Source organism: Lethenteron reissneri, chromosome 54 (genome assembly GCF_015708825.2).
Source record: "Lethenteron reissneri isolate LAM-NWPU_2019-01 chromosome 54, ASM1570882v1, whole genome shotgun sequence".
Lineage (NCBI taxonomy): Eukaryota > Metazoa > Chordata > Hyperoartia > Petromyzontiformes > Petromyzontidae > Lethenteron > Lethenteron reissneri.
Window position 1 is genome coordinate 1,207,008 of NC_083832.1, and position 111,785 is coordinate 1,318,792.

The following is a 111,785-nucleotide window of genomic DNA, read 5'->3' on the forward strand; positions in this document are numbered from 1 at the left end:
GAGGAATGCAGGCAAAGCCGATGAGTCAGATGCCTTCTATGACCTCCTGTCACAGGTGCAAGCTCAAGTGCCCCCTCGGGATAGAATCATCCTTTTGGGTGACTTTAATGCCCGAGTTGGCCATGATGCTGGCACCTGGTCTGCAGTGATTTGAAGGCATGGGCCAGATCAGCTGAATAACAATGGTAGGAGGCTGCTAGATTTTTGTGCATCTGATGGGCGTGTAATTATCAACATGCTGTTCCGGCATCGGCGCATTTACAAACATCATGGATGCATGCCGGGTCCAAGCAAGAATATTTGCTGGAATACATAGTGATTAAACAGTGGATGCGGGCCTATGTCCTTGACACCAGGACCTACCGTGGAGCTGATCTGCCCACTGACCATCGACTTGTCATCTGTAAGATGCCTGCCATTCTTCCACTCCGGTGGTGGGTGTACACTCAGGACCCCATTCAAACCCATAGTGGCCTGGTCTCAGCTAGCTGATGAAAGTTGCAAGTGACACTTTCATCATCGCTAAACCTTGCCCATTTCCCATGAGGGGAAATGGGCAAGGTTTAGGATTGCTTTGGGTACACGGTCCAGAGCTCCCCAGAGACCCTGGCTGGCAGAGGAGGTGTTCAGGCTGGCTAAGAAAAAGCGACAGGCCCACTCTCATCGGCTACAGCATCCCACGTCAGAGAATGAGGAGGCTTACTGTGACATTCGCTCGGAGGTTCGGAGAGCCGTGCAGAGCTACAAGGATGGGTGGTGGTCGTGGGTTGCTGAGGAGATGAAATCTGCCTCAGTGGTCCGCGATCACAAATCGCTCTTTAATTCCAAAAAAAAGTAACTTGCAGCACCACTCCTATTACCATCATTAGGGGAAACGATGGTGATCTAATCTCCGACCCTCAGGAACAGGTTTGCAGATTTGCTGATCATTTTTGTGAGGTCCTGGGGGAGGGGAAATCCCTCACCCTGGAAAATATGGGGAAAAGTGGGGATGACCCTGCTGAGGCGGCGGTGCCTCAAATATTGTAAGAAGTCACCCCCTGTGAGTGGCTGGTTGAAGTGGCATCTGTTGAGGAAGAACTGAAGGCGATCTAGAGTCTGAGACCAGGAAAGTTACCAGGCAGAGATGATCTCCCAAGCGAAATGTTGAGGGAGGGTGGCGTTTGTGTGCAGACTGCCTTACATAACATAATAATAGTCTGGACCACTGGACGGGTTGCGCAGGATTGGAAGGATGTCCTGGTGGTCCCCCTATTTAAGAAGGGGGACCGCACAGACTGTAACAACTACAGGTGCATATCACTCCTCAGTGTGCCGGGAAAGGTCCTGGAAAGGAATTATTCAATATCGCCTTGCCAGGCACGCTGAGGAGAGGCTTTCGGGGCCCCAATGTGGTTTCAGGAAAGGACGGTCCTGCACAGATGCCATATTTTCTGTCCATCTGCTACAGCAGAGGTGTAGGGAATTCCAACAAGACATCCATCTCTGCTCTATTGACCTGGTCAAGGCCTATGATACCATCAGTAAGCCTGGGCTCTGGGTTGTTCTTCGTGCTTTCAGAGTCCCTGACTCTCTGCTCACGATCATTATGGACCTTCATGATGGTGAGCGGGCCCAGGAAAAACTACATGGCTGGGAGTCGGAGCCATGCCCTGTTCACCTTGGGGTGCGACAGGGATGTCTTCTGGCTCCCACATAATTTAACATCTATAGTTCGTGAAGCATTCGATGGCTCTACCGGAGGAATTTCCATCTGATACAGATACAATGGGAGGCTGATCGATGCCCTGGTGTGGTCAAGGTATGGCTCCCTATTGATCAACCATTTTATGTATGGCGATGATCTGGTAATTACTGCTCACTCAGAGGAGTTGTAGGCGCTGCTGTTGAACCTGGAGCTTTCCACTAAGAGGTGGGGCCTTACCATCAGCTCCACCAAAACTAAACACCTGCCTGGGTATTTTGTACCATCGGACACTCCACCCCCACAACTCCCAATTGGTGATAGGGCAGTTGTGGAGAGAGTGGAGAGTTTCCCATACCTGGGCAGTGTGCTCACGACCGGCTCCAGTTTTACAGCAGAGGTCTCACTCCGAATCAGTCGAGTGGTATTATCTTTTCATGGGTTGCGTAACGCTGTGTGGAAGCTACCTGGTCTGTCGCTCCGCACGAAGCTTCAGGTCTTCTCGGCCACGGTCATTCCCTCCCTTCTCTACGCTTGCGAAACGTGAACTCCCCCAAATGTAACATCTTCGCCGGTTAGAAACATGTAGGCTGGCCTACCTACGATCCATCCTGGGTTTAACCAGGCTTGATTGTGTGAGGAACTCATAAATCCTTGAAAGATCTGGACAAAGCCCTGTCAGTGACCTCCTCATGCAGGCAAGGTTGCGTTGGCTGGGTCATGTAGCCCGCATGCCCAGCCACCGCATGCCTAAACATATTTTGTTCGGCCGGATAAAGGGGGTGAAACCGGCGCGGCATGGGCTGAAGAATAAATGGAGTGATGTGGTACAGGAGGATGTGGAACTGAGTGGACTTGCTGATGACTGGTACCAGCGGTGTCAAGATCAGCCTCTGTGGAGCAGGCTCGTGAAGGATGCTACTGGGCAGTCAGAGGCAGTCCCCCTCCACCAACAACGGAGGGCGGAAGAGCGACGCTCACAACAACGAGCGGAGCGCTGGGTGGCTAAAGCACAGCAAGTTGGCACAGTAGAAGGCACAGGTGGTACATCGGCCAATCATCTCAGTCAGTCGACCCGTGGCATCTGGGTCTGCCAGATGCCACCGAATGCTCTGGATTTCTCGTGCGTGTAAATCGCTCATTCATTGGCCGATAATGCCTTCATATACAGAGGACCGCAGAGCCCGGGGGAAATCTGGCTCCTCGTCACCATGGCTGCGGCCACTGCCTTCCAGCTCGTCTGAGGTTCGTCCTCTTCCTCCTGTCGCCTCTGAGTCGCCCCACCCTTCCCCTCTTTCATTACGAGACCGAGCGAGCGAGCGGCGCTGTGTTACAAGTTATTATAATAATAGTAATTATTTTAGTGGAGTTTTATGATTAAACATTATTCGGAAACGAGTCCCACACCGATAGCCAACTGGAAGATCGAGGTGCTGGCTTCAGTCGCCGTTCTCAACTGAGTCGGAGTTGTGTTCACGGAGTCGAAGTTGTGTTGAAGGAGTCGTTCTGTTGACTGCGGAGTTGTGTTGACTGAGTGGAGTTGTGTTGACTGAGCGGTGTTGTGTTGACTGAGTGGAGTTGTGTTGACGGAGCGGAGTTGATGCAATGCTGTATCGGGTTGGCAGAGTCTCGACACTTGGGCCCTGGGCTAACGATGTCCAGGTGACAAGCCCGCGCGCGATGCTTGTGAACTGATCTCGTCCTGTCGTTATCAGGTAGCAAAGCTGACAAGAAGACTAGCGACAAGGTAACGTCTCTGATTTACAGCTCACCCACGTGGCCTTGCCTCTCTCGCTCCCTCTCTCTCTCTTATTCTCGCTCTCCATCGCTCGCTCTCCATCGCTCTCTCTCTTGTTCTCGCTCTCCATCGCTCGCTCTCTCCTGTCAACGAGGAGAGCTGCTCAGCTTTCTCTTCTGCTGTGCCCCAGAAATGTCTCGCATGTCCGTGTGCATCCATCTGTGGCGCGGTGGGGGGGGGGGGGGTGCAGCGGAAGCTAAGTGGACTTTCGTGAGCTGCGCACCGACCAACCCGACGCCTCCCGAGTTCGATTCCCGCTCATGACCATCAACCGGTCCCAACCCGACCCAAACCCTCTCTCTCCGCGGTAGCTGTCCTGCATGGGGGAGCGGTAGTGCAGCGGTTAGCGACCCCGAGTTCCATTCCCGCCTACGGTGGCGGTCATCTGAGCTCGGGGCTGTCGTGTGCAGTTCCCTGTTGCGCAGCTGCTGGAGTCTTCGTCTCCGTCTTCACCATCTCGGCGTCGCCAGCCAGGCAGTCTAACAGCTGTCCTGACTGGGAGCCGTAGTCACTAAAAGTGTTACTGTCAGGCCGTGCTAATAAACAGAGTGCATCCTACTCTTAGTGTATCTTAGTCAGTCACTACATATTTACGTTAAAGTTCTTTCGCACCGTACGTAGCCAACCGTGCTCAACGGAGGTGTGCGGGTGAAAGACAACGACCTGACACACAACAACAAGAAGCAGTTATATAAAAATGAGTTGTTCAATCTAGATGATGATATTTTTGGTTCTTTCGGTAAAGGCACGTCGGGGAAATAAATAAATAAATAGGTAAATAAATATTATTCATTGAAAATAAAAAAACAAAAAAAACATAATTTAAAAATAGTCTAATAAAATAAAAAAATTAAAATAATAAAAGCAAAAAACCCACGACGTTTCGATCGCAACACAAGCGGTCTTCATCAGGCGGAGAGAAAAGAGGGGGCAAACCTCCAAGTGTCGCTGCTTCTGAGGCGCTATGAGGGCTCCTCCAGAGTGAGTGGGCGGGGGACGAGAGCTGCGCATGGCAGCACGCGAATGCTGGAGCAGAACAATGGGGGGGGGGGAGGCGGTGAGCTCGTGCAGCACAAGCAGCATGGGCGGGGCAGCCAGTCAGCCAGTCAGCCAGCGCTCATGCAGGTGCAGACAATGGGGGGGGAGGTGATGATGATTGAAATGTGCGGATAGCTTCGAGTGGCTTCCTCATTTTCGAACCGAAGAGCGTTCCAGACAGCCGCAGAAGCAGCATCGCATCTGAACGCGTTGCGATGCAGCAATCGTCTTTGATCGTCTCGGGTTGACAGGCCGCGTGTGGTGGGGTAAAGTGTGGGCACCCTCCCGCCTCTTCGGATGCGTCTGTGCCGGCGTGGAAGAGTAGGCCAAAATGTGCCCTGGGTACTCTCGAGAGCTGCCCGCAGCGTAGGCCCCATTGCGCCGGCAGTTACGTGAGCGAGCAATTACAGTGCTGCACCTTTGCCTTCACCTGCGCCTCCCCCTCGCCTGCCCCCCCCGCATTTGGCCAGCGGTGTTGCCTGGTGGGCGATGGCCGTGATGAATGATTAACCTGATGGTGATAACGATCGATTATGATGATGGGTGATGGAAACGGTGACTCGCAATGATTGATTCTTATTCGGGATGATTAGCGATGGATGAGGCACGGTGGGTGACAATGTTGAAAGATGATGCAAATAGTGGTGGCAGTAACGCTGTTACCGCTGCTTCTGCTGATGATGATCATGGTGATGGTAAAACTGCTGACATTACATCTGCTGCTGCTGATGATGATCATGGTGATGGTAAAACTGCTGACGTTACCGCTGCTTCTGCTGATGATTACGGTGATGGTAAAACTGCTGAAGTTACCGCTGCTTCTGCTGATGATCATGGTGATGGTAAAACTGCTGACATTACCGCTGCTTCTGCTGATGATCATGGTGATGGTAAAACTGCTGACGCCACTTCTGCTTCTGCTGCCATTGATGATGACGCTGCTAATGATGACGCCGCTGATGTTAATTCCGATGTTGTTGACGCTGATGTTGTTGACGCTGATGTTGTCGATGCCGATGTTGTTGACGCTGACGTTGTCGATGCTGATGTTGATGATGGCGGGGCTCTGGCTTGGCTCCCGCTGATCCATCCAGCAGCACTGACGCCCACCCTGTCGCCCGTGTCCCGCAGACTACAGCAAGTGATCCCAAGAAAGAAACTGCCAAGGGCAAGGATGACAAGAAGCATGGAGGTACACGAATCACGAAGCCTGCTCTTATAATTGCCACTCATCTCGAGCCGGGAGGTGGCGGTGGTTGTTGCTACGCTGCTGCTGCTGCTGCACGTGGCTACTGCCTGTTGTGACCCAGCGCTGTGGAGGTAGCGGCCAGGGTTGGTGGATCACCGCACAAACAGATGTCGAGGTGGTGCCCATACCCTGGCACGCCACCAGGAGAAGGCGCTACAGCGGGTGGACGAATCACCGCTCTGTTCGTTGCGTCTGTCCGGGGATACAGTGTTGCCCCCTCGCGCAAGGCGTGGGCTTTTCTCGGGGCGCTCCAGTTTCCTTCCCACTTGCCACAATAAACGCAACTCGTCATACAATTGGCTGAAAACATCGAAACAAATAAAAACCTCATCGTAGAAGTGGCAGCACCAGGACCCTCCTGAAAACGATACCTAAGACTCAGCGTGACCCTCCTGGATAAATAAGTACAATATCACTATTGGGTATTACGAGGCCACCACTGCAAAATGCCACTGATGCCACCGATTGTTCTGCTGCGAGGTGGCACGGTGGCGGTAGCACTCGTGCCTCACTCACCACGAGAAGAGATTGGGTTCGATTCCTGACTCAGGAGCCACTTTCTGCGTGGAGTTGTGCATCATCTCCCCCTGTCCTACAAAGTGAGAGTGAGTGGAGTTTGTATGTTCTCCCCATGTTCTACAGTGAGTGAGTGTAGTTTGTATGATCTCCTCCTGTCCTACAGAGTGAGAGTGAGTGGAGTTTGTATGATCTCCCCCTGTCCTACAGAGTGAGAGTGAGTGGAGTTTGTATGTTCTCCCCCTGTTCTACAGAGAGTGAGTGAAGTTTGTATGATCTCCCATTGTTCTACAGTGAGTGAGTGAAGTTTGTATGATCTCCCCCTGTCCTACAGAGTGAGTGGAGTTTGTATGTTCTCCCCCTGTCCTACAGAGTGAGAGTGAGTGGAGTTTGTGTGTTCTCCCCCTGTTCTACAAAGTGAGAGTGAGTGGAGTTTTAATGTTCTCCCTATGTTCTGCAGAGTGAGAGTGAGTGGAGTTTGTATGATCTCCCCCTGTTCTACAGAGTGAGAGTGAGTGGAGTTTGTATGATCTCCCCCTGTTCTGCAGAGTGAGAGTGAGTGGAGTTTGTGTGTTCTCCCCCTGTTCTACAAAGTGAGAGTGAGTGGAGTTTTTATGTTCTCCCTATGTTCTGCAGAGTGAGAGTGAGTGGAGTTTGTATGATCTCCCCCTGTTCTGCAGAGTGAGAGTGAGTGGAGTTTGTATGATCTCCCCCTGTTCTGCAGAGTGAGAGTGAGTGGAGTTTGTATGATCTCCCCCTGTTTTGCAGAGAGTGAGTGTGTGGAGTATGTGTGTTCTCCCCCTGTTCTGCAGAGAGTGAGTGAGTGGAGTTTGTATGATCTCCCTTTGTTCTGCAGAGTGAGAGTGAGTGGAGTTTGTATGATCTCCCCATGTTCTACAGAGAGTGAGTGGAGTTTGTATGATCTTCCCCTGTTCTACAGAGTGAGAGTGAGTGGAGTTTGTATGTTCTCCCTATGTTCTGCAGAGAGTGAGTGTGTGGAGTTTGTGTGTTCTCCCCCTGTTCTGCAGAGAGTGAGTGAGTGTAGTATGTATGATCTCCCGTTGTTCTACAGAGAGAGAGTGAGTGGAGTTTGTATGGTCTCCCTATGTTCTGCAGAGAGTGAGTGAGTGGAGTTTGTATGTTCTCCCCCTGTTCTACAGAGTGAGAGTGAGTGAAGTTTGTATGTTCTCCCCCTGTTCTGCAGAGTGAGAGTGAGTGGAGTTTGTATGATCTCCACCTGTTATACAGAGTGAGTGGAGTTTGTTTGATCTCTCCCTGTTATACAGAGTGAGAATGAGTGGAGTTTGTATGATCTCCCCCTGTTATACAGAGTGAGAGTGAGTGGAGTTTGTGTGATCTCCCCCTGTTCTACAAAGTGAGAGTGAGTGGAGTTTGTGTGATCTCCCACTGTTATACAGAGTGAGAATGAGTGGAGTCTGTATGATCTCCCCCTGTTATACAGAGTGAGGGTGAGTGGAGTTTGTGTGATCTCCCCCTGTTATACAGAGTGAGAATGAGTGGAGTTTGTGTGATCTCCCTCTGTTATACAGAGTGAGAGTGAGTGGAGTTTGTATGATCTCCCCCTATTCTGCAGAGTTAGAGTGAGTGGAGTTTGTATGTTCCCCCCCTGTTCTGCAGAGTTAGAGTGAGTGGAGTTTGTATGATCTCCCCTTGTTCTGCAGATAGTGAGTGAGTGGAGTTTGTATGATCTCCCCTTGTTCTGCAGAGTGAGAGTGAGTGGAGTTTGTATGATCTCCCATGTTCTGCAGAGTGAGAGTGAGTGGAGTTTGTATATTCTCCCCATGTTCTACAGAGAGAGTGAGTGGAGTTTGTATGTTCTCCCCCTGTTCTGCAGAGAGTGAGTGAGTAGAGTTTGTGTGTTCTCCCCCTGTTCTACAGTGAGAGTGAATGAGTAGAGCTTTTATGTTGTACTCCTGTTCTGCAGAGTGTGAGTTAAGTTTGTATGTAACCCCCTGTTATGTTCTCTGTTCTGTAGAGTGTGAGTGAGTGTAGTTTGTATGATCTCCCCATGTTCTTCATGCATTTGGGGTGCCTAACCCTGCTCACAATCATCAACGACCTTCATGGTGGTGGGCAGGCCCGGGTAAAGCTGGCAGGAATTTGGAGCCTTTTTCTGTTCACATTGGGGTGCGACACGGATGTCCTCTGGTTCCTACATCTGGTACAGATACAATGGGATGCTGATTGATGCCCGGTTGCGGTCGAGGCATGCCTCCCTATTGGTCAACTATGTTATGTGTGCTGATGATCTGGTGATTGCTCTGAGAAGGAATTGGAGGGTCTGCTGCTAAATCTTCAACCCCACCAAAACTAAGCACCTGCCTGGGTATTTTGTGTTACCAAACACTCCTCCCCCACAACTCCCCATTGGTGGCGGGGCAGTTGTAGAGAGAGTGGAGAGGTTTCCATTCCTGGGCGGTGTGCTTATGAACAGATCCGGTATTGTCTTACCTGGTCTGTCGCTTCACACGAAGCTTCAGTGATGCCCTCCCATTTCTATGCTTGTGAAACGTGGACCCTTCTCATTGAACATCTGCACCTGTGAGAAACATTCAGGCTGGCGTGCCTACGATCAATCCTGAGTTTAACCAGGCTGAATTGGTGAGTTCCTCTTGCAGGCAAGGCATTAGCGGCCTGTGGGCACGGCGGGCCCACGGCCGTGGCCAGGCGGCAGAGCTCGCGGCTCGCAATCTGAAGCCGCCGCCGGTTCAAATCCCGGTTGCGGGTTGTTTGTCGTGGTGGTGGGGGGGGGGGGGTAGACTCTGCCCCCCGCCATGGGAACGTGGAGTTTCCCTGGCTGTGCGGGGCTGTGACCGAGCGCCTCCCGTGCCAGATGGCGCCAGGAAGGCAGCGGGACAGGGCCAGTAACGTGCAGCGGCTGGTGCGGCTGGCCGTGAGGGTGCTGGTGTGGAGATGCGGAGGCGGGGAGAGCCGACACTGCTGACTGATGCCCACCACCGCCGCCGCCACCGCCACCAACAACAACAACCGCCACCAACAACAACAACCGCCGCCACCACCACCCCCGCCAAATCCGCACGAGACTTGAGGGCTTCTGACCGACCGCCGGAAATCTGTGGCAGGGCGAGGAGAGCACCGCGAATGTCTCCTGGGCTGGTCGTGATCGCCTCCCCCTACCCAGCCACCCACTCCTCCCCCCCCTACCCAGCCACCCACTCCTCCCCCCCCTACCCAGCCACCCACTCCTCCCCCCCTACCCAGCCACCCACTCCTCCCCCCCCTACCCAGCCACCCACTCCTCCCCCCCCTACCCAGCCACCCACTCCTCCCCCCACTACCCAGCCACCCACTCCTCCCCCCCCTACCCAGCCACCCACTCCTCCCCCCCCTACCCAGCCACCCACTCCTCCCCCCCTACCCAGCCACCCACTCCTCCCCCCCTACCCGGCCACCCACTCCTCCCCCCCTACCCAGCCACTCACTCCTCCCCCCCCTACCCAGCCACCCACTCCTCCCCCCCCTACCCAGCCACCCACTCCTCCCCCCCCTACCCAGCCACCCACTCCTCCCCCCCTACCCAGCCACCCACTCCTCCCCCCCCTACCCAGCCACCCACTCCTCCCCCCCCCTACCCGGCCACCCACTCCTCCCCCCCTACCCAGCCACCCACTACTCCCCCCCTACCCAGCCACCCACTACTCCCCCCCCTACCCAGCCACCCACTCCTCCCCCCCCTACCCAGCCACCCACTCCTCCCCCCCTACCCAGCCACCCACTCCTCCCCCCCTACCCAGCCACCCACTCCTCCCCCCCCTACCCAGCCACCCACTCCTCCCCCCCCTACCCAGCCACCCACTCCTCCCCCCCCTACCCAGCCACCCACTCCTCCCCCCCCTACCCAGCCACCCACTCCTCCCCCCCTACCCAGCCACCCACTCCTCCCCCTCTCCCCACTGCTATCTACCGTGGGATGGGGTGAGGGCGTCTGTATAATTCGTGCCACACACACAGAGTGATGGAACGCGGTTCGCCGGGTCTGTTGCGCATTTCGGCGCTAACCACTACGCCACCACTCCCCCAAACACACACACAGACAACAACAACCGCCATTCGCCATTAAGTGGCGGTGACGTCACCACGATGCTTGCGCCAGGCCATGTGCACCTTGAGGCACGTGAAGTGTCGAACGCCCGCTGGCAGGAGGTCACGGGCGGACCCAGGTGCCACGGGTCGACTGACTGAGATGACCGAGATGAGTGGCTGATGCACCACCTGTGCCCCCTACTGTGCCAACTTGCTGTGCTTTAGCCACCCGGCGCTCCGCTCGTTGTTGTGAGCGTCGTTCCTCCGCCCTCCGTTGTTGTTGGAGGGCGACTGCCTCCAATTGCCCAGTAGCGACTTTCAAAAGCCTCCTCCACAGAGGCCGATCTTGACACCGCTGGTACCAGCCATCGGCAGGTCCACTCAGCTCCACGTCCTCCTGTACCACATCACTCCATCTCCTCTCCAGCCCGTGCCGCGCCCGTTTAGCCCCCTCGATCCGGCCGAACAAAAGCTGTTTAGGCATGCGGTGGCTGGGCATGCGGGCTACATGACCCAGCTAACGCAGCCTTACCTGCCGGAGGAGCTCACCGATGGGACTTTGCCCAGATCTTTTAAGGATTTGTGAGTTCGTCACACAATCCAGCCTGGTTAAACCCAGGATGGATCGTAGGCAGGCATGCCTGAATGTTTCTAACCAGCGAAGATGCTCCATTAGGGGAGTCCACGTTTCGCAAGCGTAGAGAAGGGAGGGAATGACCGTGGCCAAGAAGACCTGAAGCTTCATGTGAAGCGACAGACCAGGTAGCTTCACACAACGTTACGCAACCGATGAAAATATATTGCCGCTCGACTGATTCGGAGTGAGACCTCTGCTGTTAAACCGGAGCCGGTCATGAGCACACTGCCCAGGTATGGGAAACTCTCCACTCTCTCCACAACTGCCCCATCACCGATTGGGAGTTGTGCAGGTGGAGTGTCCAATGGTACAAAATACCCAGGCAGGTGCTTAGTTTTGGTGGGGCTGATGGTAAGGCCCCACCTCTTAGTGGCACGCTCCAGCTTCAGCAGCAGCATCTACGACTCCTCCTCTGAATGAGCAACAACTACCAAATAATCGGCATACATAACGCGGTTGACCAATAGGGAGCCATCTCTTGACCGCACCCGGGCATCGATCAGCCTCCCATTATATCTGTACCAAATGGAAATTCCCTCGGTACAGCTATTGAAGGCTTCACGAACTACGTGGTCAAAATAGATGTTAAATAATCTGGGAGCCAGAGGACATCCCTGTCGCACCCCAAGGTGTACAGGGAATGGCTCTGACTCCCGGCCACGTATTTTTACCCGGGCCCGCTTACCATCATGAAGGTCCTTAATGATCGTGAGCAGAGGGTCAGGGACTCCGAAAGCACGAAGAACAACCCAGAGCTCAGTCCTACTGATGGTATCATAGGCCTTGGCCAGGTCAATAAAGCAGAGATGTAGGACTTGTTGGAATTCCCTACACCTCTGCTGTAGCAGACGGACAGAAAATATGGCATCTGTGCAGGACTGCCCTTTCCTGAAACCAAGCCTCTCCTCAGCGTGCCTGGCAAGGCGATGTTGAATAATCCTTGCCAGGACCTGCCCCGGCACACTGAGGAGTGAGATGCCCCTGTAGTTGTTACACACAGACACACAGACACACACACACAGACACACACAGATACACACACACAGACACACACACAGACACACAGTGATATGCATACGCGGTGCACGAGCTGACACCCCTCGTCTGCTCTTCACGTGGACACCCACGGGGGAGGTGGGGGAGAGGAGGAGGGGGGGGATCCGTGGAGATTTCCTACGAGGCGAAAGAAGTCTCCACTGCAACAGCGCTCGTGCGTCTCCGCCTCTCTCTCGCTGCTGCTGTTGTTGCTGTTGTTGTTGCTGTTGTTGTTAATGATGAACGACGCAGACGGCCCCGAGACGTCCTCGGGCATCGCTGGGAGCGCCCAGAGAGGGGGCGAAACCCCTCCACCACCACCACAACGACCACAACCAGCACCAACAATAACACCACCACCTCCACCAATACTACCACCGCCACTAACACCACCACCAACAACACGATCACCACCAACATCACCACGACCACCACGACCACCAGCACCACCACCGCGATCACGCACGTGGGACAACAAGCGCGTTGTCGTGTGGCTCGGCGAGTTGAACTCAATAAAGTGGCGACACCGCGGAGGGATTCCACCCAGCACTGCCGCACCGCCTCGTCTCTCTCGCAGCCACAAAGCCAGCACCTCAGCAGTGCTGGCTAAACCCCAAACACACAGCAGGCGTCCGGGTTGGGATCCAACCCACGACCTCCCGTATACCAGGCGAGGTTAGTTAAAATATCTCTGCCGCAGCCCTCTGAGAGAGAGACTGGATACCCAGTGTTTGAGTTGAGAATCGCATTGGAGCTGATCTCTGTCTCTGACGCGGCCATTATGACTGAACCCTCTGAGAGAGAGACATACAAAGACACCCAGTCCCCAGTGTTTGAGTTGGGAATCTCATGGGAACTGGCCATTATGAACCTTCTGAGAGAGAGAGGGTCTCATCAGTAATCACGTATTCACCCTGACATGGCCATTATGAGTCAATTAGCCCCGCTAGGAATCGGGGCCCAGCAGACAGCTCTGCTGAGTGATGGTGGTCGCCCTACTTTGATTATTTTTCCCTCAGAATATTTTTGTTCCACTTTTACACCTTTTGCGATGCGCTACAGAGCCCTCAGAGTGAGCGGTGCACCACCTTGTGTCAGAGAATGTCCCTGTATGATGATGTCATTGAACTACTTCTAAATTCCCATCTCAACGCGGAGGAACTGGGGCAAGGGTCATGGAGGACTCCGTCTGGAGGCCCCTGATTCCAAAGAACACAGGATGAGATGTTACTATCCTTTGTGCAAGCACTTCAAAGAGTTCATGAACAGTGAGCCTGGTGAAATTTGGGGAGCGCATCGTCAGTAGTGACCCTTTGGTTCCTAGGGTGTTTCGGCCTTTCATACTATACACCCTCTCCAAAGGCGGCCAGCGACAGGGTGATCAATCCTACGCTTGCGTCCCATTCCCAATTAGTCATAGGAGTTGCCTTGTTGTTGATAGCCAACATCCCATGGGACTATGCATGGCAGGGGCGTCCTCCTCCCTGAGTCAAGCATTATTGACTGCATACCTCCTGGCCCTCTCACTTTGGGGCCCAGCTGGGGTCTTTCCTCTTCATCCAGAGCCACTGACTGCTGCCTTCTGCCGCCTCCGATACAGCTCTGATTGCCGAACGCTGGCTCTGGCCCTTAATTCCCAGGTCTCTAAGCAGTCTGGTTGTAGATGTTGCCACAAAACCCCTGCAGCCCACCTCCACTGGTCGGACTTCTGTGTTCCAGCCATGATGCCGTGCTTCGGCAGCTAGATCGGCATAGCGCAGATGTTTTCGCTCATAAGCCTCATCTACTGAGTCCTCCCAGGGTACTGTGAGCTCAATGATGAAGACCTTCTTGAGAGAACTGGACCAGAGCACCATGTCAGGTCTTAGGGTGGTGGTTGCGATCTCCGGAGGAAACACAAGTTGCCGGCCAATGTCAGCTAGCATTTTCCAGTCGCGGGCCAAGCGCAGCTGGTCTCGCTCTATTGGTGTAGAGCCGCTCTTCGGTGATTTAGCCCCTTCGCGGACAAAGGTCGTCCGTAAGGGGTGTGATGCTGCTGGGGGTGGTAGGGAGTTGGTGGCAGCTCGCTTGTCCTCCAGGGCGGACGCAAGGTTTTTAAGGACTTGGTTGTGACGCCAAGTGTAGCGTCCTTGGGTGAGGCTTGTTTTACACCCTGTGAGAATGTGCCTGAGGTTGGCTGGCATGGAACAGAGGGCACAGTCCGGATCTTCACCATACCATTGGTGAAGATTAACTGGTGTTGGAAGGATGTCATATGTTGCTCTGATGGAAAAGCTCAACCGCCTCGCTTCCATGGCCCACAGATCCTTCCAGCTGATCTTCCTCTTCTCCACACTGTCCCATCGAGTCCACTGTCCTTGTTTGGCAAGAGAGACTGCCTTGGCCCACCTTGCAGCCTCCTCCTGATGGCGTACTTCCTGCACTACCATCTTCCGCCGCTCTGGTGCAGTGGCCTTACTCCAAGCAGCACGGCTAGTTAGCCCAAGGCCTCCTCTCCCTTGCTGAACATGACCCACAATGTCAGCATGTCTGAGGGCTGCTGTTGCCTCCTGGACTGCTTTTCCTGGCCTCCATTTGCGCCCAGTTGCCAAGGTCGGCGCGTTGTTGCTCACCACTGGGTCTCGAGATTCATTCAGTGTCATCTGGAGCCTGGTTTTTGCACACTTGAATTCCTCGGTTAGACTGGTGAGGGGCAGCTTGAGGACACCATCTCCATAGAGGCCTATGGTGGTAAGGCATCGTGGAACTCCGAGCCACTTCTTTAAGTAGCTCGTGGCTCCTCTTTCCATCTTCTCCACTGTTGAGATTGGAACCTCATACACTGCTAGGGGCCACAACACCCGGGGTAGGAGACCAAACTGCAGACACCGGGCCTTTAACTTTCCAGGTAGCTGGGTGTTGTCGATGGACTGTAGGCTACTACTGATGTCTTTGCACAGCTGTTGCACCTGGTCTTTGTCCTTCAGGCTTGCATCATACCACCTTCCAAGGCTTTTTACCGGCTGCTCAGACACTGTTGGGATTTGGTCATCTCCGATGAAGAATTTCAGGTCACAGAGTACTCCCTTCACAATCGAGATGCTGCGTGACTTGGATGGTTTAATCTGGAACCTGCTAGCGGGTTCGAGAAGGGAGGCGCGGTCTGGGCGGAGCCAGGCTGCGCTGGGAGCATAAAAGGAGCAGAGAGCGGGAGGCTCGGGGCTGCCGGTTCTGGGAGTGGACTCGTCTCGTCGTCTCGTCGCCATCGTCGCTAAACGTCTCCGCTAGACACTGCGCTACGAAGGAGAGCAGTTGGCTCTCTCAGTCAGCGCCGTCAGTGTTAGACGGCTGGTGTTGTGTACAGGCCCTAGGCTGAGCTGCTGTGGAGAGTGTGTGGACGAGACCGTGGAAGCTGTTAATAAAGAAAGTGGCCCTGAGAAACTCTGTCTCTAAGTCGTTGACACCACTCATGTGCAAAGAAGCTCCTTGGAGTATAACTAGAAACTTTATTTTTTATTTAGATTTGAAGATTTCGTGACTGCAGGGATCACACTCTTTGGTTCTTTCGGTAAAGTTACGTAAGTAGAAAATAAAATAAAATAAATCACGACGTTTCGGGCACAACACAAGCGTCCGTCATCATGTGGAACAACCGCAGCAAGAAACAATTGCTGAAGTGGGCAAAAGGGCTGCTTGTAAGAGAGGTGAGAGGAGCCAGGGAGGAGAGATAGAGAGGGTGGGGGTGTGGGGTAGGGAGAGTGGAGAGCTGCAAGCTCTGACACGAGTACGACAAAATGCCGGGGCTGGGAAGTGGGCGGAGCTGGGAGTGGGAGGCTCAAGAAACTGGAGATGTAGATATGAAGGCAAACTATAAAGCAGTTAAAGTTTTACCTGGTTAATAACATTCTTCCAATGATTACTCAATTTGTATCCATCTTCTCGGTTGAAGTTACGTCTATGTTTATATATCCGGATGGCTTCATGAACATCCTTTGATATTCTAGATTTGAAGCTTTCATCACTGCTAGGATTCATACTCTTTGGTTTTTTCGGTAAAGTCACGTAGGTAAAAAAGTAAAATAAAATAATGAAAAAACTTGTTGTTTTCATTTACTTTTTTAATTTTTCATAGTAGCCTGAAGGTTTGCAGAGCACCTTGGTCTCGGAGCATGGCCCTGCGGGGTGGGCTGGTTGGAACGAATAACCAAAGAATATAAACATAATGTATTATTACACTTGTTAAGCCAGGAAAGCCCCACTGAGTCAAAAGGTTTTTGTAGGGTCCTGCCAAGTGTTTGCAGTAGGGGGCGATGTTGCTACACCTAATTGGACGATACGAAGGGAGAGATTGAGGCCTAGTTCTAGGCTTTAGGCCTAGCTGTAGGCTTTAGGGCGCTGTGAGTTAATTTTTTATTTAAATGTTTTAATGATTTATGTAAAAGCTTTAAATTTAAATGTTTCTATTTAAACACACGAGGGAATGTAACATTGTTAAACATAACTCCCTTTCACACATGCGGGGGTACGATACGAAGGGAGAGTTTCAGGTCTAGTTCTAGGCTTTAGGCCTAGCTGTAGGCTTTAGGGCGCTGTGAGTTTTTTTATTTAATTCCAAAGTTTTAACTAAAAGCTATCTCAGGGAATTATTAGAGCGCTGTGAGTTTTTTATTTAATTTCAAAGTTTTAATTAAAAGCTATCTCAGGGAATTATAAGGGAATGTTACACGTGTTTAGCCAGGAAAGCTTCCTTAATTTAAATGTTTTAATTAAAAGCTATCTGAGGGAATTTAAGGGAATGTTACACTTGTTTAGCCAGGATAGCGTCACTGAGTCTAAAGGTTTTTGTAGGGTCATGCCAAGTGTTTGCAGTAGGGGGCGATGTTGCTACCAGGATAGCATCACCGAGTCTAAAGGTTTTTGTAGGGTCATGCCAAGTGTTTGCAGTAGGGGGCGATGTTGCTACACGGACGGACGGACGGATGGACAAACGGACAAACGGACGGACGATATAATCTATTGGTGTCTGGTCCACTTCGTTCCTACCAGTAAAAAACAAAATCATGAGAGCCCACAGCGTTATAGCAATGGTCAGCCACGGCGGAGGTATTAGTTCTGCCGTGTTTCAGATCTGACTTGTGCTCGCGAACACGGTCCGAGACATGTCGTTTCGTTTCCCCAATGTAACAATAACCACAGGTGCAAGTTAGTTTGTAGACTCTAGGATATTGCATGTCAGGAATGACATCCTTCACAGATGGGATTGGCACGGATTTTGTGTATTGTACTGAATCGGACCTGGATCTTGTGTTTGTTTAAGATTTTGGAAATCTTTTTGGTAACGCCTGCTATCAATGGTAACGTGATAGTTTTGATCGGCGTCTTAGGGGGTTGTTTCTCCATGGTTGGAGAAACAGCTTTGCGGATAATGCGGTCCGAATATCCATTCATCTTAAGGGCCTGGTGTACGTGTTCCAGTTCACTGGCTTGGTGGTGTAGGTCAGAAATGCAGTGGGCCCTATGGTGTAGTGTTTTGATGAGGGAATTCTTCTGTGCCGGATGGTGGTGGGAATCAGGTTTCAGATAGGAATCTGTGTGGGTGGCTTTCCTGTAAACAGAGTGTCCCAAAGGGCCATCAGGTCTCTTCTCAAACAAAACAACATCCAGGAATGGTAGCTTACCATCATTCTCCACTTCCATGGTGAATTTGATGGATGGGTGTATGGAGTTGATGTGGTCTAGAAATTGGTTCAATGCTGGGAGGCCATGTGGCCAAATGACGAAAGTGTCATCCACATATCTCTTCCACAAGGAAGGACGTAGGGTGGATGTCTGGATGGCATCTGTTTCAAATTTCTCCATGAAAACATTCGCTATCACTGGTGATAAGGGGGAACCCATGGGGCAGGGGTCGGGAACCTTTTTGACTGGGAGAGCCATAAAAGCCAAATATTTCTAAATATATTTCATTGGAGCCATATAGTATTTTTAACGTATAATAAATTAAATATGTCTTACTTTTAATGCGACTTCTGGTGCTGCATGGTTTTGCTGATGGCATTGTAGTCTGGTTCATACGTGGTGAGGTTGAGCTTCATGCAGGTGTTGATGCTTCCATCAGTTAAACGTGAGCGTAGGTTGGTCCTAATGTTCCTCATATGCGAGAATGACTGCTCACATGCATATGTAGAGCAAAACATGGTCAATAGGGCAATACTCACACGCTGCATTGTGTGGTATGTCACAGGAAGCTCGTTCCAAGTTTTAAGAATCAGCTGGTCTTCAGGTTGAAGATTTTTCATTTCTGTCCACTTGTGTTCCCTCGCCAGCTCTGCTCGCTGTCGCGCAAGACTTTCCAACTCTCGATTAAGTGACTTGAACTTACTCATCCACATGTCTGATGCCATCAGGTCAGCAACTTCCAGCTCAAAGTCTCCGATAGAGACCCCGGGGATGCATGTCAGGTCGACTTTGTCCACTGCACACTCATGTGGATGAGTGATTAACTTGAAAAGACCAGTGCGCGCACGAAATTCTCCAAAACGTGCTTTGAATGACTGCAGGAGATTGGACGTAAAGCCAGCTAGCTGCTGGAGATCCAGATGTTGAGTGGAGTCACTTGCTAAGCATGCATCTCTAAATTGTCGCAGTCTTTCAAAGTGCAGAAGACGACCTGTTTCAATGTCCCTGAGAAAGACTTCCAGCTTGCTTTCAAATGCAAACACTGCTTGTTGAAGGGATGAGATTGTATTTCCAGTACCTTGCATTTTCACATTGAGCTGGTTCAGATGGCCAGTTATGTCCACGAGATAGTGAAACTGCAGGAGCCAGTCAGTGTTGTCTAGTTCAGGATGCTTGATGCCTTTCATTTCAAGAAAAGTCCGGATTTCATTCAGGCAAGCTGCAAAACGGCTGAGCACCTTCCCCCTTGACAACCAACGCACGTTGCTGTGTAAAAGCAGACCGGGATAATGATTCCCAACTTATTCTAACAGAGCTTTAAACTGGCGATCATTTAAAGCTCGGGCAACAATAAAGTTGACCACTCGAATGACCAGCGACATCACCTCACCAAGCTCCTGGCCACACGTCTGAGCACAAAGCGTCTCCTGGTGCAGGATGCAATGAAAACTTAGGATGGCTCTCTTTTCATGTTCATGAAGAAGCGCTACAAATCCTTTGTTCTTCCCCAACATACAGGGTGCACCATCAGTACAGACAGAAATAAGTTTATCCATCGGTAGTTTTTTTCTTTAGCAAACTCTTTGAAAGACGTGAATAAATCCTCTCCTCTTGTTGTCCCTTTCATTGGCAAAACAGCCAAGCTTTCCTCACGCAGTCTGTCACCTGCAGCATACCTGGCAATTATACTGAACTGAGATAGATGGCTAACGTCTGTTGACTCATCTAACGCGAGAGAAAAGTATGTCCCGGCGTTTATGTCCTTAATTTGTGTTTCCTCGACTTGATTTGCCATCATGATGCTACGATCGTGAACAGTTCTTGCTGACAGAGGCATGTCTTTTATTCGTTTGATTATCTTGTCTTAATTTGGAAAGTCATCAAACAGTTCATTGGCCACATCAAGCATGAATGTTTTGGCATACTCGCCATCTGTGAATGGCTTTCCATTCCTTACTATTGCCAAAGCACCCGCAAACCTAGCGGAATTCCCGTCACCTTGCTTGGTCCACACACGTAGTTGCTGCTGACTCGTCTGCACTCTCCGCTGTAGCTCTTCGCATGTCTTTTTCCTGCTGTCCCCCGCTGGATATTTCGATGCAAATGATGCATGGTGCGTATCGAAGTGCCGCTTTATATTTCACCGTTTCATCGATGCAATTTTATCATTGCATATTAGACATACCGCAGATCCTGCTCTCTCCACAAATGCAAATTCCTCTGTCCACGCAGCCTGGAATGCACGGTAATCATCGTCTTTTTTCTTTTCGCCATCTTTTCCGTTACTAGGGTTGAAGCGGATAAACTAGTTGGCTATCTGATCAAATGGATTTCTTCACCTTTACAATGACCCGTGACATGCTCACGAGCCATTGGTTCCCGACCCGACCCATGGGTCACGGGTCCTGTGACCCGTGAAATTTATCTTCAAAACTAATTTCTGTTTACTTTAAAATGACACAGTATTATTATGCAATATCACAAGTATTTTAAAATCAGTTCCAAACTGATTTATTATTATTTTTAAACAAAATTTTTCAACTCAAAATTGTCTGGGAGCCATATGCCGTCACCGGAAGAGCCATATATGGCTCGCGAGCCATAGGTTCCCGACCGCTGCCATGGGGGTACCTTCATTTTGTTGATAGAAAGTACCATTCCAGATGAAGCAAGTGTTGGTAAGGCAGAGTCTAACCAGAGTAGGAACATCAGGGTTCAGTCCATGCAATAATTAAAAACTTAGTCCAACAGGTAACGTCACAACCACCACACTTGTAATTACTATGGCTATCTTCAGACCCGATGGTTTCCACCAAGTTGTTTCTCCATCACTCAACCCCGATGGTTTCCACCTTGGTCGTCGATTAGTCCCCCAGCAAGCGCCCCGACCTCTGGTCTCACTCCCGCTTATAGACCCGCTACACCCTGCCCCTCTAGACAGTGCCCCCCCCCCCCACTCTACTGTAACACGCGTGTTCTTTATTGAATAATGAGTACAGTGCCTTACGGCCACATGCTCCTAATGATCTCAACGCTGGGCCTTCTAGCACTTTCTGTCTGCAGTCCTCTACACGGGAATTGACTTTGGCTTGACAGCAAACTGTTCTTCAGGAGCTAAATATCAATGTGGACGTCTGCTGGCCAAGATGAGAGGGTGCCCTGGTGGCTAGGAGATGTTAACTACCTCGCCTGCTATACACAAGGTCGTGGGTTCCATCTCGATCTCTTTCACCCCATGGTCGCATAGAGGAGGAGGACTACACCAACTCTCTGCCGAAAAAAAACTATTTTTTTTATTTTACCAGGTAAGGCCCACTGAGCTTTGTAGCTCATTCTCAGACGCGACCTGTCCACAAATGACAGCTCAACGAAGTGGCTCATCATCATCATCATGTGGAAATGTATTGCAGCCAAATATTCTGAACGCATCTTGATTCTGAATGTCGAGGGAAAAACCGGAGGACCTGGAGACAAATCCACGCGACCACAGGGAGAGAGAGACACGCAAACTCCAAATATACAGCAGCAGGCGTCAGGGTCGGGATCGAACCCACGACCTCCTGCACACCAGGCGAGGTAGTGGACATCTCTGAGGAGGCGCCACTGTTTTACTAGAGAGCGAACCCACGTCCTCCTGCACACCAGGCGAGGTAGTGAACATCTCTGAGGAGGCGCCACTGTTTTACTAGAGAGCGAACCCTCGTCCTCCTGCACACCAGGCGAGGTAGTTAACATCTCTGAGGAGGCGCCACTGTTTTACTAGAGAGCGAACCCACGACCTCCTGCACACCATGCGAGGTAGTGGACATCTCTGAGGAGGCGCCACTGTTTTACTAGAGAGCGAACCCTCGTCCTCCTGCACACCAGGCGAGGTAGTGAACATCTCTGAGGAGGCGCCACTGTTTTACTAGAGAGCGAACCCACGTCCTCCTGCACACCAGGCGAGGTAGTGAACATCTCTGAGGAGGCGCCACTGTTTTACTAGAGAGCGAACCCTCGTCCTCCTGCACACCAGGCGAGGTAGTTAACATCTCTGAGGAGGCGCCACTGTTTTACTAGAGAGCGAACCCTCGTCCTCCTGCACACCAGGCGAGGTAGTTAACATCTCTGAGGAGGCGCCACGGTTTTACTAGAGAGCGAACCCACGACCTCCTGCACTCCAGGCGAGGTGGTGGACATCTCTGGGAGGCGCCACTGTTTTACTAGAGAGCGAACCCGCTGCATGCTCCACTGTGCAGCGACGTCGAGTCCCTTCCTCACGATCAGCGCCTCTGCTGAGCGCCCTCCGCTCCCCGTTTCTCCGCCTCCTCCATCCTCCTGTTCTCATTTCCCATTCTGTCTCTTCCGCCTTCCGCTCTCCCGTTCCTGTCTCCCCTTTCATGCACCAGTTGTCGTCCTCGCTTCCTGACTGTTTGTCGTTGTTGCTGCTGCAACTTTCTCACCCCCGTGCCTTTTACCGGACATCGGTGAACGGAAAAGAGCTTCACAGCTCATCGGATTTCTGCAGGATAAATGTAAGATTCTGATCGTCTCCTTGACTCCACTCCCCTCGCCGCGGGCAGCAACGGCGTTGCTCGCGACTCTCAACACGAGGCAACACTCAGACGCACAGAAATATTAAAGTAGATGCGACTCAACGCACGTTTCCGAAGGATAGTGAGCAACTCTTTTCAGAGGTTCCTCTGATACAGATTGCAGGTCTGTGGAACTTCTCTCGCACCGTACGTTAGCCAATCGCGCTCATCGGGAGGTGCGGTACATCGATATACTCGTCCCTGTCATAGGAATGCGCAATTTCATCCACTGGGTCAAGTTCGCCGACGTTTAAACGCCACCCCCCACTTCAGCTGTAGGATTTGCTTATTTTACTTATTTTGCTAATTGCTTGTGGGTGGTGCGATTTAAATGCCCTGGGGTCAGGGGTCAGCAACCCGACGGCTCTGGAGCCGCCGTGAGGCTCCTGAAGGACTCCCTGGTGACGCGAGTTATTTATTTGTTTGTTTAGGGAGACCACCGCCGTCCCACACGCAGCACACGCAGTTGCACTGCGGCGACTCGAGGAACACCTCGTTGAGATGTTTAGTTCTACACGCTTTTATAATTATTTAACTCACTCTGTTGTTGTCGTATCCTCAGATCTTGTAACTCAATTTTAACCCAGTTCCCAATGTGGTATCGACTGCAAACTTGGTATACTTACGTCTTACTGATGACAATACTATATTATATCATAAAAAATAAAGAAAAGTATTTTAAAACATTAATTTTTAAAGGTTATATTTCGGCTTGGGTCTAATTGTCCACGCTCAACTGACGTTGGCTGTAAATCACCACGGTCCCTTACGTTACGGCAAGCTTCGGGGCCACTTCCTGGAGTCGTGGAGTTCTTCCATTACGAGTACGGTACATTTCATTAAAGCGTGTTTTTTAAAAAGTATTTTTGAATATTGCTTATTTTTACTGAATTCTAAACAAACGCCTGCATCTTGTTGTTTTTGCTGTTGCCCGCCGATCCACCACTTGCCCCTTGGGGTGGTGAGTTGGGCACGCGATCGCGTGAATAACTACAACAGCAACTATAACAATAATATCCACAATAACTACAACAGCAACTATAACAATAATATCCACAATAACTACAACAGCAACTATAACAATAATATCCACAATAACTACAACAGCAACTATAACAATAATATCCACAATAACTACAACAGCAACTATAACAATAATATCCACAATAACTACAACAGCAACAATAATAATATCCACAATAACTACAACAGCAACAATAATAATATCCACAATAACTACAACAGCAACAATAATAATATCCACAATAACTACAACAGCAACTATAACAATAATATCCACAATAACTACAACAGCAACTATAACAATAATATCCACAATAACTACAACAGCAACAATAATAATATCCACAATAACTACAACAGCAACAATAATAATATCCACAATAACTACAACAGCAACAATAATAATAATATCCACAATAACTACAACAGCAACTATAATAATATCCACAACAACTACAACAGCAACAATAATAATATCCACAACAACTACAACAGCAACAATAATAATATCCACAATAACTACAACAGCAACAATAATAATATCCACAATAACTACAACAGCAACAATAATAATATCCACAATAACTACAACAGCAACTATAATAATAATATCCACAATAACTACAACAGCAACTATAATAATATCCACAATAACTACAACAGCAACTATAATAATATCCACAACAACTACAACAGCAACAATAATAATAATATCCACAATAACTACAACAGCAACAATAATAATAATATCCACAATAACTACAACAGCAACTATAATAATATCCACAATAACTACAACATCAACTATAATAATATCCACAACAACTACAACAGCAACAATAATAATAATATCCACAATAACTACAACAGCAACAATAATAATATCCACAATAACTACGACAGCAACAATAATAATAATATCCACAACAACTACAACAGCAAGAATAATAATATCCACAACAACTACAACAGCAACAATAATAATAATATCCACAATAACTACAACAGCAACTATAACAATAATATCCACAACAACTACAACAGCAACAATAACAATAATATCCACAACAACTACAACAGCAACAATAATAATATCCACAATAACTACAACAGCAACAATAATAATAATATCCACAATAACTACAACAGCAACAATAATAATAATATCCACAACAACTACAACAGCAACAATAATAATAATATCCACAACAACTACAACAGCAACAATAATAATATCCACAACAACTACAACAGCAACAATAATAATAATATCCACAATAACTACAACAGCAACAATAACAATAATATCCACAACAACTACAACAGCAACAATAATAATATCCACAATAACTACAACAGCAACAATAATAATAATATCCACAATAGAGGTTATTTTTTGGGTTAGATCGCGTGAATATAAATGTGTCGTTAAACCCGCCACCACCCGACACAGCCAATTAGAGAGGTTTGTCACGTAAACAAAACACGCCAGTTCGTTACTAGTGTAGGGCTGTTACAGAGGGGCTGTATGTGTAGGGCTGTATGCATAGGATCACACGGGTAACAAACACAGTGGGCGGGGCTCCGTGAGTACACGGGGAGGTGCCCGCAACGACGTCCGCACCGGACGGCCTGGGGGGCTGCCCGGGGGGTTGTGATCCTCCGGGGGGTATAAATGGGGATGAGCCGGAGAGCTCGGGGTTGAGTTTAGAGTAAAAGGAGGGAAGACAGAAGATCGACTAGCTAGAGCCCTGGACTCCCCTGGGACGCCGCCCTTGTCAGGGCCGCGCAGGACCGAGCCAGTGGCGTGGTCCCGTGAACCAGAGTTAGTACTCTGGGACTACGGGTACCGTAGCCCGACTGACCAGTGTCGGGCCAGATAGCCTCCCCTAGCCCATTAGTGGAGGACCAGGAGGTAGGTCAGGGGTAGCTAGTAGAGTATTCCCAGCTATCCGGGTGAGGGGGCCGATACACCCCTCTAGTATTGTATGTCCGCAGTGTGATTACTTGTACGAATAAACACGTGTGCCTTACAACGGTGTCCAAGCGTCATCAACGGTACTTCACTAGTACAGCACACACCGTTTGTGTGTTGGAGAGTAAACCCACTACAACATTTACAATCAGTGTAGTGTATAGCGTAGTGTATAGCGTAGTTTTATAGTGTAGTGTATAGTGTAGTATACGAGTACAGCACTACACCGTTTGTGTGTTGGAGAGTAAACCCACTACAACATTTACAATCAGTGTAGTGTATAGTGTAGTGTATAGCGTAGTGTATAGTATAGTGTAGTGTATAGTGTAGTATACTAGTACAACACTACACACGTTATGTGTTGGAGAGTAAATTCACGACGTTTACAATCTGAGCACGACGTTTCACCAGTAGTTACAACCAGCATCATCAGGCGACAGACAGATTTGTTGTGAAATCCTCCCCCTGTTTCGTTCCCTAAATAGAGGGACACAGGAACGAAACAGGAGGATTTCTCCACAAATATGTCAAATGTATGTGGTGTTCTTGACTGTGGGAAGTCGCGTGAAATAGCATTCGCTAATTAACAACGAGGGCGGAGCGGGGGGGGTCGTCTGACAGCGCCGCTCATCACACCCCGGCAGAACCGGCAGCATCCAGGGCTGCGGGGCCGGGCCTCTGTAGCCGCACCACCACCACCACCACCAAGCAGCGGCAACAGCAGCCGTCTCATCCTCCCTCCCTCTCCATCTCTCTCCCTCCCTCCTCCTCTCACGCAGCACCAGCAGCAACTCCAGTCTCTCACCTGGTTCAGTCTCTCACCTGGTTCAGTCTCTCACCTGGTTCAGTCTCTCACCAGTCTACTCACATGGTGAGTGGTGGTTGGGTGAATGGGTGAGTGCGTGGGTGACCTGCAGTGTGGTGAGTGAGTGTGATTTCGATTTAAAGCTTTCGTGACTGCAGGGATTCATCTTCTTGGTTCTTTCGGTAAAGTCACGTAGAAGGGAAGTAATAAAATAATAAAAATAAAACATAATAAAATAATTCCCTTCTACGTGACTTTACCGAAAGAGCCAAGAAAAGTGAGTGTGAGTTTGTGTGAGTGGGCGGTTGAGTAGGTGAGTGAGTTAGTGAATGGATGAGTGAGTGTTGTTACGACCTGCAGTGTGGTGATTGAGTGTGAGTGGGTGGGTGAGTGAGTAGATGAGTGAGTGAGTGGGTGTGTATGCTGTAGTGACCTGCAGTGTGGTGGTTGAGACGAAGCAGGTAGAGACTGAGTCCTCGACACAGCTCAAGGAACGAATCAACGAGTGACGTTCACGTGAACCGTGGTGGTGGTAGTAGGGATAGCGCCTCGGTGGCGAGCTGTTAACTATCTCGCCTGGTCTACAGGAGGTCGTGGGTTCCATCCCGGGCCTAACGCCTGCTGTATATTTGCAGTTTGCGTGTCTCTCCCCGTCGGCCAGGTGCATATTTCTCCAGGTCCTCCCTTCCCCCCCCTCCACATTTAGAATCGACTTGTGCGTCCAGTGTTTGGCTGCTATAAATGTCCACGTGACAATGAGCCACTTCGCTGGGCTCTCGTTCGTGATAGCCAGGTCGCTTCTGAAAACCATCTATGCCGCTCAGTGGGCTCTGACCTGGTACATTTTCTTGCTCCATATACAGATAGGAATGACAAGCAGGCGACTGACCGCCGGCAAATGAACGACCAGTGGAGGCGTGGTCATTACGTCTGGCCTGACGACGCTCGCTCCACGTGGCACGAACACGCGGGCAGTGCCTGGCCTCGATAGGTGCTCGCAAACCGCCACGCGTTCCTTGTGGAAACTCCACGTGGGCGACTGAGACGAACTAAACACACCACCCCGGGGGTTACGGATTGTGCTGTGTACAGTGCTGCGCTAAAGTAGGCTTGAGCCGGCCATAAACAATTCATCACATCCCATGCTGTTTTTTTTTTTAAAGGAGCAGCGAATAAGCCACTCGCGGGGCTCGGCGCTTCAAGGTGAGTGGGGTGGTCATGGGGTGATGCGTGTGGCCGGCGGTCTTCACTTGGCTCCGAGTGGATCCATCACCACGGCCGTCGACTCGTGACGCTGCACCGTCACCGCACGGTACCCGCCCGCTCGCTCTCGTCCAGAGAGAGTGGCGGGGAGGGGGGGGCGACTCAGAGGCGCCAGGGGGAGGAGGAGGAACCACAGACGAGGAGGGGGAAGGCAGCAGCAGCCACGCGGTGACGAGAAGCCGACGCTACCCAACGATTGCCCCCCAAGCTCTGCGGTGCTCTATATGTGAAGGTTTATTGGCCATTTAACGAGTGCATGTACGAGGACATCGCAGCCACCTTGAGGAAATCCACGCGTGCGAGGGAGAGACACTCGATCCCGTCCAGATTGAACATGCGGGATCCATCTTGTTGCTGTGCCGCCGGCACTCCGGGCGAGCCGGAGTGCCGGCTCCCCTTCGACCCCCGCCACAGGAAGGGAGTTCACATCACATCCGTGCGTGATCCACCAACCCTCGCTGCCCCCACAGTGCTGGATCACAGGGCATGTTGTGATATCTTTGTTATCAAGAGATCGCGGATAGATGCCTCTGACTCAATGTGGCCTCTTCCTTTTGGTGAATTAAAGCACATTGAATAATTGGCATCACGGATGCAAATGACTCTGCCGCAGCGGTTGTGACCCACGAAGCTGAGTTTGGTTCCCGGCCAGGGCGAATTGTCTCTCAGTCGGTCCCTTCAACAACTTCCCCTACACCAATCAACACGCAGTGACCGGGGTGGTGAAGTATGGTCAAGCAGCAACAGCAAACCACCGTTCGCCACCGAAAGGCGATGATATCACCACGGCGTTTGTGCCAGGCTGGGTGCACTTTGTGGCAGTCGCGAGTAGTGGCTGCTGGCAGGAGGAGTCCACGGGATAAACCCAGGTGCTATGGGTCGACTGATGTGCCATGCTAGGTGCAGGAGATGACGGGACAGACCCCGGTGCTATGGGTTGACTCACTGGTATGATTAGCAGATGCACCATGAGCCAACACCACGTGGGGAGGCCTTCATCCAACAGTCGACTGATGAAGGCTGTACGTTTATTGTGATAATTTTAAAGGAATGATCACGATCCTCATTGCCGGCTCTCGTCTGGATGAATGGCAATATCAGTAAAGGGAGCTTTGCAAAATTAATGAGGAATCCCATTGGGATTGCTCCCCTCTCTGGGAAAAACACGACGCTCCATACTTACTTTTCACACAGACAATGGCGCATTTGCCTGACGAGGAAGAACATCTCGTTACAACCTCGACTTGGGACGCCGTGTGACCGCCATGACCGCACGGCACCCACTCACTCGCTCTCGTGGAGAGAGAGAGAGAGGGTAGGGGGAGGGCGACTCAGAGAGAGAGGGCGACTCAGAGAGAGAGGACGACTCAGAGAGGACGACTCAGAGAGAGAGGGCGACTCACACAGACGAGGAGCGGGAAGGCAGCGGCAGCCACGCGGAGACGAGGAGGCGGCGCTACCCCGCGAGTGATCCTCATGGCGGCACCCCGGGGTACCGAACAATACAAACCGGCCGAGACAATTAAATGTTGTATTTCTGGCACAATATTTTCCCCAGGGGTGTACTTCACTCCGCGACTGGGGTACCAATAAATCCGACGTCAATGCTACTCCGCGATGTCGAAACGCAGCGAGGACGATTGCGCCGAAACCCTGAACGCTCGCGGTACGCACCGTTGTGGTGCATCGTGTACAGCTCGTCAAGATACGTCGATTGCCGCATCGCCTACCATCAACAGACTAAACATGACTGTATCACGGACATCGTGCGAGAGCCGGGGTACTATGGATACCCCGAGGTACCGCCATAAGGTTCAATTGCCCCCTAAGCTCTGCGGTCCTCTACATATGAAGGTGTTATCGACCAAATAATGGGGGTGTGGACACGTGGGAGAAACCCGAAGCAACTCGGAGAAGACGCACAGGTGCGAGGGAGAAACGCGCTCCTCACCCTGGCCAGCCAAGGTACGGCTCTCTCTCTCGAACGCCCGTGGTGAAGGGAGATGGAACAGATGGAGATTGGACCACACTCTTTTGCTATGCCGCCTTCTCCTGGCGAGCCAGGCTACGTCTCTCTCTCTCGAACGCCCGCAGGAATGGAGTTTCACGACAACATCTGTGCTCGATCCACCGTGAGAGGACGTGGCGGTGGCGGCTTGCAGAGGCCTTCATCCAGCAGTGGATTTATCTTGCACTTAATATTCCATAACAATTGGTGATTCTATTCACCCCCAAACTCCCACTGCCACCTCACATATTGCTACTGCGTGAGGCAGCAGGCACTGCGCACTGTAGTTCAGATTTGATTGCACGCGCGCCACGGTGGCTAGCAGATGTTAACTACCTCGCCTGGTATACAGGAGGTCGTGGGTTCGATCTCGACTCTGACCTCTGTATATTTGGAAGTTTGCGGTGTCTCTCTCTCCCCGTGGTCGCGTGGATTTTTCTCCGGGTCCTCCTTTAAATTATTTGGCTGCAATGACAAGCCCACTTCGTCGGGCTATCATTTGCGATGGCCTTGTCGCAGCTCAGTGGGGCCTTACCTGGTAAAATAAAATACAAAGTTTAGTTTTAGTTTGTTTTAGTTGAGTTTATTGAGAGTCAATCGCTTTACAACCCCCGCTCATTTCAAGTGACTAAAGCACAATTCACTGCCAATAGCCACGTAGAGACGTCGGGACCCCTACAGGAGTGAGACAACTGTGGAGTGGGCTCGTGGCCTCCAATGGTAACGCAACAAAGATCCCTCGCCGCGTGGCCTACACGGGAAAGTGCTGTTCGCGAGCACCTATCAAGACCGGCACGGCACACGAGGGGGTGGGTGGCCCGCACCACGCGGGGTATTTGTTTACACACTGCACCAGGTACTCACTTAAGGCTGAGTCGACCTAGCGGAGTCCCAGGACGGTTAGAATGTTCCACACTGTTATCGGCCGTGAGCGGGGAATTGAACTCGGGTCGACGGGTCCGTAAGCGCAGTGCGCTAACCGGTGCACCACCGCTCTCCGCAATCGCAACGCTCGCACCACCTGTGTAGCTCCTCACACCTTGATAGTCACTCATTTAAGGCTGAGTCGACCTCACGGGGTGTGGGGGAGGGGCCCAGCACTGGTTCAGATATCGCTCGCCACTGATGATAACCGCGGCTGTGGATTGAACTCGGGTCGCTGGGTTCGTAGCTTCGTGCGCGAATCCGCGATGAGACAGTTCGCCATAGCCTCCAGTGTCTGTAGGGACACAATTGGCACACACGCCTACGCACGCACGCGCAGTGCACCTCCACAATGCGCACAGATCTCCCGTGTAGCCTTGAACAGCCTCCAGCTGTTGGCGAGAACCTGTGAAGGTCGGCACACAGCACTCGAGCTGGTAGTGCGGTCAGCACCACGCCCGGCCGTCTTTGTCTCCCCAGTGCTGATATGTTACACACCGTAATGGGTACAGTACTCATTCAGGGCTGAGCCAACCTAGGTGAGCGCCGGGACCGGTTTAAATATTCGCCATTGCCTGTGAGCGGGATTGAACTCGGTTCGCCTGGTTGCGCTAGTGCAGAGCGCTAACCACTGCGCCACCGCTCCCCACAACACCTACACTCGCCCTCCCAACCTGCGTCCCCCCCCCCCCCCACCATTGCTCCGTGGTTGAGTCACCGAGATCCTCTTTCCGGCGCGCACGCATGCGCCGCGCGCATTCACCACTCTCTCTCTCATCCCTTCCCCCCATCTCTCATCCCTCCCTCCCACTCCCCTCCCTCTCTCTCCTCCCTCTCTCTCTCCCTCCCTGCCTCGACTCTCCCCGCGCCTCTCGCCCGCTCGCCCGGCAGAGAAGCCGGCCGGGAGGACGCGAGCCAGCCCGGCTCCTTCATCCCGGGCGCACGCACGCGCACGCACACGCGCGGGGCGCGCTCGCCATGCTGGGGTAGAGAGAGAGAGGCGGAGAGGGAGCGCGGGGCCAGCCACTCGGCCTCCGCGCGCCGGAATGGGGAACGAGCAGAGCGGCGGAGAGGGAGAGCCCGGCTCGGCGCCGGTGCCGGGAGGAGGCGGCGGCGGCCGGGAGAGAAGCGCCGCTGGTCGGGAGGCTGCGCCGGGCGGTTCTCAGCCTGCGTCGGCTGCTGCCAGGCACGTGCTGCCCCCTGCGAGCACGCTCCGTCTCCGCGCGCGGCGCGGGCACAGTGCGTGAAGGGCACGGCGGTGAAGATGCCGCTGTTAACCCTTGGGCGGGCGGTGACGGGAATGCGCGCTGCCCCGTGTCTCTGCGTGTCTCTGTGTGTGTGTCTCTCTGTGTGTGTCTCTCTGTGTGTGTCTCTCTGTCTCTGTGTGTGTGTCTCTCTGTCTCTGTGTGTGTCTCTCTCTGTGTGTGTCTCTGTGTGTGTCTCTCTCTGTGTGTGTCTCTCTCTGTGTGTGTGTGTCTCTCTGTCTCTGTGTGTGTCTCTCTCTGTGTGTGTCTCTGTGTGTGTCTCTCTGTCTCTGTGTGTGTGTCTCTGTGTGTCTCTCTGTCTCTGTGTGTGTCTCTGTGTGTGTCTCTCTCTGTCTCTGTGTTAGTGTGTCTCTGTGTGTGTCTCTGTCTCTGTGTGTGTGTCTCTGTGTGTGTCTCTGTGTGTGTGTCTCTGTGTGTGTCTCTCTGTCGCTGTGTGTGTGTCTGTGTGTGTGTGTCTCTTGTCTGTGTGTGTGTCTCTGTATGTGTGTCTCTCTGTCTCTGTGTGTGTCTGTGTGTGTGTCTCTTTGTCTCTGTGTGTGTCTCTGTATGTGTGTCTGTCTGTCTCTGTGTGTGTCTCTGTGTGTGTCTCTCTGTCTCTGTGTGTGTCTCTGTGTGTGTGTCTCTCTGTCTCTGCGTCTCGTGTCTGTGTGTGTCTCTCTCTGTGTGTGTCTCTCTCTGTCTCTGTGTGTGCCTCTCTCTCTGTTTCTGCGTCTCGTGTCTCTGTGTGTGTCTGTCTCTCTGTCTCTGTGTGTGTCTCTGTGTGTGTCTCTCTGTCTCGTGTGTGTGTTTGTCTCTCTCCGTCTCTGCGTCTCGTGTCTGTGTGTGTGCCTCTCTCTGTCTCTGTGTGTTTCTCTGTGTGTGTCTCTCTCTGTCTCTGTGTGTGTCTCTCTGTCTCGTGTCTCTGTGTGTGTCTCTCTATATTTCTCTCTGTGAATCTTTTTGTTGCTGATTTGAATTCGTATTTTCCTGCCTTCTTATATATATATAATTTGTTGGACGTGAGCGAAATGCGGCGTGGCCTGGGCACGGAGCTGCCCGAGTAGTCGAGTCGGAAATGGACCGGGGGCTTTGATGGAAATCCCATTAAACGCGATTACGGAACACGCGCTGGATAATGCATCCATTGCGCGTTTTCCCACACGGTCGCTGCGGGGTCTTGCATGGCACCTGCCTCTTACAGGTTTCTCTCGAGGTCGTGAGATGGCCAGCCGAGGGAAAATCCCAGGTTACTCCATTTAATACGATAGCTAAAGTGTGGTTGTTGTTTTTCCCATTAGTTTATCAGTTGTGGGGAGAACTCGTGAAGGAATTAGAGACATCTCGATGTGTTATGCAAGCGGCCACAGGTCGCCCTTAACTGCTGAAGGGGTTACGTTGTAGCAATGCATCGAGGTGTCGTCTGTTAGAGAGAGAGTGAGGCAGAGTGGGACCATTTGATCCAATCGCCGAATCGTCGCGGACCCGCTCGCCTGAATTGGCGACGGCGTTCTCTTGCGATGAACTGACTACAGCGACCGCCCTTCCGTAGGAGAGGAGGAGACGCATCCGCGGACAATGACCCCCATGGCGCCAGAGGTCAACGCTCCTCGGGCCGCCGACCGCAGAGGCAGTCGAGCGGCGAGGAGCGCACGCCGACAGGCCCGCAGAGGGACACGGGGCAGAGTTCAGCGCCGAGGACAGCGGCGGCTGCCTCGCCGCCCGGTTCAGCGGCAAGGACAGCGACGGGGACCTCGTCCTCAGCTGGTTCAGCACCAAGGACAGCGACGGGGACCTCGTCATCAGTTGGTTCAGCACCAAGGACAGGGACGGGGACCTCGTCATCAGCTGGTTCAGCACCAAGGACAGCGACGGGGACCTCGTCCTCAGCTGGTTCAGCACCAAGGACAGCGACGGGGACCTCGTCATCAGTTGGTTCAGCACCAAGGACAGGGACGGGGACCTCGTCATCAGCTGGTTCAGCACCAAGGACAGCGACGGGGACCTCGTCATCAGCTGGTTCAGCACCAAGGACAGGGACGGGAACCTCGTCCTCAGCTGGTTCAGCACCGCGGACAGCGACGGGGACATCGTCATCAGGCTCAGCGCCGAGGGCAGCGACAGAGCCGTCACCTGCCTCTGCACGAAGGACGCCCAAAGGTTCGCCATCGGATTCACCAGCGGGACCATCGGCGCATAACTCAGCGCTGAGGACAGCCACGAGTGGAGGAGCAGCAGCAGCAGCAGCGAGGGCCTCGTCGGGATCCGAACCGAGAACGGCATCCGGATCGACATCGAGGACGACGACCGCGGGCTCAGCAGCACCGAGGACATCGCTCTGCCCGATATGCAACAGCACTCCGCTGCAGCAGGCCAACTGCAGCAGGTGCACGCGCTGCCAGGCGACCGTGTGCAACCGGTGTGGCTTCAATCCCAACCCGCACCTGATGAAGGTAGGCCCCACGGCGCGTCAGCGTTGCATTGCGAAATGGAGCGCGTTGTCGAGCGCGTGGCCGAATGCCTCAGTGCGAGCATGAGAGAACGGGAGAGAGACACACGAAGCGAATGGCTCTCGATAACTGTGTGAGCGTGCAGAGGGACGCGTGAATGGGCGACCCCATACAACAGCGAGCGAATGGGCGAGCGAGTGGATTCTCGAGTGATTGGGTGAACGAATGGGATAAAAGCACGAGCGAGTGAGTGAGTGAGCGAGCGAATGAATTAATGCGCTGAATGGGTGAGTGCTGCGTGCATGTGTGAAGGAGCACCCCAGTATCGGTGAATGGTCGAGTCCAGGCGGGAGGGAGAGAGAGGGAGCGGGGGAATGGGCGAGCGTCAAAACGAACCGATGGAGTTGAAGGAACGATTTCGTTTTCAGGGGCGAATGATGAATGATCCAAGGAACGAGTGAGCAGGATGGATGTGCGGGTGGGCGAGCTTGTGCCAGCAATAGCGCGGGGGAGGTGGTGGGCGGTGGGGCGGGGGGGTAGGTGAATGAGCAAACGGATGAATGAATGAATCGAACGAGCAACGCCAAACCCGCACTGCCTCTTATTCCTCTTTCGCGGAGAGCGGACTCGCGAAGGGCGGGGGGAGGGGGGGGTCGAGGTGACCTATTTATTCAAGGCGCCCCGTGCCGGAGAAGACGATCTGTGCCGGAGTGAATTATTGATTCGCACGGCCAAAAGCGGCCTCTCCCGAGCGCATACAGTGGCCGGGCCACGCGCCGCCAGCGTGCCGCTGGAAATAAATACCGCGAGTGACGCGCTCCTGTCGCTGCACGCGTGTGCTACAATGACAAAGACCCCCACCCCCGTGTAGCCTTCACGGGCTGTTGGGACAAGTGCGGTGGTTCGGTTTAGCGCCACGCCCGGCCGCTCGCCTCTGTCTCCCCATCCCCAGAACCGAACCAGGTACTCGTTTGAAGCTGAGTCGACCTACGGGGGGGGGGGGGGGGGGGCGAGAGGCTGGTTCAGATATTCGTCACCGATGTGGCGGCGTGAGCGGGGGATCGAGCCCCGGGAGGCCGTGTTTGTAGCGGGGGCGGTGCGGCGCTAACCACTTGCACCACCGCTCCCCCACCACCACCGCCACCAACCACCACATTCGATGCACGAATGCCCCCCTGCCCCCCGGCACAATGCGAGCCAATCGCTGATAATCTATCATAGCCAGCGGATCAGAGTGGGGAGGGGAGATCTGGCGGCCTCAGCCAAATCCCTCCAGGGGCCCCCCTCTCCGCTTGCGTGATGATGACGGCGGAGGCGGCGTGGGTTGAGTTGGAAATATCGCGTCATGATTCGGGGGTGGGAGGGGCGGGAGCGAGTGGGGGTGGGGGCGAGGGGGACAGAGCCACGTGCAATGTCATCACAGCTATCAAGGAGGGAGTCGTTACAATAGCACGGCAGGCAAGCGGTTTAAAGCGGTAACCGTTATATTGATGAAGCACGGTCCGGAGATAATGGGGAAAGTTCCTGTACGCGAGTGGCGCGCGTGCTGGACGTCGAGCACACGGCACGGGCGACGTGTGGTACCGGTTTTAGTTTTTCTGCTTTTCATTATCTCAGTAAACATTTTTTATGCAAATGTACCGCGTTCATTTGCGAGACGGTGTCTATGTTGTTACGCGCAGCGAAGCTTTGTCCAATTAACCTCGGTCGGTTTGAACCGATTAAAAGGGGTGGGGGGTAAACCCAACCCTAAATATGACATCGCACACCAGACGGAGGCAGGGAGGCCCTGGTGTGTTTGAGCCATCTGGCGTGCGTGCACTTTTGGGAGCGGTGGCACAGTGGTTGGCGCGAGACGACCGCTATCCCTCACACACCACTACTCATTAACACCACCACTCGCAAACACCGCTAACACCGCCACTCGCTAACACCGCTAACACCGCCACTCGCTAACACCGCTAACACCGCCACTCGCTAACACCGCAACAGCCTGTTGGGGCTACACGAGGAGCGGGGGGGGATCTTTGTCTCTATGTCGAGGCACGTGGGCGGAGAGGATGCGGCTAATTGAATCATTGATCGTCGTGAATTGCGAGGCGGATTGATTCGCCACGCCAACCGAGACGACCTCCGCTGGGCAAACGCCTCTTTGGATGTCAATCTCGACTAAAACTTTTCTAAAAAAAAATACTAAAAGCTATTACGATTTTTTCTTTTACCAGACGTCAGAGCCCCCCTTGAGCGATGTGTTTGCAGAAGCGATGCGGCTGTCACACGTGAGCGCTCTACGAAGGGGGCTCATCGTGGTGTGCGACATTTATAAGCAGCCGAAAAATATTCCAAACGTGTTGATGGTTTATTTTGAATGTGGAGGGGGGAGAGAGACACCGCAAACTCTAAATATACAGCAGGCGTTAGGGCCGGGATAGAACACACGACCACCTGCATACGAGGCGAGGGAGTTCACATTTCATAGCCACCACGGCCCCCAAAAAACATCCCTCCCCTCCCTCCCAGCCACCACGGCGCCAAAAAGCGTCTCTCCCTTCCTCTTCCCACTCAAGGCCACGAGTCACTCACCCCCGTTGCCCCCCCCCCCATCCTTGCCCCCCGCCCTTCCTTGCTCCACCCCCCCCCACTTCCATCCGTCAGGAGCACCGTGCTCTGGAGAGAGTGGGGAGAGCGCTCCCAGCGAGGCTTTGCTGCGGAGAGCTCAACACGCAGGCAGCGTGGCCCAAATAACTAACTCGCATGGGGTTATTCATTTAATTTATGTTCAACAAATGTTCAAACTGACTTCCACTGTCATTAATGCACGATTCATGAATTCCATTTGGAAATTAATACAACTTTTTTTTTTCAGAATACAGCTACATTATTTTGCAAACCCCCCCCCCCCCCATTAATCTCGTCTTTAGTCAGATTTATTTCATATTTAAAAGGTAATCTAGGTGGATAGGTGGATGGGTAGTTAGGTGGGTAGGTGGATGGGTAGGTGGGTAGGTGGGCAGGTGGATGGGAAGGTAGGTGGGTAGGTGGATGGGTAGTTAGGTGGGTAGGTGGATGGGTAGGTGGCAGGTGGATGGTAGTTAGGTGGGTAGGTGGATGGGTAGGTAGGTGGGCAGGTGGATGGGTAGGTAGGTGGGTAGGTGGATGGGTAGGTAGGTGGGCAGGTGGATGGGTAGTTAGGTGGGTAGGTGGATGCGTAGGTAGGTGGCTAGGTGGATGGCGAGGTTCGTAGATAGCATTCACACCAAGTACTTAATGAAAACATGAATTATTGAGGCTCAAGTGAAGACACCCAACCTGGGTTCACGGCCTCAAGGCACTGGTGTCCTTTGCCATTGCCACTTCCCTCCAGGGTGGCTGGGTGGGTGTGTGTGAGTGGGTGTGTGTGTGAGTGTGTGTGTGAGTGGGTGTGTGTGTGTGTATGTGAGTAGGTGTGTGGATGTGTGTATGAGTGTGTTTGTGAGTGTGGGTGTGTGTGAGTGGGTGTGTGTGAGTGGGTGTGTGTGAGTGGGTGTGTGAGTGGGTGTGGGTGTGTGTGAGTGGGTGGGTGTGTGGGTGGGTGTGTGTGAGTGGGTGGGTGTGTGGGTGGGTGTGTGTGAGTGGGTGGGTGTGTGTGTGGGTGTGTGAGTGGGTGGGTGTGTGGGTGGGTGTGAGTGGGTGTGTGTGTGAGTCGGTGTGTGAGTGTGTGTGTGAGTGGGTGTGTGTGTGTGAGTGGGTGTGTCTGAGTGGGTGTGTGTGTGGGTTGGCACAGTAGGGGGCACAGGTGGTGCATCTGCCAGTCATCTCAGTCAGTTAACCCATGGCACCTGGGTCTGTCTCCTAACAGCAGCGAGCCTTCGACACTTCACGTGACCTCAAAGTGCACCTGGCCTGGCACTGGCGCCGTGGTGACGTCTTCGTCACTTAGTGACGAATTGCGGGTATTGATGTGTGGGTGGGTGTGTGCTGGTGGGTTTGTGGATGAGTGTGTGTGTGTGTTCGGCCGGATCGAGGGGGCTAAACGGGCGTGGCACGGGCTATAGAAGAGATGGAGTGATGTGGTACAGGAGAACGTGGAGCTAATTGGACTTGCCGATGACTGGTACCAGCGGTGTCAAGATCGGCCTCAGTGGAGGAGGCTCGTGAAGGACGCTACTGGGCAGTTGGAGGCAGTCGCCCTCCAACAACAACGGAGGGCGGAGGAGCGACGCTCACAACAACGAGCGGAGCGCCGGGTGGCTAAAGCACAGCAAGTTGGTACGGTAGGGGGCACAGGTGGTGCATCAGCCAGTCATCTCGGTCATCTCGGTCAGTCAACCCGTGGCACCTGGGTCTGCCCCGTGACCTCCTGCCAGCGGGCGTTCGACACTTCACGTGGCCTCAAGGTGCACTTGGCCTGGCACAAGCGTCGTGGTGAAGTCACCGACACTTAGTGGCGAATGGAGGTTGTTGTTGTTGTTGTGTTGTTGTGTGTGTGTGGGTGTGTGGGTGTGTGTGTGGGTGAGTGTGTGTGTGTGGGTGTGTGGGTGAGTGTGTGTGGGTGAGGGTGTGTGTGTGCGAGTGCGTGTGTGTGGGAGAAAGGACGACTTAGAGAGATAGGGCGACTCAGAGAGAGAGGGCGACTCAGAGAGAGAGGACGACTCAGAGAGAGAGACTCAGAGAGAGAGGGCGACATCAGAGAGAGAGACTCAGAGAGATAGGGCGACTCAGAGAGAGAGGGCGACTCAGAGAGAGGACGACTCAGAGAGAGAGACTCAGAGAGAGAGGGCGACTCAGAGAGAGAGACTCAGAGAGAGAGGACGACTCAGAGAGAGAGGACGACTCAGAAAGAGAGACTCAGAGAGAGAGGGCGACTCAGAGAGAGAGGATGACTCAGAGAGAGGGCGGCTCAGAGAGAGAGGGCGACTCAGAGAGAGAGAGAGGGCGACTCAGAGAGAGGGCGACTCAGAGAGAGAGGATGACTCAGAGAGAGAGGGCAACTCAGAGAGAGAGGGCGACTCAGAGAGAGAGGACGACTCAGAGAGAGAGGACGACTCAAAGAGAGAGGGCGACTCGGAGAGAGAGGGCGACTCAAAGAGAAAGAGGACGACTCAGAGAGAGAGACTCAGAGAGAGAGGGCGACTCAAAGAGAGAGACTCAGAGAGAGAGGGCGACTCAGAGAGAGAGGACGACTCAGAGAGAGCGACTCAGAGAGAGAGGGCGACTCAGAGAGAGAGGGCGACTCAGAGAGAGAGGGCGACTCAGAGAGAGAGAGGACGACTCAGAGAGAGTGGACGACTCAGAGAGAGAGGGCGAATCAGAGAGAGAGACTCAGAGAGAGAGAGGGCGACTCCGAGAGAGAGATAGAGAGAGAGAGGGCGACTCAGAGAGAGAGGACGACTCAGAAAAAGAGACTCAGAGAGAGAGGGCGACTCAGAGAGAGAGGACGACTCAGAGAGAGAAGGCGACTCAGAGAGAGAGGACGACTCAGAGAGAGGGCGACTCAGAGAGAGAGGGACGACTCAGAGAGAGAGGGACGACTCAGAGAGAGAGGACGACTCAGAGAGAGAGAGGGCGACTCAGAGAGAGAGGGAGACTCAGAGAGAGAGGACGACTCAGAGGGCGACTCAGGGAGAGAGGGCGACTTGCCGAGTCATCGATGAAGGAACCGCGCGTTATTTTACTCGTCGTCTCTGTCGTCGTCTCTGGCCTCGCTATGCCGCTGCGATGGGAAGGGCCGTTACCTGAAACGTCGCCTATCAAGCACAGTTGTTCCCGCCCCCACTTTACGGCCACGTGCGGCGTTATTCACGGAGTGCTTCGAGCTCTGTGCAGCGCCCTCCAAACGCAGCTGCAGCAGCCGCAGGCAGCATCGCCAGGTATCATTTGTCGAGTCGAGTGAGGTGATCGTCGACAGAACCCGGGGGAGGGGAGACAGAGGCGATGATGATGCCGCTGCTGGGAGCAAGGGAATCCCCAGGTGGAGCAGTGCGAGGGATGAAGCACACAGAGAGAGAGGCGCGATGGCCTGCAGTGTGGTGAGTGAGTGGGTGGGTGAGTGGGCGAGTGTGTTGTGACCTGCAGTGTGGTGAGTGAGTGGGTGGGTGAGTGGGCGAGTGTGTTGTGACCTGCAGTGTGGTGAGTGAGTGGGTGGGTGAGTGGGCGAGTGTGTTGTGACCTGCAGTGTGGTGAGTGAGTGGGTGTGACCTGCAGTGTTAGTGACGTGCAGTGTGGTGAGTGGGCGAGTGTGTTGTGACCTGCAGTGTGGTGAGTGAGTGGGTGGGTGAGTGGGCGAGTGTGTTGTGACCTGCAGTGTGGTGAGTGAGTGGGTGGGTGAGTGGGCGAGTGTGTTGTGACCTGCAGTGTGGTGAGTGAGTGGGTGGGTGAGTGGGCGAGTGTGTTGTGACCTGCAGTGTGGTAGTGAGTGGGTGGGTGAGTGGGGCGAGTGTGTTGTGACCTGCAGTGTGGTGAGTGAGTGGGTGGGTGAGTGGGCGAGTGTGTTGTGACCTGCAGTGTGGTGAGTGAGTGGGTGGGTGAGTGGGCGAGTGTGTTGTGACCTGCAGTGTGGTGAGTGAGTGGGTGGGTGAGTGGGCGAGTGTGTTGTGACCTGCAGTGTGGTGAGTGAGTGGGTGGGTGAGTGGGCGAGTGTGTTGTGACCTGCAGTGTGGTGAGTGAGTGGGTGGGTGAGTGGGCGAGTGTGTTGTGACCTGCAGTGGTGGTGAGTGAGTGGGTGGGTGAGTGGGCGAGTGTGTTGTGACCTGCAGTGTGGTGAGTGAGTGGGTGGGTGAGTGGGCGAGTGTGTTGTGACCTGCAGTGTGGTGAGTGAGTGGGTGGGTGAGTGGGCGAGTGTGTTGTGACCTGCAGTGTGGTGAGTGAGTGGGTGGGTGAGTGGGCGAGTGTGTTGTGACCTGCAGTGTGGTGAGTGAGTGGGTGGGTGAGTGGGCGAGTGTGTTGTGACCTGCAGTGTGGTGAGTGAGTGGGTGGGTGAGTGGGCGAGTGTGTTGTGACCTGCAGTGTGGTGAGTGAGTGGGTGGGTGAGTGGGCGAGTGTGTTGTGACCTGCAGTGTGGTGAGTGAGTGGGTGGGTGAGTGGGCGAGTGTGTTGTGACCTGCAGTGTGGTGAGTGAGTGGGTGGGTGAGTGGGCGAGTGTGTTGTGACCTGCAGTGTGGTGAGTGAGTGGGTGGGTGAGTGGGCGAGTGTGTTGTGACCTGCAGTGTGGTGAGTGAGTGGGTGGGTGAGTGGGCGAGTGTGTTGTGACCTGCAGTGTGGTGAGTGAGTGGGTGTGGGGTGAGGTTTGGTGGGCGAGTGTGTTGTGACCTGCAGTGTGGTGAGTGAGTGGGGTGGGTGAGTGGGCGAGTGTGTTGTGACCTGCAGTGTGGTGAGTGAGTGGGTGGGTGAGTGGGCGAGTGTGTTGTGACCTGCAGTGTGGTGAGTGAGTGGGTGGGTGAGTGGGCGAGTGTGTTGTGACCTGCAGTGTGGTGAGTGAAGTGGGTGGGTGAGTGGGCGAGTGTGTTGTGACCTGCAGTGTGGTGAGTGAGTGGGTGGGTGAGTGGGCGAGTGTGTTGTGACCTGCAGTGTGGTGAGTGAGTGGGTGGGTGAGTGGGCGAGTGTGTTGTGACCTGCAGTGTGGTGAGTGAGTGGGTGGGTGATGGGCGAGTGTGTTGTGACCTGCAGTGTGGTGAGTGAGTGGGTGGGTGAGTGGGCGAGTGGTGTTGTGACTGCAGTGTGGTCAGTGAGGGGTGGGTGAGTGGGCGAGTGTGTGTGACCTGCAGTGTGGTGAGTGAGTGGGTGGGTGAGTGGGCGAGTGTGTTGTGACCTGCAGTGTGGTCAGTGAGTGGGTGGGTGAGTGGGCGAGTGTGTTGTGACCTGCAGTGTGGTGAGTGAGTGGGTGTGACCTGCAGTGTGGTGAGTGAGTGGGTGTGACCTGCAGTGTGGTGAGTGAGTGGGTTGGGTGAGTGGGCGAGTGTGTTGTGACCTGCAGTGTGGTCAGTGAGTTGGTGGGTGAGTGGGCGAGTGTGTTGTGACCTGCAGTGTGGTGAGTGAGTGGGTGGGTGAGTGGGCGAGTTTGTTGTGACCTGCAGTGTGGTGAGTGAGTGGGTGGGTGAGTGGGCGAGTGTGTTGTGACCTGCAGTGTGGTGAGTGAGTGGGTGGGTGAGTGGGTGAGTGTTGTTGTGATCTGCAGTGTGGTGAGTGGGTGAGTGTGTTGTTGAGACCTGCAGTGTGGTGAGTGGTTGAGTGTGTTGTTGTGACCTGCAGTGTGGTGAGTGGGTGAGTGTGTTGTTGTGACCTGCAGTGTGGTGAGTGGGTGAGTGTGTTGTTGTGACCTGCAGTGTGGTGAGTGGGTGAGTGTGTTGTTGTGATCTGCAGTGTGGTGAGTGGGTGAGTGTGTTGTTGTGATCTGCAGTGTGGTGAGTGGGTGAGTTGGTGTGACCTGCAGTGTGGTGAGTAGGTGAGTGTTGTTGTGACCTGCAGTGTGGTGAGTGGGTGGGTGAGTGGGTGGGTAGGTGAGTGAGTGGGCCAGTGGGAGGGTGGGTGAGAGGCGGCCGGACGTGGTGTTGGCCACCCACCCCCTCGTGTGCCATGCCGGCCTTGGGCGCTTCTCGCGAACAACACTCGCCCGACAGTCTGTGAACAGGCGACACGGGGGGGGGGGGGGGGGTGTTTGTGTTGTTTGTGTTGTTGTGACCTGCGGTAGTGACGGTGGTGGTGACGGGGGTGGTGGTGACGGTGGTGGTGGTGACAGTGGTGGTAATGGTTGAACAGAGAGTGGTGGTTTTGGTAGTGGTTGAACAGAGAGTAGTGGTGGTTGTGGTAGTGGGTGTGGTAGTGGTTGAACAGAGAGTGGCGGTTGTGGTAGTGGTTGTGGTTGAACAGAGAGTGGCGGTTGTGGTAGTGGTTGTGGTAGTGGTTGTGGTAGTGGTTGTGGTAGTGGTTGTGGTAGTGGTTGAACAGAGAGTGGTGGTTGTGGTTGTGGTGGTTGAACAGAGAGGGGTGGTTGTGCTTGTGGTAGTGGTAGTGGTTGAACAGAGAGTGGTGGTAGTGGTTGTGGTAGTGGTTGAACAGAGAGTAGTGGTGGTGGTAGTGGTTGAACAGAGAGTGGTGGTTGTGGTAGTGGTTGTGGTAGTGGTTGTGGTAGTGGTTGAACAGAGAGTGGTGGTGGTGGTAGTGGTTGAACAGAGAGTGGTGGTGGTTGGTAGTTGTTGTGGTAGTGGTTGAACAGAGAGTGGTGGTAGTGGTTGTGGTAGTGGTTGAACAGAGAGTAGTGGTGGTGGTAGTGGTTGAACAGAGAGTGGTGGTTGTGGTTGTGGTAGTGGTAGTGGTTGTGGTAGTGGTTGAACAGAGAGTGGTGGTGGTGGTAGTGGTTGAACAGAGAGTGGTGGTGGTTGGTAGTTGTTGTGGTAGTGGTTGAACAGAGAGTGGTGGTTGTGGTTGTGGTAGTGGTTGATCAGAGAGTGGTGGTGGTGGTAGTGGTTGTGGTAGTGGTTGTGGTAGTGGTTGAACAGAGAGTGGTGGTTGTGGTCGTGGTGGTGGTAGTGGTTGAACAGAGAGTGGTGGTAGTGGTTGTTGTAGTGGTTGAACAGAGAGTGGTGGTGGTGGTGGCGGTTGTGGTAGTGGTTGAACAGAGAGTAGTGGTGGTGGTAGTGGTTGAACAGAGAGTGGTGGTAGTGGTGGTGGTAGTGGTTGAACAGAGATCAGTGCTTGTGGTAGTGGTTGTGGTAGTGGTTGTGGTAGTAGTTGAACAGAGAGCTGTGGTGGTGGTAGTGGTTGAACAGAGAGTGGTGGTTGTGGTAGTGGTTGTGGTAGTGGTTGTGGTTGAACAGAGATCAGTGTTTGTGGTAGTGGTAGTGGTTGTGGTGGTGGTGGTGGTTGAACAGAGAGTGGTGGTGGTGGTGTTGGGCGAGACGGAGCAGTGTCTGGTGCACGGCGAGTCCCCGAGGTGGGCAGGAGGAGGAATCGATGATTGAAGTTCACGGGAACGGTGTCCATGGTAACGTCGTCTCGTTCCGCGAGGCAGCCTCCTTGTTTATTGCCACAAGAAGCAGGCGAAGGTGCGACTCTGCCCCTGCTGGGTGCCTCGATCCGAGCAGACTCTTGGAAGGGGACTTGGTTGGTTGGGGGGGGGTAAGGGCACGCGTGTAGGAAGAGGTGGGACGTGACCGCACATCACCTGTTGACCGCACGTGACCTTTTGACCGCACACCTCTCATCCCACGGGGTTCACGCCGTATTCTTGTCCAGGGAAATTGAGTTTTCAGCTCCATACGGTGTATAGCCGTTTCAATGCGTTCAAAATGTGTGTTTTTGTGCGTCTATTTGTTTGTGTTTCTCCCTTGTGATGGGACTTTGTAGGATGAACGTTGAGATTTATGCGGGCACGGGGGTGACCAATGCGGTCTGAATTGTTGTGTAATAATAAGGTAGGGCACTGTGAAGGGGTTGACAGGCGTGAGTTACCGACTGCTGGGTCGACAGAGGCGGCGGAGTTGGTGGAGTTGGTGGGGGCATTTTAGGAAAACGCCCTCGGCCCACCACAGCGTTTCAGCCGCTGCTGTTGCTACTGCTGCTGCTGCCCGCTACACCGCTGTGAGAATTGAAATCGCGTGGGTAAAATCGAATGGCGGGCAGGGGCGCTTGGTCACACTCCACTGCTGGCTGACGACCTCCCCGTGACCGCCCGCGCGGCCGCGCCGGCTTGTTTGGTCCCTGCGGGCGGATACACAGGCGGGAGCGTGGAAGTACGGTACAACACACTCCCCACCGCGCCTGCTGCTGCCCCTGCACACAGCACGGCGGTCGCCCATCCAAGCGCCGTCCAGGCTCGACGTCTGCTGAGCTCGCACAAGCGAGACAACGGCCACCACGGATCCCTATTTTAATATCCACCGTTTGTCTTCTCTCCAAAGAGGCGTAGGGTGCAGTTGAGTGGGCAAGAGAGGCACGCGCCTGTGGGCGAGCGCTGGGTTCACTTGCTGTCGTTCTGCCCGGCGAGTGTCACATTGATTCTGGTCTTAAGATAAAAAAAATATATATAGGTGACGTTTCAGGCAATGGGCCTTCTTTGTGGTACCTCAATCTGCCACGTGAGATGGGCAATGGGCCTTCCTTGTGCACGTGCCGAGACAATGGGGCGTTGACCGAAACGTCGCCTATGATATGTGTTGTTCTTTTTCTGAAAGGCCACGTTACACACAGCGATGTAATTGACATGCAAGGCGCCGGGCGTTTGTGCTATGAGCCACATCCACTCATCACGAAGCTCTCATAATCGCTTGGGTTAAGTGACAATGATACTCATGCATGTCATTAATATAACGATCTTCCCACGCTCAAAGCAGTAGAAAAAAGTGTTCACTCTCATATTGCTGTTACAGGATGCAATGTTACGTAATCATCTCCAACAAACAACAGTCAAGGACAAAACACAAAGATCCCCCGTATAGCCTGTGACAGACTCTTGGGGCAAGTGCTGTTAGCGAGCACCTATGAAGGCCGGCACGGCACACGAGGGGGTGGGTGGCCAGCACCACGCCCGGCCGCCTTTGTCTCCCCCAGTGGCGGTGTTTTTTACGCATTGCACCAGCTACTCATTTGAGGCTGAGTCGCCCAGGACCGGTTCAGATAAGTGTCACTGATAGTTGGCCAGGAGGGGGAATCGAACTCGGGTGGCCGGGTTCGTAGCGCTGACCGGAGCTGCGCAGACCACCTCTGGCCCCTCGCTGACCCACCCACCCCCCCCCCCCCCCCCCGTGGTTCACGGAGACTTCATTTGTCTGCGCAAAGCGAGGGCGGGAGCGCCGGAATGCAGACGACAATTCAGAGGCGGGGGGGGGGGGGGTGACGCGTCGCCGGAGTCGCCGTGGCCCCGCCGAAAGGGGGGCAGCGGCATTAACGCACCCCCCCCCCCCGCTCGCGAGTTGTGTCTCATCATCGCCCCCCCCACCCACCCCCTACCCTCTTGCGTTCCCGCACAGGTCGAGTGGCTGTGTCTCAGCTGCCAGATGCAGGACATCACGGGGCTGGTACAGCAGCAGCAGCCCAGCGCCAAACCGCACGGGTCGACTCCAACAAACCAGCAGCAGCGTCGACAGCAGCAGCCGCCGCCGCCGGGAGAGAAAGCACCGACTCATCCCTCGAGCGACGGCGGTGGCGGTGGCGCCGGTGGCGCCGGTGAGCACAAGAAAGCGACGGGCACTTCGGCGAGCGATGAGAGGACGCAGCAGAAGCAGCAGCCGCAGCAGCAGCGAGCGGCGGAGGAGAGCGTCACGGGGAAGCTGTTCGGCTACGGCGCCTCCCTCCTGAGCCAGGCATCGAACCTCATCGGGGCCGTCAACCCGGCGCCCGGCTCGCCGCCCGCGGCCAAGGCAGCCGACGCCGGTGCCGCTCGGCCGGCAGAGACCCGACGAGCGCCGGGGTCCTCCACGCAGGGCCCGCAGCAGAGGGCGCACGGCGGCGGCGGTGCCGTCGCCGCTGTCCCCAGCGCCGTGGCGCTGACGACCCCCAGGGCCGCGTGCCCGCGCTGCAGGGCGGAGCTGAGCTTCGGCACGGAGCGAGCCAACAACGGGAGGACGTGCGCCGCGTGCGGAGCGAGCGCTTGCGCCGCGTGCGGCTCGGAGTCGCGGGAGCCGGTACGTGATGGTTGGGGGGAGGTGGGCGGGGGGGTCCTCGCTGGCTCGCTCGGGCACATGGTGGGGGGTGGGGGGGTGGGGACATGTCCACCTCGTAGTGCCCTCGCCCGCTCGCCACCTCGCCCTCGTCTCGCGTCATCTCTGCCGTGTCGCTCAGGTACGCGCGAGTCGCGAGTCGCGAGTTGCTTGTTCCATGATTTAAATTGTCACAGCGGTGTAACGGGCAACAGCGGCAGCAGCAACAGCGGTAGCAGCAACAGCGGCAGCAGCAACAACAGCGGCAGCAGCAGCAACCGCGCTGAGCTCTCGAGCCAGAAGGGTCCCTTAATTCTCAGGCGGTGGCAAAAATCGGTGGTAGAGACAAATGTGGCCACACCACTCAGCCTCCATTCATGCGACATCAGAGGGACTTTGAGAGGTGCTCGCTAACAGCACTTGCGATGTGGCTATGAGTTTGGGCCACCGAGGGAGGAGGACGGAGGGGGACGATTCCCATCTTTAACAATGTTTTGTTTTATAATAATCGTCAAACAGAGCGAACACCTGCCGCTCACGTGAGCCACATTCCCCTCCCGTTCAGAATCCTTCTCCAGGAGGAATCCGATCATCTATGACGCTCTTTTTTCACGGATGTCCAGAAGTAATACATGTCCAGTTGATGCTCATCGACAGCCCCTGCAGAGCCGGCCGTGGAAATTCCACATTCCTATGGCGGGGGGAGAGGCGGGGGCCAGTCTACACATTGGATAACCACGAAAAGCGGTACCCCATTTTAGTGACCCCCGGAGGGAGGGTTGGTGATGGGCCGAGTCGACCCCCCTCAATCAGGGTGTGACCCCATGACCATGCGGTCGCTGTGAGCCACACAAATCTTGGGGGGGGGGCGGGGGGGGGTCACCCGGCCAGTGTGTGGGGGTGGGGTTGGGGGGGTGGGGTGTGGGGTTGGGGGGGAGTGGGAAGGGTGGGGGCTGAACCCAGATGCGTTCCGGTGGGGAGCGGTGGTGTAGTGGTTAGCGCTACGCTGCGCTACGAACCTCAGAGACCCGAGTTCGATTCCCACTCATGGCCCACACCAGTGAAGATTATTTGAACTGGTCATGGGCCTCCACTAGGTCGACTCAGCCTACAATTCGTACCTGGTGCGATGTGTAAACATCGCGGGCCGGGCGTGGTGCTGGCCACCCACCCCCTCGTGTGCCGTGCCGACTTTCATAGGTGCTCGCTCTAACAGACTGTTGGGACAAGTGCTGTTAACAAGCAGCGACAATTTGCGGCTCTTTGAAATCCAGAAGGTCATCAATTATCTGGGGGCTTCGGTGCAGCAAACGAGGATCCGGATAATCACCACGTCGTTATTTAAAATATCTTATTATTTGCATCACATTTTTAGGTGCTGTGTATATATATTTTTTTCGTAGTGTTTTTAATTTAAGTTAATTTAATCTACGAAATTAGCGTAAATAAGCATGCAAAAAGAAAAAAACAAATATCCTTGCTGTCAAAAGTAGCGTACTTATTCGCTCCAATCTCGAAGACTCTGCATGGGGTGATGTACCGTACGTATTCTGCTCTTGTACCAACACAACCGCGATTTGTGTTTGACGATCGCCGGACTGGGTTACAGTCTTCGGAGCGCTTTTGCCGGTTTCGCCGGATGGACCCGGGGTGCCGCCGGATAAAGGATGGAAGTCTCCGAATAATCGCGCGGTGCTGGATAATCGATGATCGGCCGTACATTGAGTTGTTTTTTCCGTATCGAATTCGTTAGAATCTAAAATGGATCTTATTGTTATTTTGTTTTCCCAACACCTCCCACCCTGGTCATGGCACTTTGCTTCTCCGCGACCGTCAACGCGCCGCTTCTCCTACAACGCCGCGTCTTGTTTACATCACGCGGCGTTGGATGATACAACGCAGCGAGTGTAATTGGGGAACGCGTTTATGTTTGTGGTAACGTGGATGCCAATGGGATGTGCCTCACGATCGAGCGAACGGAACCGCGGTCGCGCTCGAGCAGGAATGGGCGGTCGTCGTCACGGCTGCATCGGCGTAGCATCGCCGCACGGCACCTTGGGATGCTGCTGGATGAGTCGGAGGGGGGGGGGGTCGCTGATGAGGATTACAGTTTAAACTTGTATCCGGATGCGTCAGCTTGTCAATAGGTGCACGGATAGTGACCTATCGGTGGCTGTTGAGTACCATGACACATCCTGCGGTGACCTGACACGTAAAACTAAGAGGTGAACTCATTTGTATTAAAACCAGAGTTATACAATTTTCATAAGAGAAGTTATTTTAGGTTAGATCGCGTAAATATATAAATGTGTCATTAAACCCGACACCACCCGACACAGCCAATCAGTAAAGGGGTTTGTCACATTAACAACACCATAGTGTGCTGGACAGTAAACCCACTACAACATCTACAAATATAATGTAGTGTATAGTGTAGTGTATAGCGTAGTGTATAGCGTAGTGTACAGTGTAGTGTATAGTGTAGTGTATGTTGGAGAGTAAACCCAATGCAACATTTACAATTCGAGTACAGTGACGTTTCGCCAGCAATTACAACAACAACAACCAGGATCATCAGGCGATAGCCACAGAGTTGTTGAGAAATCCTCCTCATGTTTCAAATGAATATTTACGCGATCTAACCCCAAAAAACCCCTCGATCGTGGATAACTTCGGTCGCGGAAGCCTCCCCCTACTCCGCGTTACACAATCGTAACGACGCCCGACACGCGTTGTTGCTTTACGAAGAGCCTTTATCGTAGACACATGGCCACTCTTCTCGAGGCCCGAGCTTCGTCTTCTCTCCAGCCGCCCCTTCCCGTCGTGCTCTCCCCTTTTATACCCCCACACCCCCCCCCCGCCTTTCTGGAAGGTTCGCTCACCCCTATTGCCCTCAGCCAATCCTCGTCGTCCTTCTCTCTGACGTCGTCAACCGCCTTTGACGCAACCGGTCAATTAAGTAACGCACTCAACACTCTGCTTGCTATAGCAGAAAATGTAGACCCGTTGCATATTTACTCGATTGATGTTGAGTTGCTACAGCAGGTAGGGGTGCAGTCCTTCCAGTTCCCTGTCAATTACTGATATCCATCCGAGCTCCAGCTGGGACGATGAGTAGATTAGGTTAATGGATCGTCTAAAATGTTGCAGTCGACTCTGAGGCCTCCCTGCAGCAATCAGAGGCCTTTGACGCACTTCCAGACTGTCCGTCCGCACGCTCACCATGTCAGAGAAGTGGTCTGTCGTTTTGCGGCTATTACACAATGTTGCAGGCGGATTGCAACATGGGTAGCACCTTTCCCAAGCGTATGACAGCACTAATATCTTGTGCTATTTGTGCCACTATGCTGGCGCACAGGGTGGTTTTTCAGTTTCATGTATTAGGTACTGTTTAGCCGTATGAGCCACGTGGCTCTTGACTCGGGCACAACCGCAACAAAAAAAACATGAACAAGAAACATCTTAAAGTGACTACGTGCAACAGAAAAATTCAGGAAAAAACAGCAAAGTCTTCCAGAAAAAAACACCGTATATCAACGCTGTGTGCAAAAATCCCAGTGGGATGCAAGTTAAACAATAACAACCATAAGACAATTTATATTAAATTCATCAGGCTAACTCTGTACTTCAACAAACAAACATGGCTAAACCATACGTTTTCGAAATCACCAAAATAAAGCTATAAAAACAATGTAACAGTGATCATAGGAACTGTGATTCAAATTTAACAATAAACGATATGCATAACATGTACGACCAAACTTTGCAGCCGTAGCTGGCAGCATGAGTCACTCCATAACAGCAGGAGTATAAAAACAATTCAATGCACCTGTAAAGATCAGCACACTACTGTATAATCAAAACTCAAGATCATTCTTTGCAGCGGTGATATGTACGAGAGGCTGCTGTGACGGCAATGTGAAAGTCGGTGTCATTTACCCAGCAGAGCATGGACGAGTCTCAAGAGGGTCCTGCGTTTGGGATCTTTGGCCCAGTTCCTTTCAAAGAAGCCGTTGGCTCCAGCTGGGAGCCCTTTGCATCGTGTCTCGACCCATGTTAAAGGGGCCCCCGCCCAGTGGCAGCTGTCCCTTTGCAGCGCCTGGCATGTGAGCGGGCATTCGTCTGCCAGTAGGGGGCCAATGATTGCCGCGTGGTCGAGCCAAGGGCACCCCCGTTGGCAGCTGTCCCTGTGCGGCACAAGGCGACTCAGCAACTGGCTTGCTATCAGGCAATGATTGCCGCTGCTCCTTGTGTGTAATACACAAGCGAGTGATATTGAATAAGAGGGGGGCGTCTCGGAGCCTGGACTTGATCGTTTGAATATTTTTGGCAGATTTCAGTATTTATTTTTGTACCTGGAGGAATCCGATGAGCTATCAAGCTCTTTCTCACAGATGTCCAGTAGGGGTAAGTACAAAAACACGTTAGTCGTGCAAAGTACAATAAAAATTTAACAAATCACCCACACGCATACAATACAATTAAAGCATCCCCATCCTACCAGGCAAGGCCCACTGAGGTATGAACTTGTTTTTTAGAAGCAACCTGGCCACAAATGACAGCTCAACAAAGTGACCCATCATTTAGACATTTATAGCAGATTTATTGGGAGGGACTCCAAATGAATAATAACTAAAGAGGTCTTTACTTGTCTTCATTTTCTTCACATTATGGGGGAAACTATCGTGGCGAGGCGCGCCGGTGTATCATACCGGCGGCCTTCCCAGCCCTTCTCAGGGAAGCACTGCGATTGACACTGGGGGCTCCCCCTTCGGTCACTCGCTCCGAACCCGGCACTTTGTGGACGAGCATGTGCTGTGATGCCTTCTCGCGGTGTGGCCGCACGGACCCCGCGGTGTGGCTGGGAGGGTGCCGTCTCGGCTGTGAATGTGACTCGCGGCCGCCAGCGAGCGTGCGTGGTGGGGCGGTTTCAAGTCCATGTTTCAATATATAAATAGATTGTGTTGATGTTGTTGTTGCTGACGCACTCACTGACCTAGATTGTTTTCTGCATTCTCTCCGTGGCGAGCGGTCGGTGGGCGTGGGTGAAGAGATGTAGTGTCTGTGGTGAGTGGTGAGTGAGTGGTGAGTGAGTTGTGAGTGAGTGGTGAGTAAGTGGTGAGTGTGGGTGAAGAGATGTAGTGTCTGTGGTGAGTGGTGAGTGAGTAGTGAGTAAGTGGTGAGTGAGTGGTGAGTGAGTGGTGAGTGTGGGTGAAGAGATGTAGTGTCTGTGGTGAGTCGTGAGTGAGTAGTGAGTAAGTGATGAGTGGTGAGTGAGTGGTGAGTGTGGGTGAAGAGATGTAGTGTCTGTGGTGAGTGGTGAGTGAGTCGTGAGTGAATGGTGAGTGAGTGGTGAGTGTGGGTGAAGAGATGTAGTGTCTGTGGTGAGTCGTGAGTGAGTAGTGAGTAAGTGATGAGTGGTGAGTGAGTGGTGAGTGTGGGTGAAGAGATGTAGTGTCTGTGGTGAGTGGTGAGTGAGTCGTGAGTGAATGGTGAGTGAGTGGTGAGTGTGGGTGAAGAGATGTAGGTCTCTGTGCAAGTCTATGGGTCTCTATATGAGTCTATCGGTATCTATGTGAGTCTATGGGTCTCTATGTGAGTCTATGGGTCTCTTTGTGAGTCTATGGGTCTCTATAAGAGTATATGGGTCTCTATGTGAGTCGATGGGTCTCTATATGAGTCGATGGCTTTCTATTTGAGTCCATGGGTCTCTATATGAGTCACTGGTGACCAGGCTGGAACTCATAGACTCTTTAAGGAGAGAACCGCGGTGTCACCGCCATGGTTGGGGCTGCAACGAGGACCCGAACCCAGCGTCAGTGCCGGCTATCGCGCTCCATCGCACGCCTTTCCACTGTGTGTAGATCGACTGTGAGCAGCCAATAATTGGTACTGCGTATTCTCTGCACATTCTCAGAACAACGTAATGTCATGAATTTATTATGAATGTTGATTAATACTCTTTGGGTCTTTCTGTAAAGTCACGTACAGTGAGTGAAAAAAGTATTTGATTCCCTGCTGATTTTGTACGTTTGCCCACTGACAAAGAAATGATCAGTCTATAATTTTAATGGTAGGTTTATTTGAACAGTGAGAGACAGAATAACAACAACAAAATCCAGAAAAACGCATGTCATAAATGTTATTAATTGATTTGCATTTTAATGAGGGAAATAAGTAATTGACCCTTCTGCAAAACATGACTTAGTACTTGGTGGCAAAACCCTTGTTGGCAATCACAGAGGTCAGACGTTTCTTGTAGTTGGCCACCAGGTTTGCACACATCTCAGGAGGGATTTTGTCCCACTCCTCTTTGCAGATCTTCTCCAAGTCATTAAGGTTTCGAGGCTGACGTTTGGCAACTCGAACCTTCAGCTCCCTCCACAGATTTTCTATGGGATTAAGGTCTGGAGACTGGCTAGGCCACTCCAGGACCTTAATGTGCTTCTTCTTGAGCCACTCCTTTGTTGCCTTGGCCGTGTGTTTTGGGTCATTGTCATGCTGGAATACCCATCCACGACTCATTTTCAATGCCCTGGCTGAGGGAAGGAGGTTCTCACCCAAGATTTGATGGTACATGGCCCCATCCATTGTCCCTTTGATGCGGTGAAGTTGTCCTGTCCCCTTAGCAGAAAAACACCCTCAAAGCATAATGTTTCCACCTCCATGTTTGACGGTGGGGATGGTGTTCTTGGGGTCATAGGCAGCATTCCTCCTCCTCCAAACACAGCGAGTTGAGTTGATGCCAAAGAGCTCCATTTTGGTCTCATTTGACCACAACACTTTCACCCAGTTGTCCTCTGAATCATCCAGATGTTCATTGGCAAACTTCAGACGGGCACGTATATGTGCTTTCTTGAGCAGGAGGACCTTGCGGGCGCTGCAGGATTTCAGTCCTTCACGGCATAGTGTGTTACCAACTGTTTTCTTGGTGACTATGGTCCCAGCTGCCTTGAGATCATTGACAAGATCCTCCCGTGTAGTTCTGGGCTGATTCCTCACCGTTCTCATGATCATTGCAACTCCACGAGGTGAGATCTTGCATGGAGCCCCAGGCCGAGGGAGATTGACAGTTCTTTTGTGTTTCTTCCATTTGCGAATAATCGCACCAACTGTTGTCACCTCACCAAGCTGCTTGGCGATGGTCTTGTAGCCCATTCCAGTCTTGTGTAGGTCTACAATCTTGTCCCTCACATCCTTGGAGAGCTCTTAGGTCTTGGCCATGGTGGAGAGTTTAGAATCTGATTGATTTCTTCTGTGAACAGGTGTCTTTTATACAGGTAACAAGCTGAGACTAGGAGCACTCCCTTTAAGAGTGTGCTCCTAATCTCATCTCGTTACCTGTATAAAAGACGCATGGGAGCCAGAAATCTTTCTGATTGAGAGGGGGTCAAATACTTATTTCCCTCATTAAAATGCAAATCTATTTATAACATTTTTGACATGCATTTTTCAGTATTTTGTTGTTGTTATTCTGTCTCTCACTGTTCAAATAAACCTACCATTAAAATTATAGACTGATCATTTCTTTGTCAGTGGGCAAACGTACAAAATCAGCAGGGGATCAAATACTTTTTTCCTTCACTGTCGGTAGAAAAATAATAAATCACGACGTTTCGGACGCAACACAAGGGTCCGTCATCAGGCGAAAAATGACGAGGGACGCTTATGTTGCGTCCGAAACGTCGTGATCTATTATTATTATTATTTGTCTACCTACGTGACTTCACCGAAAGACCCAAAGAGTATCGATTCCTGCAGTCACGAAAGCTTCAAATAAATGTTGATAAACTATGAATAACCCAACCAACAATAATAGGAACTGCATTTTCTCAGATTAGCATGACACCATTGTAACTTTGATGGCCACATTAACCCCCCTCTGGTCTTCGCACCTGACAGGCTCACAGCGATGACATCCCCTTCACCACGTCGATTCAAGACCGAAATAGGAGAACTCTCTCCACAATTCTGGCTCGTCGCCTGATGAGGCTAGTTGTTGTTGTTGTAATCACCAGCGAAACGTCACGTGTACTCGAATTGTAAATGCTGTAGTGGATTTACGCTCCAATACACAACTGGTGTCGTGCTGAACTCGTGTAGCGCAGTGACTTCGGAGACGATATTTGTACAGGCACGTTCTTTTATTAACACACAAGATCTCACCTGCACACACTCTGCACTCGCTAGCCTATGACACAACACGAGCCGTCTAGCATCGACGGCGCTGACCGAGACAGCTGACAGGCTCTCTGGCAGCGCAATCTCGAGCGAAGATTGCATCGACGATGGCGACGAGACGACAGCGACGGCGAGACGATCCAATCCCCAAACCGACAAGCCGGGAGCTCCCCACTCTCGGCCCCTTTCTATGTGACCAGCGTGGCCTGGCTCAGCCCTGGCCGCGCCTCCCTTCTCGAACCCACTAGCAGGTTCCAGGGGCTTCCAGATGGGGCCCTCCATGACCTTTGCCCCAGTTCCTCCGCCCTGCCGACACAGCCGTGTATATGCTCACCGGCGTGTGTACCGAAGTTATCGAACACAAGATTTATGAAACACGAGCTTTACTACCCGGCTTCGCCCGGGACTTGGATTCACCACGGCCAGCCGCCTTTGTCTCCCCAGTGGCGATGTTGACATACAACACCACTTACTCGTTTGAGGCTGAGTCGACCTAGGGGAGACCCAGGACCGATTCAAATAATCGTCACCGGCCGTGAGCGGGAATCGAACTCGGGCTGCCGGGTTCGTAGCGCAGCGCGCGAATCGCTACGCAGTCGCTGCCCCGCCCCCCCAGGTGCGTGACGTCATTTATTGACGGCCCCAGACCATGGTTGCGGCTGTAACCTCGCTCGTAAGTTGCTGCTGCTGCTGACGTGTGTGTATGCAGCCTATCGCATAGGATTGCCTAGCGCCGACTAACCGGCTGATAGACTTAGCAATAGCGTTATATTCTAAACATAGATCTTCGGTTTACGACCGAAAGTCAATATCAGTTTCGGCCAAAACCGAAACCAGACCGAAAGTAAAAAATTTAATTTCGGCCGAAACCGAAAGTATGCCGAAAGTGGCCATTTGCCAACTTTCGGCGCCGAAACAGAAACCGAAACCGAATTTGGGTCGGCCACTAATGTTAACTACCTCGCCTGGTATGCAGGAGATCGTGGGTTTGATCTCAATGCTGACGATGCCTTCTGATGTATATTTAGAGTTTACGTTTCTCTCTCATCATCACGGTGGCTAGGAGATGTTAACTACCTCGCCTGGTCTACAGGAGGTCGTGGGTTCGATCCCGGCCCTGACGCCTGCTTTATATTTTGAGTTTGTGTGTCTCTCTCTCTCCCCGTGGTTGCATGGATTTTTTTCCTCCGGGTCCTACGGTTTTTCCCTTGGCATTTAGAATGTAAGCGTTAAGATTAGTGGGAGAGAGAGAGAGATAAATGTTGATAAATAAATTGTTCCACCCCCCCCCCCGCCACACATAATAGACGGCAATCGATGTTTTTTGGTGTCGCTGTATTTTACGGTGGTGAGATTGGGCTGTCCCAAACTTGAGTGGCCCGGCGGTGCCCACCTCGCGTTCGAGAAGGGGCACGATGTTCTTTGTGCCCCTTCTTGGCGGCGCCGCCGATGGCATATCACCCCGCACGACCCTCCGCACGGTGGTCTCCGGCAGGTGAAACGCGCTAATTATGATCATCATGGAGACATTCATTAGATGTCAGTGCCTTCTCTATCATTTTTTTTTACTTTCAGGAGAATTTTTCACGTTTCCATCGGAGGCGCCCCTGGAAAATAAAAATCGCGTGGCCCGCTTGGAGTGGACGATGCTCGGAAGTTGCGAGAATTAAAAAAACAACAAATAATGATTAAAATAACAAAACAACAACGACAGTCGTGGTTTTTACGGTTTGAACAATTTCTGGGGAGAACAGAGCGGCATCGCCAGGCGATCCCTCCCGCAGTGATTCCACTGGGCGACGTCGACTCGAGCTCCGCGCTCACCGCGCTGCGGTCGGCCACCGCGAACCACCGCGGAGACGCCCGGGACCCCCGGGTGGCCCGCAGACGGGGTGTGGGGGGGGGTCCCCTCTCCTCCGCCATCGCAAGCGCCCGGCGGCAGATGAATTGCGGTTACGTTCTCAGTCGGAGCCCGAGCGTGAACCGCAATCACAGTCAATGTTCATAAATATTACAACTAAATAAATAGATGAGCCCCAGCCGCCGCCGCCACCGCTGTGCCCGCGTGAGCGATGGGAGGCCCGGGGGGGCGGGGTGCGATCGTTCATTGCGCAGCGGCGCGGCGACGCTGGGTGCCCAGCGAGCCGAGGAGAAGGAAGAGGAGAGGCGGGGGGGAGGAGGCGTCACCACGGAGAGATCGGCGCTCAGGCTGACCGCCGAGCCACGAGCCGTGGTGCGGTGGGTGGGTTTGGGTATTTGTGAGTGGGTGGGTTTGGGTATCGGTGAGTTGGGTGGGTTGGTGGGTTGGTGGATTTGGGTATTGGTGATTTGGTGGGTGGGTTGGTTGGTAAGTAGTTAAGTCGGTGAGTGTTTGCTACAACAGATGAACATAACCGCGCTCATCCGTATGCAGCCGTGCAGAATCAGTGGCGGGAAATTCCACGTCCCTATGGTTTGGGAAAATTATTTATCCATCGGATGACCACTGTTGACTTCCCGATGCACGTGGTATTTATTTTATCCTCGTGGCGGGCGTCTTCATATTTATTGTCGTCGTCGTAACGGTGATGCTCCTGGGACACACGCGTCGACGCCGCGAGTCCGGTTCACTCGTCGCAGGCGGCCCATCGGCTCTCGGAGAGCAGCCAGCGTGCGCGCTGCCGCCCCGCGTCAATCATGAACGCTTTGCGGTCCGGAGATGAAATCGTTTGTGTGGCAGTGGCGGTGGAGCCGACACGCCGGGCCGCCACGGTGCCGGAGAGGGAGGAGAGCGCAGCAGTGTTGACGTGGCCTCTGGGGACCACTTGGGAGACACTCGGGGCAACTTCGTGAGTCTATGGGTCTCTATGTGAGTTATTGGGTTTCTATGTGAGTTATTGGGTGTCTATATGAGTCTTTGGGCCTCTATGTGAGTCTTTGGGTCTCTATGTGAGTCTTTGGGTCTCTATGTGAGTTATTGGGTCTCTATGTGAGTCTTTGGGTCTATATGTGAGTCTTTGGGTCTCTATGTGAGTTATTGGGTCTATACGTGAATCTATGGGGCTCTGTGTGAGTTTAGGGGTCACCTTGTGAGTCTATAGATCTCCATGTTAGTCTATGGGTCTCCATGTTAGTCTATGGGTCTCCATGTAAGTCTGTGGGTCTCTATATGAGTCTATGGGTCTTTATGTGAGTTATTGGGTCTCTATGTGAGTCTATGGGCCTCCATGTGCGTCTATGGATCTCCGTGTGAGTCACTGGTGACTGGGTTGAGACCATCCACTCGTGACACTTGAGAAGCCGGTTGTAATCAGAATGAGCGGCTGAAACCCGGATTTGAGGCCAGGATCCTCAGCGATCAGTGGCGAGTGGTGGCACTGTGGGGTCCGTCCACCGTGCCACTAAACCCATCTGGCTGGGCATGATTCCCTAGCCACGTCTGGCATGAGTGGCGGGTCGATATCACGACCAGCCTTGGAACCTCCCGCCGCGGCTACTCATCCTGAAATAAGCATCCGATGCGACGAGCAACACAAATCATCAGCGGTGAGACAAAGACGGCCGGCCGCTTGGCCGTGGAACCCGGCCACACCGCCCCTGTCGTGGGATGCCGGAACACACCGCTCACGAACAGGCACTTACCGCCCCGCCCCCCCCCCCCCCGCCGTCGACATTTTTCTCAGCCCCTATGCTCTGCTCTTGGCTAACGATTTGCCGTACGATCGTTAACCCAAGCAGCAGCAGCAAATCCCCGAGCTTGCCAGCCGGGCCTAATGGAATCTTGACGGAGAGGGCCACGGGGTTTCAATGCGCGCTGTTAATTGCCTTGCGGAGTGCCGGACGGCATCGTTCGTAACGCACGCGCACGCGGATGGGCGTGTGCGCGTGCGCGCCGCCGCGGGGATCCCCGCGCGTCGTTACGAGCGGCACGAGGCGAACCGCACGGCGCCGGTAGCGCCGGCACGTCGATGGCGCGGTCGGCCACTCGCACTTGATGCACACACGACACACTCACGCACTCACTCACGCGCGCATGCACACTAACACGCGCATGCACACACACACGCACACACTCATGCGTGCACACACTCACTCACGCACACACTCATGCACGCACTCTCACGCACACACGCGCTTGTACACACACACGCCGACGTGCGTGCGTGAACCGACGACTCAGTGGTTTCCAGCTGGCAGAAGGTGACGAGTCCAACCCAATCACTGATTGGAGGTTCACTCAGCACACATCATCCTTCCCTCTGGGGTAAAATCGCTACCTACTTTGTAGGAAAGTCCAGGTGGTTTTTTCTTATTCTATGCATAGACCCTCCCCCGCCAGAGGAATGTGTAATTTCTGCCACCGGCTCAGGGTCGTTTACCGTGGCCGGCCTACATAGGTGCCGCTCGCTAACAGCACTTGCGCCCAACAGTCTGGTAAGGCTACACGGGGGATCTTTGTCTTGCGAGGGGAGGGGAGACCCGTGGTGCCACTGGTCGAAGCGCAGCGCGCTAACCACTACGCCCACCGCTCCCCTGCACGTCCATTCACAGCACCGCTGGTTAGTGTGTGCTGTCGTGTGTACTGTCGTGGGCTCTGTCGTGTGTACTGTCGTGTGATGTTGTGTGTACTGCAAGCACATCCAGAGCTAGCGAATGGCGAGGGTCGATACCGGGCCTGCTTGTTAATTGCCACGTAGGTCAAAAATAATATAAATCACGACGTTTCTAGCGCAACACAAGCGTCCGTCATCAGGTGGGACAACCACAGCAAGAAACAATTGCTGAAGTGGGCAACAGAGGTGTTTGTATCAAGAGGCTCTATAGGTAAGAGAGGGGGGCTGGGCCAGAGAGGAGAGATAGAGAGTGGGTGGGGGTGTGGGGTAGGGGGAATGGGGAATATTTTCTACCTACGTGACTTTACCGAAGGAACTAACGAGTATGGATCCCTGCAGTCACGAAAAATTCAAATCTAGATTGTTAATTGCCCTTTATTTGTGGTTCCCAAGTGTGGCGATGAGAGATGGAAGTGGGCGTCTGCCGACAAAAAACCAAATGCGTGAGAAGGTGACGAGTTTGGGTGAAGGGGTCAAAGTGTGGAGGCTCGGCACGGGTGCGAGTGCGCCTGCTGCGGGAGGCCGACGTTTCGGTGTTAACGGGTCGACGGTGAAGTCCGTTATAACATGACGGTGCACGCCATCAGGGAGAGGGTTGCGGGCTCGTGGGGCTTCCCAGAGACATAGAATGATAACAGCCGTGCGGCGTTGTGTGTCATCAAACACCCCGCACCTTCCGTGGAGTCATCCTCCTGAAATCATCATCTTCACCATCATCATCATCATCACCACCATCGTCGTCAAATCATCACCACCACCACCATCACCACCACTACCATCATCATTACCACCGTCACCACCACCATCACCACCACAACCACCACAACCACCACCACCATCACCACCACCATCATCATTACAACCGTCACCACCACCATCACAACCACAACCACCACCACTACCATCATCATTACCACCGTCACCACCATCATCACCACCACCACCAAAACCACCACCACCTCCATCGTCGTCAAATCATCATCGTCGTCATCATCGTCGTCATCATCAAAGGAAAAATAAACATTGGGCTTCATTATTTATTTAGTGTAGTCATTGCTATTAAACATTGATAATTTCACTCCTACCAGGAACTTAACTTCATTATTCTCGTCGAAGGAGGCTTCTGCTTTCTGCGAAGTTTTCATTCGGCGTGCGTTTTCAGGAACGTAGCCCTCGTCGGATGGAGAGAAGCTTTACCATTCGATGAACTTCTTTCGCACCATACGTAGCCAACCGTGTGCCGATCGCAGGTCCCGGGGAACCAGGCCAACAAACTAACACACAGAAAGCAGTTCTAAAGAAACGAGTTTGTCAATCAAGATGATGATGATTTTAAAGTGCATCATAGCTCACGGTGGCTTCCTCATGTCGGACGGAAGAGCCTTTCCAGACGGCTGCAGAAAGCGCGTCTGAAAGCGCCGCAACGTGTTCGGTCGATCGGCCCGCCGCTCGTTCCGCGAACATGTTTGCTCATTGTGCGAACGAATTGGTCTCGGCTCGAATTTTCCCCCTCACAATCGCGAATTCTCGCAGCGAGGAGCGCTCGTGAGTGAAGCGAGGACACCGCGGCGGGAGCACGGACGGTGGCGCCGGGCTCGCGACGACGCGACAAAATTAATATGTAAATATGTGGACGAGTCCCAGGGGGTCGGAAAACCAAAATAATAATAATTGACTATTGATCCGTAAGGCGCATTCCGCCAAGGAGGAAAGGCCTGAGAGCGCGACGGAGAAGCCAAATAGAATGAACTGACTTAAGAGGATGTGGGTTTAAGACGAGACTTGAACGTGTCCACATTGTCGGCACGGATAATGCGGATGAGCAAACAGGCGACGAAGAGGGAAGGAGAAGAGACCCCAACGGTAACGCCGACTCGGTCGGGGGCGGCGCAGCATGCCGGACGGCTGCCACCCTACGCGGCGACGTCTCGCCACAGGATCACAAGAAGGGGCACTTTTGTTTTCGAATTTGGTGAGAGCCGCCGGCGCACCGTGGTGGTGAACACGAGACAGTGGTGGTCCCCTTTTAATAAATAAACGTCACGAAGCAGCAGCAGCAGCCCTTAAAGAGGCACGGCACGCGGCTCCGCCGACCGATGCATTGGTCCCATCAGTCCCAGTGTCGTCAAGCAGCGGCAGCAGCAGCAGCAGTGTTTGTCAACAGCCGTTGTTGTTGTTGTTGTTGTGTTCTCTCGCCGGGGTCTCAGCGGAAGGGCTGGCTCTGCTGGCTGTGCCGGGCTTCGAGCGAGACGGCGGCCGGGCGGCTCGGAGGAACGACGCCGGCGGTGGCGGCGCTGCCGATGCCGCCGCCGCCACCACCGGGCCCGGCCGAGGATCCGCCGGACCGGCAGGCGGCGCGGGACGCGGCGACGACAGCGACGACGACGCAGCAGCAACAGCAGCAGCGGCAGCAGCAGCAGCAGCAACGGCAGCAGCAGCGGGGGCGCGAGGAGGCACGCGGTGCCCGGCGGGGGGACGCGGAGCGGCCTGGCGCCGCTGCCCTCGCGGCTGCTGCGCCTGGCGACGTGGGACGATCGGGGAGGGCCGTGCACACCCTGCAACAGCAGGATCAGCAGCAGCAGGATCAGCAGCAGCAGGAGCAAGATCAGCGGCGGCATCAGCAGCAGTATCATCATCAGCAGGATCAGCAGCAGCAGGAGCTAGATCAGCGGCGGCATCAGCAGCAGTATCATCATCAGCAGGATCAGCAGCAGCAGGATCAGCAGCAGCGGCACCAGCAGGATCAGCAGCAGCAGCAGTATCATCATCAGCAGGATCAGCAGCAGCAGGATCAGCAGCAGTATCACCAGCAGGATCAGCAGCAGCAGTATCATCATCAGCAGGATCAGCAGCAGCAGGATCAGCAGCAGCGTCACCAGCAGGATCAGCAGCGGCATCAGCAGCAGTATCATCAGCAGGATCAGCAGCAGCAGGATCAGCAGCTGCTGAGTATGGTGAGTGTCCGGATCATTGTGAAATCCGCAAGTCCAAATCAGACGCATGCGAGGAATTACGCTGTGAGACGTGGAGTAGAGGACACACACACACAGGTATGTCCTTCTAATAGGGTAAGCACACTCACACACACACGTGGAATCGGTGTTGGCCACATGTCCCAATGTAGCTGGACTCTTCCGAAAGACTCGGGTGTCGATTTCTTGGGTAAATATTCGTACATTTTTTTATACGCTCATCGCTCTGTTAAGATAGAGAGGACGACTCAGAGGCACGAGGAGGATGAACCACAGACTGAGCGGGAAGCGAGCAGGAGCAGCAGCGAGATCCTTCCTCACAAGCTCTGCGGTCCTCTATATATGAAGGGGTTACCGGCCAATTAATGGGTGTTTCCATGTGGGAGGAAACCTGAGCACGCGAAGAAAACCCTTGCGGTGCGAGGGGGCAATGCTCTATCCCCATCCAGTCCGAACAGGTGGCAGTCCACAAGTTTGCTTTGCAAAGTCCATGTGGACTTCTGTGCGTGATCCACCAACCCTCGCTGGTACCTCCACAGCGCTGCGGCTGCAAGCTGCTGCCACGTGTGGCGCGGACACCCGCCACTGCCACCACCACCACCGCTACCGCCACCACCGCCTACGCCACCGCCACCACTACCACCACAGCCACTACCACCGCCACAACCGCCACCCCCACCGCCACTGCCACCACCACCACCGCCACCATCACCACTACCACCACCACCGCCACCACCACTCCCACCGCCACTGCCACCACCACCGCCACCATCGCCACCGCCACCGCCACCACCACCACCGCCACTACCACCACCACCACCGCCACCACCGCCACAACCGCCACACTCAGCAGACACAGAGCTGTTGAGTGTTTTCCCCTGGCACGGTGGCTTTGGGCGCCACGTTGGCGAGATGTCAACTCCCTCGCCTGGTACGCAAGAGGTTGTGGGTTTGATTCTGACCCTGACGCCTGCTGTATATTTGGAGTCTGCATGTTCTCTCTCCCCGTGATTGCGTAGATTTTTCTATAAATGTCCACATGGTAATCCACTGATCGTTGAGCTATCATTTGTGATAGCCAGGTCGCTTCTGAAAAAGGGCTATAGAGCCCAGTGGGCCTTACCTTTAAAATAATCAAATATAGTTTAGTTTTTGTTATGTTTACTGGGTGAACTCCGGTTTCCTCCGATTCGAATCCAAACTCATTAGTGGAAATTGGGCCCCAAACCAACCCGGAGGTGATCAGAATCTCGTTCGAAGAAGCGGACCTCGAGACTCCGGGCGGGTGGCCAAGCGATCGATCCCCGGCGACGTCGCGGCTCGCGAAGAGCGCAACCCTCGGACACCGCCGGTGGAGCGTCTCCCGCACGCGAGCGGCCGGCGGGCGAGGGAGCAAGTGGCGGAGTCCGCGTCGCGCCACGCGGCCGCTCGTGCTTCCTCTCCGCAGGGTGTTTCCCCCCCTTCCCTTTCCCACCCTGGTTGTTTGTGCGGCGCCGCTGAATTATACACGAGAGAGCGCATGCACACGCACGCACGCGCCACATCAATTATTGAACGCGCCCCACTCGGGAACGGCGGTAGATCGTTCAGGCGGCTCCTTAACCAAGAGCTTGTGGGGGGGGTGGGGGGTACCTCCCGTCCCCCCCACCCCGCCCTCATCCTCTGCCCTGGTTGGCCCACCGCGCTCAAGGAACCTCCAGGATCAACCGGCAATTGCGACAGCGGCCGCCACCACCGCGTGCGATGTCCGAACGTCCGGGAGAGGTGGCGAGCAGAGCTGCCGTTCCTCCGTCAGGAGCTGGATTGGTGCCGCGTGGAGCTGAGCGAGGTGTGGTGGTGGTGGACTGCTTCTGGCTCCACCACCACTAGGGATGGGACGGGTCCCTAACCGAGTCCTCCAATCAGTCTTCCGCTTGGGGCAGGGAATCCATCAGACGGCAGGGAGTGGCTGTGCGTTCGATGCTTGACTCGGGCGCTTCTCTGTGTGGTGACACCATTGGAACCTCATTTGCCAGTAACAAAATATGACAATTGGTTTTTTACCCTTTTAACTGGCAACAATTGTGTAAATGCTTACCCCGAGCTCCCATACTCTGATGGTTCATTGTCCTTGAGTTGTGCGCCTTTTGGCGTCATCTGGTCCAACACCATGTGAGACTAGGCTCTAAAGAAAGCTGTCTCGGGTGTGGACCAATCAATTTCAAGGACAGTGCATACATTATCAGAGTTATGTTTTTGTTTTCATTCCGACTGCAGGCATTGTGGTTAATGCAAACATGACTCCTCGTAAAAAAAGGTGTCAGTTTTGTTGGCAGTTTAAAGGGTACATTTTTTTTATCATATTTTATTACTGGCAAATGAGGTTCCAATGGTGGTGCAGCAGTTAGCGCTCTGTGCTATGAACCCGCCGACCCGGGAGCAATTCCCGCTCACGGCCAACAACCAGTAAAGATGATCTGAACCGGTCCTGGGACTCCCCTAGGTCGACTCAGCCTCAAATGAGTACCTGGTGCGGTGTGTAACATCGCTACTGGGGAGACAAAGGCAGCCGGGCGTGGTGCTAGCCACCCACCACCTCGTGTGCCATGCCAGCCTTCATAGGTGCTCGCTAACAGCACTTGCTCGAAACGTCTGTCAAGGCTATACGGGGAAACCTTATCTTTGTGAGTGAGAGTAAAGTTAGTTTAACACGTAGGCTTTCGCGACCAGTATAATTCACAATAAAGGTTTTTGGGTTAGATCGCGTTATTTATAAATGTGTCACAACCCTCTACCACCCAACACGGCCAATCAGTAAAAAATGTGTCACGTTGACAAAAGACAAATATTTCACTACTTTAGCCCACTGGTGTGTTGAAGAGTGGATCCATAACATTTACAATTGGAGTAGTGGCTGTTTCGCAGAAAATTACATTCAGCATCTTCAGGCGATTTGCCAGAATAGTGAAGCCATCCAACTGCTTCCGGTCTTCAATAGTGCAGGATGACGTCATCATTGTTGAACCCCATCAGGATTCGAGATCAGAAGCGGAGGTGGGGGTGTATATTTTTATGAAATAGACCAGTAATCAGCTACTTAGCATGTGACTCACCTGTAAGGAATTACAATGTTTCTGTATTACTTAATAATGCGCTTCCAGGCTGCTCTGAGTCTATAGCTATCACAGCGATTAAAATTATTTTAATTATTCTCAACTTCAATTGATTCTTTCACTAATCTTGGCCAGTAATAATTAGTTCTGCATAACACTTCAACTGTATCAAAATTAATTGAATGTCCTTATTGGAAAGCATGCTCTGCCACTGCTGATGGCTGTGTTTGGGAGAATTTAATGTTCCTTTGGTGTTCTTTCAGTCTTACGCTAGTGTTACGCCCCGTCTGTCCAATATACCACTTACCAGAGGTGGGACAAAGTCATTGTTATGCAAGTCCAAGTCGAGTCTGAAGTCATCAAATTCATGACTCGAGTCTGACTCGAGTCCACACCAGTCAGAGGTGGGACAAAGTCATTGTTATGCAAGTCCAAGTCGAGTCTGAAGTCATCAAATTCATGACTCGAGTCTGACTCGAGTCCAAGTCACATGACTCGAGTCCACACCTCAGAGGTGGGACAAAGTCATTGTTATGCAAGTCCAAGTCGAGTCTGAAGTCATCAAATTCATGACTCGAGTCTGACTCGAGTCCAAGTCACATGACTCGAGTCCACACCTCAGAGGTGGGACAAAGTCATTGTTATGCAAGTCCAAGTCGAGTCTGAAGTCATCAAATTCATGACTCGAGTCTGACTCGAGTCCAAGTCACATGACTCGAGTCCACACCTCAGAGGTGGGACAAAGTCATTGTTATGCAAGTCCAAGTCGAGTCTGAAGTCATCAAATTCATGACTCGAGTCTGACTCGAGTCCAAGTCACATGACTCGAGTCCACACCTCTGCCACTTACCACATAAAGCAATTGATCCGATTTACACCTTCTGTTGAAAACTTCTGTAATTAATCTTTAGTACAAGACGCTAGTTTTTGAACTTTGTGTACCGGACCAAATCTCACTTTAATGTTTTGCTTTTGCAAAACACGGGCTCATTTGTCAGTAACTCCCGAGATATATGGTATTTCAATTGTTTTGATAATCTGATCACTTTCAGTAGTATTGTTGTTCGATCTTGATTTGGCATTCAATGCTCTGTTAATTTGAGCATTATTGTAGCCATTCAGTCTTCGTGCTTCTTTAACATGTTTAATATCTTTCCTTAAACTTTCACCCTCTGACACTGTCTTTGCCCGATGTATGAGCTTCTTGATGAGAGAGGATTTCTGTGCTCGGTGATGATGCGAATCTGCATTTTATAGGCATCTGTGTGCGTTCCCTTTCGGTAGACGCTGCGTGTTCATTTTCCCTTTTGACCGCGCCAAGCAAAATATCCATTAATGGGAGTGTGTTGTTCACCTCCATTTCCATGGTGAACTGAATGGCCGGGTATTGCGCATTGAGATTATTTAAAGATTCAGTAAGTGTACCTTTACCATGTGGCAGACAACCAAAGTGTCATCGACATATCTAAACCAAAAATATGGTTTTAATGTACTTGAGGTAAGTGCTTTGTTTTAAAGTTTTCCATGTACAGACTTGCTATATCTTCTTGGTTCTTTCGGTAGTCACGTAGAAGGGAAGTAATAAAATAATAAAAATAAAACATAATAAAATAAAATAATTATCACTTTCAGTGAGAATTATTTTATTTTATTATGTTTTATTTTTATTTACCGAAAGAACCAAGAAGATGAATCCCTGCAGTCACGAAAGCTTTAAATCGAGACTTGCTATAGTAGGAGACAAAGGAGAGCCCATTGCTGCTCCTTCCAAGATCGAACAACAATACTACTGAAAGTGATCAGATTATCAAAACAATTAAAGTACCATATATTTCGGGAGTTACTGACAAATTAGCCCGTGTTTTGCAAAACATTAAAGTGAGATTTCGTACGGTACACAAAATTCCAAAGACTATTGTCTTGTACTAAAGATGAATTACTGAAGTTATCAACAGAAGGTGTATATGGGATCAATTGCTTATGCGGTAAGTGTTATATTGAACAGACGGGATGTAACATTAGCGTAAGACTAAAAGAACACCAAAGGAACATTAAATTCTCTCGAACACAACTGTCAGCAGTGGCAGAGCATGCTTGCCAACAAGGACATTCAATTGATTTTGATAACGTTGAAGTGTTATGCAGAACTAATTATTACTGGCCAAGATTAGTTAGAGAATCAATTGAAGTTGAGAAGAATTCAAGTAATTTTAATCGCTGTGATAGCTGTAGACTCAGCGCAGCCTGAACAATTACCCTGGAAGTTACTAAGTTGGGATAACACGCACAACAGCAACGGCAGCAAAGGCAGCAGCAACGGCAGCGGCATTGCGCCCTTCTTGCGAAAACCTGGCAGGACCCTCATGAAATACGATTGTTGAGACTCCGAGTGAGGCGTTCCTGGGTAAACAAGCAGAACAACAATGCAAGTGATATAGTTGGAGTGAGCCACTCAGCGTCGATAAGATGCCAAATGCAGTGTTACACCGCCGCTGCTGAGGCCACAGCCGCTGAGGCAGCTTCTATCGCTGCGAACTGCTGTGCCTACGACTCAGCCTTGGTGACTCAGCCTTGGTGACTCAGCCTTGGTGACTCAGCCACGCCGAGTCGTGTGACTCATTAGGAGGGTCCTGCCGTTGCCGCCGCCCCTGCTGCTGCTACTGCTGCTACAATGAGGATTTTATTTGTGAGATGTTTCCAAGCAATCGATGACGAGTTGTGTTTATTATTATTTATTCATGAGTTGTGTGTATTATTGACGTGTGAGGGGAGGAAACCGGAGCGCCTGGAGAAAACCCCCCACACCTTTGCGCGAGAGAGCATCTGTTTGTTCCGTACAGACGGAAGAAACGGATGGAGTTTAGTCCAATTGCTGTCCCGCCTTCTACTGGCGAGCCAGAGTACGGAACCTCTTGGATGCCCACAGGAAAGGGAGATGGAACAGATGGCGATTAGTCCTCACCCCCTTCTTCTGGCAAGTCATGATATGGCACCTCCACGCGATCTAACCCCAAAAAACCCCCCCTCGATTATGCCTCTACAGTGCTGGGTTACTGGCATCCACGTGAGGCATAGCCACCACCTCCACCACCGTCATCACCACCACCACCAACGCCACTACCACCACCACCACCACTTCCACCACCACCACCCCCAACCCCCACTTCCACCACCACCGCCACCGCCACCACCACCACTACCGCCGCCACCACCACCACCACCACCACCGCCATCGCCACCACCACCACCACTGCCAGGCTTTTGCACCCAGGTTGCATTCTCATTAGATCTTGACAGTTAAGCAGGGTTTGTTCCTGGATAATGCTTGGATAGGCACTCGCCATGCATGCAAACAGGTGCTATTGGCTGGTGCTGTGGGGATCATTTGTCAGCAAAACAGCAGCAGCAGAATTCATTGTTGTACTGCACTGTACTATGCTCCCACAACTATGCTCTCCACCTTCACTGAAACCCGAAACTGACCAGAGCGGTGAAGTATGGTCGAATGAACCACATGATGCACATGGCGAAGTGGAGACCCTCTCTCATTCGGCGATGGATCGACCTGGGGCGGTCGTCATTAGATTTTCCTGATTGGGCGGACATTCTCACCCGCAGGGGAGCGAAGGCGCAGGACCGCCCCGCACCAGGCGCCTCTCCGCGACCGACCCGCTGGCGCCGCTCGCCCCCCGCTGACGACGACCTCCAGCGCGCCACCTCGGCGGAGTCGGACCCCGGGGAGCGGCCTCGTGTGCCGGTCGGGTACCCCGGCCCCGGCGACGACGGCGCCGGCGAGGGCCGTGCGCGAACCGCGGGGGCCGCGCCGTCGCCGCCCGAAGGCCCCGCAGGGCGGCCCCGGCCACGGTCGCTCCCCATCGCCGCGGAGGTCCAGAACGGGGCCCGGGGGAGGGACACGGCGGCGGCGTCGACAGCGGTTCCGGCGGAGCGAGCGAGGGCCCTGCGGACGTGCGGCGGCAGCCTGGACTCTCTGGAGGAGGAGCTGGAGCGGATCCAGCGGCACGACATGGTGGAGGACAGCAGCGAAGGAACGCCGTCGCCACTACCGCGGCTTCTGCAGGGTCTTGTGAGTGGCCGCGGCCCACGGGGCTACGGGCCTCCCGCCGCCCCCATCGACGGGAGGGAGAGGGACGAGGAGGAGGACCTGATACGCAAAGTCCTGCAGCTGACCACCGGCGGGGGAACGGCGCCGGCGGGCGACGCCGGAGGCTGTTCGAGGGCGGTGAAACTCGGCCCCTGCAAGGACAGCGAGAGCGCGAGCTCCGTGAGTAGCCCCGGCGAGAGCCTGCGCTTCGACAGGGAGCCCGAGCTGGAGAGCCTGGGCAGCAGCCCCGACGACCGCTCGCCGGGGAACGGCTCGTCCAGCTGCCTCCCTCTGTCAAGCCGAACGGCCGGGAGTGCCACATCGCCCTCCGTCTCCTCGCTCGAGGACGACAGCGACGCGAGCCCGGGCTGCCGCGGCGTCAGTGTCGGCGCCGTCGTCGGCGGAGGGAGGGCAGCGGACGACGAGGTCGGCGTGCCCAGGAAGAACCGCTCGCACTCGCAGAACCAGCAGCCGCCCGCGATTGTAGACTCGTCGGAGGAGGAGGAGGCGCTCGAGGGGCGGGTGGCGCTGCGCGAGCAGGAGCAGCTTCACGAAGCTGAGCTGCAGCAGCAGCAGCAGCGCAGGAGTGCCGGCAGGAGGTCCAAGCGCGAACGCGAGGACCTGAGGGCCCAGCGGCGGAGGCAACGGTCACGCGCGTCGCCCAGCAACCTGTCGCCCATCGAGGACGCGTCGCCTACCGAGGAGCTGCGACAGGCGGCCGAGATGGAGGAGCTGCGGCGCTCCTCCTGCTCCGAGTACTCGCCCAGCATCGAGTCGGAGCCCGAGGGCTTTGAGTCCTACGCTGAGAAGATCTACCGCCTGCAGGAGGAGTTCAAGCAGCTGACGTCCATCAACCGCAGCGCCAGCCACGAGGGCTCCGAGTCGTACGCGGCGCGGAGCCGCGCATCGTCCGAGCGCGTGCTCAAGAGCGCCGAGGAGGCGTACGAGGAAATGATGATAAAGTCGCGAGCGCGGCCGGTGGACGATGGCGGTGTCGGTCCGACGGCGGTGGTGGAGGCGACGACGGCGGGCCGCGCTGGGGCATCGCCATGCGCTACAGGAGGCGGAGACACTTGCCCCGGCGACGCTGGCCCCGGCGATGCATGGCACGGAACGTCAGGGAGGCCCTACAGGGAGGAGACGGATGGTGACGCGGTGTTCGACTTCAGCCGGAGTCGCGAGCTTCGGGCATGCGGGGAAGCGACGAGCACCGTGACGCCAACCATGTCGGCAGCGACGGGGAGCGGCGCGGATTACCTGGGCGCAAGGTATGGCTATGGCGACCTGCTGGGCGACGTTACCCCTCTGCTCACGCCCGGCATCAGCCCGACGCAGCTGGCTTCGCCATCACCTGCCTCTTGCGGGCAAGGGAGGCCGGGCGACATCGTGAACCTGTCTTGCGGCGCCGGCGCCACGATTCCCGCCGCCAGGCCACACGTCGCCACCGCCATCACCTTCCCGGCCATTCCTGCTGTGCGAATAACTCAGCACTTTACCGACCATGAGGATGGCGCTGATACTACCGAATCAGCGGAGGCATTGCCGGAGGCCAACTCGCAGCATGACTACCGACCCGTGGCCTCGGACGTGACCGTCACTACTCACACCGTCCCGTGTTCGGCTTCTCCTTCGTTGGCACAGCAGCAGCAGCAGCTGGTGACAGCACCGGCCGTTGCCGAGGACGTGCGCTTGACGAGCTCGTTGGGTTACTGGCGGGAGCCACAGACGCCCATCTCTTCGAGTGTTAAGCAGCCGCCGCCACTTTTCAGGAGCTCTAGCTACGACTTCTCATTCGCCGTGGATGATGATGCGACGGAGAAGGCCTCCATCCTGCACAATTTGTCCAGCTTCAGCCAGGGTGCTGGTGGCGGCGCTGGCAGCACTGGCGGGGGTAGCGGCAGAGGGGGCAGACGCAGCTCCTCTGTCGATGCGGAGTTGTACTTTTCCTCCGAGCTGAACCCCATGGCGCTGCTGTACGACGCAGGAGAATCTGTCGACCACGTGATTTCAAGGCCTCCGACGGTGTCCTCTGCACCGTGCTCACATGCCTCGGGCGAGGAGCCTGGCGACCCATTGAGGGCCTTCGCTCGCCCGCAAACCTGCCAATGGCCGGATGATGGATTTGTCCAGAGGGGGGAGGTGGAGGAGGAGGAGGAGGAGGCCAGATGCGGCGGGGCAAAGTCTCGGGTTGTCGACCTGCGCATGCTCAAGATGCAGCCGCTCATCATGACGGACCAGGGCGTGGACCTGACGTTGTTCGCCTCGGAGAGCCGGCGCTTTGGTGGTGATAACGTCGGTGTCGGCGCCGCCAACAAGCCGGGCAGCGTGGTGAAGCCGGGGATCGTGAACCTGAGCGCGCTGGATTTGAACACGAGCCAGAGCCAGAGCCAGAAGGTGACGATTGTGAACCGTGGCACGAACGTGCCTACAAATTACAAAGTGGCCGCCAGGCCTGTGCCGTCGCCGCATGATGTCACCACCACCACCACGACCAGCAACATCAGCAACAGCATCAGCAAGCCATTAAACCTGGCCCAGAATGCATCGGCCACCACTATGGCGCCAACGAACGGGCCGGCGTTCGGTCTCATCATCACCGCCGATTCCTCGGTGAAGGCCGCAGCAGGGCACGGTGCGGAGGCGTCAGCGGGCAGAGCAGGCCGAGCGATGCCTCGGTGCCGCTGGCCGGCCAAAGTACAACAACTGCCCGAACGGCATGGTGGGTGGCGGGCATGGCCCGGGCTCGAGGGTTGCGGCCACGTCTCCGGACGGGAGGCCCGACGAGGCGGCGAGCGGCCTCTTGGGGCCTGGGGAGGGCCCGGCGGATCTCGTCCGGGGCGGCGACGGGAGGCGAGCGACGTGCTGCGACGTCGTCTACCAGCTTCCCATTTCTCCGCTCGCCCTCGCTCTGGGGGAAGCCACCGTCAGATTCATCGCCGCCGCCCGCCGTCGTGGCGCAGGGGAAGGCCGATCTCCACCGCCGGCACGAATCCGCGAGCGCCTACCACTGCTTCCCGCTCGGCCCCCTGCGCTCCTCCTTCTCCGACACCAACCTGGCGGGCATCGGTGCCTACGGCAGCTGCCCTTTCGGATACGACGGCGCGGGGACGGGCAAGGTCATGGACCTGACAGCCAAGAACGGCTTTGTGGCGCGAGGCAGCCTCCTGTCGGGTGATGTCGGCCTGGGCGCCAAGTTCGCCCTGGGGGCGTACACTGAGTGCGGCCTGAGGCCCATGCGGCGCTACAACTCGGACCACGCCATTTCCAAGATGGAGTGCGATGATGGCAGCGGTGGCCGCGGTGCGTCCAGGGGGGCGCACGTGGACTTCCGGTCGACCGAGGAGACCATCCGGGAGATAAACAAGCTGTGCACGGAACTCACCTCGCTGCAGCAAGAGTGGTCGACCTACAGCGATGGCAAGGGCGCAGCGCCGACGAGCCAGCTCGCCCTCGCCGGCTACGGCGTGGGTGCCCCGGCGCTGAATGCGCTGGTGGCGGCGGTGGCGGCGCCGTCCGAGGCCGCAGATTACCTGGCGCCTGCTGTCCCCGTAACCGCGCAGCCGTCGTCCATCATGGGCCCTCTGGGCGCCGCCGGCTATCGGAACTGGGGCGACCGGCCGCATGGAAGCGGCGCCGAACTTTGAAGACTTCCTGCCGACGGTTGTGCAGCAGCAGCAGTGGCGGAGGGGGTCAGGGTCGCGGAGCTTCTCGGCGGTGCTGGCCGGTGCTGGCACCCAGGCATATTCCCCTGATGCTGTCACCGCCACCGCGAAGACCGCCAGTGGCCACCTGGGCTACGGCATCCCGCAGCTGTGCACGGCAGCGGCGGTGGCCGTGGCGGGCCCGGGAGGCTACTTCGGCGCTTACGGCCCGGGCCCCCGCGGCGACGGCGCTCCGCCAGGATGCTCCGAGGAGAACGCGACGCAGCGGCTGGGTCCGTACGTCCTCGACACAATCGCGCCGCACACGAGGGAGGGGGCCCTTGTCGGGCAGCGGTGGGACGAGGGGGAGGTGACGGTGGAGGCGGAAGGGCGCCGGTGGTCCCTGGAGCCGGAAGAACACGAACTGCTGCGGGAGAAACAGGCAGAGCAGCAGCACGTGCAGCTGCAGCAGCAGATACTTGAGTTGGAGAAGGTGAAGCAGAGGCGCCTGCAGGAGGAGATGGAGTGTGAGCGCGTGGAGATGCGCCTGCGCCTCGACCAAGAGAAGCGCCTGGTGGAGCAGGAGCTGAGCGAGCTGCACGGCATGAAGCGGCGCCTCTTCCGGCGGCAGCAAGAGGAGCGCCGCGAGCAGTTGTCCCTGCAGCAGGAGCAGATGGTCCACCACCACGTGCAGATCGACAAGATCAAGCAGCTGCAGACGCAGCTGCAGCAGCAGCTGGAGGAGCAGAAGATGATCCAGGCGACCCCGTCGGTCGCCTCCGTAGCTGCCGCCGCCGCATTCGGCCGCGACGTGGGGCCGTGGTGGACGACGAGGGCCGGGCAAGAGCTCGGCGGGCCATGCTGGCCGGCACCGGGACCGCACGAGGCCGGCGCCGGCGGCCGCGTCCCCCGCCGGCCCTCCCGGCACAGCGTCGCCAGGCCCGCGGCCGAGCTCTCGCTCCGCGATGCCCGATGGCGTAGGCCACCCCGGCGGAGGAGCCTGGGTAGTGGCTGTGGAGGAGCGCGGTCATCGTCATACTGGGAGGAGGAGGACGAAGAGATGGATGACGAAGAGGAGCAGAACGTCGGCACGGGATCAGTCCGGCGGCCGTGGTTGGATCGCGGTGTCCGGACGGACGACGACGGCGATGAGCGCCGGCGTTCGCGCCGCAACGGCGTGGACTGCGGCGTGCAGACGGACGACGAGGACGGCCGTGGCAGCGCTGGCTGGGGCAGTTCTTCCCGGAGGAGGAGGGGGAGGAGTGCGAGGGCCAGCGGCCCGGGCCGCGAAGCCGTCGTGGGCGACGGCTCTCCGCCGGCCCGCGCCCTTACATCGAGCGTCGGCGTCCAGACCAGCGCCGACTGTTCGGTAGCAAACAGAGCCGGCGCCGGGCGCCGTCTCGCGTCAGCGACCGTGACGACTTCTACGACATCTCGAAGCCCGAGCGGACCCACCTGGGCCGGAGCTCCGGCTGCCAGACCGACGGCGACGGCGGGAGGCGGCCGGCACCGCTTGAGATTGGGGCGGCCGGCTTCCATCCCAGTGACGCCGGGGCTGGCGAGGCATCGCCCCGGTCGCCCAAGCTTCTGTTCTCGCCCGTGTCGCCGCTGGCATGCGGCAAGCCACTGGACGCGCCGTTCGGCACCAGCGAGAGGCTCAACAAGGCGCACGTGTCACCGCAGAAGCACCTGCCGCCCACGCCGGCGGCGCGGCAGGGGAAGCAGGGGCCGCCCTCTCGGCGGCACGAGGAGGAGGAGGACGACAACGGAGCCAGGAGTCACCGTGGGCTCCAGCGCTCCAAGGCTGGGGTGAGCATGAGCGTTGTATCTTTGTATGTTGGTTATTTCGCACCGTACGTACCATACTTATTTGAAGTTGCGCATTCAATTAAATGTTATCATACGGTGTTGGATTAAATTATTTGGTGATTCAGTGAAATGCCTTAATTGTTATGTTTTATTGTTGTTATTCGTTTATCTGAATAAACGTTTCAGGCCGTCGCCCTTCTGGCCTCCGTGGCTGGTCGTCAGGCCCTGTGACCGCCGTTGTCGCCGGAGGATATTGGCTGAGAGCCCTCAGCTTGACCAGTGAGGCCCGTTGAGGGCGAAACTCGGCCAGCCGGCCTTTATGTGATCGATATAAACCCAGGCTTTCTGCCGTAGCGATGCATAGTTGACGGCCTGACAGCATGCGTGCCGTTCTCCCTTGCAGATTGACGGCCCCGGCACGGGCCGCAAGGTAAAGAGGACGTTGCCCAACCCTCCCATGGAGGAACGGCCACCCACCGGGCCCGCCGCCTCATCTCCATCGCCGGCGCCATCAGCAGCGTCGACGAGGGACAGCGCGCCGGGGTCGGGCGGACCCGACGGGCGATCGGTGGCGCTGGCGGGGCCCGGTGTCGCGCCCGTGCAGCGCAAGCAAATCCTGCGTGAGATCGACGCGGAATTGGAGCGGGTGGAACACGACTCAGCGAAGCTGCGCCAGCGCCAGGAGGAGCTGGACGCCGAGGAGCGCGAGATCGACGCCCGCATGCGCAACCTGGAACGGGGCCTCGGCCGCAAGGCGGAGAGGAACGGCAGCGGCGACGTCGGTGGCGCCGCCGACCCCGGACGCTACCCCACAGCGCGTGCCCTGGGACTTGACGCCGGGCTGGCGGGGCCGGGCTTCTCGCTGGCGCGGCGCCAGCAGGAGGCGTGCTTCCCGGAACTTTACCCGGCACCGGCCGGCCCGGTCCCGCCTTGCCGAATCTTCCCATCGTCGTCCTACCTGGCTTATCCGCAGTTGCGCCAGGCCGATGGCGCGGCGGCGCCGAGGGGCTATGCGCCATCGTCCGGCTCGCTCCCCTACGCCATCCCCACGGCCCCGTACCCCGGCCTCACAGCGCCGGTGCCGCAGCTCAAGGCCCGGCAAGCGTCGCTGGACCTGGAACCGAACCTCGAGACGAACTACGAGGTGGTGGCCGAAGAGGAGCTGCTGGGGGCGTTGCTGGCACGTCGGCGCTCGGCGGCCCGTGGCGGCAGGGACGACGACGGGCCGAGCAGCGATGCCACGACGGTGCCGCTGCGCGACCTGGCTGCCGCCGTCGGCTTCGCCGCCAACTCGGACGCATTTTACGCTGACTTGGAGCAGAGCGTCCCACGCAACTACGAGCTCATCGACGACATTGGCGAGCTGACGAGGACGCCGGCGCCGAGCGTCGTCGCCGCGGGCGACCCCTTGCAGTGTCGGCAGCACCACCGGCCGCCCGAGCGTGAGCTGCCGTTCGGCAGGAGCCCGTACAGGGCCGACGCAGAGTTCGCGGATGACGCCTACGAGCAGAACCTGCCGAGGAACCTGGCGCGGTTCTACCGGGGCGACGGCAACGGCGGGGAGCCGCTGGGGGCTGTACGGGCCGAGTCGCGGCATGCCGAGGAGAGGCCCGGGCACAGGCCCGTCTCGAAGGCCTTCTCATCAGCCGTCATCTCCAAGCGCGGCAAGCACAAGCGGCAGCAGAACATGGAGCAAAGGCTGGCGGCGGCTGCCGCCGGTGCCTTCGGGCTGGGTTCCGACGCTGACATGGGGTACACGGGCCGCTACGACAGCACGCTCGCGTGGCCGGAGGAGAGGCCCCGGCGCCGGCACGGCGATACGGCCACGCCGCTCGGCGGGTGAGCAGTGAAATACGAGATGTCCCCCTAAGTCAGCCAACCGGACATTGGCATTAAGCCGAACCATGACCATAACCATGACCCTAACCGTGACCCTAACCGTGACCCTAACTGTGACCCTAACCATGACCTAGGCATGGCCCTATAACCACAGCAATCCCATATTATGTTTCGGATGCAATGTGAAGCTCTCTGGGTGTAAGAGGGCAGCTGCATAAAAAAAACAGAATCACTGTTACCCCGAGTGCCATACTAGCTCTACGGGATTCTCGCGAACCACAACCCAAGCCAGGCTGGCTCTACCGGATTCTCGTGAACCCTAACCCATGCCAGGATGGCCCTTCTGGCTTCTTGTGAACCTTAACCTGAACCACGTTAGCCACACTTGGGTGTGGCGGTGACGTCAGAGTGAATGACCTCCGCTTCTTATGCCTCTGCTGCTGCTGCTTTTGCTGCCTCTGCTGTTGCCTCTGCTGTTGCCTCTGCTGTCGCTGCTGCCTCTGCTGCCGTCACCGTGCGGCCGGTGACAGCGTTCTCCTTTACGACGACGACGGCGAAATCAGCTACAACGGCTACGGCCCTCCCCTCCACGACTACGCCGAGCGTTACTCCTGCGACCCCAACGCGCCGCCGCCGCCACGATTCCCGCCGCCCCGGCACCGCCGCGCCGACGCGGCGGTGCCGGGCGCCGACCGCGCCGGGTCGGGCCGGGCTCGCGAGCGTCCTCAGGCCGCCAGCCCCGAGCGGCGGGCCCGTGCGGCCCCCGAGTGGGACGAGGCGCCGGGTTCCGGCCGCCCGCCCCTCGAGGTGCGGCAGCGGCTGACAGAGCGGGAGGCGCGCAGGCGGCAGCCAGGGAAGGGGGCCCGCCTGGACCCCCTAAACCAGCGGCTCGTCGGCTTCCCCGGCGGGCAAGGTAACCGCGTCGCGTGCGACCGAATGCGTGGATGACACCGGCACCGCCATCAGCACCGCCGTCGACAGCGCCACCGCCATCAGCACCTCTTGTCACGACCACCGCCACGATTATCATAATGGTTACCAGATGCACGATCTGTGACCACCACCACTATCATCACCCTTACCAACGCCATCATCACCACCACTATCATCACCCCTGCAAACACCACCACCACCACTATCATCACCCCTACCAACACCACCACAACCATCATCCCTACCACCACCAATATCATCACCGCTACCAACACCACTATCACCACCTCCACCACGACTCACCACCACCACCGCACTGTCCTCCTCCGCGTGTCACGATCCCCAGGTTGGGAGTTCTCATCCTCATCAGTTGGGCGAGTGACCTTGACTCATCCAATCATCCCTCCATCCGCTGGCGGTGTCTAAAACGATCACCCGCGTTGTGTGGGGGGTGGATAGTGGGGGGGGGGGGGTAGTGGAGGGGATAGTGGGGGGGTAGTGCGGGTGGGTAGTGGGGGGTGGGGGGATAGTGGGGGGGGTAGTGGGGGGTGGGTAGTGGGGGGGTAGTGGGGGGTGGTTAGTGGGGGGGAGGTAGTGGGGGTGAGTAGTGGGGGGGATAGTGGGGGGGTAGTGGGGGGTGGGTAGTGGGGGGTGGGGGGGATAGTGGGGGGGGTAGTGGGGTGAAGTAGTGGGGGGTGGGAATGTAGTGGGGGGCACCCCCCCCCCACTCCCCCCGGTCACACGCCGCTGCGTCTGCCCCGTCAAGCGCATCAGCCGTGGGAGGAGGAGGAGGAGGCAGCCTCCTCCCGGCGAAGTCGTCGTCGTGGCGGCGGGCCTGACCTCCTCCTCCTCCTCCGCGCCGCCGCAGCCGCCGCCGCCGTCGGACCCGCGGCGTCTCCGGGGTCGCCCGCGGCAACCGCGATGCACAACAACCACAACAACCACAACAACCACGACAACCACGAGCAGCAGCAGCAGCAGCAGCTTCGGCAGCAGCATCCGAGACATCACCATGGCAACCATCGCAGGGTGCGCGGGGGAACGGGTGGGGGTCCGTTGCCGTGGCGACGCGAGTTGTTGGGTGAACGGCAACGATTGGGGGCGGCTCTGTGGGGGCGATTGCAAAACTCCCTCTGTGAGTTGTGGGGGGAGAGGGGAGAGGGGGGCGAGGGAGGGGGGGCGAGGAAAGAGGGGGGGGGGGGGTGATGGAGGGGGGCCGAGGAACGGGGGGCGAGGGGGGGGGCGACACTGTACAGTTTCTTGCCTTGCAGCAGAACGAGGTACAGTGGGGGTGGTTCTCGGGCCGTGTGTGTATTTGGTTACACTACCACCACTCACACTGTGTGTGTTTATTTATTTATTTGGTTACACTACCACCACCACCACCACTCACACTGTGTGTGTGTGTTTATTGATATGAACTGGTCCGGTGCCCTCCCCTCGGTCGACCCAGCCTCAAACGAGAACCTGGCGCACTTCTGGACACAATCAGAACCGGGGAGACAAAGGCGGCTGTACGTGTCTCTGGCCGTCTACGTATGTGTTGCCCCAGTAGTTCTGCTGAGGCTGTTACGGGGCATCTTTATCTTTTACCTGTCAACGTGAAGCCAGAGGGAGCCCACCCATGACGGGGGGGGGGGTGCCGCACGCTCCGCAGGGAGAGACGCCCGAGTTGAACCCAGGCGCTTGAACTCCCCCCGCGCGCTCCCTCTGTCTGCAGGGGTTGTCACCGTACGGCGAGGTGCCCAACGGGGCCGCTTTCAAGCCGCTGCACGCCACGGGTGTGCCTCGCTCACCCGCACCATCACTCACTCACTCACCCGCACCATCACTCACTCACTCACTCGCTCACCCGCACCATCACTCACTCGCTCACCCGCACCATCACTCACTCGCTCACCCGCACCATCACTCACTCTCTGACTCGCTCACCCGCACCATCACTCACTCACTCACCCGCACCATCACTCGCTCACCCGCACCATCACTCACTCACTCACCCGCACCATCACTCACTCTCTCACTCGCTCACCCGCACCATCACTCACTCGCTCACCCGCACCATCACTCACTCGCTCACCCGCACCATCACTCACTCGCTCACCCGCACCATCACTCACTCGCTCACACACCCGCACCATCACTCACTCGCTCACCCGCACCATCACTCACTCGCTCACCCGCACCATCACTCACTCGCTCACCCGCACCATCACTCACTCTCTCACTCGCTCACCCGCACCATCACTCACTCGCTCACCCGCACCATCACTCACTCACCCGCACCATCACTCACTCACTCACCCGCACCATCACTCACTCACTCACTCACCCGCACCATCACTCACTCGCTCACCCGCACCATCACTCACTCACTCACTCACCCGCACCATCACTCACTCACCCGCACCATCACTCACTCACTCACCCGCACCATCACTCACTCACTCACTCACCCGCACCATCACTCACTCACCCGCACCATCACTCACTCACTCACTCACCCGCACCATCACTCACTCACCCGCACCATCACTCACTCACTCACCCGCACCATCACTCACTCACCCGCACCATCACTCACTCACCCGCTCAACCGCACCATCACTCACTCGCTCACCCGCACCATCACTCACTCACCCGCACCATCACTCACTCACCCGCACCATCACTCACTCACTCACTCACCCGCACCATCACTCACTCACTCACTCACCCGCACCATCACTTACTCACTCACCCGCACCATCACTCACTCACCCGCACCATCACTCACTCGCCCGCTCACCCACAACATCACTCGCTCGCTCACTCATCTGCACCATCACTCGCTCGCTCACTCATCTGCACCATCACTCGCTCACCCGCACCATCACTCACTCACCCGCTCACCCGCACCATCACTCACTCACTCACCTGCACCATCACTCACTCACCCGCTCACCCACAACATCACTCACTCACCCGCACCATCACTCACTCACCCGCTCACCCACAACATCACTCGCTCGCTCACTCATCTGCACCATCACTCGCTCGCTCACTCATCTGCACCATCACTCGCTCGCTCACTCATCTGCACCATCACTCGCTCGCTCACTCATCTGCACCATCACTCACCCGATCGCTCGCTCGCCCGCTCACCCACTCGCTCACTCACGTGCTCACCCGCACCATCACTCACCCACTCGCTCACTCGCTCGCTCGCTAACACCATCACTCACCCACTCGCTCGCTGACTCACCCACTCCATCACTCACCCGCTCGCTCACAACATCACTCACTCACCCGCTCGCTCGCTCACCTGCTCGCTCACAACATCACTCACTCACCCACTTGCTCCCTCGCCCGCTCGCCCGCTCGCTCACGTGCTCACCCGCACCATCCCTCACTCACCCGCTCGCTTGCTCACTCACCCGCACCATCACTCACCCGCTCGCTAGCCTGCTCGCTCACCTGCCCGTTCGCTCACCCGCCCTCTCTCTCACACCATCACTCACTCACCCGCTCGCTCGCTCACCCGCTCGCTCGCTCACCCGTTCACTCACGTGCTCACCAGCACCATCCTTCACTCACCCGCTCGCTCACCCGCTTGCTCACCCACTCGCTCACTCACATGCTCACCCACTCGCTCACTTACATGCTCACCAGCACCATCACTCGCTCATCCCGCTCGCTCACCCGCTTGCTCACCTACTCGCTCACCCACTCGCTCACTCACGTGCTCACCCGCAACATCACTCACTCATTCGCTCGCTCACTCACCTGCACAATCACTCACTCGCCCGCTTACTCACTCACTCACCCACACCATCACTCACTCACCCACACCATCACTCACTCACCCGTATGTTCACTCGCTTGCTCGCCCACCCGCTCACCCACCCGCTTGCCCACTCACCTGCTCACTGGCATGATCACTTGCTTACCAGGCTCACCTGGACGATCACACACCCGCACGATCACTCGCTCGCTCACCCGCCCAACTGCGCAATCACTCACTCGCTCACTTGCTTGCTCATCTGCGCGATCATTAAGCCGCTCACTCCCTCACTGCCGTGTGTGCAGTGTCGCGTGTGTGACGCGGTGCCGCGTGTGTGCTGGCGATGCCGGCGGTGCAGGGAACGGCATTGGCGCGAGGGCCCTGTCCGAGAGGGAGTTTGACGAGCGCGACGGCGACCTCGGCGACTCCCTCTCCCGGTTCATCGCGGACGGCGCCGTCGAGCAGGCGGGGAAGCTGGGCGAGGGTGAGCGGCGTGCGGGAACCCAACGCGAACTGCGTCGGGGGCCGGGCGGATAGCGGGTCGGAGCGCCGGGCCGGCGCCGCCATAGCGATGCGCCGTGTGCGGGGGGATGGGGGCACCGGCTCTCGGCCCGGGCATGGCACGGGCGCGGTGGTGCCGGGTGTGGTGCTGGCGGGCAGGTGCCGACCTCGCGCACGGCGAGAGCTGAGCCCTTGTGAGCGCCTGACGATGCTGGGCGCAGTCCCCAGCGAAACGTCGGACAGAATTGTTCAAAACGTCTGCCACCGCTTTTCAACGTTCCTCCTCCTCTGCTTTTGCCGACGAACCAAATCGCTCGGCACTTTTGCCAACACGACGCGACAGAACGATTCGATTGGCTCCTCCAGCTGGGTGGTGCAGAGTTGATTACTGGGACTACTCTACTTACGAACATTTGACTTAGGAGCTTTCAGAGATACAAACAAACCTGTCTGGATGTCCAGTTGCCTGTTCGGACGGAGAATTGTAAAGTTCAACCACCGCACAATAGATGGCGGTGGTAGCATCTACATCTGCAGAACGTTAAGAACCAGTGGCATCTACATTTGCAGAGCATGAAAAACATGATCCAACTTTTAAAGCCATTCCTCGTATGGTTAGTGTACACGCCGTACAACCTGTTTGGAATCGACAGGAGTAAAGTTGGACTTACGAACAAATCGACCTAAGAACAGACCTCTGGAGCCTACGTTTTTGGTAAGTAGAGGAGTCCCTGTGCTGGCTTCACACCCACACCGCGATCAGAAGCAAAAGGATGGAACCGCGAACGATCCTCCGACGTGGATGCCGCGGCGGGGACACCGGCGACTAACAGGGACAGGATCCTGGGTTCGATTCCCGACTCGGGCACCCCTCTCTTTACGCGGAGTCTCTGTCGCTATGACAATATTGCATGGTTCGTCGTGTCGCATTGCAATCTGACATTATTATGAGGCTCCGCGGTGGCGAGACGTTAACTCCCTCGCCTGGTATGCAGGAGGTCGTGGATTCGGTCCCGACCCTGACGGTGCCTGCTGTATATTTGGAGTTAGCGTGTTCTCCCTCTCTCCTCGTGGTCGCGTGGATTTTTCTCAACGTCACGCGTTTTAGAGTGATGATAAGCCACACTTTGTTGGGCTAACATTACGTGTGATAGCCAGGTCGCTTCTGCAAAAGAGCTACATCGCTCAGTGGGGCTTTACCTGGTAATATAAAAAATAGTTAAATCGATGCACACGGCATGACGCTGAAACAGTTTGACGGTTGGCGGCAGCGGTGGTGGCGGTCGCGTCTCGTGGGTTCCAGGGCGGTCGGGAAAACCACGGCGTGAGGGGAACGTCGATTTGCAGCCGAAGCCCCGCGTGGTCCCCGGCAAGCGAGAGAGGAGCGCGACCTCGGGTCTCTCCCGGCACGGCGGTTGAAACGACGCGGGCGAGGTTCTTAAATCCGCCGCGCCCTGTCCACGCATCAGCAGCAGCGGACAGGGGTTCACCACCGTCAGTCTGTAATCGGCAGCTCACTGCGTGTGGTGGGATACTACCACCTCTTCCAAGACTCTTGACATTCTCTAGAAACCCCCCCCCTACTCACCCGCTCACCCGCACCATCAACAACCGCCATTCGCCACTAAGTGGCGGTGACATTACCACGACGCTTGTGCCAGGCTTGGTGCACCTTGAGGCCACGTGAAGTGTCGAATGCCTGCTGGCAGGAGGTCACGGAGCAAACCCAGGTGCCACGTCTGCAGCGATGTGACTCACGCCCTTGAGAGCTACATCTACTCGGGCAATTATATTATTAACTGGTATGTGTATAGGTGTGACTGCAAAGTTTAGTCTTTTAGCTAAAACGGATTTCAGACCTTCAGAAATAGAACTGTTACTGCGATTAATTACGACTTTGTTAACGTCTAGCTTTTCAATGTGTGGGTCCGGTCTCTTGTTTGAGAGGCGGTTGAATTTTGAAATCAAGTTGTCCTTACATTTGGTCGACATAGCGGCAGCTGAAGAGGCAGTCATTTTGTCTACATGTTCCAATCCGATGTGGACATTGTTGCACTCAAAGATAAGTGTGATTTGTGTCTTGTCTAACTGATCTAGATCGGTGCGCGTAAGTCTGATTTTCTCTGAGATAAGAGCTAAGCTAGTTCTAGAAAGAATTCGTTTAGCATTAGAAGAAGTTACAGCAGCAGATGTTAGTGTAAATGCGTTTGGTATTACCTTATACAGCAGGGTGATATACATTAGGGTGGGTAGAATAATACATAGTGTAATATTACAATGGATTACAGTATATCATTTAATGTTGGGTTTGTCTATGGAAGTATATAGTACGGTGTAGATTCGTGTGATGTAAGAGAATAAAGTTTAGATGGAAGCATATTATATTTTTTACGACGTAGAATTGTAATGTATTACTTACTGTTAGTAACTCAGCTTATTGTAGAGTATATTTAGTATAATGATGATACTATGTAGTTTATACTTTAGTTGTTTACGTGGTGGTTTTAGTTACTGCAGCTACATACTATTAACACTTCTTCCCTTTATTAATGCTTCCCCTATCCCCTCCCTTTGATGCTGCTAATCCTGCATAATGCACGGGCAAAGTAGCAATAGTCACATACCTGCATTTCCCATATCCCCTCCCTTGGATGCTGCTAATCCTGCATAATGCACGGACATAAGTAGTACTAATCACATACCTGCATTTCCCATATCCCCTCCCTTGGATGCTGCTAATCCTGCATAATGCACAGACATAAGTAGTACTAATCACATACCTGCATTTCCCATAAATATGCTAAATTCCTCTTGATATGCAAATTCTTTTGTCAAGGCGCCCTTTCCCCCTCACCCTTCCAACCCAGCTTATATATTTGCTCCAAGCACGTGTGCTGTTTCATTCAGACGCTGACGCCTCGACAGACCTGGTTTCACCTGAGGACGGCTACTTGCGTTGTGACTTTACCGAAAGAACCAAGAAGATGAATCCATGCAGTCACGAAAGCTTTAAAGCGAAATTTAACCGCTGGTATCAGTCATCGGCAAGTCCACTCAGCTCCACATCCTCCTGTACCACATCACTCTATCTCTTCTCTAGCCCGTGCCGCGCCCGTTTAGCCTCCTCTATCCGGCCAAACAAAAGCTGTTCAGGCATGCGGTGACTGGGTATGCGGGCTACATGACCCAGCCAACGCAGCCTTGCCTGCCAGAGGAGCTCACCGATGGGACTTTGCCCAGATCTTTCAAAGATTTGTGAGCTCTTCACACAATCCAGCCTGGTTAAACCCAGGATGGATCATAGGCAGGCCAGCCTAAATGTTTCCAATCGGCGAAGATGCTCCATTAGGGGGGTCCACATTTCGCAAGCGTAGAGAAGGGTTGGAATGACCATGGCCGAGAAGACTTGAAGCTTCGTGCGGAGTGACAGACCAGGTAGCTTCCACACAGCAATATGTAACCGATGAAAAGATAATGCCGCTCGACTGATTGTGAGTGAGACCTCTGTTGTCAAACCTGAGCCGGTCATGAGCACAATGCACAGGTATGGGAAACTCTACACTCTCTCCACAACTGCCCCATCACCGATTGGGAGTTGTGGGGGTGAAGTGCCCGATGTACAAAATACCCAGGCAGGTAATTAGTTTTGGTGGGGCTGATGGTAAGGCCCCACCTCTTAGTTGTACGCTCCAGTTTCATCAGCAGCGCCTCCACCTCCTCCTCTGAGTGAGCGGCAATTACCAGATCATCGGCATACATAACGTGGTTGACTAATAGAGAACCATCCCTTGACCGCACCCGGGCATCGATCAGCCTCCCATTGTATCTGTACCAGATGTACATTCCTCTGGTACAGCCATCAAAGGCTTCACGAACTACGTGGTCGAAAAATATGTTAAATAATGTTGGAGCCAGAGTTTACCCGGGCCCGCTCACCATCATGAAGGTCTCAATGATCGTGAGCAGAGGGTCAGGGACTCCGAAAGCACGAAGAACAACCCAGTGCCCAGGCCTACTGATGGTATCATAGGCCTTGACCAGGTCAATAAAGCAGAGATGTAGGTTTTGTTGGAATTCCCTACACCTCTGCTGCAGCAGACGGACAGAGAATATGGCATCTGTGCAGGACAGCCCTTTCCTGAAACCAAGCCTCTCCTCAGCGTGCCTGGCAAGGCGATGTTGAATAAATAATCCTTGCCAGGACCTTTCCCGGCACACTGAGGAGTGAGATACCCCTGTAGTTGTTACAGACTGTGCGGTCCCCTTCTTAAAGAGGAGGACCACCAGGGCATCCTTCCAGTCCTGCGGGACCCGTCCAGTGGTCCAGACTGTTGTTGTGATGTCATATATGGCAGTCTGTGCACAAACGCCACCCTCCCTCAGCATTTTGCTTGGGAGATCATCTTTGCCCGGTGCCTTTCCTGGTCTCAGACTCTGGATTGCCTTTAGTACTTCCTCAACAGGTGGCACCTCAGCCAGCCACTCACAGGGGGTGACTTCTTCTTCCAATATTTGAGGCACCACAGCCTCAGCAGGGTCATCCCCACGATGTTTTCCATGTCGAGGGATTTCCCCTCCCCCAGGACTTCACAGAAATGCTCACCAAATCTGAAAACCTGTTCCTGGGGGTCGGAGATTGGATCACCCTTTTTTCCCCTAATGATGGTAATAGGTGTGGTGCTGCAGATTACTTTTTTGATGGAGTTAAATAGGGATTTGTGATCGCGGGCCATTGAGGCAGACTCCATCTCCTCAGCAACCCGCGTCCATCACCCATCTTTGCAGCGCCTCACGGCTCTCCGAACCTCCGAGCGAAGGCTGCGGTAAGCCTCCTCATTGTCTAACGTGGGATGCTGTCGACGATTAGAGTGGGCCTGTCGCTTTTTCTCAGCCAGCTTGAACACCTCCTCTGTCAGCCATAGTCTCTGGGGAGGTCTGGACCGCATACCCAAAGCAGCCATTGCAGCTGCCTAAACCTCACCCATTTACCCTCGACATCTGGAGGAGTGGGGGACGATGCCAACCCCAGCCGCAAGCCATGATGAAATTCTAACTTGCAACTTTCAGCTGAGACCAGGCCACCTTAGATTTGAATAGGGTCCTGGGTGTACACCCACCACCAGAGTGGAAGAATGGCAGGCGCATCTTACAGATGACAATCATTGATCAGAGGGCAGATCAGCTGGTGTCAAGGACATGGGCCCGCATCCGCTGTCGCAGGTGCTAGCTAAAGTGGCCGAGGGGCCACTTTAGCTAGCACCTGCGACAGGAGGTCATAGAAGGCATCTGACTCATCGGCCTTACCTGCATCCTTCCACGGATGTTCGTCTTCGGTGGGGGCATAAGTAACCACGACCACCACTCCTCGCCTCCGGTGGATGGCAAGGCGAGCCCAAAGTAGCCTGGGGCTTACAGCTTCCCGCACCTCACCGCCACACTCCCACGCCCCCTTCATTCTTTTGTTCAGAAGAAGAGCCACACCCTGTTGTTTGGCAGTCTCCTGCCCCGAGTAGTCCACCCCTCATGGTGGCAGGAGCCAGAGGCGGACCTCCTAAACGCCATAGAGATCCAGGCGGAACCGGTCCAGCTACCGACAGAGGAGTGACAGGTAGCCTCTCCTCCGCAGTGAGCGTTCGAACATTCCACGTGGCCATCCGTAGTAGCTTTTTGTTGTTTCTGGAGGAGCCCCGAGGGTAAAGATTCAATCTCCTCGCACCATCACTCACCCGCTCACCCACACAATCCTCCACTCGCCCCCACCGCCAAGCAGTGGCACGAGTGAGCAATTGCAGGGCTGCTTCTCCCCTAGCACGTCATCGTCATCATCCTTCTGCTGCTGCTGCTACTCCCTGCCCTGCCCCCAGCTACGACCAGGCCTACCCCAACCCCTATCACTACCACAACCCCTATCACTACCCCAATCCCTATCACTATCCCTATCATTACCCCGACCCCTATCACTACCCAAACCCCTATCACTACCCAAACCCCTGTCACTACCCCAACCCCTATCACTACCCCAACCCCTATCACTACCCCAACCCCTATCATTACCCCAACCCCTATCACTACCCCAACCCCTATCATTACCCCAACCCCTATCACTACCACAACCCCTATCACTACCCCAACCCCTATCACTATCCCTACCCCTATCACTACCCCATCCCCTATCACGATCCCTATCACTACCCCGACCCCTATCACTACCCCTATCACTACCCCAACCCCTATAACTACCCCTACGCCTATCACCACCCCTCCTGCTACTCCCTGCCCCTCACCCCCCCAGCTACGACCAGCCCAGCTCCCGCCCGTGACCCAACCTCTGCTCCCTGCTCTCCCCACGGCCACCGTAACTCTACCAGCACCACTCTCAATAGACCAGAGGCCTTTTGGCGTCCTCTGGTCTAACACCGTTTGAGACTAGGCTCGAAAGAAAGCTGTCTCTGGTGTGGACCAATCAGTTTCAAAGACAATGCATATGCTATCAGAGTATGTTTGTTGTTTGCATTCTGACCACAAGTATTGTAGTTAATGCAGACGTGATTCCGTTTGGTGTTTTAACATCTCAACACAACTGTTTTGTTGCCAGAAAAAAGGGGAAAACCTATTCTCATCTTTTGGTACTGACAAAGGAGGTCCCATGACTCACCGTTTATCTCAACCACTTTAATCATACGCACCATTCTTATAATTCCCGCAAAGCGCCTCGGATTAAGGCGCTGTGTGTGTACATGTTTCTACATAAATATCGACAAGATAACAAAGCAAAGATTGTCCTTGCGCATTAAGATCTACGGATGAACAGCGCCTTACAGATGTAAATGATTGTTGTTGTGCCCTTTGTATTTTTGCCGTTCTTTGCTGCCGAGCAGCGTTGCGATGAAACCACAAAGGAGGGCGACGCGGGGGCGCAGGCCCATCGGCTTCAGGAGGGGGCGGGCATCGTCGGCGCACCTTGTGCGTCTGCATGTTCGACCACGTGCGTGCGTGGGTCGTCGCAATCAGAATCTCGCATTTGTACTGCAGAAGGAATCCGATGAGCTGTGAAGATTTTTATTTCCACAGATGTCTAGTAAAAGTGGGGTGGGTGGCAATGTGTCAGAACGTTACAACAACAGCAAGCGACACAATGCAAACAACACGACAGGAGCGCAAAGTATAGGAAAGGTAAACAAATCTCTTAAAAACAAACACTACATGCAAATACAACGGAATATTTTTTTTTTAGCAGGCGAGGCCCACCGAGCTATTAGCTTCTTTTTCAGAATCGACCTGGCTACCACACACGACAGCTCAACGAAGTGGTTCATCGTCATCACGTGACGCCTTGCTGTAATCGGATGTGTCATTTGGTGTGCGAACATCCCAACACTGCGGACGCGCTCGCCCCGCACGCTGCAGGGATAGAGAGCCAGTCGCTGGCGTAACGAGAAGACAAGGCATGGCCACGTAATTTTTGGGGAAATAAATAAACGTGCATCCTATCAAAAACTATAAACTGTTCTTTATTTTGCCAGGTAAGTCCCCAGTGAGCTGCTAGCGATTTTTCTGAAGCGACCTGACTATCGCAAATGATAGGTCCACGAAGTGGGCTTATCGTCATCATCATCATTATGACGTGGAAATGTGTAGCAGCCAAATATTCGAAACGCGTGACATCGATTTTGAACGTGAAGGGAACAACCGGAGGAGCCGGAGAAAAAGCTACGCGGGGAGAGAGGGACGCGTACATTCCAAATATACAGCAGGCGTCAGGGTCGGGGATCGAACCTACGACCCCCGATTAGCCGGTGACTAATCGGGGATTTTGAGAGACTTCAACACAGTGGTTCGCAGCCGGCGACCGGCACAAAGACGAAAGGCCGTCATCCAGCAGTGGATTGAGGATGGGGGCCGTACATGCGAGCGCACAAAGAGAAATACCATCGGAGTTCATTTTCGAATAGCCGACGTTTTGGGCAATGGCCCTTCTTCACAGCACATGAGTTAAAACGAAAAATATCGGATCGACTTTCGTGTGGCCAGCGTTATTCCCGCATGGCGGACGGGTGGGGAACGTTATGCCCTCTACTGACAGTGTCACTCGAAGAATGAGGGATCTCAAAGGTAGCTCTGCGATATCCGCTTCTGTGGGCCATGACCCGGCATTGGCGATTTTGTAAGCGCGACCAGTGCGTCGACAGAGATGAGGGCCCGTGGCTCTCTCCCCTCTCTCCCCCCTCTCTCTTCCTCCTCTTCTCTCGCTGCCCTCTCTGGCGTGCGTGCAGTGAGTCGAGATGTTTACCCGCGATGCCGAGCGCTGCTGCAGCGGCCCAACGAGCTCCCCGTGGCAGCGCCGCCACCCTGGCCGCTTCAAGATCCACAGCTCCCCCCGCATCGCGCCGTCATCACAAAGATCGCCGATAAGCGCGCCGCGCCGTGCCCGCTGCGTAAATCTCGACGCGAGCCGGCACCGCCGACTCCCCACACTCTCTCTCAGCCTCCTCTCGGCCTCGTCTCGGCCTCCTCTTGGCCTCGTCTCGGCCTCCTCTCGGCCTCCTCTCGGCCTCCTCTCGGCCTCGTCTCGGCCTCCTCTTGGCCTCCTCTCGGCCTCGTCTCGGCCTCGTCTCGGCCTCCTCTCGGCCTCGTCTCGGCCTCTCAGGGCCTCTCAGGGCCTCCTCTCGGGCTGGCCGGGTGTGCTGGGTGCGGGGCTGCTGGACGGCCAGCTGGTGGCTTCGTGCGTCGTCCGCGTGAGGCTCGCGAGTGTCGCCCCCCCCCAGCTAACATAGACTCATACAGACCCATGTCTGCCTGCCTGTCTGCCTGCCTTCACACCTGTGTATCTACTTGTCCGTCCGTCTCTCTGTCTGCATGTCTGTTTGCCCAATCGTCTGCCTGCCTGACCCTCTGTCTGCCACCTCCACTCGTCTTATTTTCACGCGAGTGGAGCCTCCGCCTTTGCTTAAAAGGGGCCAAGACAATAAAAATCAATTTTACTCCCATGAGACATCACAGGCAAACAATACTCTCTCCGTCTCCCTCGTGTGCTGCCGCCCAAGGCGTCGAGTCGGTTTCTGCCTCAACTTGAAATCGGCGTTCCGTGGTGTGAACGACGAAACACCATCCACGCGGAGCGATCACCAATACTCCCCCCGTAACACCCCCCCCCAACACCCCCCCCAACACCCCCCACCCCAAACCCCCCCACCACAAACACCCCCCCCAACACCCCCCACCCCAAACCCCCCCACCGCAAACACCCCCCCCAACACCCCCCCCCACCCCAAACCCCCCACCCCAACACCTCCCCAACACCCCCCCCAACACCCCCCCCAACACCCCCCCCACCCCAAACCCCCCACCACAACACCCCCCCAACACCACCCCCTGCGTGTCTGGCTTGGCCAGCGTCCGCTGAGCGTCCTTGTGCGGCGAGTCTCCTTCAACACACCCGCAACACGTTGCAACGCACGTGCAACACGTTGCAACACACATGCAACGCGTTGCAACACACGTGCAACACACGCGCAACAGCCTCCCACTGCAGGGGCTGTGTGTAATGGCGAGATGTTAACTACCTCGCTTGGTATACAGGAGGTCGTGGGTTCGATCCCGACCCTGACGGTGCTTGTTGTATATTTGGAGTTTGCGGTGTCTCTCTCCCCGTGGTCGCGTGGATTTTTCTCCGGGTCCTCCGGTTTGGAATCAACGTCACGCGTGTGGAGTATGTTGGCTGCCATGAATTTCAATGCGATGATGACAATCCACTTAACCGAGCTATCATTTGTGATGGGCTGGATATTTTAAGACGATTAATTGATTATTAATAATAAAAACATTAATGTTTTTAATCCCGGAATAGCTTGGGAGTTGGCGGCCCTGGTCGGAGGGCGTCGAGGATTTGCCCATCTCAGTATCCCTCATCTTGACATTGCCCATCTCAGTATCCCTCATCTTGACATTGCTCATCTCAGTATCCCTCATCTCGACATTGCTCATCTCAGTATCCCTCATCTTGACATTGCTCATCTCAGTATCCCTCATCTCGACATTGCTCATCTCAGTATCCCTCATCTCGACATTGCTCATCTCAGTATCCCTCATCTTGGCATTGCCCATCTCAGTATCCCTCATCTTGACATTGCTCATCTCAGTATCCCTCATCTCGACATTGCTCATCTCAGTATCCCTCATCTTGACATTGCTCATCTCAGTATCCCTCATCTCGGCATTGCTCATCTCAGTATCCCTCATCTTGACATTGCTCATCTCAGTATCCCTCATCTCGGCATTGCTCATCTCAGTATCCCTCATCTTGACATTGCTCATCTCAGTATCCCTCATCTCGGCATTGCTCATCTCAGTATCCCTCATCTTGACATTGCCCATCTCAGTATCCCTCATCTTGACATTGCCCATCTCAGTATCCCTCATCTCGGCATTGCTCATCTCAGTATCCCTCATCTTGACATTGCTCATCTCAGTATCCCTCATCTTGACATTGCCCATCTCAGTATCCCTCATCTCGGCATTGCTCATCTCAGTATCCCTCATCTTGACATTGCTCATCTCAGTATCCCTCATCTCGACATTGCTCATCTCAGTATCCCTCATCTCGACATTGCTCATCTCAGTATCCCTCATCTCGGCATTGCCCATCTCAGTATCCCTCATCTCGACATTGCTCATCTCAGTATCCCTCATCTTGGCATTGCCCATCTCAGTATCCCTCATCTTGGCATTGCCCATCTCAGTATCCCTCATCTTGACATTGCCCATCTCAGTATCCCTCATCTCGGCATTGCCCATCTCAGTATCCCTCATCTCGACATTGCTCATCTCAGTATCCCTCATCTTGGCATTGCCCATCTCAGTATCCCTCATCTTGGCATTGCCCATCTCAGTATCCCTCATCTTGACATTGCCCATCTCAGTATCCCTCATCTTGGCATTGCCCATCTCAGTATCCCTCATCTTGACATTGCCCATCTCAGTATCCCTCATCTTGACATTGCCCATCTCAGTATCCCTCATCTTGGCACTGCTCATCTTGGCGCTGCTCATCTCATCTCTGCGCCGGGGCTTAGAGCAGACGCGGTGAGTCCGGTGGCGATGGTTGAGCCGCCACTCCCGGGACGAGAGCAGCGCAGCTTCCGTTCACTCTGAGCCCCCCGCCACGGCCGTTGTCTACAGATAGAGCCGTAGTCTTTATAGTCCCATGGGAGAGTCGCTCCGCGTGGAGTAGCGTCCTGTGATCTTCACACGACCCTCAGAGCTGCAAGGTGGTGGGGGTGGGGGTGCTGGTGAGGGTGCAGGTGGGGGTGCAGGTGGGGTGCAGGTGGGGGTGCGGGTGGGGGTGCGGGTGGGGGTGCAGGTGGGGGTGCTGGTGGGGGTGCAGGTGGGGGTGCAGGTGGGGGTGCGGGTGGGGGTGCGGGTGGGGGTGCAGGTTGGGGTGCAGGTGGGGGTGCTGGTGGGGGTGGGGGTGCAGGTGGGGGTGCAGGTGGGGGTGGGGGTGGTGGTGGGGGTGCGGGTGGGGGTGGGGGTGCAGGTGGGGGTGCGGGTGGGGGTGCAGGTGGGGGTGGGGGTGCAAGTGGGGGTGCAGGTGGGGGTGGGGGTGCGGGTGGGGGTGCGGGTGGGGGTGCAGATGGGGGTGGGGGTGCGGGTGGGGGTGCGGGTGGGGGTGCAAGTGGGGGTGCAGGTGGGGGTGGGGGTGCGGGTGCGGGTGGGGGTGGGGGTGCAGGTGGGGGTGGGGGTGCAAGTGGGGGTGCAGGTGGGGGTGGGGGTGCGGGTGGGGGTGCGGGTGGGGGTGCAGGTGGGGGTGGGGGTGCGGGTGGGGGTGCGGGTGGGGGTGCAAGTGGGGGTGCAGGTGGGGGTGGGGGTGCGGGTGGGGGTGGGGGTGCGGGTGGGGGTGCGGGTGGGGGTGCAGGTGGGGGTGCGGGTGGGGGTGCGGGTGGGGGTGCAGGTGGGGGTGCTGGTGGGGGTGGGGGTGCAGGTGGGGGTGCAGGTGGGGGTGGTGGTGTGGGTGGTGGTGGGGGTGCAGGTGGGGGTGGGGGTGCAGGTGGGGGTGCAGGTGGGGGTGCAGGTGGGGATGCTGGTGGGGGTGCAGGTGGGGTGCAGGTGGGGGTGCAGGTGGGGGTGCAGGTGGGGGGTGCAGGTGGGGGTGCAGGTGGGGGTGGGGTTGCAGGTGGGGGTGCAGGTGGGGGTGGTGGTGGGGGTGGTGGTGGGGGTGCAGGTGGGGGTGGGGGTGCAGGTGGGGGTGCAGGTGGGGATGCTGGTGGGGGTGCAGGTGGGGGTGGTGGTGGGGGTGGTGGTGGGGGTGCAGGTGGGGGTGGGGGTGCAGGTGGGGGTGCAGGTGGGGGGTGCAGGTGGGAGTGGGGGTGCAGGTGGGGGTGCGGGTGGGGGTGTGGGTGGGGGTGGGGGTGCAGGTGGGGGTGCAGGTGGGGGTGCAGGTGGGGGTGCAGGTGGGGGTGCTGGTGGGGGTGCAGGTGGGGGTGGGGTTGCAGGTGGGGGTGCAGGTGGGGGTGGTGGTGGGGGTGGTGGTGGGGGTGCAGGTGGGGGTGGGGGTGCAGGTGGGGGTGCAGGTGGGGGTGCAGGTGGGGATGCTGGTGGGGGTGCAGGTGGGGGTGGTGGTGGGGGTGGTGGTGGGGGTGCAGGTGGGGGTGGGGGTGCAGGTGGGGGTGCAGGTGGGGGTGCAGGTGGGGGTGCAGGTGGGGGTGCAGGTGGGGGTGCAGGTGGGGGTGCAGGTGGGGGTGGGGTTGCAGGTGGGGGTGCAGGTGGGGGTGGTGGTGGGGGTGGTGGTGGGGGTGCAGGTGGGGGTGGGGGTGCAGGTGGGGGTGCAGGTGGGGGTGCAGGTGGGGATGCTGGTGGGGGTGCAGGTGGGGGTGGGGGTGCAGGTGGGGGTGGTGGTGGGGGGTGGTGGTGGTGGTGGTGGGTGGTGGTGGGGGTGCTGGTGGGGGTGGGGGTGCTGGTGGGGGTGGGGGTGCTGGTGGGGGTGGGGGTGCTGGTGGGGGTGGGGGTGCTGGTGGTGGTGCGTGATTGACGGCCCCTTAGGTCATTCGTAAGCCAGCAAACAAGGCCTGATGGTAGCGTAGAACCCTGGAAGATGTTGATGAGCGTGAGGTGGTTAACGGTGTAGAAAGCCTTTGTAAGGTCAAGGGAAGCAACGATAGTGCGAGATGGGGGCTTTTACTCATTGAAACCATTTGCAATTTGGGTGGTTAGGTTGAGAAGAGCTGTTGTTGTTGAGTGTGCAGGGTGAAAGCCGTGTTGGTGAGATGAAGGAAGTAGGTTGGTGGTGATGATTGGAAGGATGAGGGCCTCTAAAATATTGATTGATGGGCAAAGTAGGGAAACCGGCCTCTAGGATGATTGTCGATGATTTCCAGATGGCCGGAATGAGGTTGCACTGGGAGTGAGGCATTAATGGTGGAGGCGAGAAACTTGATGCCAAGGGGGCCGATGAGGTGTTTGAGGTCTTGTGACTGCGAGTTTCACCTCTTCAAGGTTACATTGGGGGGCGTCGTTTAGAGGTAGTTCCTTGATTTGACGGATTTTTTGACGGGTGGATTTATTGTAAGAGTGTGGGACGACTGATGACAAAAGTTTGTTGAAATGGTTGGCGATGTTATTGTTGTTTATGACGGATTTGTTGTTGAAAGTGATTGCACAATTGGGTGGCGGTTTGTAGTGTCCGTCTAAGGCTTTGATGGTCTTCCAACGTTTTGATGAGTTTTGGCGATGGTCAAAAGATTCAACAAACTCGTGCCAGCGTTCTGTTTTGGGCTCGATTGATTAACTTCGTGATTTCAATATTGAAGGCTGGGATTTGTAGTATTTTTAGTCCTAAAAGTGTTTCGTTGGTTTATTAGCGTTGAGGCTTTTTTAGGGAGGCAGGGAAGGTGTTGCTCGTCGCAACCCGCTGGGATGGTGTGCTTGGTGGTAGTCGCGATGATGTTTCTGAAAATCTTTTCATAGTTATGTGTGGATATGGTTGATGTCGGCGAATAATGCTTCTGATTTAGAAGTAAAAAGTGGCCAGTTGGCTTTAAAAAAGTTGTAATGCAAGCAGTGTTTAGGAGTTTGTGAAGGCTTGGCAGCATTGAGGGTCAACACAATTGGTAGGTGGTCGGATCCAAGGGTCGTGAAGACTCGCCAGTCGATTGATGAAAGGAGGTTTCCTGGCGCGATTGAGATATCTGGTGAGGATGAAGAACCAGGTGACGGAACTCTGTTTGATTCTTTTCATTGAGTACCACATAGGGGGAGCCGTTCAAGATAGCGGCAATGAGGTCACCACGTGCATCGGAAAGGGAAGAGTGCCAAAGTTTGTTGCGGGCGTTGAAATCTCCAATAACAATTGAGTCGTTGTTTGGTAAAAGTCGATTTATATTGAACTGATAGTTGCGAGGGCAAGAACTGGTCGGTGGGATGTAGACGTTGATTACAGTGAGTGGGCCGAGATGGGATTTGATACGGACGCTTAAGACTTCTGTGATGATATCAGAAGGAGGCATTGGGATTTTAATTTCCTCAAATTGAATGCTGCTATGGATGAGGAAATCTAGACCGCCACCAGCTGTTGGTCGGTCTCGACGGAGGAAAGTGAAATTTAGAAAGTTGGGCGGGCGAGAAGTGGATTTTAATTTTGTTTCTTGGATGGCGGCTTTATTAATGGAGTTGTGTTGTAGGAAGGTGCTGAGTTCAGAGATTTGTTGTTGATGCCGTTGATGTTTAGTTGAAGGATTTTTAGGTCGTATTTGTTGTGGACGTTTTGTTGTGGTTGAAACGGTTGTTGCGATGGGTGAGGTGGTGGTGCTAGTGTGGTTGTGCAAGGTGGAGTTGTTGGAGTGGATGATGTACAATATTTGCAGAACCAGCCGGAATATGAACTGGGGATGCGGGCTAAAGTAGCGCAGCGTTTGTGGTACCAAGCTTCACAACCGTCGCATTGGATAGAATTTGCATTGACGTTCTTGCCGCAGCCGCCACAAGGCAAAAACGGGACCTGGATTTAATTCGATGTCCCCAGCAATAATGAGAAGCCAGCTCCAGTGTGCCGGGAGGCCTGGGCTGGCTGGCGAAAAAACAGGAAAGTGCGAGGGGCGATGATGTTGCCATTCGCAAGTGCTTTCCTAGTCCTTGCCAGCGGGCGTTCGACACTTCACGTGGTGACGTCACCGCCACTTAGTGGCGAATGGAGGTTGTTGTTGGCAGTGCCGTTCAAGGTGGGTGGCGCTGCTGCTGATGATGATGACGTTGGTGGTGGTCGTGCTGGCCATAGTGGGGGAGCGGTGGTGTAGCGGTTAGCGCTACACTGCGCTACGCTCACGGCCAACACCGCTGATAATTATCTGAATCGGTCCCGGGCCTCCCATAGGTTTACTCAGCCTAAAATGAGTACCTGGTGCGGTGTGTAAGCAACGCCACTAGGGAGACAAAGGCGGCCGGGCGTGGTGCTTGCCACCCACCCCCTCGTGTGCTGTGCCGGCCTTCGTAGGTTCCCGCTAACAGCACTTGTACCAACAGTTTGCCAAGGCTATACGGGGGATCCTTGTCTTTGGCAATAGCAACGGTGGTGGTGGCGATGCTGCTGCTGCTACTGGCACCATCACTGCTGCTGGAGGTGACGGCGCGTGGAGGATTGGGGTTGTGGTCTCCCTGCCTGGCTTGGCGTGACTCGTCTACTCCGCGCGTGACGCGTGCAGGAGACCCCCGGGTGGCGGAGTGGGGGGGGGGCAGCAGGGAGGGAGAGAGATGGGAAGGGGAGAGAGGGGAGAGGGAGACTGACTTCTTGGAGGCGTTGTAACCTGACACGCTGCTGCTGTCAACGCACAACCACAGCGTGGGAGAGCGGCTGTGACAGTGCTCACACACGTTCCTACCACGTTCCTACCACGTTCCTACCACTGTCCTACCACTGTTCCTAACATTGTCTTACCACTGTTCCTACCACTGTCCTACCACTGTTCCTAACACGTTCCTACCACGTTCCTACCACGTTCCTACCACGTTCCTACCACTGTCCTACCACTGTTCCTAACATTGTCTTACCACTGTTCCTACCACGTTCCTACCACTGTTCCTACCACTGTTCCTACCACTGTTCCTAACACGTTCCTACCACTGTTCCTAACACGTTCCTACCACGTTCCTACCACGTTCCTACCACGTTCCTACCACGTTCCTACCACGTTCCTACCACTGTTCCTACCACTGTTCCTACCACGTTCCTACCACGTTCCTACCACTGTTCCTACCACTGTTCCTACCACGTTCCTACCACGTTCCTACCACTGTTCCTACCACTGTTCCTACCACGTTCCTACCACGTTCCTACCACTGTTCCTACCACTGTTCCTACCACGTTCCTACCACGTTCCTACCACGTTCCTACCACGTTCCTACCACGTTCCTACCACTGTTCCTACCACGTTCCTACCACGTTCCTACCACTGTTCCTACCACTGTTCCTACCACGTTCCTACCACGTTCCTACCACGTTCCTACCACGTTCCTACCACTGTTCCTACCACTGTTCCTACCACTGTTCCTACCACTGTCCTACCACTGTTCCTACCACTGTCCTACCACTGTTCCTACCACTGTTCCTACCACGTTCCTACCACTGTTCCTACCACTGTTCCTACCACTGTTCCTACCACTGTTCCTACCACGTTCCTACCACTGTCCTACCACGTTCCTACCACGTTCCTACCACTGTTCCTACCACTGTCCTACCACTGTTCCTACCACTGTTCCTACCACTGTTCCTACCACGTTCCTACCACTGTTCCTACCACGTTCCTACCACTGTTCCTACCACTGTTCCTACCACTGTTCCTACCACGTTCCTACCACTGTTCCTACCACTGTCCTACCACTGTTCCTACCACGTTCCTACCACTGTTCCTACCACTGTTCCTACCACGTTCCTACCACTGTTCCTACCACTGTCCTACCACTGTTCCTACCACTGTTCCTACCACGTTCCTACCACTGTTCCTACCACGTTCCTACCACTGTTCCTACCACGTTCCTACCACTGTTCCTACCACGTTCCTACCACTGTTCCTACCACGTTCCTACCACTGTTCCTACCACTGTTCCTACCACTGTCCTACCACTGTTCCTACCACTGTTCCTACCACGTTCCTACCACGTTCCTACCACGTTCCTACCACGTTCCTACCACGTTCCTACCACTGTTCCTACCACGTTCCTACCACTGTTCCTACCACTGTTCCTACCACGTTCCTACCACGTTCCTACCACGTTCCTACCACGTTCCTACCACGTTCCTACCACTGTTCCTACCACTGTTCCTACCACGTTCCTACCACTGTTCCTACCACTGTTCCTACCACTGTTCCTACCACGTTCCTACCACGTTCCTACCACTGTTCCTACCACGTTCCTACCACATTCCTACCACTGTTCCTACCACATTCCTACCGCGTTCCTACCACGTTCCTACCACATTCCTACCACATTCCTACCACTGTTCCTACCACGTTCCTACCACGTTCCTACCACTGTTCCTACCACGTTCCTACCACGTTCCTACCACGTTCCTACCACGTTCCTACCACGTTCCTACCACATTCCTACCACTGTTCCTACCACGTTCCTACCACGTTCCTACCACGTTCCTACCACGTTCCTACCACGTTCCTACCACGTTCCTACCACGTTCCTACCACGTTCCTACCACATTCCTACCACGTTCCTACCACGTTCCTACCACGTTCCTACCACGTTCCTACCACATTCCTACCACGTTCCTACCACGTTCCTACCACGTTCCTACCACGTTCCTACCACGTTCCTACCACATTCCTACCACTGTTCCTACCACGTTCCTACCACGTTCCTACCACGTTCCTACCACGTTCCTACCACGTTCCTACCACATTCCTACCACGTCATACCACGTTCCTACCACGTTCCTACCACGTTCCTACCACGTTCCTCCACCCACGTTCCTACCACGTTCCTACCACGTTCCTACCACGTTCCTACCACGTTCCTACCACGTTCCTACCACGTTCTTACCACGTTCCTACCACGTTCCTACCACGTTCCTACCACGTTCCTACCACGTTCCTACCACGTTCCTACCACGTTCCTACCACGTTCCTACCACATTCCTACCACGTTCCTACCACGTTCCTACCACGTTCCTACCACGTTCCTACCGCGGTGGCTGAGCGGCCCCTCGCAGTCGCAAGGCCGCGAGTTCATGATGCTGGTTTGGTGGCGGCGGAGTGGGGAGTGGGTTGACTCAGCCGGATGTCGATGAAGCGTGTACCAATTTGCGTGAGCGGGCTGACTCCATCTCAGAGCGCACCGCTCTCTCTCGTGTCCCACCTGTGTCTCATGTCTTCCCCACGTCTGCCCGTGTCTTCCGTGTCTCCCCCTTGTCTCTCCGTGCCTCCGCAGCTGTGACGGCATTCAGCAGAAGGTTCACATCTCTGTGGTGACGGCTCCGCTCCAAGGCGAGTTGCTCCACGTGGAGGCGCGCCACCACCGCCACCACCACTACTGCCACCACCGCCTCGACCGCCACCGCCACCACCACCACCACCGCCTCCGCCACGACCATCACCACCGCTTACACCACCATTGCCTCCACCGCCACCACCGCCTCCACCACCACCGCCTCCACCGCTTACACCACCACCGCCTCCACCACCACCACCGCCACCACCACGACTACCGCCACGACCACCGCCACCACCACGAACACCACTACCTCCACCACCACGGCCACCGCCACCACCACCGCCGCCGCCACCACCGCCGCCGCAACAACCACCGCCAACACCACCACCCCCACCGCCACCACCACCGCCGCCACCACCACCACCACCACCGCCAACACCACCACCCCCACCGCCACCACCACCGCCGCCACCACCACCACCACCACCGCCAACACCACCACCGCCAACACCACCACCACCACCGCCAACACCACCACCACCACCACCGCCGCAACAACCACCACCGCCGCCTGCCGCCACCACCACCACCACCACCATACGTGCGCAGTGCTCCGTGAGAGGGCACAGCGACGCTACCACAGTCTGCGTCACGCTCAGTACAGCGACGCGTGCCTTGAATGTGCAACGCCTTCATCTAGTAGCGACTTTGATCGTCTCTAAAATGCTATCTCAGTTTTAATCATTGTTGCGACTTTCTGGATTTCATCATGACTTGCTGGATTCACCTGAAGATACTTGTCGCGGTTTCAAGTAAAACTCCGCCTATTATATGACTATATATAACTCTATGTGGCTGTGAGAATCAACATTCGGGTCACCGATGCTGGTGGCCGTGAGCGGGAATAGAACTCAGGTGGCCGGGTTCTCAGCGAAGCACGCTGACCGCTGCACAGCGGCTCCGCAGATGCACCAGCTGTGACCCCCACTGTGCCACCTTGCTGTGTTTTAGTTGTCCGGCGCTCCACTCGCTCACCCAAACACTCACTCACACGCTCACTCATACGCTCGCTCACACTCTCACACTCACACTCTTATACTCACATGCTCGCTCACACTCACACACTCTCACTCACACTCTCACACTCACACACTCTCACGCTCACACTCTCACGCTCACACGCTCGCTCACACTCTCACACTCACACTCTCACTCACACTCTCACACTCACACACTCTCACTCGCGCTCACACTCTCACACTCACACTCTCACACTCACACTCTCATTCACACTCACACACTCTCACTCGCGCTCACTCACACGCGCTCACTCACACGCTCGCTCACACTCACACTCACTCACACGCTCTCTCACACTCACACACTCTCACTCACACTCTCACACTCACACACTCACACTCACTCACACACTCTCACTCACGCTCACACGCTCGCTCACACTCACACACTCACGCTCACTCACACGCTCGCTCACACTCTCACACTCACTCACACGCTCTCTCACACTCACACACTCTCACTCACACTCTCACACTCACACACTCACACTCACTCACACGCTCTCTCACACTCACACACTCTCACTCACGCTCACACACTCTCACACTCACTCACACGCTCGCTCACACTCTCACGCTCACACTCTCACACTCACTCACACGCTCGCTCACACTCACACACTCTCACTCACGCTCACACACTCTCACACTCACACGCTCGCTCACACTCTCACACTCACACACTCGCGCTCACTCGCACGCTCACACTCACACACTCACGTTCACACACTCACGCTCACTCACACGCTCGCTCACACTCTCACACTCACACACTCACGCTCACTCACACGCTCGCTCACACTCTTACACTCTCACTTACACTCTCACACTCACTCACACGCTCGCTCACACGCTCACACTCACACACTCACGCTCACTCACACGCTCGCTCACACTCTCACACTCACACACTCATGCTCACTCACACGCTCGCTCACACTCTTACACTCTCACTTACACTCACACTCTCACTCACACTCTCACACACTCACACTCGCGCTCACTCACACGCTCGCTCACACTCTTACTCGCACTCACACGCTCACTCACACTCAGACTCTCCCACTCGCGCTCACTCACACGCTCACACGCTCACTCACACGCTCGCTCACACTCACACTCTCACACTCGCGTTCACTCACATGCCCGCTCACACTCTTACACTCACACTCTCACTCACACTCTCGCTCTCACTCACACTCTCATTCACACTCTAACACTTTCACGCTCACACTCTCACGCTCACACTGGCGCTCACTCACACGCTCGCTCACACGCTCACTCACACGCACGCTCACACTCTGCATGACGGGGGGGGCGAGGGGAGAACACACAAACCCGACACAGAAAGACCCCCCCGAGTCGGGAACCGAACCGGTGCCCCTTGTCTCTTCCGTTGTGCCAGTGGCGCGAGCGGTGGCACCGCTGACCCTGTGCCCCCCCCGCCCCCCCGTGTGCTGCGTGCACAGCGAGCGGTGGCGCGACGTCGCGGCGCGGCCCCCACGCCACCGCCCTCCCACGGGGCCCCGGGACGCCGCGCCCCGGCGCCCAGCGAGGCTCACTGCGGTAAGCGAGAGGCTTGGGCGGGGGGGGGGGGGTGAAGAGGAGGAAACTAAAACGAATAAACAAAACTTTGAGCAGGTAAGGCCCCACTGAGCTACGTAGCTCTTTAGTCAGAAGCCCGGCCTGGCCATCACACATGATCGCAGCTCGATGAAGTGGCTTGTCGTCATCGTCGTCGTCATCACGTGGACATTTGTAGCAGCAGCCGAACGCTCTAAATGCCTGATGTCGATTCTTAATGTCGAGGGAAAAAACGTGGCCACGGTGAGAGAGACAAGGAAACTCCAAATATACAGCAACAGGCGTCAGGGTCGGGATCTAACCCATGCCCCCCTGCATACCAGGCGAGGTAGTTAACATCTCCTAGCCTTCATCCAGCAGTGCATTGATTATGGCCGATGATGATGATGATGGTGGTGAGCGGATGGGAGGATGAGCCGCATCGTAAGGGAATGCATTCGGAGAGAATACAGACGTGGCCTCAGCGAGCGGCTCAAGCACTTGTGAAGGGGTTGGTGGCTAGCGCCACTCCGCGTTTGTCGCCCCGGTGCCGGTGTTTGCTCAATTTCGCCGCGTACTCCTGGCAGCCTGAGTCGGCCCAGGAGGAGGCCCAGGACCGTCACTTGATGACAAAGCTCAGCGGGGAATCAAACTCGGGTCGCTGGTCTTCGAAGGGACGTGTCCTCACTATTACGCCAGCGTTCTCACAGACGCCGAATGGGAATCGGAATGTTCATTTAGACTGCCGGAGGAATCCGATGAGCTACGAAGCTTTTTTTGACGGCGTCGAGCTGGCACCGTCCGCTGTACCTCGTCGTCCGGCGGCGGTGGCGACCCCCTCCCACCCGGCACCGGCAACAAATTGCTCGGTGCGCTCGGAGCGACGGCGCCGGAGTCGTCCAATCCGCGCGATTTCAACGCGTGGACGGGGGCCTGACCGGTAAATGTTTTCTCGTCGCGACCGTCGCCGGGGGGGGGGGGGGGGTGGGGGTCTCGAGAGCCGGGCGCTGGTGGCGCCGGCGTCGGCGCCGGCGCGGTGAAGGAGAGTGGAGATGAGGAAGTAATGAGAGGTACACGGGAGCAGAGGCTCGGTAGGGGGAAGGGGAGTGACGTGGCCCTGGTTTTGGTGTCGTGTCCGCAGGGTTTAACGCGGTTGCGGATCGCCGCCCGGCCGGAATCGACGGCGACGGTGGCGGCGCGGATGCTGCCGCGGCGACGACTCCGGCCCTCCACTTCGGTCGTCCCGCCTCTCCCGGCGCCGGAGGGACCGCGTCGTCTCCCACGACCACCCCTCCCCCCCCCCCCTCAATGACCGCTCACTAATCGATCCGCTCAATTAGAAAATAATATCGGAAAATACTTTTACAACGCATTTTTTTATTACATTATATATATATATATAATCCTCACGGTTGGCGGCGCGGCTCTCGAAGCGGCGGCTGTCGCTCGTCCGCTCGCCGCGACGGAAAGGGCGGCGGGCGACCTCGCCGGCTCCCGCTCTCCCCCTCGCCACCGCCACCTTGTCCATGCACTCGCCGCTCCGCGCTTTCCGCCCCGGTCGTCTCCGCGCCGATGATTACGACGCCGCCGCCGTCGTCGCCTCTGCGTCGACCCGCCGGCAAAGCGTCGTGGCCCCTCTCCCCCAGGTGAGGCCCCCCTCTAGCAAAACCAAACTCGCGATTGCTCCTCCTTGCCACCACTGCCCGGCGCTGCAAGTCACCGTGAGCGGGCGACCTGCTCAGACGGACGCGTTCCCCCCCCAGACCACCCCCCGCTCCGGTCGGCCCGCGGCCAGCGGCCTCTCAGCCGCCCGCATCTGAGGTCAACGCTGGAGCTCTCGGCGAGTGAGTGCCACCTCGACCTGGCCTATGCAAGGGCCCCCCAACTCGATGACAGACGGCCGAAAGACGGGGCCCCGTTTGGGCTCGAATCGAGGAGTCAGACGGCCACTGTGCTCCGAGCGGGCTGCCCAAGTGGAATGGTCTCAGCCTGGTCGCGCGTTGAGCATGCGGCAGAGCGGGTGGGAAAGTTCTGCCCTCGACTGCGTGCGGACCAGAGTGTCGCTCGGAGGAGACGAGGCGATCTCCGAGGTAGCACGGTGGTGTCCACTTCCGCAGGTCGCATTACTCTGCGAGACTTCCGACAGCGGCGCGATCGGAGATGAAATATGCGGGGGAAAGGCAAAATAATAATATTAAATGAATGTTCTCACAAACGTTACGCTCAGCACAAGAGCGACTGCTGTGATAGTCGACCAATCGCAGCGGGAGCGGGGGTTGCGTATTCCTATCGTTGTGCATGTTTAGTCGGGAATGCCTGCGTCTCAAGACTGTTTGTCGGGAGGGGGTCCTGCTCGGGTTTTTTGCAGTGAGGGGCGATGTCGCTGCTGCTGCTGCTGTGTGATCCAAATTTGAGTGATCTCGCTTGTCGATTTTCAGCATTGGGGATGTTTTGGCCAATTGTGTGTGCGTGTGCGTTTAGCTATTAGAGGAGGAAAACCCGGAGCGACCTGGAGGAAATCCATGCACACACACCCCATGTCTTTACCCTACAGCCATGCGTGTACACAGACACACACACCCCCCATGTCTTTACCCTACAGCCATACGTGTACACACACACACACACACCCCATGTCTTTACCCTACAGCCATACGTGTACACAGACACACACACCCATGTCTTTACCCTACAGCCATGCGTGTACACACACACACACCCCATGGCTTTACCCTACAGCCATGCGTGTACACAGACACCACACCCCCCATGTCTTTACCCTACATCCATACGTGTACACAGACACACACACACCCCATGTCTTTACCCTACAGCCATACGTGTACACACACACACACCCCATGTCTTTACCCTACATCCATACGTGTACACAGACACACACACACCCCATGTCTTTACCCTACAGCCATACGTGTACACAGACACACACACCCCATGTCTTTACCCTACAGCCATGCGTGTACACACATGCACACACACGTGTGTTAATGCGTCATGTGTGTCGGTGTGCCTGAGCTCACTGCCTAAGCCCTCTTAGCGAAGTCACTAGAACGCTCATCGTTCTTGCGGCCATTCCACGATTGCTTATTTATTGTACACCACCATTGTCGTCGTCGTCGCCGCCGGCCATGTTCAGTCCACTGCTGGATGAAGTCCTCCACCAAGCCGCCGGCCGCCGTCTCTCAAGGCCACGCGATGCAACGACGAATCCAGAACCTGGCCTCTCGCATCGGCCAATTTCCTCGCTCGCCCCCCCGTGCCGATTTGAAATATTTGTTTTATTGTACCAGGTGTGTGTCCCCCACTGATCTACGTAGCGCTTTCTTTTTTGAGAAGCGACCTTGCCATCGCAAATGAAAGTGCAACGAAATGGCTTTTATGATGTCGACATTTATAGCAGCCAAATACTCTTAAGCGCATGTTGATGCTAAATGTCGAGGGGGAAAAACCGGAGGACCCGGAGAAAAATCCACGCAACCACTGGGAGACACCGCAAACTTCAAATATACAGCAGGTGTCAGGGTCGGGATCGAAACCCACGACCTCCTGCATAGCAGGCGAGGTAGTTAACATCTCGCCACGGGGAGAGAGAGACATCGCAAACTCCAAATATACTGCAGGCGTCAGGTTCAGGATCGAACCGACGACCTAATGTATACCGGGTGAGGTAGTTGACATCTCGCCACCGCAGTAAATACACGGCATGGATCGTGATGACCCCCCTGTGACCTTCACTCGCTGAGCGCAGTTGGCCAGTGGTGGTGATGGGGGTCGGCATGTTTTGGGTTCAGGTTGCCGACACCTCGTGGCTGGGGGGGGGGGGGGACCCCTCTGGCTTCATCCGCGCCGCGTGGAGCCGCGACGCCACCTCGTGGTGCGGTGGCGGCGTGGGTAGCCACCCCCACCCATCCTCCTCCTCTTCCTCCTCCCCACGCGTGAGTCCCCAAGGCTCTCGTCGAGTGGGCAGCTTTTTAATCCTCGAGAGAGCGAGAGAGACCAGGATAGAGGAGGAGTCTCATTGGCAAGAGTGACATGAGGGTGCGGGGGGGGGGTCATCAGAACGACAAAAGCGCAACAGATACGGCTCGAGCTGAGGTCAAAGCGCTTGTGAGGTCGTGCATGGAAATTCCACGTTCCTGTGGCATAACGACGGCGGAGGGCGATGGTGGTGGCGATGTTCGGCCGTTCATGTTGAGTTGACCCTGACCGGGATTTGAACTCGGTCAAGCTACGGGGCGGCGATTAAGCGATTGGAAATCTGGAGCGAAAAAAAAGGCCACGCGTTTTTCTTCATTTTGCTCCGGTTATAATTTGCTGCTGCTGCCCACGTAAATTTGATGGACTGGCTCTGGCATCAGTGAGGGCTTGGTGGATGTTATTGCCCTGTTACCCCACAGCGCCTGTGGGACTCTGGTTGATCCGTGCAGCAGCTCCAGCAGCTCCAGCAGCAGCAGCAGCCCTCGGGGTTTACCGGCGGTACGAGTTCTCGCATCATCACGGCGGCAGTCGTCGGCGGGTGGCTCGGCGACAGTCACCGTGGCTGCGCGGTGGTGCCGCAGTGGCGACACGCGCAGCAGGAAAGCGCCTCGATTCCATTCCCGACTCGAGCGCCTTTCTGTGCGGAGTTTGTGTGTTCCCTCTCTCTCTCCCCCTTGTTCTGCGTTGCTTTTCCTCCGCGTTCTTCAGGTTCCTCCTCTCACAGCGAAACACGCGCACAGGTGCACACACACCCAGGCGCACACGCACGCACACAAATGGACGCACACACAGGGTAGCGCGCACACACGCACGCACGCGCACTGTGGAACTGGCATTGGCCAAACCACCATCCCCAGTGCTGCAACAAATGCCATGCGAATGTCCTCAGTTGGGATCAGACGTAGCAGCAGCGGCAGCAGCAAGGTTTGGCAGGACTCTCCTTGAGACTCCGTGAGACTTTTCTGGGTAAACCGGCGGAATCGTGGTCCTGTTTAACGTGGATGGTTCTGAGAATCCTCTCCTCGCTCTAGATGAGTGCGGGCAGCGTCGAATAACGGACGTCATCGTCGGCACGATCGTCGCAGGCGCGCGCAGCTGCCAGCGGGTGAACTCGGGGGGGCCACGTGTTGGCCACCGTCGCCGCCGGCTGCGGATTTGCCGACGAGTCGCTTCGAAGTTTGAAACCCACGCGAGCTTCGCTGCTGTTGCGCCCGTGGCTGGTGGGAACGCGTTGCACCTTGAGGACCGCACGGTTCGCAAAACAAGTTTTTTTTTTATATTTTAGAGAAACGTGATTGGTTTGAAACGGCATTCGTGTTTGCATGGGCGTGTGTATGTGTGTGCTTGTGCGTTTAGCGCACTGCGCAAATAACTTGGAGACCCGGGTTCGATTCCCGCTCACGGTCAACACCGGCGTCGATTATCTGAACCGGTCCTGGGCCTCCCCTAGATCGACTCAGCCTCAAATTAGTACCTGGTGCGATGTGTAAACATCGCCACTAGAGAGACAAAGGCGGCCGGGCATGGTGTTGGCCACCCACCCCCTCTTGTGCTGTGCCGGCCTTTATAGGTGCTAGCTGACAGCACTTGCCCCAACAGTCTGTTAAGGCTACACGGGGGATCTTTGTTTTTGTGCTCGTGCGTACACGAGTGGGGAGCGGTGGCGCAGTGGTTAGCGCTACGACCCACGGCTTCCCAAGTCCGACTCCCGCTCACGACCAGTAACAGCGGCAGCGAATATTTGAAGCGTTCCTGGTCTCTCCTTAGGTCGACTCGGCCTTAAATGAGTATATTGGTGCAGTGTACAGTATATAAAACAACGGGGAGACAAAGGCGGCCGGGAGTGGTGCTGGCCACACCGCCCCCTCGTGTGTTGTTGCGGCCTGCATAGGTGCTATTTGCTAACAGCACCTACCCAGTCTGTTAAGGCTATACGGGGGATGTTTGTGTATGAGTGTACAAGTGCGTGTGTGTGCATGCGTGTGTGAATGTGTGCATGACACGTGTACAAGTGCATACATGTGTGTGTGTGCACGTGTGTGTGCATGTGCGTGTGTGAGTGGGGAGCGGTAGTGTAGCGGGTAGCGCTACGCTGCGCTACGAACCCGGCGACCCGAGTTCGATTCTCACGGCCACCGGCGCCAGTGACGATTATCTGAACCGGTCCTGGAACCTCCTCCCCTAGGTCGACTCAGCCTCAAATGAGTACTCGGTGCGGTTTGTCGTAAACATCGCCACTCGGGAGACAAAGGCGGCCGGGGGTGGTGCTGGCCACCCGCCACCTCGTGTGCCGTGTCGGCCTTCATCGGTGCTGCTCGCTAACGGCACTTGCCCCCAACGGTGTCGCGGGCTACACGGGGGACCTTTGTCTTTGTGCGCCCAAGGAACGCGACTGGCGCGTTGACGATGCCCGACTGGCACGGCGAGACTCCTCGCTCCTTTCGCTTCGATGCGCTCTTCACAACAACAACAACAACGAAACATCACCGGTTGTGGTGGTGGTGGTGGTGGAGAATCCGTGCCCTGCTCGTACGCGGCATGGAGACTCCACGCACTCTTTGAGTGCAAATGCGGAACGACGCCATTGCCTTATCTGAAGGTGGTAATGAAAACCATTGATGTGTATATTTGTTTTGTAATTTATCTTCGTCGTCGTTTGTTGTCCCGCGCTCTTGCCCGGTGGAGCTGTACATATCGGCGAGTGGCTGAGGGTGACGATGATGACGATGAGACCACGGGGCCTCTCTGTGCCCCCTGTTGCGTGTGGCTTGCAGCACCGCGCCTCGCTCCAGGCGAGAGCAGAGCGGCTGCCAGAAGCGACTTTTATTTGGGCGATGTGCTATGATGAGATGCAAGGGTCGTCGCCCGAAACGTCGTCGGTTATATGTTGTTGTTCGTCGAGGCCACACTCGCAGTGTTATGGGCGGATGCGTGGAGTCTAAATCGTAGCACAGTGCAATCTTATCTTGAATCTTGACTTAAAGCTTTCGTGACTGCAGGAATTCATATTCGTTGGGTCTTTCGGTAAAGCCACGTAGGTAGAAAAAATAATAAAAATCTTGTAATAATCAACATAATAATCAAACTAATAATAAAAATAACAATATCAGAGTGTTATCATTTTGATTATTTTTTCTATCTACGTGACTTTACCGAAAGACCCAAAGAATATAATCTTATCTTGATCTAACACGTCGTCGTCGGCGGCTTTCGCGACCAATGTTATCCATAACAGAGGTGTTTTGGGTGAGATCGCGTGAATATGAATGTGTGTCGTTAAACCCGCCACCACCCGACACAGCAAATCAGTGAAGGGGTGTGTCAACAAAACGTGTAGTGTATAGTAGTGTATAGTGTAGTGTATAGTGTAGTATACTAGTTCAGCACTCACTGGTTGTTGTGTGTTGGAGAGAAAACTCACTACAACATTTACAATTATAGTGTAGTGTATAGTGTAGTGTATCGTGTAGTGTATCGTGTAGTATACTAGTTCAGCACACACCGGTTGTTGTGTGTTGGAGAGTAAACCCACTACAACATTTACAATTATAGTGTAGTGTATAGTGTAGTGTATCGTGTAGTATACTAGTTCAGCACACACCGGTTGTGTTGGAGAGTAAACCCACGACTACATTTACAATTATAGTGTAGTGTATAGTGTAGTGTACAGTAGTGTAGTGTATAGTGTAGTGTATAGTCTGGTGTATAGTGTAGCGTATAGTGTAGTGTAAAGTGCAGTGTATAGTGTAGTATATAGTCCAGTGTATAGTGTAGTGTATAGTGCTGTGTATAGTGTAGTGTATGTTGGAGAGTAAACCCACGACTACATTTACAATTATAATGTAGTGTATAGTGTAGTGTACTAATACAGTACTAACTGGTTGTTTTGCATTGGAGAGTAAACCCACTACAACATTTACAATTCTAGTACCGTGACGTTTCGCCAGCAAATACAACGACGACGACGACGACCGGCATCAGGCGGGCAGCCGCAGAGCAGTGGAGCAGTCCCGTAGCAGGATTGCTGGCGAAACGTCGCCCTCGAATTGTAAATGTCGTAGTGGGTTTACTCTCCAACATACACTACACTATACACTACACTATACACTACACTATAATTGTAAATGTTGTAGTGGGTTTACTCTCCAACATACACTACACTATACACTCCACTATACACTGCACTATACACTACACTATAATTGTAAATGTTGTAGTGGGTTTACTCTCCAAGACTCTGGTGTGTGCTGTACTAGTATCGAATTATCACGTTTTGTTCACGTGACAAACCTTCCTAATTGGCCGTGTCGGGTGGTGGCGGCTTTAACGACACATTTATATTGACGCCATCCAACCCATAAAAAAACACCTCTTATGGACAATCTTATCTCACATAGATTCATATCGCAGCGCCTTATCTCAAGGCGCCTTTTACAAGAATTATACAATTGTACGTAAGATTATCGTGGTTGAGAATCAGAATCTTTATTTAGACTGGTGGTGTCGTGGTGGTGTCGTGGTGGTGACAGCAGGCGGGAGTCGTTAAGGAGGGGTTGGGGTAGTGATAGGGGTTGGGGTAGTGGTATAGGTTGGGGTAGTGATAGGGGTTGGGGTAGTGATAGGGGTTGGGGTAGTGATCGGGTTTGGGGTAGTGATAGGGGATGGGGTAGTGATAGGGGTTGGGGTAGTGATAGGGGTTGGGGTAGTGATCGGGGATGGGGTAGTGATAGGGCTGGGGT

General features: G+C 55.0%; 1 protein-coding gene across 1 annotated transcript; it reads left to right on the forward strand.

The window, feature by feature from the left end:
• The first annotated feature begins 33,051 nt into the window (after positions 1 to 33,051).
• Positions 33,052 to 111,579, forward strand: LOC133356454 (protein bassoon-like). The gene is made up of 19 exons (XM_061573986.1): positions 33,052 to 33,946; positions 45,886 to 46,599; positions 48,164 to 48,246; positions 56,851 to 56,973; positions 57,455 to 57,563; positions 61,535 to 61,702; positions 63,990 to 64,105; positions 69,010 to 72,609; positions 72,654 to 73,004; positions 73,054 to 74,943; positions 75,130 to 75,160; positions 75,347 to 76,782; positions 77,313 to 77,695; positions 78,482 to 78,744; positions 79,436 to 79,496; positions 81,837 to 81,962; positions 100,403 to 100,458; positions 102,954 to 103,050; positions 104,189 to 111,579. Exons 1-17 carry the CDS (start codon positions 33,941 to 33,943, stop codon positions 100,441 to 100,443), a joined length of 9,501 nt encoding a protein of 3,166 aa, XP_061429970.1. The 5' UTR covers positions 33,052 to 33,940; the 3' UTR covers positions 100,444 to 100,458; positions 102,954 to 103,050; positions 104,189 to 111,579.
• Positions 111,580 to 111,785: the final 206 nt, after the last annotated feature.

Excerpts from the sequence above, each read along its gene's own strand:
- LOC133356454 (XM_061573986.1), top strand. Across the intron at positions 75,161-75,346 it reads TCTGGCCTCCGTGGCTGGTC|ATTGACGGCCCCGGCACGGG; the intron begins GTCAGGCCCTGT and ends TCTCCCTTGCAG. Across the intron at positions 79,497-81,836 it reads CAAGCCGCTGCACGCCACGG|GGAACGGCATTGGCGCGAGG; the intron begins GTGTGCCTCGCT and ends CCGGCGGTGCAG.